At 48.4% G+C, this 140,654-nt stretch overlaps 8 protein-coding genes and 1 long non-coding RNA gene across 42 annotated transcripts in view; 6 read left to right on the forward strand and 3 right to left on the reverse strand.

Moving 5' to 3' along the window:
* Nucleotides 1–6,769, reverse strand: part of LOC120905861 (histone lysine acetyltransferase CREBBP) — a 26,965-nt gene extending 20,196 nt beyond the window's left edge. For 3 of the 7 annotated variants that reach the window (XM_040317115.1, XM_040317116.1, XM_040317110.1), the window contains exons 1-3: nt 6,211–6,529; nt 1,727–3,572; nt 1,278–1,410 (exon numbers count right to left, since the gene is read on the reverse strand). In XM_040317115.1, coding sequence (XP_040173049.1) covers nt 1,278–1,338 — 61 coding nt within the window. In that variant the 5' untranslated portion in view covers nt 1,339–1,410; nt 1,727–3,572; nt 6,211–6,529. The other 4 variants (XM_040317113.1, XM_040317111.1, XM_040317112.1 and 1 more) reach the window with 4 other exon arrangements.
* A 1,880-nt stretch (nt 6,770–8,649) lies between these two features.
* On the forward strand, nt 8,650–10,125 carry LOC120905867. Its single transcript, XR_005739950.1, has 2 exons — nt 8,650–9,712; nt 9,796–10,125. It is a non-coding gene; the product is annotated as an uncharacterized LOC120905867 (long non-coding RNA).
* Nucleotides 10,126–14,374: 4,249 nt separating this feature from the next.
* LOC120905864 (integrin alpha-PS2) lies at nt 14,375–39,821 on the forward strand. 4 transcript variants are annotated; one of them, XM_040317121.1, is made up of 11 exons: nt 14,375–14,609; nt 18,406–18,773; nt 27,215–27,336; nt 28,647–28,744; nt 28,830–28,959; nt 29,088–29,149; nt 29,255–29,303; nt 30,592–30,666; nt 33,421–37,184; nt 37,272–37,335; nt 37,503–39,821. In XM_040317121.1, the coding sequence occupies exons 2-11, from the start codon at nt 18,553–18,555 to the stop codon at nt 37,505–37,507; spliced, it is 4,590 nt and encodes a 1,529-aa protein (XP_040173055.1). In that variant the 5' UTR covers nt 14,375–14,609; nt 18,406–18,552; the 3' UTR covers nt 37,508–39,821. The 4 variants fall into 4 exon arrangements, with proteins under 4 accessions (XP_040173055.1, XP_040173053.1, XP_040173057.1 ...); XM_040317119.1 differs by having other exon boundaries at nt 37,272–39,821; XM_040317120.1 differs by lacking the exon at nt 14,375–14,609 and adding an exon at nt 14,680–14,768 and having other exon boundaries at nt 37,272–39,821.
* A 2,417-nt stretch (nt 39,822–42,238) lies between these two features.
* On the forward strand, nt 42,239–57,438 carry LOC120905866 (protein retinal degeneration B). 14 transcript variants are annotated; one of them, XM_040317124.1, is made up of 9 exons: nt 42,239–42,610; nt 45,389–46,139; nt 47,390–48,164; nt 48,257–48,690; nt 50,072–50,147; nt 50,842–50,847; nt 50,944–53,174; nt 53,286–54,698; nt 54,920–57,438. In XM_040317124.1, the coding sequence occupies exons 2-8, from the start codon at nt 46,062–46,064 to the stop codon at nt 53,472–53,474; spliced, it is 3,789 nt and encodes a 1,262-aa protein (XP_040173058.1). In that variant the 5' UTR covers nt 42,239–42,610; nt 45,389–46,061; the 3' UTR covers nt 53,475–54,698; nt 54,920–57,438. The 14 variants fall into 14 exon arrangements, with proteins under 14 accessions (XP_040173058.1, XP_040173059.1, XP_040173060.1 ...); XM_040317125.1 differs by having other exon boundaries at nt 45,393–46,139; XM_040317126.1 differs by having other exon boundaries at nt 45,894–46,139.
* Nucleotides 57,439–62,456: 5,018 nt separating this feature from the next.
* LOC120905862 (protein lava lamp) lies at nt 62,457–71,253 on the reverse strand. Of its 2 annotated transcripts, none has more exons than XM_040317117.1 (7): nt 71,142–71,253; nt 70,783–70,941; nt 69,800–70,651; nt 69,611–69,734; nt 63,553–69,528; nt 63,207–63,476; nt 62,457–63,142 (listed from the first exon to the last, which is right to left on the reverse strand). In XM_040317117.1, the coding sequence occupies exons 2-7, from the start codon at nt 70,849–70,851 to the stop codon at nt 63,069–63,071; spliced, it is 7,365 nt and encodes a 2,454-aa protein (XP_040173051.1). In that variant the 5' UTR covers nt 70,852–70,941; nt 71,142–71,253; the 3' UTR covers nt 62,457–63,068. The 2 variants fall into 2 exon arrangements, with proteins under 2 accessions (XP_040173051.1, XP_040173052.1); XM_040317118.1 differs by having other exon boundaries at nt 70,783–70,856; nt 71,142–71,247.
* Nucleotides 71,254–84,266: 13,013 nt separating this feature from the next.
* On the forward strand, nt 84,267–106,840 carry LOC120906624 (low-density lipoprotein receptor-related protein 4). 4 transcript variants are annotated; one of them, XM_040318423.1, is made up of 11 exons: nt 84,267–84,305; nt 85,771–87,070; nt 88,563–89,568; nt 90,550–91,000; nt 92,200–92,324; nt 92,411–94,553; nt 94,659–94,955; nt 95,038–95,691; nt 98,189–99,266; nt 100,176–100,348; nt 100,438–106,840. In XM_040318423.1, exons 2-11 carry the CDS (start codon nt 86,926–86,928, stop codon nt 100,555–100,557), a joined length of 6,192 nt encoding a protein of 2,063 aa, XP_040174357.1. In that variant the 5' UTR covers nt 84,267–84,305; nt 85,771–86,925; the 3' UTR covers nt 100,558–106,840. The 4 variants fall into 4 exon arrangements, with proteins under 4 accessions (XP_040174357.1, XP_040174359.1, XP_040174360.1 ...); XM_040318425.1 differs by having other exon boundaries at nt 92,414–94,553; XM_040318424.1 differs by having other exon boundaries at nt 84,287–84,310.
* Nucleotides 106,841–110,289: 3,449 nt separating this feature from the next.
* LOC120906627 (gamma-aminobutyric acid receptor subunit beta-like) lies at nt 110,290–116,430 on the reverse strand. 2 transcript variants are annotated; one of them, XM_040318436.1, is made up of 10 exons: nt 115,723–116,430; nt 114,302–114,575; nt 113,591–113,915; nt 113,358–113,461; nt 113,205–113,272; nt 112,765–113,131; nt 112,571–112,686; nt 111,546–111,933; nt 111,250–111,465; nt 110,290–111,179 (listed from the first exon to the last, which is right to left on the reverse strand). In XM_040318436.1, the coding sequence occupies exons 3-10, from the start codon at nt 113,650–113,652 to the stop codon at nt 111,007–111,009; spliced, it is 1,494 nt and encodes a 497-aa protein (XP_040174370.1). In that variant the 5' UTR covers nt 113,653–113,915; nt 114,302–114,575; nt 115,723–116,430; the 3' UTR covers nt 110,290–111,006. The 2 variants fall into 2 exon arrangements, with proteins under 2 accessions (XP_040174370.1, XP_040174371.1); XM_040318437.1 differs by lacking the exon at nt 115,723–116,430 and adding an exon at nt 114,704–115,491.
* Nucleotides 116,431–122,042: 5,612 nt separating this feature from the next.
* LOC120906625 (gamma-aminobutyric acid receptor subunit alpha-6) lies at nt 122,043–128,113 on the forward strand. 2 transcript variants are annotated; one of them, XM_040318427.1, is made up of 8 exons: nt 122,043–122,287; nt 122,511–122,564; nt 124,847–124,996; nt 125,073–125,767; nt 125,856–125,923; nt 126,024–126,776; nt 126,853–127,192; nt 127,257–128,113. In XM_040318427.1, the coding sequence occupies exons 2-8, from the start codon at nt 122,512–122,514 to the stop codon at nt 127,409–127,411; spliced, it is 2,214 nt and encodes a 737-aa protein (XP_040174361.1). In that variant the 5' UTR covers nt 122,043–122,287; nt 122,511; the 3' UTR covers nt 127,412–128,113. The 2 variants fall into 2 exon arrangements, with proteins under 2 accessions (XP_040174361.1, XP_040174363.1); XM_040318429.1 differs by having other exon boundaries at nt 126,853–127,189.
* Nucleotides 128,114–133,842: 5,729 nt separating this feature from the next.
* LOC120906626 (monocarboxylate transporter 5) overlaps nt 133,843–140,654 on the forward strand; it is a 10,124-nt gene continuing 3,312 nt past the window's right edge. The window contains exons 1-2 of one of the 6 annotated variants that reach the window (XM_040318432.1): nt 133,843–134,099; nt 137,493–137,862. In XM_040318432.1, coding sequence (XP_040174366.1) covers nt 137,700–137,862 — 163 coding nt within the window. In that variant the 5' untranslated portion in view covers nt 133,843–134,099; nt 137,493–137,699. The other 5 variants (XM_040318430.1, XM_040318431.1, XM_040318433.1 and 2 more) reach the window with 5 other exon arrangements.

The raw sequence follows: 140,654 nt of genomic DNA on the forward strand, positions 1-140,654 counted from the left end.
AGTGGATTGGTGTGAGCGAGCTCTGCACCGTTCAGAATACAACCAATGCACATTGGGCAAACGCCTGTATAAAAATCGAAAAACCAACTTCATCGCAGGATTACACCATAATCATTTTCTTAAAATAGATACTTAAACTTAGTTGAAACCAAAATGTTTCACGTTTTTATCTTAAACTTACTGAGATATAGGCAATCAAAGTGTAAACTTTGGGTTTTTTGTCCTAACTTTGAGCTATTTTTCGACCGAACATAAACCATCATATTTTAGTATATGATGGTTAGATTTTGATAATCAATGTGTCGTTGGAAAGGTTTTTTGTCATACTTTGATGTTGTGTCTTAATATTTTGCAAAAACTTGTTTTTAAAGTTCACAAATGATTGAGAACCAAACATCACTGCTGAATTTTTGGATATTTTTATTTTGGAGAGTGATTTTTTTATGATTCGACTCGATTTCACTCGTGAGTCGTATATCATTGGAAAGATCAACATTTTTCCTACGCATTGTCGTTAAAATTAGCTGCGACCATCTGCGACCCCGAAAGTTATTAAACTTTTTCTTGAAAATAGCGCGAGCGATTTTGACGTATGAGCCATACACCACCAGTAGCCAACTACCTGTCATAAACGGACATTTGAAACAAACAGGCAGAAAACAAAGCTGAAGAGAGGAAAAACAGTTTGAAAAAGGTCGTAAGATAGGAATCGGCTCTTTTCCAAACAAACCATGAAAAACACAACTTTTTTAGTGCGTAATACTTTAAAAATTCGTTTTCAGTCAGAAACTTATTCCGCCTTCGTTTTAATTACTAACAATTATTATTGATGCTGTTAGCTGATACGCAATAATGCAATGTTGTGAGCGATAATTATTAAGTTTTTTTTCGCTGTCTTGACGATTTTAGTATAGGACTACCCTGTATAGTACGAGCAATTGTATTGAATGAAGAAAAATTGCAATAGCACGAGGAATTGATTTTCATCCCGGCGTTTGTATGGCGGTTGCCCACTGTGCAATGGGGTGGTAAACAACACTGTGTATGCTATCTGTTCTATTGTTTCCTTAGATTGTCCTTGTTTGCCTAGTATCCTACTCAAAATGACATCGTATCGATTTGGCATCCATCCTAGTTCCGTGAGCAATCGAACAGCTGCGTATCGCTGTGATGCTCACACACAAACAAACCTAAAATGAAGGTTTTTGAAATTTTGCTCTGGAAAGGGGAGAGGGGGATACATATATATTTAGTGACTTCATCTCGTGCGTTCTTACCTGAGTTTACTTCTCGGACTTTCGCCCGCTTCATTGGCGGCTCCTCCATGTGATCGGCCATTGTTTTTTCACTTTTTTATCACTTTGCTACCGTTGATAGAAGCGATTCGTACGTCTCGGCCAAAGCACTGTGCTGCTGTGCCGCGAGGCATGAAGATATATGGAAAAGGAGAAGAAAGGGAAAACAATCGTGTTAAAGAAGTTGCGTTCTGGCTTCGTTTGTTTGGTGATGGGTGGTGAAGGTAGTGATGATGTTGGTGGTGGAAAGAGAACGAACAAGTTGCAGCAGCATCGAAAAACGCACACAAACACACGTACGTACGCACGCACGACGGGGCTTGCTGCTGGTGGTGTTGCGCTTATTCCTTTTCTTTTTCTTTTTGTTCTGGGGGGGGGGGGGGTGGGGAGAGTGGGGTAGAAGCTATTGTTTCACCCCGGATTTAGCTTACCTTTAGCTTCGAATATTTCCTTCTTTAATTACACTTATTATTATTATTATTTCACTTTAAACACACAATTTTTTTTGCTTAAACTTAAACTAACTTTGCTCACAAGTTGCACGATCAGTAACTTCATATTTGAAACACTTTCTATTGCTATTGTTGCTGTACACCATGATCATCTCTCTTCCTCTCTCTCCCTTTCTCTCCTTTGCTGCTCCCACCAGATTTTCTCTTTGCCGTTGGTTGGCTGTGTGTGTGTGCGCGGGTGTGTGACGATGCGCTGCTACTAGTGGATTGTTGCGGTGAAGCTATTTCGTGTCCTCTCTCTCTCTATCTCTCTCTCTCTCTCGCTCTCTCGCGCACTCGCGCACTTTGCACACAACCTTCTACTACCTTCAACACACACACACCTCGGCCCGTTTCGCGTTCGCGTGTGCGCGCTCCTATTGTTTTCGGATGGATTGTTGGACCTACCGCCCATACACACTCACTCGCACTCACACACTTTGGAGGTGGCGGTGGGCGAAGGCGCTCTCGGGCTGGCGGTCTTTTCGTTTATTGCAGAGACGGCTACGGTTTGGTTGATCGTTGACGACGACGATGGTGAGGATGCGAATGATCTCGAGGATGCGTATGATTGATTTCTCGATCTTTACACGATGTACACTCACACACGCGCACTTGCCTGGATGCACAATTCCACGCCTCTCACACACAGCCCCAAGCTCCCCCAGGCTGCTCTCTCACATACAAAAACCAGATACACACACACAACGCACTGCCGTACGCTTTCACTACACAAGCGGCACCCGCGACACACGATGATTTCACGCGGCACACACACACACACACACTACAGCCCGAACGCACGCACACACACACGGCACACTGAGAGAATTGCCCACCTCTTCAGGATGTGTGTGCGTTTGTGTATATGTGAATGTGTGAGTGGGGATGTGTCTGTAGGCTGATTATCGGGCGACGAAGAGAGAGCGTGGCGCGCGCGCGCGCGCACACTCACACACACACACGACACTGCACACGAAACTACACACGCGCACACACGCGCGCACACGGGATTGCGATTGATGGAGATTGTAGATTTTGGAACTTCGCACACTTCACTAACACCGCTGCGCTTACGAACGCGCGCGCGCGCGCCTTCGACGCACACACACCGCGCGGCGTTCGAACGGGCCTGGCTGCTGCTGCTGCTGCTGCTTCTTTCTTTTCCTTTGCGGCGTTGTTGTTGTTGTTGTTGTTGTTGTTGCGTTGCCGTCGTCGCTCAGTGCATCGGCACCAAAATATAAAACGACGCGACGGTGCTGCTGCTGCTGCTGCCTGCTGCTACTGTGTGCTTGTGTGTGCGTGGGCATGCCGTCCTCGTTTGCTTCAGTGTCTATCGGGAGGACGACACCACACACCGCGTTTCCCTAATACTGTTGTGTTCAGCACACTCGCACGTACTGCAACTCTTGCCGCTACATCCTTCGGTTGTTGCGATCGCTACCACTGCTGCTGTTGCTGCACTTTCGCCCTTGCTGCTGCTGCTGCGGTGGAGGCCGACGTTGTTGTTCACACATTAAAACAAAAAAATAAAACAAACAGGAACTAGGCAAAACTCCCGACTCGACTGGTTTCGGCGTGTATGTGGGTGTGCGAACAAGCGCGCGCGTTATTTTCTCCCCAGCAGGGTTTTCTTTTTTCCTTATTTTTGTTTTGAAATTATTGCTGCAATTGCTGCCGCTGTTCCGCTATCCTGGGGTGTTTTAAAATATTGCAAACGAAATTCCTTCTCGCTTCATTGTATATAAGCCCCCCTTTTTTGGGTTCGTGGTACGGGGGAATATTCCTGTGAAAGAGAGGGAGAGAGAAAAAAAGAAAAACATTTACACTTTTCTTTCCAGGGACCCATACAGACTGTTTCAACTCTGCTGTTCTGTTCAACGAACTAAATTCAACCGGTAACCAACTAAACCAGACCAAATTCTCCAAAATAATGGAGGGTAAAAACAGCTAAATATCCTAAACATCCCAACCCAGAATCTTATCTGATTCTGATTCGCTGGTCCTACAATTTCCTAAAATGCTCCGGCAACCTGATGGAACGTGGCTTGACGCGTACGATGTGCCCCGATGGGACCGCTGGTCGCTCAGCACTGTTGGAATCAACCAAAACCATACAAAGAGACGTCGAGGCAGTGTATTTAAATTGATTTGATTGCCCTTTCTGGCTGTTCTGGTTGATTGTAGTTTCATTCGGTGCCGGGAAAGAAAGTAACCTACACTCATCTTTTTAATTTAATGTTAGAATTCCTCCGCGTCATGTTTTCCACCATGTGTGCACTAACCAAACAAAACCCACATCACAAATGTGCTGCCGTTGAATAACGCTTCTGCCTACTACTACTCTCCTCTGCACAATTCGCACAACACAACCGCTTCAAAACATTTATGCCCCCCACACACATCGATGCAGAGACCGACAGCAGCTTGCTTGCGTTTTTGTGATTGCACTTGTGCACAAAACACACACACACATACACGCCGCACACAACTGTCACTGCCTCACGTACGCACGCACCAGCACGCCAACATACAATAAAGAAAGGTCCCCACGCGCGCGCATGCCTGTGTATTGGTGTGCCGATTGGAAAACCAATAGAAAAGAACCAAACTGCACACGCAACTGTGTTATTGGTTTGCCACTGTGTGCGCACTTGTGTGTGTGTGTGTGTGTGTGTTGAACGGGGAGAAAAAGAAATAGAGAGCGAGAATAGGAAGTGTGTGTGTGTGTGTGTGTGTGTGTGTGTGTGTGTGTGTGCTTAGTCACACTTGCTCGGAAGAAGAATGAATAGCACAAGGGTGGTGAATCAAAAAGTGAGATTCGCCTGCAAAAAACCACACAACCATCATGAACCGCGCAAAACAATAATGCAAAATTTTTCGATGAAGAAAAAAAAAAATTAAAAAATAAATAAATGAGTTTTGCCCGACACTTACAATGAAACAATTGCCCACGCACATGCAAAGTGTGTTGTGTCGTGGTGATAAAAATAGGAGGGTTTTGTGTGTGTGTGTGTGTGTGTGTCTGTGTGTGTTAACAAAGTACAGAACCTCACCAGACATCATCAAGCCAGTAACAAAACACCTATAAACAGAGGGCAGAGAAAACTGTTTCATCCTACAAATGTTCCTTCCTATTGCTTAAGCTCACACAACACACATCCACGCACATATCGAACCCAATGATGCACACACACACACACACGCGCGCGCACACACAAACTGAGAGAGCGCATAAAACACATCATTTTTGATTCCGCATCAAATGCGCGAACCAATCCCTCCCCCTGCCCCACCCCATACACCCACAGTCTGGAAAGTATAAAACGAATTTTTCCATTTGAAACCAAAAAGGATCAAAATTATTGAACACACACACACACACACAAACACACACAATACCCATGCACAAACGCGTCGAAAATTTGTGTACGTACAAAGTGCTCGACGCGCATGTACACACACACACACACACATACACAAGCGCACGCACACCTTCGCACACGCGTACAAGAGAGCCACGATCGGTAGACACACACACACACACGCGCACATACACACAGACGGAAAGCTTACTTTCTATTGCTTCACTGTCTCACACACTCGGCACAACAATTTGCAAGAGCGTTATTTTTTTTTTTTGGTTGCCGTAAAACAATTAAAAACAATTCATGTAGGGAAAGAAAATTACCACTCGAAAAGCAACCAACGAAAAAATAAAACGCGAGATATTTCTTCCAAGAACCAGCGTTCACCGTTCTGTTCTGCTCGCTCGCTCGCTCGCTTCTCGCCTCTAGAAGCGCTACTGACGACTGAACGAAACGGTGCCCCGCACAGCCCGAGATGTGAACGAGAGCGGCCGAGTCGCGCGACGACGTCAAAATGGCGGCCCTGATGTTGCCCTGGTCTGTTGCAAGCCAGACCCGCTGCTGCCGAGGCCTGTCAGGAAAAATGTCTGACTGAGACGGCAAGCCGCAAAAGCGCTCGGCGAGCTGGTGCGCGCACACTGTTCGGCCCGTTTTTCGATCGCCCGCTCTCTCTCGCAAGCGGTCGGAGCTGGTTCACGTGACCTCGACCGTAGTTCCACGCACGGACGTATGGTGGCGCTGCGTTAGCTCAGTGTGCCCACCCTGTCAGACGGCCGGACGGCTGTACACGGCTGCCGTGTATGTGCACACACAAACGGCAGCAGCACAGCTCGGGCCACGCTCCCGTGTACGAGTGAGTGTGTGCGTGCGTGTGTGTGTGTGTGTGTGGCTGGAGTGCGTGCTGGCATCGCGGAGGAGGGTTAATAATTTTTTTTCGATTTTTTTCTCTCACTGCCTTCGCTCATCACCACAGTTGGGCAATTTTTAGTGCGTGAAAAAAATTCTGGCTACGATTTTTTTTAATCCAAGCACACCGTGAAGCGCCACTGTTCTTACCTTGCGCGCCTGTACGAGTCACTTTCCTTAACTTTGATGTAGCCACTCTTCGGCTCGGGCAGAATGACAGTCACGAAAACCCTAACTCGTCCAGCAGCTGCCTGGGGATACTGCACTGTGATTTGTGTGTACGTCGCTGCCAGACGTCTGACGCCTTTTCGTCGGACGGCTCGTGCCCTCTCTGTCACGCTCGACGTTTCATTCGCATGCTCTCGCGTCCAGCGGCTTGCGTACATCCACACGCACACACACACACATACACAAACTGGCATACGCACACAGCTACACGCACCGTGGTGGATCGATGGCAATACGACGGTAAAATGTTACCTTTTTAAAATTGGAAAAAATGTACGCACCAGTAGGCATTTGGGCCCCGGCAAACGGGGAAAAATCATGCTGGAGGTTAAGATTTTTTTCTATTTTTTTCTCCGTCCCCTGTGTTACTTACTTGGCGTGTTTAAGCGTGTCGTTTGTTTTCGCCCTATGCTTTTCCCGTGAATGTTTATAGCTTTGTTGCAGTGTTTTCGGTCGTACAAATACCTTGCGTCACATCTACAATGGTCAAACGTCAGGAATGCTCTAGAGCAGTTTGCAGACGAATCGCCGCGCGTTCCCAAGCAACAGCCAGTAAGCGCTGTACGGGGTGGGATGAATTGTCATTCGCTATTAGCAGAAGTCCATTGCACTGTTTCAACACGAACGTGCGGTTATTTTGGTTGCATAAATCGCGCGTGAAACTACATTAAAAAACCAAATTGTTAGTGACTCGGAACCGCTCGTGTATTTTCTGCAAAAATTGCGCGTGATCATTGGCGTAACCGTAACCCCTCTGGCTTGAACATTGAAATGACAGTTAAAATCCGAGCGCAACAGATTAAGCTTAAACGACTGGAAAATCAAATATCCACAGCAAAAAAAAAAAAAAGATTGATCCTTAGTTTCACTGGATTGCTCAATAGATGGCGTATTATAACTCATCATTATATTGCTGTCCTGTTCTTGCATGTGTTTTGACGAGTTTCATCTATTCATGACCTATATAGACTTCTAACTTTCCGAGCAAAAATCTATATGAATGAACGTATGGACAGATACGTGGGTATCAACACCATCGACTTTTACTCAAATCTCATTTATTTCGGTGGTGGTGTTTACATTGGAGTTTAGTATTTAAACAATCGTATCGCCGTTTTAGTTCTAGCGATGCATAACTTCAATGCGAAACCATACAACATCATAGAGGGAAGGAGAAAGCTCTCGAAGCGAGGAAAGCTCCACTGGTTGGGTATCCCACCAACAGATGGCGCCATCAGCTTTTTGCTATTTTTAGAATAAATCAGTCGTTTGCCGTTTGCTAAACGAAGTCTTTTTAGATTACTTTTAGGTTAAGAGCCTGAGTCGTTTAGAACCCGTTTAGTGGCCGTTTAGTGGATATGTGGCACTTAAAAAAAGCCCGCTTACGCTGACAACATAGAAATTAGAGCATATTTTATGTATTAAATTATCTTTTTATCATATTGCGTATTCGCATAGCAAATGGGACAAATGCTATGCACGCTGTCACAACCAAAGCCTTCATTTAATCGCTACTGTCGCATTTTCTGCAGAACTGGGCTCCTTTTTTCAGCCAGTCACACGCGATATTTCCCCTTATGTTTAGAGTCACTGAAATGTAACGAGTAAGTCCACAGCGATGCTCAACCCAAATAAATGGTCTCAAAAACTAAAAATGTTTTCTGGTTCATAATTAATAAATTCCTTAAGCTTGTGAACCATTCCCCTCTAGAAATAATCTATAGTGGAACGCCTTTTATCCGGGCTTATCGCAACTCGACCGAACCCGGATACTCGAATATGCCAGATAATGGGTCCAAATATTATTTTTTTTTATTACAAACTCGTGAAATATTTTTTTTATAATTTGAATTATGTTATAGTAGCCTAGTCGGTTTCTTAAACTTCATGTTTGTTCAATGAGAATATTTGAATTTTGTCATAAATTGAAGTGTTTGTGTTAGGACAATGTGTTCGGATTATGTAAGAAACAAGCTATATCTGCTATAATTAACTAATTTCGCAGTTTTTCAATGTATGGCAAAGGCACACCACTTTGTCTTTCACAATGTATGTGTACAGTTAGTACTACATATTTGTTCAAAGAAATGTCATATTTGGAAAATCGTGTATCTCCGATCCCACATAAATTCATTGTGCATTTCCGATCCCAATAACTACGTTCTTGGAATTCTTATAAGTATATTATATGTTTTAAGCGCTGCAGACAAATGTTAATCTTCAATCAAAATCGAATATCTTTGAAAAATATTATTTAGAACCTACTGTTTCTACTTTGCATTACAGCACCACCGCAATTGGTACAAAGATTTGGCTATTTCAGTGTGAAATTTGAATTTCATACGTCTTTCAATTCCTACCTCCAATTCAACAAGACGTCTTAACGTCAACGAGCTGGTGTGGTTTTGGGAACACGGATGTGAAGCATATTTATATCTTTAGTGAAGTTACTCCAGAGAGAAAAAAGCGTCATAAAAACGCTCAGGATATAGTTTCTTTCTAAAAAATTGCACGTTTTCTGCTGCTATTAGATTTTTTTATCGATTAATCACAAGAAAAAGCAACATTCCACTATTAATCAGTACTTCATCAATATCATTAGCTCAAATCTTATGATAATTGATTACACAAAATAATAATGTAAAGCTAATGTAAAAGCTATAGTCTAAATTCATTTGTACATCTTGTAGAAGCAATCCGGTTTAGTATTGTAATCAAAATGATTAAAATAATATTTGGTGGTATATTTTGGAATCCCTTTTTCGCCTTTCAATATAATGAGTCTTAAAATTCAATTTAATTTGATGAGAAAATATAAAGGTTTTGAAATTAGCACGATGGAGGAAGCATTTATTTTGAAAAAATAAATCGCCAATAAAATTGTATCTTTCTGAGACCAAAATGCTAAGTATTTTACTAATTACAGCGTAGCTTAAAGTAAAAATAAGGTATATGCTTTGCACAGATGTGTTCTCGCAATTAACGTTCAAAAATGGGCATAATTATCAAAATATTATTGGTATTGAACAAAATAAATTATCATATGCCACGTATTTTACATTCGATTTAGAAAATAAAAACTATCATTCATTTAAGTTATCCGCAAACCGGGTGAAAATAGTTAAGTTTTTTCTATAATGTAGCAAATATTCGACGTGAATCACGCACAGCAATTATTGTGTATAGCATGGGTATAGCCATAGATGTTTACAAGAATCGCTTGACAGTTGAATCATATTTGACGTAATCGCCACCAAGCAGAGTCACAACAAAATTGCAGGTTTACTGCCAGCAATTCGCTTACATCGGAAACTTTTTAGCGTTTTCATAATTTATTTTAGCTATAGTTGAAAGATGTAGAAAGACTTACAAGAAACAAAGAATACACCATGAGGCACGATTTCATCAAAAGCCAAGAGTTACAGTGCGTGATGTACAAAGTTTATTAATATTAATTTATATTAATTAATAAATAATTTCTTTGAACTCCTGTTTTTTACATTTTAGCAGAGCGGACGCAACGCCGAACCTTGATGGCTACTCTGAAAACAAGAATTGTGAGCGATGTATAAGTCAGATTCCTATAAATTAGAAAAAATGACTTGATGATTAATACTGGAAGAGATGGAATGTTTTCCAAAGTCAAAGTTTAAAGTTAAACCAGCGAAAGATAATCTTTACTTTTACCAACATCTTCAATACCTATTCGATAACTGTTTACAATATTCCACTGTAGATTTGAAACAATGCTAGAATTCTAGCATTCCATATGTTCAATGAAAACGAAAATTTAAAGGGAAAATAATTTAAATATAATATAATCTGTAAATAGTGGAACTCCTCATAATGACTCCTCATTTTTTGCATAAGATGCAAATCTAAATACTCAACAAATACCTTTTTCAACGAGTAAAATCTCACAAAACCAGCAATATCGTCCTTATACACTTGTTTTGGCGCCGATGTGAAATCAAGATCATTAACCTTCGTTTCTATGACCAAAAATACAGCCTCATCTTTATGCCCACAAACCCATTAGGTAATACATTTATAAGGGAATTTGTATATTAATTGGTCATAAAATGTCTTATTTAACTTATTCTGTGCAGCTATAATAGCAATACTTCTTTTTATGCTATAAATTTCTGATGTATGGCTTTTAGTAACGTAAATTGAATGCACAGCAATTAGTTCAACTGACACTAATACACCGCCATGGCTTCCCAACTGTCGTGGCAATCATTTCAATCTATGTGACTTTAGAAGAATATTAGGAGCTAGAAAACTTTTGGAATAGATTCTATGGCATTGCTACACATATCATTACAAAATTAACGACTAACCGAAACCAAAATCTTTTATTGAATGTATTACCTATCCGGGTAGGTGGTTATAGAAGTAAGGGGTTAAAGCACATTTAAAAAATTGAAAAAAATCTGAATTTTTTACCAATATTTTAAAATATGTTTCTCTAGGCATTCTAATTTTTTTGGATCGATTCGATAATCCAATAAAAAGTTAGCATAAAAAGAATAAGCAAAACATACCCGGGTAGGTGGTTATAGAAATGAAGGTTAAAGCATGATTCTTTCGTTATTTTTGCTTATCGCTCAGGTAGATACGAGTTTTGATACTAAGAATCGCGCCAAAATGACTTGTATGAAACAATGGAATTTGTCATATTCTGGAAATATTAAAGAAGAGTGATAGGAAAAAAGAAGTTTTCGTCGGAGTCGATTCCGGCTAGCTCCACAGTTTTATTGAATCGATTCCAGATAGTAGGTCCGAAATCAGTTTCCGGAATCGATTCCGGAAACGGAATCGACTCCGTAATTGGTTCCGGAATCGGATCCAGAATTGATTCCGGAATAGGAATCGGTTCCGGAATCGACTCCGGAGTCGGAATCGGTTCTGGAATCGACTCCGGAGTTGGAATCGGTTTCGGAATCGACTCCGGAGTGGGAATCGGCTCCGGAATCGAAATCGACTCTCGAATCGGAAATGGCTCTTAAATTAGAATCGGCTTCCAAACGGAGTCAGTATTGATAGCCGCAAAAAATCAAAACTTACTTGAAAAAGATCCATTCTCATGGAGATTCCCGGACTGATTTCGCTTCTAAAACTTCTTTTTTCAAATCAAGAACTAATTCACATTCCGGAGCTAATTCTAAATCTAGAGTCAATTATGATTCCGTTATCGGGACAAATTGTTATTTCCGCGTCAATTCCGATTCCGGAGTCGATTCTGATCGTGGAATCGATTCCAGAGCCGACTCGGGAATCGGCTCCGGAGTCAATTCTGAAATCGGTTCCGGAGTCAACTTCGGAATCGGCTCCGGAATCGGATCCGGAATCGGAATCAGTTCCAGCATAGGAATTGGCTCCGGAATTGATTCCGTACACGGAATTGGCTCCGGAATTGATTCCGATTACGGAATCGGAATTGGGTAGGTCCGATTCCGAGCCCCCACCACTAGTCTAAAACAATACACCGTAAGTGTTCTAAGAAAATGGATGAATAATAATGATAAGGAAATGGTAAACCATAAATATCTTTCTAGTTATTAGTATTATGATGACATTTTTCATTGCTTCACGTTGTAGCAGAATATCCTGGAACCAATTATTAATTACATAAATTATATGGAAAAGAGGCTCCGATGTCCGATAACGAGTTTTTCGTACAACTAGTGAGTCGCTGGAACGGATAAAACTCGCTATGTGAGCGTGTAAAATCGTTAATCGAACCATTTTATCTGGTCATGTGAGTTATCTGTTATAAAGATTTCATTATAATTTCTTTTACGTCAAAAAAAAAATACAATTCGTGCTAGGGTAAATGTACCTATAGTGGTGGTAGTACCAATAGTGATGGTATTGCACTAAAATGCGGTTCATACGGCAAATTAAAAGTAATTAAGTTATTTACGTTAGTGTGAAATGTTCTTTAGCCTTTTACAAAGGGTTTAAAAGTTAAATGAGGCCATTCCGTTACTTAGTGACCGAAAAATCCATTATTTTGTGAAATGTGTCAACATTTTTCCAGAATCCTTAGGATTTCATAACGAAACTCATATTTCTGTTAACGTTCTAAATGACCACATAACCACGCAATTACTAGTTTTTCAACATAACTGTTATGAAATATTATTGTTTTACCAAAATTATTTGCCTTTTGACCAATTTTATGCATTTTTAAGTGTTTTTTACCATAGTGCCAATATAGGTACACAAAACAGGCATGTTCCTATAGTGGTTATATTTATAAAATCAATAAAAACAGGTCGTTTTAGATTTTTTCGAAGATATTTTCGACATGTCGTACTGTTTTCACTAAAATAAGCAACAGAAACGAGTTTTATGTAGGTAATTTACCAAAAACAGGCCAAAATTCGCTTATATGGCTGAACGAAAAATTGACTTCAAATCAAGCACACTCCTTCGGGTGTAGGTTGACGACAGGTGTGATGCAGTACGTTAGTCAATAGTTTAATCGATCAAATTTATACACTTTTTTACAATCAAATTACGCAAGAAACCAATATTATGGCAGTAGTCCTTGCTATTCATACGAAAACAGCGTCGAAACTAAGTTTCATTGATATTGTACACCGTTTTTGATGCATTTTTGTTTACCACCACTACAGGAACACAATACGACGACTATAGTAACCATACCACCATTATAGGTACAACGAAGCAGTCACAAAAATATGTATTTTTTCGTAAATTTGATGTATTTCATGGTAAAAATGGTTGTGATTGAGAAGATAAAACATATTACAATTGCTATGTGTTAAAATATTCAGAAAATGTCCTTCCTGACACTTTAAATCCATTAAAACACATCGGTACCACCACAAATTGCACCACTATTGGTACATTTACCCTATGTTTATTTTGAATTCCTGTGTTAATAGGAAAAAAAAATGCAATGGAAACAAAATTGCTCATCCACATCGCGAGCACGTTAACAACCGAACGGCAAATCCAAATTCTCGTTAGCGCCCTCTATCGGTGTGTAGCGTATGCTCGTATGATACAAGTTGTGCTACGTATAAAGGCCGGGCTACATTGATCGTACTCGCAAGTGTAATTTTGATTTTCACTAGCGCATCTGGCGGCGGCTGGTGGAAGCTTTTTTGGTCATCGAGGGAATGGTCGTGCCGGATCTCAAAATTAAGTAGTTTTTCTATCGTTTTTTGCCATGAAAATGGATGCAATGCGTGCAAGACATGTGCATCTACCTTTTACAAAACTTTTCTCGTCCAAATTAAGTTAAAAACATGGAAAAAATACATATTTTCTGAAGCGGCTCCAAATTGTTTGGAAAAATGCTTCGGTCAGCCGCCGCCAGGTGCGCTAGTGAAAATCAAAATTACACCAGAGAGTACGATCAATGTAGCCCGGCCTTAACAGAAAGATGTAAACTAACTTTCGCCGCGCTTTACGACCAACCAAAAATAGAAAAAGTTAACGTTTTGTTACGATTGTATCGATTTAGGACACTAAATGAGTATATCACAAACGCTTTTTAAGTTGCACTACAAGGTGTCAAACATTGAATGCAGATGAGCAACACTGTAATACCGCAAATTGTAAACCGGTTTAAACCAACCGGTGGAATGCATTTTACTTGTCACACTGCTGCTAGTCTGCGGCCTATTAAAGACTCCTATAAAGGAACTACGAGTCCAGACTGGATTGAATCCCTTTTTGGCCATTACCACAGTACATCTACCCAACCCGGGTTGGAAGAAGTCTCGAAAAGTTTCAGGATCTACGAAACAATGTGCGTAAAAGTTGTACGCTTGCAAATGTTCTGAAATTAAATTAGGAAATAAATTCGCTCAAACCATTCCATCCGTCATATGTGTGTGGTACGGTAAATATTCAAAATAATTTTTTTTTTTAAATAATGCCCACCGAATGTATCTACCCTCGACCATCGTGTGGTTGGAACTCACAATAGATCAAAGCGAGACAGTCGTACGATCGTGCAATGTTTCGTCCCGTTCGGGAACAATTTCCCTTTGGCAGTTTACCCTGCAGGGAAAACTCAAGTTTCCGGCCCACCCAAACCAAAACACAACCCTGCCCCGCCCTGCTGTCCTGCTGTCCGTGGCATCGTCCATCGTTCGGAACACCGGGAGGAACAAAACGGTACTCCAGTGTGCGTGCGCTCGTGGCGTACTTCGCCTTTTTCGCAACCGCCAAACAGTGCGGCACGGTGCGCGGGCGGGGCGAGCGCTGCTAGTGTCATCGCGCGCGCTACTATTTCTGCTACTCGACGCATCGACTTCATTCTATTCTCGGACACGGTAAGGGACGGCTCGGCAGCGTGTGCATTCGCTCGGCCCGCAGTTTTGTGTTGGTGCTGGTGCGCGTCCCGTTTCAGGAGTGTGTTTACTGCGTTTGGGTTTCAGTTGGTTTTTGCGCGCTTGGTTCCTTGGGTGTTGTTTTGGTGTTTTACTTTAAATGTAGGCAGTGTGTGTGTGTGTGTGTGCTTCCGTAAGCATCTTGTGTACCTTCATTCGAATGCGAGCAGGCGGGGTGTGCTATGGTTCGCGTTCCAAAGTGTCCACACTTTCAAACCCAAAAGACAAAATAATCAACATAGGAGCCCCGGTAGAGGACGGGACAAGCAGGGAACCTTTGGTAAAGGTGGAAAGCTGGCTACTTCTATCAAAACTGCCAAATGGTTCCTTTTTTTTTGTTGTTGTTTAGTGTAGCCGTTGGTTTTGGTCAGCATAATTCCAACGCCCAACCGCCCAACCCAAGTCATCATCAAGTCAACCGTTTCGGTGTGCCAGACAGTGCAAAGGAGTGGGCGGCCGCCGGAGAGGGTGTGGAACAAAAATCATCCACTCAGCTCGCGTCAACCTTTCGCGGAAAAATACGCGCTACCTTCCTGCTAGCCCCCCTTCCCACCCACACACACACGCGAGCGCGCGCTCCGTCCCAAATGGGAACAGATGTTTCTTTGGAGGGTTGCTTTTCCGACCTAGCGCGGTCCGGCAAGGGTGTGCCACGGCTCGAACGATGCGTCAGGATCGAAAATGTGCCGCCCCCCCAGCCCGATCGTCAGAGTCCCTTTTCCACTGCGCGGGGGGGGGGGACTCTGACCGTCCGGAAACCGACCAGCGGGTGCGGATTCCCCAAGTGTGCGTGTTTCCGTGCGTGTGTTAAACAGTGTGAGGTTTATTTTCCCAAAATCCACCACACACACACACACACACGGGCCCCTGTCCCGGTGCGAATGTGTGCGATGGTTTGGCGGGCTATTTATAGAAAAGAATATTGAACACAAAGTACATCGCGGTACCCCGAAGCGCCCGTGGGCCGTGCGTGAAATATGATTCATACCCTCCTGTTTCACCTCTTCTTCCTCCTTCACGTACCCTTTCTTGTGTGTATTTGGTAGGGGGCAGAGGAAGCTGTGACACGCTCGGAACTCGCAATGCACTCGCTGCAGGATCGCTCCGAGTAGGAGGAGGGGGCGGGGTGGAGATGCCCGCTAAAACCGCAACTGCGGCTAGAGATCGTTGTGCCATTTTTGTAACGGCTGCGGCGAGGTGCGCGGTCTGAGTCATCGCCGGAAGGGGTGGAGGGGTGGCGAGGGCCCCGCTGGTGTGAGAGAGAGCGCGCGCGCGCGCACGCTAACGTTCCCTTTGGTACACATCACGTGTGTGTGTGTGTGTGTGAATGTGTTGTAAGCGTGTGTGGGAGCACGGTCGGTTTTTATTACCCTCCACACGGTCGCACGCACGGCAAAAGGGACGGTGGGGCAGTGTGGTCATGCTAAGAAATTGGTTTTACTTCTAGCGACGAGATGCCTGCCGACACTCACAGTAGGACTGGTATCATTTACATGTTGTTTTCTTCACTGCTTCTCTTCAGCAGGAGCACTGTCTGGCCGTATCAATGCATTGTTTATCAATTAAAGTTTGTTTCTTGCAGGAGCTGAACAGTTAAATCAAATGCGCACAACGAGTACAGTTGTTGTTGTTGTTGTTGTTGTTGTTGTTGTTGTTTTATTTTTTTACGAGACTTTTTAGCATTCGCCTCTCGTAATTTATAATTCAGAAACTAATAATACTATTTGGGATTAAAAAAAAAGTTTTAAAAGTTCAAGAAAAAAAATACAAGAGTTCTTATGGTAATGGTGAAAGGTGAAAATGTGTGTTAATTCTAATGCTTTTTCCATTTAAATTATGTTTTTATAAATATTTTTATCTTTATATTTCTCTTTATATTTATTCCTACACTTGTTTGTAGGGATTAGTGTCCTTTAGAAAAATCAAAAGTTTTTCAATTTCATTGTAATTGTTGGAAAGTAAAATATCCAAGTGCTCTCCAAGTCTGTGTCTCTTCCTTTCTGCGTAATATCCAAAACAATTCATTAAAATGTGTTCCACCGTTGTATCATATCCACCAAATGGGCAGATTAACGGTGATTCCTTTTTAAGTTGGTACGTGTGCGTAAGTCGGGTGTGTCCAATTCTCAACCTTGTTAACACTCTTTGATCACTGTGATCTAGTGGATCGTTCCAAGGTGCCGTAGTTTGTTTTATTTTTTTAGGTTGGTAATGGGTGATTTGTTCCAAATGTTTTGCCAGCTTTGATTTATCAATACTTTCCACCACAAGGATGCATCCCTTCTAGAGATAGTTCCATCGACATGATCTTTGATTATCCTACCTTCATTCGCAAGACGGTCAGCTACTTCGCTTCCTGCGATACAACGAGTACAGTGGAGACCTTCGAGCCTGCGCCAAGGATCCACCAATACTTTGTTGTACATGTGCAGTTTTTGCTACTAGTCGCTCATAACGACAAGAGTTTTGATGTTTCGAATCGATTAATCTGTAGCGGCTCGGTTGAAAGTCAGTTCGCTTTTAGCGTTATTAACTCAAACGAAAAACGCCTGAAAAAAGCAGCAGGTTGTGCTGAATTGATCTCCTTGTGCATTGGCATCTTTTTTTGTTCAAACTTCCAAGAGTACGTTTGATTACAAGGATCTTGAAGTTGGAAGGAGCAGAGCGTGACCAAAAAAGCTTTCCGCATAAGGCCCGATTTTGGGAACTTCTTGAAGTTTAACATTTGTTGTCAAACCGTACGGACATATAGTCAATTTCTTTGATAGAAAAGACAGAACGTGTTGGCATAGAACAAATGTAGCCGCAAAGGTCCTAATGCGTCTTCCGTATAACCAATGAGTTACTGGAACGGATTGAACTCGTTATACGAGGGTCCTCTGTACGTAGAAACTATCTTTTCGATCCGCATTCAAAGTGCTCTGGGCACTGAAATGTTATCTTGTGTCACCTTTGTAAAATACACGTACAAGTATCAACTTCTTGATCCTGCTAAAAGTACAAATAAGTTCGAAAAACGAATTCAAACTTGGAAACACAGGAATGGCACTATAAAGAGGTGTCCAGCGGTCCCGTCTCTCCCCTACCAAGCAGATACAACGACGTGTCGATCTGGAGGTGACGAAATGGGCGCCGAAATAGCGCGCCCAAGTGTTTGTTGTTTTCCCTTTTTCTTCGTCTCTCCTGGTCCTGTGTCTCCCCGTGGCATGGGTCCGTGGGAGGAGTAGTGCGCGTATGCGTTCTGCTGCTACCAGCAAGGACAGGGAAAGGAGCGCAGCAAAGGTAGGGCCCTTTTTCCACGGGTATTACCGACGCGGGCGTGCGTGTTATGTAATTTTAGTTTAAAAATAAAAAAAAAGGATACGGGACCAGTTGACATTGAGCAGAGGCTCTCCCGCAAACACAAACAGTTGGGACTAGTAATACTAGCCTGTGTAAACACAGGCCACCTTTCCCCCCCCAGGCCGATGCATCTTAATAGTGAGTGCTGCGAGTGCCCTTCGCCAACCGCTCCCAGACCGAAGTAATCGCATCTTCTGACGACCCCTTCTGCTATGCATATGCGGACGGGACCGACAGTTCGCCTACGGCAACTACCATACAAACGCTCTCGCCGCAGCGCACCAACACAGAGCACGGCTTCTCGCTCGCACCCACACGCTCACTCATTCACTCTCGCCTCCTCTTCTCTTTCTCTCTGTCTCTCTTTTCAATCCCCACTCTCTTCTGTTTTACACAGTCACGGCGGAGATCACGGTGATCGAAGACAGCGCGCGATAGAGAGCGTCCGAGGCGACAGCAGTGGCGAACCCGTGCTGGCCGAGTCAGTGTCAGTCCATCCTCCGCACACACATAACCATCCGAAACACAGCAGAAGGCTGGCAGCATGCGAAATCCGTTTACAGTGCGTGACGGTGGACGTGCGCACGTGCCGCGTACCGCCGCGACGCTGATGCAGCTGATCGCTACCGCACTGCTGCTCGTCTGGCTGGGCCAGACCGCGACCGCATTCAACCTGGACACGATCAACTTCATCCTGAAGGAGGGCGATCCTTCGTCGATGTTTGGCTTCAGTGTAGCGCTGCATCGGGAGCAGAACAACAGCTGGTAAGTGGTTATGAAGTGAAGTTTACGAGGTCCCTGAGGCCGGCGAACAGATTCTCTAGCTCGTGAAAGTGAGATATGGTATAATGTGATGGACAGGCTGTGATGAAGAAGTGCTAATAGCTAAGATGCTAATGAGGTGTGATTGTACAGGAGACGTTGTCCGGGAGGTCCAGGGTCTAAGTGACCCTAACCATTTCTTTCAATTTGTTGATGCTTTTTTCTCTGTTTGCTGATGCAATGCATTTGAAGCCTGATTGGCAATTGATCAGAGAATTGATGTGTTCTACTGCATTTGAAGCCTGATTGCCAACTGATCATAGAATTGGCAAATTCTGAAGTATTTGCATAGATATTGGAAGCGTTCAGAGTATCCGGAACAGAGGAGCGCAACTCCAAAGATACCGTATTGCACAGCATCTTTGGGATGTAAGTAGAAGCAGTTATAATTTCAAACCCTTAGCACACCCTGGTATACTGCAGATCGAAAACAAGTGGCTATCTCGGCCTACAAGAGCAGGCTTTAGATTTGTTCAACTCTCGCTTCCTAATCCCTGCTCCAGTCCAAGAACACAGCTACGTGCATGTTCGCTCTTGTTCTTGCGTCGCTCTAGGAATTGTTATCCACGCCGGAGCGCCCTTGCACACACATCAAACTCCTGATAAGCCATCGGAGGCCTTGCTGCTTTCGCCACGGCTTATGTGACGTGCCACATCCTACGCCGCTGATTAGCTACCCGCTGCACGATATGCATCGCGGGCCCCTGTTTCTGCTGCTGCTGCTGCTGCTGCCAGCCTGCCCGGGGCCTGGCGAAGCTTTGAGTGGCACTTTATTGATTAAGGCCGTAAGAGGGGTCTGCTGCCACGGTCTGCGCAACGCAGAGCGAAAACGAAACGAAGGAAGGAGGTTCCACAATTCCCGTCGACCTTTTTGCGGCGGTGCGCATGCATTTTGCCTGCAGTAGCAGCCGGCGTGGCCCTGCCCGATATGAGCAGCGTTTTGCAAACCCCCCCACACCTTCCTTTCGACTGGGGCGGTTTTTTTTTCTTCTCATATTGAGCTGCCTCCTTTACTTTTTACCATTTTGCATCGCCGTTCAGCCGTTCGTCACTGTACGAAACCGGGCGCGTTGACACAGAAAAGTCACACAGCAAAAACCAGACCAGCCACACACACACACACACACACACACACACACACACACACAGCACCGTGCCAGAAGGCCAACCGGGCGGCAGGCGGACACGAAAAATTGAACGAACTTATTATATTTGTTTTGCGTTTTGCGTGATTTCATCTCTCGACGGCACGGCACGGAACGGAACGTCACCGAGAGCGTGCGGAGGGAGAGCGTCGAGACTTTGTTGAGGTTTACTTTGGCCCAGTGTTTTGTTGACTGGGGCCATCGGGCGGTTGGTGTGGGTGGCCAGATCGAAGCCGTGGGCGTCGCTGTATGTGTGTGTGTGAGCGCGTGGCGAAGTGAATGATGATCATGATGTTGATGCCGGGTGCAATTATTTAATTGACTATCAGGCCCTGACGACACCCGGGACACGGGGGCCAGGCAGACTCGCGCTGTGTGTTCTTGGGACAGCGCGGACCGTTCCGAATCAATGCGGGATGGGTTTATCAATGAGCTGATGAACTTTGGTACTTGTCCAACTTGGTTTTTTTTACTGTCACACTTGACAACCGATCCTCTGCGTGCGATAAAGCGCGCTTGCGATGGGGTTGAGTTTCCGCATTCCGCGTGCCGTCGCTTACGCATCGCGTCAGGGCAATTGTATAATTGTACAGGCTGGCAAGACGCATTCGTGCCCGCGCAGATCAAAGAGCAGCAAAAAAAGGGTCAGCCAATGGGCGCGGGTGTTAAGCATAATAACGTAGCGTTCGATCCGCCCGGTTCGGATCTGTTTGATCCTCCAGCGCAGCAAAGGTGTGGGAGATGTGTGGGGGGTTTGGGAGCGCTTTCCGCCTTCGAACAGTACCGACAAAAAAAAAAAGAAAAAAACAAAAAAACAAAACAAAAATCTTGACAACACGTGTGAGCCCCGTTCGACGAGCAGACTCACCAAACGTTGCCCCGAAACACGGATGCTTCCTTCCTCCAAAAATTTTTTGGAAATTGTCATCCGGTGCTGGCTGTTGCTGGCTTGCATATTAATGACTTCGGCCGTGCGGTCATTGCCGATTGCTGCAATGCTGCCGGGGCTTTCCCTATTCCTCGGCGTAGGAAGCAGCCCGGCAAGAGGACCCAGGGGCATGCGGGAAAACATATGGAAAAATCGGCAGAGCGGCGGCAAGCACAACCCAACCAAAAACCCGAAACACACACACAACTGCATCCCAATTTAAACGTGACGTTACCCCTCGTGAGTGATTCACGTTGTTGAGTGTGTGCGCGCACACATGTGTGCCTGTGTGTGTGTGTGTGTGCCGATGTGAATGAAGCTGCAAAAACCGAGCAAAGAAAGCGGGAGAGGCAAAGGAAAATCGGGGGCAAATGTAATAGTGCAATAAACCATCGAGCATTATCTCGCTGCGCGCTGCGTACCCTTGGAATCTCTGGGGGAATTTTGCTCGGACTGTTTTGCTGCTGCGCAACATCGGTGTCGCCGTGCGTGCCGCGTGTGTGTGTGTTTGGTGTACGGGTAGGCAGGGAGGGCGGTGGCCGGTTGCCCACTGCTTCGGGTTCCCGCTTTTGGCCCGAAAAATCAACCATGTGCGTACCATATGTGTTAGGCGGGCGGGCGGGCGTGAGTGCGATCGTGCGCGAGCGGTCGCGCCTGCGCTCAAGGCCTTGCCTTGGCTGAACCACGCTCTTGCTCGCGGCTGCGTTGGTTGTTTGGGGAGGTTTTGTGTGTGCTTATTTTCTTTTTTTTTTTTTTGGTTCGCTTCCTTCGATACAACATTTGCTGCTGCTGATGCCTAGGTTTGCCTCTAGCGTAGGTCGATGTTGATGTTCCGCCATCTTCCGCCGGTTGCGCAGCACTGAGCACGCGCGCTCACACACAGCACTGGAAATGTAAGAAACATCTGTTACTTGTTTCCGCTGCAGTTACTGCAGCTAGGGCAGTATCCGCCCGCACACAGCACTAGACTGTCGCTGCGGCACAGATGTTTGTGAAATTAGTGCTACGCCGAAGCAAGCGCTGCCTGGAACCCGCCAAAAGTGGCTTATTTTGGCAAAACGAAAAACGATCCTCCAAAGTCCAAAAGGATGCATTCTAGCTCACCCTCACCATCCCTCTCTCCCTCTTGATATCGATCGGAAGCAACCCGTCTGGCTCTTTCACACGGTGGTAGAGTGTGGAGTGTATGAGGAACGTTTTATACCTTTTTGGGCCCGCAAGGCATGCAAAGATGGGCGCTGCAGCATCGCAAAACAAAAAAAAAAAACAAAAAACGGGGAAAAAAACCAAACGGAATGCTATTCCGAAATTCAAATGCACCGAGCGGCCTTATATGGGGTTGGCCGGGGCTGGAATTTGTCGCTCGCGCAGCAACATCTCGGGCCAGCACAACGATCGGCAGCCCCGAAACCGATCCCCCGGTCACGACCAGCGACGGGTCAGCGCCAAGATGGGCAAATGTTAATTGCAGCCGGGGCTACCTACCGCGCATTACGCCCCGCCAATCGGTGGCTGTGGCGGTCTTGCACAGCTTCGGCCCAGCTTGTTCGCCCCCATCGGGTGGGGGAAGGGGGAACCCTTTTTGCCGTTTGTGCGGCATATTTGCGCGATCGTACTTTTATGGATTTGCTTTATGTCTTCCTCTCGGCGTCGATGCGGGCTGCGCGTTCGAGCCACTGCATGCATGCTCGGAAAGTGCATGCCGAAAGGGGGGGGGGGGGGGGGGTAGGGCTTTAGGTGGAGGGCGAACGGGTGGTTGGGCTCAGTACGGAGGTTTTTATTGCAGTTATTGTGTCTTCTCAATGCCGCCAACAGAAGAAGCGGAGATTGAATGTACGCAGCGCAAGCGCGAGCGGGCGAAGCGAACCCCTACTCCACACGGGACAGCGGCACAGGGCGACAACAGAGGGGGGAAAAAAGGGTCGCGCATACAAATATGGCAACCGACGGAGGACCCAGAATGTCCAAACATGGGGCTAAGGACAGTAGCGCCGCCCGCCAACCCATGTCCGGTCCGCTCTCTGCTGTCTGTTAGTGCGCTTTTCGCGCATTTCCCCACGCTCCCGGTGAGACCCCACAAAACCCGCTTTCGAAGGGTAGGGGTGGGGGGGGGGAGTGTGTTTGGTTTCTCCCCTCTGTTCCCTGTTCGCCTTCCCCGTCGCTGCGTCTTTTTGAACCAAGGCGCATAGAAGACACTGAAGCAAAGGGAAGAGAATGCCCAGTGGCACGCATGCGCACTACCAAACCGCAACGCTTCGTACGCAACGGTTCGTCTTCAAACGAGCAACAAACATAACATAATAATAATGAAGATAGAGAGAGAGAGAGAGATTGAGAGAGAGAGATAGAGATAGAGAGAGAGAGCAACAATAAAAAGAAGAAGAGCTGTCCCATCCCTGATTGGCATTCCGGTTTCGCTGTGGCGTTTCCATTTATGACGTTTCCGTGTGTTTTGCCGCATGATTAATGGCGGACGATGACGATGACCCGAACAAAGCACACCCTCCCCCCCCTCCCCCCTCAAACTCCCACACTCCCACTTCCACCGCGAAGGGATTGGTGACGATCTGCCCGGATCGAATCAGACCGCTGTCATTCGTATTCCATTGTCGTATTAGAATATGAACTAGTCGCGCCGAGGGGAACCTGGGTGCGGGACCATTCCCTTCTTACCTGTGCCGCACATCGCACGGTGCGTGTGTGTGTGTGCTGTTCGCGTTTCCTGTCCTACGTTTCAGTCCCAACACCTCCAACGAAGCGTAAGGAAAAGGCAAGAAATCGAACCTCACCCCGAAGAATGGACGCGTCTCTGGACGCGCGGTGCCACTGCTTACGTAATATCGATTGCGGTGTCCTTCAACCATGTCCGCGCGCTGGTATCGGATTTTTCGGTGCGCCCTCTGCCACACTTGCGATATTCGCCTCCGGCGCGCCACCTCTCGCCGGCAAATGGGTTCTAATCCGGTTTTTTTTTTTTCGTTGCGGCGATAAGACAACCCCGCACACGGGAAGACATCGCAACCCGTGCGGGGTGTCGATAGATTAGAATTGTCATGTGTCATCGTGCTCGTGCTGGTGATCTCACTGCTCGCCCGGCTCGGCTGCCACTGCCACTGATCAAGCATCAATGTGCAGCTAGATGGGTTTCTGGAGAGTTGTTGAAAGCTCTTGCTGAGCCGGTGGCCCGTCTGGCGTGAGGAATACCGAGCTGGGTACCTTCCCTTCCACCAAGGTCACCCGTGAGTAGGGTATTAAATGCGAGTAGAATTGAGGGTTCTTGATTGATACGCGGGCGAAGATACCTGATCCGATCAAGCGGGGTCCACACAGCTGATGCTTTTTTCGTTGCTGCAGAGGCTTGCCGACATTAGTTCGTGGCTAGGCTTACGGCTTTCTGCTCGCGTTCGTGCTTGGTTTACTCTTGTACAGTGCCGGCCATTACTGTAAGTGCATACGATTCGTTTAGTGTACTGTTATCTTTCCATCTTTTAGTGCCAAATTTATTTGTTACCTTATCTTCTAAGCTATATGCACGAAGACATCTCATTTTTTTGTTATTTTGTTGTTTCTACGTACAACAAATATGGTTTGGATCAGAGATGGAAGTATTTCGCTGTAGCTGTTAAAAAAAGAAGAAAAAAAAAACTACTATATCTGTTATGAATACGTTCTCAGTCACGAAACATCATAGTACCCAGTTAGTCTTTTTGAAAAAAAAACACTTAATTCTGACTAGCAGTTTTTTTGCAGCTATCTTAAATTAAATACAGGTGTCCCATGAGATACGACTGTATTTGGGACCGAAAAAATGCCCTAAAGCCAGATCGAAAGAGTCGGAATCTATTTAAAATAATGTACGATAATGTATTAATTTTCCTCCAAAAGCCGTTTACACGATATACATATTCAAGACCACGTAGTTTTGGAATCTGTTGAAATGTGTTTATAACGGTTATGAGCTCAAAAATAAAAAAAATAAAATACAGGCGGTCCCCGAGATACACGGTACCTCCTATACGAGGATTCGGAGATACGCGGTTTTCTAAATTTGATAATTCTTTGAGCAAATTGTACTGATTTGACACATCAACTGTAAATTGCCAAATAATTTCCGTTTTGATCGAATGTTAAGAACTATTTCTAAAGGTTAAAAATTGTTATATTCAGTCAGAATCATATCAAAAAATTCATAGTGACTAAAGCCGCCCCCTATTTGCAAAATTACACGAAAATGAGTGATATTTTAGCTGGAAATCACGAGATTCGCCGAACGCGGATATTCGAGATACGCGGTATTTTGCGACTGTTTTCGGTCTCTATTAACCATGTATCTCGGGGACCGCCTGTACATCAATTTCTTCTCAATGACAATTTTAAACTGTCAAAATCAAAATCGTCGTATCTGCGATTCGTCGTAACCAGTGCTGGAAAATGTATCGACAGTGACATTGCATAAAAAAATCTGACTGATCTCACGACAGTGAAAAATCTGCTGAACCATATCAGCGTCACGTACTCAATTGTGATAATCAGAGGTGATACTCAAAACCATTTGTGTGACCAATGCACGCTTCGTGACATTGTTGCGACCACAATGCTTGGTCAGTCACTATGTCACGACTTTTTTTTGCTTTGATCAGTTTTAAAAAATGTCGCTGACATAGTCATGACAAATTCCGGCTGAAACAAAATCATCTCAACGTCACGAGCTCTAGCGTGATGATCAGAGGTGAGACTCAAACAGTTGGAGCGACCATCACATGCCTGATGACATTGTGTGCGACCAACTCTTGGTCAATCACTTGGTCGCGACATTTTCAGTCGGTGATCATCGGGATGGTCATGGGATATATCCGGTGCATGCGAGTGGTTCCAAGAAACAAAATGAGCATGTTGTCTCGCTCTGTTTGTCTCGAAAGATAATCTAAACAGACAGAGGGAGAAAGCATGCTCATTTTGTTGCTAGAGCCCACGCACCAAGTATATTCCAATAATGTGATTATTGCCGAAAAAAATGTCGTGACCAAGTGAGTGATCAAAAGCTGGGTGCTAAACTAAATGTCACCAAGCATGTGATTGACTCTCCAACTGTTTGAGTATCGTCACTGATCATCTCAGTTGTGTACGTGATCTGATTTGAGCTTCATTTCAGTTATGAGTGTTGATGACTGTAACAGTGGCATTTGGCAGCACTGTTCACAGCCAGAAAAAAAATCATGATTATGCTTGCGCCGGCATTAAGCTAAGCTTGTCAGTCAGAGTAACGCGTTGGATTCAAGAATTTACATGTCGTGTTCTACATGTCATGACGCACTTTTATTGACTATCAGCAATGAGCATCAAGCTACCACGGATATGTTCATTGTTTTCGTTGGTGAAAATCTCGTGATACTCATGACATTTTGCAGCACTGGTCGTAACTCGAGAGGGTCGTAACTCGGGGGGCGTCTGTAATTAAATAGTTATATTTGTCCACTGTAAATATGTTTTTCAATCCGATTATCTGCCATTTATAATTATCTATTTTTTCAGGTTGCTCTTGCTAGTTTCTGTAAACTAGTAATTTTTGCTAATTAATTTAACTCCAATTTGCTTTATTTCAATTCGACGATCAGTAATAGTAACTAGCTACTCACCAAAAAATACACAAACAAGCTTAAATAGATCTCAGAAAGGTGGGAGAGGTTGCAGCAGGACCCTTCATTGATTATTAATAGTTTAAGTTATTACGCAGCTCAAACAGAATACGTATCAACCACGAGTGTGCATAATGATAGTAATGTCTGAAGCTGGCTCCTTCGATGGTTTAAGTAGGAATGCTCAAACTTCAGTCTGTTCAAGTATATTCATCATCTGAGTTATTATTTCCGTACCTAATGGACAGATACGTTTGGTCTGTTTGGTTTTCGCCAGCTGTTCTATGATCGAACATCGAACAACAAATCTGCGTCTATCTGAGGCTCAAGGCTGTATTCACGATGCTTGTTAAAGGCCATTCAAGACTAAAAATCTGAGGCGCGTAGTTTGGCGCGTAGCTTAGTGCTGAAGTGTTGCTAAATGTCAGACAACAAATTTCAAAAACCATAAAAAAAAACTTACTAGAATCTGTAGGTACATTCCTACACATCATTTTCCAAAATATGCTTGAAACAATGAGCCTGCGCTTACAGCCATTTCTGACACTGTAAGCTAAATCTCCCCGCCACACACCGAGCGGCATCTCAGCAGAAAAGTGACCGCGCGCATTAAAACAGTGACTATATCGTTTATTTATTCTTCTCCCACACACACACTCACACCACCACCAACAGGGTCATTGTGGGCGCACCGACCGCCAACACATCGCAGCCGGGCGTGATTAAGGGCGGTGCCGTGTATCGCTGCGACATTTACGACGACTACCGGTGCTATCTGTTGCCGTTCGACACGAAAGGTAAGTCATCTGCTCGCGCGAACCCTCGAACCCGCCCCGTTTGGAGAGGCTTACTACGTTACTGGGAACGCTGGTAATTCGAAAAAAGAATCATAACACAGCAGAAACACGACCGTTTATGCCAACGCATGTCGAACATGTGTTTGTTTCTTTTTTGTTTGTTTGATGTTTTTGTTTTAAATGTTTCGGACGACTCCATCATGTCCCCTCCCCTTGTTACTAGAGGAACAAAACCCTCCACTCTCTACCGTTGACATCGTTGTTGTCTTTTTCCAGAAAGTGCAGCAATAACTGAACTGCAAGCACAGCATAACGCTACCTCTAACATTACCCACGTCCAGTTTGATTTGTATGGCAAGTAATTGCAACTCGCAATGTAAACGCACCCGACCTGCCCATAGTGCTAGAATTAGACACCCTCTGTCTTCCTTTGCGATAGACGGCTTCCTTTTTTTCCCGTTCTGTTTTTTTTTTTTAATTTTCTTCCGTTGCTAAATGCGTTCCGATCAAAGACGTTAGCTTTCGATAGTGGCAGCGAAACATCTTTATATCTGCTTCAGTTTACTGCACCGTGTAGTTCTAGAGCCGGGGCTGGCAACCTACGCTAGCCTTTTATTTGTTATTCTACGCTTTCCACCGCCGCCGGAGCGATTCCATTAGCTGAGATCGCTTCGCAGATCGCTACGCAGCACAGCAACAAAAATATGGCTTCGATTGAAAGTAGTTGCTCGTTCACGTGTTAGAATAGTCGCCCCCTGTTCGCTAGTAATGTCTGCATCGGCCTGCAAGCTGCCCTGCAAGCGAGCGCACAGGTGTACGCAGACCGCCTACCTTCTGGCCGGCTCGTTGTGAGACGAAGGTTTGACGTACTTGTCTTCCCTTTTTTCCTTCCCTCTCTCTCTCTCTCTTTCTCTCTCTCTCTCTTTTCTCCCTTTCTTACTCGCCCATGCCATACGTGCAGGTTTGGAGAAGTGTTTTTTTACATTCAAAGGTGGGTGACACCAGTCGTTTACGATCCAGTTTGAATCGTACACTAAGCAAGCAACAGAATAAAAATGCCACTCACACACACGTAGAGCAGGTCACCTTGCATACTAGTGGTGCCTGCCTTGGACACTCCTTACCCACATGGTCCCTAGGTAGAAGTAGTGCTTTCGTTCATCTCGCGTTCATTTCCTGGGCATGGCATTCTTCCATATATCATCCAAAGAATCGCAAACGATGCAACTTGCAATGGATTGTCTACTGCATAGCGTAACTGACCTCGTTTTTCGTTTACTTGTACACCGTCCCACTCTGCCATCTTTCAGGAAACACCTACAACGATCAAAACGAGCAGATAGACACGAAATCGAACCAGTGGTTCGGTGCGACAGTTGCCAGTGCCGGTATCGATGGCCCGCTGGTGGTAAGTACCCTTCAGTGATTAGTGGCTGATTGGCCCAGTAACTAAAGCAGAGCCATTTTGCATTGCGTACCGTGTATCTGTGCAGGCATGTGCGCCCCGGTATGTGTTCCACCAGCTGCAGCCGCGGAAGGCGGAGCGTGTCGAACCCGTCGGCACCTGCTATCTGGCGAAGAATAATATGCAGAATTTCGAGGACATATCGCCCTGTCGAACAGGTACGCTCTTCATTCAATATATCGCTCTCCCTGTCTCTCTCGCTCTTATACACTCTGTTTTTATCGCTGTGCGATCGAACACATTCTGATGTAACGCTTGTGCACTACCTTCATTGATCAAATTTCAGCCTACTGGGGCTACCATCGGCAGGGATCCTGTCAGGCGGGCTTCAGTGCCGCCATTACGAACGTAAGTGTTGTGCGCAGCACGCGGTGCAATTGTAACGTAACGAGCTTCCCACACGTCTAACCGAACTGAATCCCACTGTGGTTTTCTTGTTCGCTCTCATTGCAGGACGGTTCGCGTCTGTTTATCGGTGCACCAGGCAGCTACTACTGGCAGGGTATGTATCACACTTGTCCATGCCGCGGGTCTTCGTACCCGTGTCTCTTTCTAGTTCCAGCAGGACGCAACTGTGTACCACAGAGACAGAGAGAAAGGGAGAATACGATTTTTCAAACGGAACCATTGATTTTGGCTTTACGTAGCACTTTTCTCGTGTGGCTCATCTCGTGACAGTAGGTCACCTGAGCGACCAAGCTCGTTTGAATTATGAATGTACAGACTCTCCCGCTCCGCCAGCACTTCATTACATTGGTCGCGTTTTTCTTAGTTAGAGTTAGAGGCATTTCCTTTTCGCCTAGAAAAGATGATACGAATTCATTGTTTTATACGTTTTTATGCGCTCCAACTCACGTGACGCTGCTACTGGCCGTGCATTTGTTTTTTTTTTTTTTTGTGTGTGTTCGCAAAACAGCCTCCCATAGAATAGAGCGTTTTTCTTGTCCCCGTTTGAGTTGCGAGTGATTTTCTTCAGTTTGAACGTTCCAGTTTGTCCCGTATCCTGATTGATTTTCTTCCCATTTCGTCCGGTAGTAGTGCATTTGCTGCTTCTAGAAACAACTGTCATAACTTTAGATGTTCCCGTAATGTGTGCATGATTTTCCAAGTGGGTTTGGCGTGCGTTGCTGCACCTGTTTTCTTCCCTTTGTGAGTGTGTGTTTTCTTTTAGTGAGTGGAAGTTTAGAATAGTGCTACGAAAAAAAATTGGCAAAGAAAGCAAACATCCGGCCAGCGATTTGGGGATGTGTGGGGAGGGTTACTACGGCAGAGGTAGATAGCTAACGGATTACCTTGCTGTGTGTCCTTGAGGACCTGTTGTTCAGCCGATGCTCTGTATGGATGCGGTTGAATGACCTCTTGTCACTGTATCCATTCGCTCCGTTTCCGTTGTCGTGGGATAATGTTTTGCATCATTCTATAAACAGTGTTGTCTTCAAACTTTTGATGTAGTCATGCAAAAATACCTACCAAAAAAAAAAAAAAAAAAAAGGATGAACAGGAAGCGAAGCGCAAACTAAAACCAACAGTTTAGAGCGAGAAGATGAAGATGTACGTCCTAGCCATACTAAATGTCTGTTTTTTTTATTTCCCTTTTTTCCTCCCCTTCGCTCTTTCCCACATACACATACGCAAACATACACCAATGCTACTCCTGTGCGAACCCCGGCCCGGTCACCAACAACCAACCAAAACCACCACCACCACCCACCTGTCCCAACCCAATTGTTTTGTTCTTACTTCTAATCGTTCCTTGTGATGAGTGCACGCCAATTTTTGAATGATTTCAGGACAAATGTATTCCATTAACACCGACGTTGTGTTTCCCTATAAACCCCCGCGGTATGGTCATTTTGGCGAAGGAGGTAACCTTGAACACAGACCTTAAAGAATCAATCAAGTTTAAACAAAAAAAAAAAAATATTTAAAAAAACTACCCAATTACTATCTTATCAAAACCTACTAAAAACATTGACGCTCCTACTGGCATGCGCCTAAAATGTCGCCAGATGGCGGCACCTTCCCTCTTTCCGCTCTCGACGGCTCCGCACGCACACTGTGGAACCGTTCACTAACACTAATGCGCTCCATGTGAAACCTTTACTCTTTTTCCATTTTGCTAATCACCCTGCCCTGCCCAATGCGGCCATTCGCCTCTATCCTAAGCTTGTCGTCCATTCATGTACTCACTTGGTCTGCCCACACCACAAACACCACACCAAGAACATGTGTGTGTGTGTGGAGCGTGTAGAATTAAGACATCGATATCAAACAACATGAGTAAATCTTCAATGTCTGGTGGTGGAAACTTACAGGTCATTTAGATGTGTAACGAATGCCTATTGCCATTACTACTATTGCCATTCCAGGAGCTAGACACTTCAAAATAAACGCTTGATTTAGCTAATTTCTCATGCATTGTCGTTTTTTCATGCACTGACGACGATCGATAATCATTTCAATGTTATTATTTAAAAGATAAAGCGTTCTATGCTTTACAGGTAGTTCAAAACAACATTGCATTCCTGATAGGCCCCGTCACAATCAGTCACCAAACTAGAGTTGGGTAAATCTGATTCAGATTCATGAATCTGAATGAATCTTTGCAATGAATCAATGAATCTGAATCTCGGTTGGTAAGATTCACGAATCTCAAAGATTCATGAATCTCGATACATCCATGAATCTCAATAGATTCACGAATCTCAAGGGATTCATAAATCTCCAAAAATTCCTCAAGCTTGAGCTTCTTATTACTATTCTTCTTGGCGTAGCAACCTACGTGATCATGCCAGCCTATACATGTTTTCGAGCCTTCTTGGGAAGTACCACGCAGCCGTATAGTTAGTCTTGTTACCCACGACGGGCATATTAGGTAGGATCGCCCAAACTCAATATTTTGAAAATCATACATCCCTAAGGATTCATGCATCCCTGGAGATATGTGAATTTAAATGGATTCATTAATCTTTCGAGATTCATAAATCCTTGAAGTTTTATGGATCTTTTGGGATTCATGAATCTTTGAAGATTCATAAGTTTTTTGAGATTCATGAATCTTTGAAGAGTCTATTCGAGATTCGAATCACTCATCACTGAAGATTCATATGAATGAATCTCAACGAAAGATTCATGAAACCCAACACTACACCAAACCACCGTTTGGCAGATATCGTTATCGTTCTGGAATAGAAAACAAAAATGCCAGCAAACGTTATTATGAATGACTGCCGTTTAATTTGCTAATTTGTGTACATCTTTTTCCTTGAAGTGTGTCCAGTGTGCAATCCCCCCCCCCTTTACTTCTAAATAATCAGTGTTGTAGATAGAGAAATGTTCCATAGATTAACAGTGCGTGCGACAACAACAAAAAAGAAGAGAAAACAAGTCATACTTGGTTGTAAATTAAACTCTGTTAGAAAATCGACTCCACTGCTTGACGGCTACATTGGCGGTTAGAGCAATTTGGTCTTATCAGTTAGATTATTTTTATTACTCTTAAAGAAATTAAAAAAAAATGGTGACAAATCACTTCGTAAAAAGCCTTCCACTATCGGTCAGACCTGTTTTCTCTAATTTTTTCAACATCTTCCAAAACGGAAAACCTGTAAACATCCGGCTTATGGCAGTAGTGTCCAGTAGTAGTGTTAGTGGTTCTTAGAAGCGAATGTATGAGTGTACATAATGTAGACCCTTTGCTTGGTGTTTATAAGCATCTTTCCGTATGTTTTCTGTAGCTCCCTCCATCCCAATTCCGTAGTCCAGCGATCATGTGTACATACTCATTCCGAGCAAACAGATGGACACGGTGTGTCCCAATTACACACACACACATACAAACACACAGTTATGATCATACCATGTAGAACAGCCGTTAATTCGCTGCCTTCTCACAGTACATTCCGTTCCTCATCTGCCGCTCATTCAGCTCTCCATTCAGCCTCTCAGACATAGCTGAGCCCATTTCCGAGATCGCTCCCCATCGCCCACGCCTTCTCCATAATCACTCCATCTGCATTGTACAAGACTCCTTCATCTGTCATGTGTGCATCCTCGCAGGCGGACTGATCTATTCATCGTGCAAAAATAGACAAAACTATCATGAATATATCACACACGCAACAAAGCCGCCAACTGCGCATCAAAACCTCTGCGCAGTGTGTACAAAAAAAAAGTAAAACCGCTGGCTTCCGGGTGTGGCTTTCTTCATCGGGTAGTGGTCGGGGCGGTGTTTTCGCGACACCGGTCAACCCTCCGGCTGTGAATATACATACAACACATTTATAGTTTATAGTCCGGTTGAGCGTTTCCATCTCATGTACGTCGAGGCTTTTACTTCCGATGCTTTTCTCGCCTATAACCGAATCACGTCTGCCGGGTCTGTTGGGCACGCTCTCCCGAACACGAGCCGTGCGACTGCAGCGACGTGGCGACTTCACTTCAAACTAACCCCGTTTCTCACTTCTTCTAGCCAACTAGGCAGAACATATAAAGGCTTGCCGTCGATAACTTTGCGAGCGCGTGCTCCATCATTGCAGCATTGTTGGGCTAGCGAAAACTAATGCATTTTTCTCTCCAATCTGCACTCCCACCCCGTGTCACGTGTGTCAATTTCGCAGGCCAGATCTATTCGTTCAGCCTGAACAACCCGAAGGACAAGGTGTACAAGACGCTCGAGGACACGAAGAAGGAGGACGACAGCTACCTCGGCTACTCGTCCACGACCGGCGACTTCAACGGGGACGGCACGCAGGGCGTGGCGGTGGGCAAGCCGCGCGGCGCCCGCCTCCTCGGCAAGGTGCTGATCTACTCCTGGAACATGACGAACCAGCAGAACATTACCGGCGAGCAGATCGGCGCGTACTTCGGCTACTCGCTTGCCGCGGTCGACGTGGACGGCGACAAGCTGGACGATCTGATCATCGGCGCCCCGATGTACACCGAGCCGAACAACGAGGGCAAGTACGAGACGGGCCGCGTGTACATCATGTACCAGGGTGCGGCGCCCGACGGCCGCTTCCGCGAGCTGGACACGCGCGACGGCGTCAACAGTAAGGCCCGGTTCGGCCTGGCCGTCTGCTCGCTGGCCGACCTCAACCTGGACGGGTACGGGGACTTTGCCGTCGGCGCACCGTACGATGGGCCGAACGGGCGCGGCGCAGTCTACATCTTCTACGGCTCCCGGGCGGGTCCGCTCGCCAAGGCGTCGCAGGTCATCCAGGCGGAGGACATGGCGGGCGTGACGCGCCTCTCCACGTTCGGCTTCTCGCTGTCCGGCGGCATCGATCTCGACGGCAACCAGTACCCGGACATGGTGGTCGGTGCGTACGAGTCGGACAAGGCACTCGTGTTCAAGGCCCGGCCGGTCGCCGCCATGGTCGCGAGCACCCTGTTCGAGCCGAAGAGCAAGCTGATCGCGCTGGACGTGAAGAACTGTGCGCTGAAGCGCACGAACAAGACCGTCCCGTGCACCGTGGTCAACTCCTGCCTGAAGTACAACGGCATCAACGTGCCGCCGATGCTCGACATCGAGATCTCGTGGACGCTGGACGCGCGGAAGGCGCGCAACCCGCGCATGTTCTTCCTCGACCACGAGGGCAACCACACGCGGACGCAGCTGATGCGGCTGGCCCGCGGCAAGCTGGAGTGCATCGAGGACAAGGTGTACGTGGCGGACAACATCCGCGACAAGATCACGCCGCTGGAGGTGGAGATGGCGTACGGGCTGCGGCAGAACGTGCTGGGGCGGCAGCGGCGGCCCCGGGCCCACACCGAGCCCGTGCTCGACCAGAACCGCGGCACGGTCCAGCGGGACGCGATCAACATCCAGAAGAACTGCGGCCCGGACAACGTGTGCGTGCCGGATCTGCGCATGGAGGTGAAGTCGGTGGACGACTATCTGCTCGGCTCGAACAATCTGCTCTCGGTGGAGGTGCTGATCACGAACCGGGGCGAGGATGCGTTCGAGGCCGGCTTCTACATGGCGGTGCCGAACGGGCTCGACTTCCGCCGGGTCGATCGGCTCGGCGAGGTGAAGGACGTGCCGGTGCTGTGTACCGCACCGTCGGCCGCTACGAACAAAACGCTCAAGTGCGACATCGGCAACCCGCTGTCCAGCGGGAAGGTGGTCCACTTCAAGGTGATACTGGCGCCGTCCTTCTCCGCCGGCATGGGCTCCAGCTACGACTTCTATCTCGAGACGAACTCGACGAACGCGGAGCTGGACGGCAACCGGCAGGACAATGTGATGCGCAAAACCATCGGCATCCTGGTGCAGACCGATCTGGCGATGTCGGGCGTGTCGCTGCCGGACCAGTTCCACTACAACCACAGCGAGTACAAGTCGCTCGCGGAGGCGAAGACGGAGCGCGACATCGGGCCGCAGGTCGTGCACATCTACGAGATCCGGAACGAGGGCCCGTCCACGATCGACGAGGCGGAGTTCTTCGTGCTGTGGCCGTACGAAACGGTGGACGGCGTGCCGCTGATGTACCTGCTGAATCAGCCCGAGACGCACGGCAACATCGAGTGTCTGCCGACGGAGTACGCGAACCCGCTCAACCTGGCGATCGACAGTGCGCTGGCGCGGAAGAGCTTCCTCGACAAGGTGGGCGTGTCGAGCGCGAGCTACTCGTCGTCGATGGGCCGCACGGCCAAGTTTAACGGTGCAGCCGGCTCGGGGACGGTCGGGGCGGAGGGCGCATCGTCCATTTCCTTCCTCTCTGCCACGGGTTCGTCGAGTGCGGGTCGTAGTGGCAGTAGTGCTGCCGGCAGCAGCAGCTCTAGCAGCAGGACCAGCAGCAGTAGCAGCAGCAGTAGCAGCAGCAGTTTCAGCAGTAGCTCTGGCAGTGGTAGCGCAGGAAGCAGTGGAGCAGGAGTGAGCGAGTCGCGGTACTCCTCTAGCGTTCGTGGATCGACTGCAGCGGGTGCGGAAGGTGCCAACTACAATCGCGTATCTGGAGGAGGCTCTGAGCGGCGCTATCAAACCGAGAGCAGTGCTACGAGCGCTTCCGGACGGGTGCGAGGCGAATATGGTCAGGCGCAGGGTGAGGCGTACTCCAGACAGGGCTACGCCCAGCAGGGATCTACTGGAGAAGGCTACAGACAGCAGCAGCAGCAGCAGCAGCAGCACTACGACGGAGGGGTGCGCGTTGACGCCGGTGGTTACGGTGCTGCCGGTGGTGCCGGAGGCTCTGGCTTTGGAGGAGGCTCTTCGAGCAGCAGTAGCAGCAGGAACAGCACCTCCTCTGTCGTGTACTATACGTCCAAGAACCGCACGACCTACCGGGATGAGGACGGCCGGGTGCATGTGTCCGAGAGCAGCGAGTATCACCGCCACGACTCGGATCTGGGCGGCGGTCAGGCACTTGGTGTCGGCACCAGCGCAAGCGCTGCCACAGGTTCGTCCACCCGCCGGCGCATGATGAGCCAGCAGGATGGTGAGGCACCACCACGCACCGGTCTCATCACCGAGTTTATGCACCTGGGTGACTACACCGGGTCCGCGGGTGGAGCCGCGGGATCTGCCGCCAGTCTGAACGATCTAAACCGTCTCGAGAACAAGTTCCGCACCGAGTACTCCCAGCAACAGCAGCAGCAGCAGCAGCAGGTTGGTGGCGGCTCCTCCACCGCGTACCACGCCGCTTCATCCTCGGGATCGTCCTCGTCCGGTCGGCAGAGCAGCAGCACGCACTACACGAGCAGCCGGGAGCAGCACCACGTGGAGTCGGCCACGTTCGCGAGCAACGCGTACCACGGCGTGGCCAACGATCTGGAGCAGGACGAGCACGAGGAGGACGACTACGATTCGTACGATCGCAGCGAGGAGCTGGACAGCTACGCCGATCCGGACCTGGCGGCGGGCCACCGGCGCACCTACCCGCCCGGCTACGGGCTGCCCCACCTCAACCACCAGCACCTCAACCAGGGGCACGAGAACGTGGAGCAGAAGTTCCGCTACTACCAGCGGTTCGATCGGCAGCGCCGCCAGGCCTCGCCGGGCCACCGGGACGAGTCGGACCGGGCGCTAGAGGAGGCGCTCCGCTGCCACGCCACCCGCTGCGCCATCATCCACTGCAAGGCGGGACCGATCGGCAACAGTGACGTGGCGTTCGTCGCCCTGCGCACCCGGGCCGTCGCGCACACGCTGCACCAGCTGTCCTCGTCCGCGCCGCTCCACTTCTCCACCATGAACGTGGCGCGCGTCCTGAAGCTGCCGTACATCGGCGAACCGAAGGACAAACCGATCAAGACGCACGAGATCAAGGTGCTGGCCGAGCCGGAACCGACGATCAAGCCGGAGGTGGTGCCGCTCTGGATCGTGGTGCTGGCGGCCTGTGCCGGTGCGCTCATCCTGCTGCTGATCATCTACGGGCTGGCCAAGGTGAGCGATCACAGCTTGAGCGGCTTGGGGTTCACGTTTGCAGATGATTTAATCCCCGGGTTCGTCGCTCGTTCCTTTTCTTTGCAGAGTGGCTTCTTCGAGCGCAAGCGCCCAACGGACGCGTCCGAGCGGCAGCCACTGAACCGAAACGGTAACTATCATGGCGACGAGCATCTATGAGCACAAACAACCCGCACACGCAAACACGTTTGTCTCCCGGCCGCCCCCGCAACAGGGAATCTCAAACCTGCAATACTCTGAAACGTCTTCTTCTTCTTCTTTTTTTCGCCATTCTCTCTGTCCGTTCTTATGTTGCAGCGTAAGGTGTGCAGGGGATGCGGTGGCAGACCCCACCTCACACGTGTATCTACCCTTCCTGCCCTCCTCCCCCTCCTTCAATCAGGTGTGGGTCGATGGGGGCGACTGTTGCAAGGCAAGATGTGTGCATGCGCAAAAGCGAACAAATTTGAAGCAAAACTTCCAACAAAACAAAGCAAGGGCAGCGCGCAAACAGCTGTTTGCTGACGCATGTTTGCTGTTTATTGACAACACTTAATCAACTAGTCAACCGTTTTTGCTCGTAGTGTGTGTGCACAAAAAAAAAAAAACAAAGTCGCATGCCAAAAACAAAACAAAAACGCAACAAAATCTCATTAACATCATCAGCTGATTTGTATTATTTCTTGTACTAGAGCTTGTTTTACCCTGTTTGTTTTAATTAGTGGTTTTGTGTTTACTTTCCCCCGTTTTATTTTTCTAACTTTTTTTTTTTTGGCGACCCCTGCAACGGTGGGGCGATGTGTTGCAGGTCGATACACTAAACTGGCTAATTAGCGCAATCGCATCTCTTCCCTCCCCTCCGGGCTGGGCTGAGTGCGCTAGTGAGCAGTGCTAGCAGTAATAGCAATAGTAGCCGTAGTAGTAGTAGTAGTAGTAGTAGTAGTAGTAGCAATAATTGTAGTTGTAAAAGCGAATGGTCTACTAAGCGCGCAAAAATGCAACAAAAAAAAAAAAGCAAAAAAACAAATGTGGACGGGTTTCGGCGCAAATACTACCTTTTCGCGCATCACGCGTTCTACTCATCCGTACTAACACCGATTAACATCTCATTACTCGCGTTCATTGTGCGTACGTTTGTGAATGTTTGTTTGTGTGAGTTTGTATGTGTGTGTGTACGTGAATGTGTGTGTGTGTGTGTGTGTGTATGTGTGTGTGTGAAGTAGCGAAGACTGACAGAGTATCCGATCCGATCGGGCAGAGGGTGTGAACTCGCCGACGGATACGTGCGCTAAGCAGCCAAGTAAAGCGGCGATTGGATACGGTACCGGGGTTGGGTTGAAATGGAAGTATTGGTTTTACAGGGTTTTACAGGAATTCTCATAGCTGTGGGACACTTTATTGACTCCTTCTTAAGTCAAATGAACTTAATGTAATTGGAATTTCGCTCTATCGCATCCTTGTTGGATAGATCCAATAGGAATTTGCAACACGCCTGTCCAAAAAGCCTGTCCATTTCCAACATACGAAGTGCATTTCCTATTAGATAGAGTCAAGGAAGTGTCCCATAACTATGAGAGCCCCTGGAAAACCCTGTATGGTAGCGCAAATTCAAACACAAGCTTAAACCCTTTTACTCTTTGTGCATCAGACGACCGGCAATTGCGTTTGCATATAAATTTACTTTCGATCCTGTTTTTTTTTTGCGAATGGCAATAAAACGTCATTAAAATAGTTCAATTTGAGGGGAAACCCAAACACACCCATTGGCGATTTCAATTGCCGATCCTGTTTGGTGGTCACAAAACGTTTCGATTCAGCTTGTATTTGGGTGAATGGTGCCAAACCAAAAAAACCGAAAGTTTCATTTTCACCCTCGCGGGCATCGGTTTCCCCCCGCGACCTTTAAGAAGGAGAGCAACTGAGTGTAACAGTATAAACCACGTGCCTTATGTGAACTACGTGCAGCTCGTATGCAACGACCCCCCTATATCCCCCCTCCCCCACCCTCTACCCCAAACTATCTCATTAGCCGACCGCAACCGGGTCGGACTTATTACGAACGGGGTCGGTGGACGGCAAATAATAACGATAAAGAGAACGATAGGAAAACAGAGATAAAGAGAGGGAGAGAGTGAGAGAGAGAGAGAGAGAGAGAGAGAGAGAGAGAGAGCACAAATTTTAAATAATCGTTTTCGTAGCCTAATCAATTGTTAAGACACGAGACCTCATCGTATCGTTATTAAACTGATATTAATTTTAACTCACTTAAACGATGCTGCCATTGTGGCCATAAAGTAATAACACCGTTCTGAAATAACCTTAGTAAGTTATTAATTGCAGCTATAGTAAAAAAAGAATAGAAAAACAAATAAACAACAAATTAAAAAAAAAAAACATGAGAACATGCAGAGGCAAACTATTTTTGAAGTGAGATGAAGAAGACGAAGAGACCGTTTCCCGTGCCTTTTCTTGTGCCTTCAAGATGAAAACAAAGCCTTTAACAAACGGACGAAAGGTGTAACGTTTTACCCTGTCGCGTGTAATCTCATCCGCAAGCGTTCTCAGATTAATTGTACAATGTTTTGTTATATATAATAATAAAATGAGGAAAAAATAAATAATATTAATGCGACTTAAGCCAACCGTTCCTTCGTTTTCGATTAATCGACCGTAACATGTTCGGAGCACTTTATATGCGGCAGCTTCATTTCGGCATGGTACAGTCGTGCCACCTAATTTTGGTTCCAAGGCATCAATTTATGACAGTGAGCGTCAATTTTTGCCTCTAAGGCATCAATTTTTGACAGTGCACATCAATTTTTGACTTTAACGCAACTATTTTTGTCTGTAAGTCATCAATTTTTGACTCTTGTGGGAATCATGACAATTTTAAAAGGTATTTAAGCAGATTTTTAACAATTGTTATTCCACTTCTCATAAAAAATAAAAAAGCTGAGTAAATTGATTGTTTCTTGAAAAAAAATGATGAAATTTTAGAAATTCTAAAGCTATTGTTTACAGCTGCAAATACAAGCCAATTTTTTTCACTCCATTACAGGGTTTACCAAGTCACTTTGCGATGTGAGCTGCACAATTCATCTCACTTGAGACGTATTTCTATTCTGACGTGCTACTTCATTTGGCCCGAAATAATTTTCTATTCCGCCGCATTCATTTTCATCCATTATATGAAGTCTTTTCACAGGGGATGTTAGCTGGAGCCGTCCGCGATGTTTACATTTTTTTCAAAAATAAATTTTTGGGCTTTTAGTGCTGATTTGTGATACAACTATGTTGTTTAACAAAGAATAGAAGTTTATCTTTGCTCCGCTGTAGCATTCTAGCCGAAACATGGGTTATTCATTGAGTTATTAGCAGATTTTACTGAGCAGGTTCAACTGAAAATTGATGCACACTGTCAAAAACGTGACACACAGTCGAAAATTGGTGCCTTCGAGACAAAAATAGGTGAGTTAGAGTCAATTTTTAGCGGCAACGACTGTAAGTTTAACGCTTGTGTGGCCCCACCGATAGATGGCACCAGCAGTAATAGCGTGCTTCTGCTGGCTGATGATGATAAGCTTATCTTTATATTTCTCTTCACATCTATCTATATGTTTAAAATTAATTTCAACAAACATTAAATATCTTCTGTGATGCATGCTGGCTTTATTTTTTGTTTAATAAAATAACATTTCTTCAACTGTGCCCTTTGAAGGTCAGAGTTAGTTGGACTGTAGCCAACAAACGCGCATGTCTCGCATCTTTCACCTTGCAAACCGTTTGCTGGTTGTTTGCTGCAAAACAAATGGTAGCCATAAAGGAAGTTAAATGCAAATGGAACTAAATGTAACCTATTGCAACACTTTAAACGCATTCAACGAGCGATACTTCCTAATTGAGCAAACATGTGGAAACTTTCTCTGCGTCTTTCACCACTCGGAATGAGATTTCGATCACTTTTAGTAACATTGTAACCAAAGTTTAATCCTGCCGTTTTATAGAACGACCTTCAGCTTTGCGAGTGTGTGTGTGTGTGTGTGTGTGTCATTTGACGTGTGGTGGCGCAAGTATCAACAGGGCCTTTCTCTTTATTGCTTCGTGAAATATTATCGTAAAATGAAATTATACATCCGATGAGCAGAAGAAATTAGATGTGTTACAAACAGCATCAAACACAGTTGAACAGACATAAATGACTTAGGAAGAATCTATTGTACAAATTCTATAGAATGTTAAAATTTTGTAATTTACTCAGAATGTCCGAAATTGGGTTTAAATCAATGGTAACGGACCAAAAGCTTCGGTTGGTACGTCATTAGTTGTGCTATCTAATGATTTTCTGTTGAAGGTATATGAGGTACACCATTAACAACATTGGTAGTTGGTGTTTGTATGTTAAAGTTGCTGATCGTTCCTAAGCAAAGCCTAAGGTTTGATAAGGTAAAATATACGATTTATGCAAGTGTGAGCATGTATCTTTCTCTATCTTGTAAGACGACAGTCATCGCAGCGAATTGAAATCTACCGTTGCCCAGTTATATGCAACAAATAGCTCTTTATTTTCTATGAGATTGCGATCTCAGCTGTCGACTGCCGACTGGAGAGTTCGAGCACTGTCAAGCCTCTCAGCAGCTACCTGCTCGAAATTGGTCTAATTGGGAAAATGTTTGTTGGGTGCGGAGAGAGGATGGAAACAACAAGAGAAAGCGTATTTGAAAACATCAAAATCAAGAGACGGGAAGCCTCAGAGAAATCACATTGAGCCATTGCCCTTGAAAATGAAAAAAAAAAATTTAATACTAATAAAGGAATCAAATAAATGTAAAAGATAATTCTTCCGAGTACAAAGCTTGCCCCAGGAATATCTACTTAAGATATGGCCACTGGTTTCACGACCGCGCAACCAGTACGCTCCCGTTGTGCTTCCCAAGCAGCAATCTAATGAGGGAAGAGATCGCACAACGTGCTCGCATCACGGCACACACGCGCACGGGAATGCTCAAACACACAGCGAGAGCTGCTGCTCATCAACAATCGTTTCCCACTGTGGAGGCTATCTCGCAGAGTGCGGCCGCACGTGTAACATTGGCCGTCTACGACGCAGTCGTTCTCGGGACTTGTTCGTGTCGGGCAGCAAGAGAACCGTACTCGCGCACCGGGGCACGGGCGGCTAACACACAACACAGAGCAGAGTACAGAGAAGAGAGAGCAACAACGACAACAACAACAACAAATACACGCAAAAAAGCATACATTAAGTATAGATATACATGTGCCGATACATGTATATATGTACAGTACAGCTCATCAGCTAAACCATTCGCCCCACCAACCCCCCCGACTGTGGCTGTGTTTTCGTTTATCCATGTTTATCTATTGCGCTCTTCCTACTTTCATCCCCCCCTAAGTGTGTTTGGAAAGCTGTATGTATTGTTCCCGCCCCAGCATCATCTCGCTGCACTGTTTATTCTACACATATACACATAGCGCGCTGTATCCCGTACACACCTGCATTTTTGTGTTTTTAATTTAACAAAAAAAGTCCTCCGTTCCATGTCTGAAATTATCAAACAATTGTTTTTGCGCAAATGTGTTGCATGGGTTGTGTGTGTGTGTGTGTGTGTGTGTGTGTGTGTGTGTGTGTGTGTGAGCGATAGTGTTTGTGTCTCTATGTTTGGTGTAAAAGCGTTAAGAAAAACAGAGCAAGAGATGATGAGCAGATCTACACGACTGTATACACTACCCAGATGAACTGTACATGTGTGTGTATGTGTGCTCGTTCCTTTGTGTGTGTGTGTGTGTACAACTTTTTTGTAAACAAATCATCCGCAAATTCCGAGTGCTGGCCGTACGTTTAATTAGCAAACAGAGAGGCCTCTTGCGGGTGCACTTGCTATAGCTCTAGTGACGTGTTTTTGGTGCGTTCATCAAGACCGAATCGAAAGTTAGAACAGTGGATAAAAGGAAACAGAGGAGATAACTAGAAAGGGAAAGAGAGAGAGAGAGAAAGAGAGAGAAAGAGAGAGAGATAGAGAGAGAGCGAGAGAGAAAGAGAGAGAGAGAGAGATACAGAGAGTGAAAGCGTTAGAGAGCGACACAGCAGGAAAAAGAGAGTGCGTTAGGTCGGTGCCCCCTTTTGCCATATTTATTGATTTACCTAGGCCGTCGAAGCAGTCGTGTAACAGCAGCAGGTAGCTGTAAGGATAGGTGAAGTTTGTATGGGCCTGGTGAAGCTTTTTGTTTTTCTATCTATTTTTTTGTTTGTTTGGTAGTGGAAATGATTGTTCTTCCGACGACGAATGAGCCTGTTAACAAGTTTGTTGCGCAATCTGTGCGAACTGCAATGGACGGCAGCTATTGTTGCAGCACCGATAACAGATCAACCATAAACAGTCCTTTGCTAGCTTCCGCTACTGCTAGCGAGAAGCGTATTTTGGATAAATATATATGTATCTGTGTGTGTAAGTGTGCTTGCGTGTGAAGCTAAGCTAAGCAAATAGAGGCTTATCCAGCCTCAAAAAATACGACGAGTGGCTCCAGGTAGGCAGTACATCTGGTCGAATGAACCAACAGAGGCCGCTCAAAATCTCCAGCAACGCTTTGTTGCGCCCTTTCCGTGGCGCTGTTGTTGGCGAATCTTCCCCCTCAAGGTCAAACAGAGAACTGAGCATCAATTAGCATCTGAAGGTATTTACACGAGAAGCAAAAAACACGAAAAAAAAAAGTACAACAGCAACGCTGCAGGTTGAAGGTAGTGCAGGGTAATCTCTGTGGGGGTAAGGGTCAGGCAAAAGTCGCGGGACCTGCTCTCTGGGAACGGCTGCTCTCTAGGCTGTTGTACCACACACACAGCAGAGGATTTCAAAATGTATTTCCTGGTTCTGGCACTGCTCCAGCACGGAAAATTGCGCTCATTTTCGGCAGCGCGCCGTTTACGCTACACGATTGAGTACCTCCGGGCACCAGGTAAGCAGATATAGCAGGACGGTAGCTCGGTAGCTACCTTTTATACCCACGCACGACACAACCAGGAAGGCAGTACATCTGCTTCTCGGCCGGGGTTGTATCGTTTCTTTGTGTCGAATGAAAGCTGGGAATTGAGCAGCAAACTGAGTAGGCCGTTCAATTGTATTCCCCAAGTTCAAGTTGCAGTGTAGTGGAAGGAGGAGGTAAAATGGAGTTCCCTTATCATGAGTAAAAAGGAAGCAGGCTTATTATTAGATTATTGCGATGGTTGCGATTGCACTTGTTAGCAGTCAGTTTAATGGTCTTGGGTTCCGGTTCGAAGGACCAAATCATTTTGGTTCCCGGTAGCCATAGCCTTAACATAGCCGAGTGGAATACATTTTACCAAAGCAGCCCTTTGACCTTTCGACAAGCTATGAGCGATGAAGACAAAAAAGCTCTAAATAATACGTCAGAATCTCACGTGGATACGCAAAAAAAAAAAACAAAAACTATCACAAAAGCTATGTTCTGTCCCGGTTTCGAGTACCCGCTCTGGGCTAGATGAGTGTATCGTGTTCACCTGTGGGGCGAGTTGCCTACCATTCGGGCGCAAAAAATAGATTGGCCTTATTCGCTCCAGAACAAGCACCCACACACATGCACACGCTTACATGCGCTCATACACGGTTACACGTGTTTGGTGTTCGAGAGATGCAGGAGACTATCCTTGGCCCAGGAGACCGTGCTATCTGGATTCAGTTCAATTTAATTAGGGACCGTTTGTTGCATGATTCAAAAATAGGATTAATACAGGTCAGGAGCGACAGTGTGTGTGTTACAGGAAGAGACATGTATAGATATATAACGAGAGGGAGAGAGAGAGAGAGAGAGAGAGAGAGAGATAGCCAGATATATACACAAACGAGAGAGAAAGAGCAAAACAAAAACAGAAGAAAAAACGTCTGCGCGCAGCAAGTAGTAACGGAACATAGCTGAAACGGGAGACTTTAAACTGAGTTGGATGCATTTTGGAGCAAGCTAACCTGCCCACAAACAGGCGCGGAACATACGTATACGCCCGTTTGTGAGCTTGTTTGTTTGATTGATTAGTAGATCGACTGATTAGTAGAATGTTCTATTTTATTTAAAGCTTTCCCTCTCTTTATGGCTCGGGGCTTTCCAATCGCCCTTGTTTCTTTTGCCCTTTTTTCGTTTCTATTTCCCTTCTGACATGTATTGCTTTCTACTTCGAGGCAGGTGGTCTTACTGATACTTCCGTTACATGCTAGAGTAACATTGTTATGTAACTATGTGTGTGTGTGTATATATGTGTAGTTCCGTCCCTTAGTAGTACGACATTAACCTGCATTATGTAAGGAACGGGCCAGTACCATCGCCAGAAAGCAATCAGATATGCATGCGTGTTTAGAGTGGACTTTTTAATTTCGGAACCCCGCCGCAAGACGACCTGCATGTGGGTGCTGTGTGTGTGTATATATCTTCGCATGTGTGCGTGTGCGTGCGTGTGTATGTGTAGTAGACACAACGTGCCATCAGTCGGCCTGCATGCCATAGGCTACCAGTCAGTCAGTCAGCTTCGAGCGTTCGGAACGCTCCTGAAGTGAAGAGAATTGCGTTCGCCGCAAATAACGCACGGTGCCTCGCTGTAAATCTTCGCTCGTTTCCTTGCTTCCGACTCCGTTTATTCTGTTATTATAATTTCGTTTCCCAATATCGAATCTACCTGCGTTTCGGTAGTTGTGCACTGAGGCATAAAACAAAATCAAAGAAACAGGCGAACCAAAACCACAACCAAACATATCCCGATCAACCGTCGCTTGATGGAAAGCGGACGACGAACGTGCAGTGAAACTGACCTGTGTGTACCATCATTCCCTGTTGCAGGAAAGCATTAACGGCTAAACGATGTTAATAAAAGAATATCGTATTCCACTGCCACTGACGGTAGAGGAATATAGAATAGCTCAGCTGTACATGATAGCGGTAAGTACTAGTGTTTCTGATCATCTTCCAGCAGACGCGGGCAACTCTTCCCGACTGCGCGCGCAACAAGTGTGCACAACACCACGCATTAGTTTGTCGGTCCTGCGCACTCTGCCACTCCTCCTCTGTGCTAGCGCAAGCTGGCGCATGTTTCTGTCGTAGTGACGCATCTTCTTCTCCCAAAACACTTTTTCCCCAATCACTGGTACGGCAAGGGCACCATAGATTTCTAGTACCTGCGAGAGTTTGGACATTAATGACTTTATCCATCCCCGCTTGGCTCTTCGCGGACTTGGAGTTGTAGTTTAGATCAGAACACAAACTCTAGTCTGGAGTTTGTATGTATATAACCTGAGTAGATGTAAGTGTTCCAATTCCAATCCAATAGCGTGTAGTTTATGAAGAGAACAGACACCAGACAGATCCGGAGAACTATAACCAACTATAACCATTAAGATTTAATAATTTCCAACCTGTTACACGTAGTCAGTAATTGTACTTTTGGTTCTGAGAAGACTCTCAGATGTATTATTGTAAGATCTGTAGATACTTTGGACCTAGCGGGTCTCCTTCTCCTCTTAGCAGACACGCAGCCGCATGCTACCTGATAATTCCTCGTACGTTCAACTTTGCATCTGGCTTACCCACCACAAAGTGGATCGTTCGACGCTACAGAGCAGTAGATTGCTTGGATAGCTCTTACGGGATCAATTTCCCGTACATAGCACGTAGTATGGTTCTTTCAACCTTCCAAACCAGTTACAACCAACAAAGCACAGATGGCTGTTGGAGTCAGCAGTATCGACCAGTCGACTATCAAGCTATGTTGGCGCGATGTCTAGAATATCCACACACACACACACCCGTAAAAACGAAGGTGATGTAACGCACGTGTACATGTTGCCATTCTACCCTATCTTGTAACACTACCGTTTTCCCCTTGCTCCATTTCCTCTGCCTCGTGGGGTGGCCTCGTAGTGTCACTGGTGTTGGTTTTCCAGCAAGCTTTTTGCGTCCCTATCACCCCCTTAGCCTTAGGCACCGGTGTCGGAAATCAAGCCCCAGTATGGTACATTTGCTACATCGCTGTAGGGTGTTCCGGGACAAGGTCGGGTCGTAGCGAACCGTTTGCATTTGCGTGTGTGTTTGTATGTATGTGTGTGTGTGTGTGCACTCGTCCCCATTATCGCCGAGATATCGTGTGCTGCGCCATTTACATTTTCATGCACGCGCTTTTCCCGACATTGCAGAAAAAAAGTCGTGAAGAAAGTAGCGGCGCCGGCAGCGGGGTCGAGATCATCGTGAACGAACCATATCAGGACGGGCCGGGCGGCAATGGGCAGTACACGCGCAAGATCTACCACGTCGGCAGCCACCTGCCGGGCTGGATCAAGGGCCTGCTGCCGAAGAGTGCGCTCACGGTCGAGGAGGAGGCGTGGAACGCGTACCCGTACACGAAGACCCGCTACACCTGCCCGTTCGTGGAGAAGTTTTCGCTCGAGATCGAGACGTACTACTTCCCGGACAAAGGGCACCAGGACAACGTGTTCAAGCTGAGCGGAGCGGACCTGCGCAACCGGATCGTCGACCTGATCGACATCGTGAAGGACCAGCTGTACGGGGCGGACTACACGCGCGACGAAGACCCGACCGTGTACTGCTCGGAGCGGACCGGGCGCGGCCCGCTCTCCGACTGCTGGCTGGACGAGCACTGGGAGGAGGTACAGGGCAAGCAGCAGCCGACCGCCCGCAACATGTCGCTCATGTGCGCGTACAAGCTGTGCCGGGTCGAGTTCCGCTACTGGGGCATGCAGACGAAGCTAGAGAAGTTCATCCATGATACCGCGCTGCGGAAGACAATGCTGCGGGCGCACCGGCAGGCGTGGGCCTGGCAGGACGAATGGTACGGCCTGTCGATGGACGACATCCGGGAGATCGAGCGGCAGACGCAGCTCGCCCTGCAGCGCAAGATGGGCAACGAAGAGGGTGGCGACGAGCAGGACGGGGAGGGAGAGGAGGGTGAGGGTAAGTGTGATGCTGCTGGATCTGCCGGTGTTTTCGGTGTTGTAATTGTCGGTGCCCCTCCGGCCCCTTGTTTTTTTGTTTTGTTTCGATAGGTACCAGAGCGGCCGCCGAGCAGGACAATCGAAGCGCCAATCAAATCTACTCGATCGAAAAGACGAACGAAAACTCGACGCCCCACATGGAGAAGAAGGAAGCGATCCCGATCATCACGACCACGGCGGAGGCGGACCACGGTGGGCCCGGTGCGGGCCGACCATACCGGAAGGAGAAACCGAAACCGTCCGCCCCCAGCTCCGAGGAGGACGACACGCCAGATGGGAAGCAGCAACAGCGGCGCCGGGAGGAGGACGATGAGGAGGAAGACGAGGACGAGGACGACGAGGACGAGGAGGAGGATGAGCGGCACGGTGGAAGCCGCGGGCAATCTCACCAGGGCGGCGCCTGCTATCTGCGCAAGCAGAACAACACTGGCTCCAAGAGCAAACTACATTCACCGCTCGGCTCCGCGCACAGCTTCGATCTGCAGGTAATGACAATGGGTTAATAGCACATTTTTGAGGAGTAAGATCATCCCGATTCCCGGAGAAAGTCGGAGCCGGCATCGGTGCACCGATTTCAAACAAGTCTGAGGATGAGTTCAACCACTGCCGGCGACTCTGGATTAGTGGTGGGAGCTCGGAATCGGACCTACCCGATTCCAATTCCACGTTCGGAATCAATTCCGCAGCCGATTCCGATGCTGGAATCGATTTCGATTCCGGAGTCGATTCCGGAGCCGATTCCGGAGTTGAATCCGGATCCGATTCCGGAACCAATTCCGGAATCGATTCCAAGATCGGAATCGGCTCCAGAATCAAAATCGTCTCCGGAATCGGAAACGACCTGGGAATCGCAAATTGCTCCAGTAACGGAATCAGGCTTGTCTCTAGAAATCGAATGGTTTGAATTGAAATAACACACTTCTTATTGGAAGCGAAATAAGTCCGAGAATCTCCATGTGAATAGATCATTTACAAGTAAATTTTGATTTTTTGCCGCTATCAACACATAGCATCATTGGACCCAAACGCCTATTCCTAAGAAGATGCCGAAACCGACTCCGTTTCGAAGCCAATTCCGATTCCGGAGCAAAATTCCGATGTCTAAGCCGATTTTGATTCTGGAGCCAATTCCCAAACTGATTCCGATTCCGGAGTTAATTCTGATTTCGGAGCCAAATCCGATTCCGGAGCCGATTCCGATTCCGGAGCCGATTCCGATTCCGGAGCCGATTCCGATTCCGGAGCCAATTCCGATCCCGGAGCTGATTCCGGAACCAATTCCAGAGCCGATCCCGGAACCAATTCCGGGGCTGATTCCGGAACCAATTCCGGAGCAGATCCCGGAACCAATCCCGGAGCCGATTCCGGAACCAATTCCGGAGCCGTTTCTGGAAACTGATTCCGGACCTACTATCGATTCCAGAAAACTTCGGAGCTAGCCGGAATCGATTCCGACGAAATCTTCATTTTCCCATCACTACTCTGGATGACTCCGGATTACTTTGGCTGAGTCTAGACGACTTTAGGCGAGTCTAGATGAGCCCAACCAATCCCGACGACTTCAGATAGTTCTAGCTGGGTTTGTGATTTTCAATTGGGTTTGAATTGAAAATATTAAAAAAAATATAAGTTTTCAAACCCGTTTGAAATCTTAACCAGACTCGCTCGGACCTAGCCGAACCAGTCTGGAGTAATCCAGCGTCATCCAGAGTCATTGGCATTCGTTTGGAATTCATCGAGCATCTTTCTTCCCGAAACATCCAGAATCATGAGGAATTGTCAAATCGAATCCGGTTTTCATTCAAAGTCAGATTTAATTTGTTGAACCCCCTACCCACCTCCCTCTAATGGTTCCGCTCTTTACAGGTTGCCAACTGGCGCATGGAAAAGCTGGAGGTGGACTCAAAATCGGGCTCGGAGGAGGAATTTTTCGACTGTCTAGGTAGGTAGTCGTGTGCATTTGACAGCTACTGCTGCTTTGAAATCACCCACACAACACGAGAGAAGTGATATTTACGTAGTTGTGTGCGTCATTCGGGATGCTGTTGCGGGGATATGTATTTATTGTTGTGTAATGCTCCATTCATTTTTTAAATTATCTTTGTTGGTGTTTTTTTTTGTTGCCAAGACGGTTTGCTTGTAACAATTCATAGTACATGCGCATCTAATTCATTATACTTCACTGAAACTGAATGAAACTGAAATACAGCAAATGTCTGTAACGTTTTCAGTTCATTTTGTTTAAATACAGTTCGAGTATTAGTTACTTGTAAGTAACTACAGTAAGTTAGAGCAAAGAAACGAGTTCCTCTCCATTACTTTTGATTGCAAAACGTTCCATCTCTAAAATAGATCGTAAAATAGCGTGTGCAGTTGCAGGCTGCGTGTTGTGTACCATCAACTGTTACAGCAACTGTATCTGCCCTGCTCGTGTTAACGGTCGTGACAGGAATTTGAATTAGTGCAATAAAATCATCTAAAGAAAAATGGGTAATCATTACAGCACCCGCAACGTACTGCAAGACACCTACTGAACACCGTCAAGTAGCGCAATGGCCGTTGTTGATCGATTGTTTCTGTTTCTTTTCCTTTTTCTTTGTGTTTGTGCATGCGGTTATGTTTGAACGTTAACTCAGCACGCGGTAGGTGTTTCGGTAGTGCGATATCGCGTCGACAAGTGTCATGCGTGATGTTTAAAATATCTCTCTCTCTCTCTCCCCCTCTCCACCCGTTTGTAGGTGATATGGGCGAAAAGGCGTCGCTGGTGAAGTGGAGCTCGCTGGAGCTGCTGGCGGAGGAGGATGACAGCCCGCAGCTGGCGCCGAACCACCGCAACCAGGAGGACAGCATCTTCAGCCAGTCGTACCTGCAGCGGGTCACGTCCGAGCGGGGCACCCGGCGCTCCTTCCTGGGGCACCATTCGTCCAGCATCGACCGGGGCACCGGGCACGGCGACCCGTCGCCGCCCGGCTCGCCCGGCCTGCCGTCCTGCCCGACCACGGTGCTGGTGCTGATCATGCACGCCGGCAGCGTGCTGGACGCGAGCTCGGACATGACCACCAAGAAGTCGGACGTCACGACGTTCCGCGGCGCGCTCGAGTCGGTGATGCGCCAGCACTACCCGTCGCTGGTCGGGCACGTCGCGCTGCGGCTGGTCGCCTGCCCGGCCGTCTGCTCGGACGCGCTCGGCATCCTGTCCAGCCTGAGCCCGTACTCGTTCAACACCTCGCCGTCGAGCGCGGACGTGTCGAGCCTGGCGGACGTGCCGATCGGGGCGATCCCGCTGCTGGCCACCTGCTCGCCCGACTTCCAGGAGTCGGTTAGCCGGGCCGTGTCCTGCGCGAACCAGACGTTCGCCGACTTCCTCAAGTCGGACGAGGGCCGCGGCTTCAACGGGCAGGTCGTGCTGATCGGCGACTCGATGGGCAGCGTGCTGGCGCACGACGCGCTGTGCCGGTCGGCCGCCCACCAGGGCAGCGAGGCGTCCGGCCTCAACCACATCGCCGACTTTGCCGAGGCGAACGATCTCGACGCGACCAAGCTGCTGACGGCCCCGTCGCCCCGCCGCCGCTCCTCCTCCACCAGCGAGTCGCGCGTGCCCAAGTTCGAGTTCGAGGTGGGCGACTTCTTCATGTTCGGCAGCCCGCTGGCGGTGATCCTGTCCGCCCGCCGCCTCTCGGACGCGCGGTACGGGGCCAGCAAGCCGGCCTGCACCCAGCTGTACAACCTGTTCCACCCGACCGACCCGACCGCCGCCCGGCTCGAGCCGCTGCTGTCCGCCCGCTTCTCGATGCTGCCGCCGCTGAACGTGCCGCGGTACGCCAAGTACCCGCTCGGCAACGGGCAGCCGTGCCACCTGCTCGAGCTGATCCAGTCCAGCCCGCAGCTGTTCGCGGACGGCGGCCCGGCCGTCCCGTCCGCCCGCCGCCTCTCCGACACCTCGATCCAGAGTGCCGCGTCCGGCATGATCGACAACGTGCCGCTCACCACGATCAACCAGCTGCAGCAGCGCTGGTGGGGCTCGAAGCGCCTCGACTACGCCCTGTACTGCCCGGAGGGGCTGAGCAACTTCCCGTCGCACGCGCTGCCCCACCTGTTCCACGCGAGCTACTGGGAGTCGAGCGACGTGGTCGCGTTCATCCTGCAGCAGATCGGGCGGTTCGACGAGCCGGGGGCGGCCGGCTACGGCTACGAGAAGGACGTGTCGAGCTTCCGGCCGTCGCAGCCGCGCGAAAAGTGGAACAAGAAGCGCACCTCGGTCAAGCTGAAGAACGTGGCCGCCAACCACCGGGCGAACGATGTGATCGTGCGCGAGGGCGAACCGCAGCGGCTGGTCGCCCGCTTCATGTACGGGCCGCTCGACGTGATCACGCTCGCGGGCGAGCGGGTGGACATACACGTGATGCGCGATCCGCCCGCGGGCGAGTGGCAGCTACTCTCAACCGAAACGACCGACAAGAACGGGCGCGTCAGCTACATCGTGCCGGCGGAGCAGGCCTGCGGGTACGGCATCTTCCCGGTGAAGATGGTGGTGCGGGGCGACCACACGTCGGTCGACTTCTACATCGCGGTGGTGCCGCCGCGCACCGAGTGCATCGTGTTCAGCATCGACGGGTCGTTCACCGCGTCCGTGTCGGTCACCGGCAAGGATCCGAAGGTGCGGGCCGGCGCGGTCGACGTGTGCCGCCACTGGCAGGAGCTCGGCTACCTGCTGGTGTACATTACCGGCCGGCCGGACATGCAGCAGCAGCGCGTCCTGTCCTGGCTCAGCCAGCACAACTTCCCGCACGGGCTGGTGTCGTTCGCCGACGGCCTGTCGACCGATCCGCTCGGCCACAAGGCCACCTACCTGAACAATCTCATCCTGAACCAGGGGCTGATCGTGCACGCCGCGTACGGCAGCAGCAAGGACATCAGCGTCTACACCAGCATCGGCCTGAAGCCGAAGCAGATCTTCATCACCGGCAAGGTGCGGGTCCCGCGTGCTGGCAGGGTTTCCCTCTCCGCTTTTCGTAACGAGGGTAATTTTTTTGTTTTTAATATTTTTTTTTCTTTCTACTTGCACCTTCCCAACCACCAGGTGAGCAAAAAGCACCAGTCCATGGCGACACCGCTGACCGACGGGTATGCCGCGCATCTCAGCTCGCTGATGACGGTGGGCGGCTCCCGGCCGGCGCAGGGCAACGCCCGCATGGTCATACCGCGCAGCTGCTTCAACCTGCCCGGCCAAAATCAATCCATTCGCAGGCGAAGGTTCGTGCCGGGCTAGGCTAGTGGGCGCGGGCGGGGCCCACCGCGAACGGACACCGGCACCGGCACATGGAACCAATCGAATCAAACGCTAACCCCCTAAGGCAGCCTACAACACTATCCTAAACAGGGCCCCAGCAGCAACCCTTGCAATCCATGCCAAAAAGAAGAAATTGGAGGAAGAGGAGGAGGAATAAGAAGAAGAAAAAAAGGGGGGGGGGGAGAGGTAATACCTAAAGCCAGTAACCAAACGGAGAGCGACGGCGAATAGGAAGAGGAGAGAAGAACAATGGGGGATGTAGTAGTAAACATATATAAAAAGCACTATTTAAGAGTTGCATCATGTATAGTAGTTGTTCGGCAGCAAGGGCAATAAGTGGAGTGGAAGCCATGGAGAAGCATGAGCAAAAGATGAAGCAGCGAACCCCGCAAAACCAAACGATATTCCTTAGCGTGTAAGCAGCGTTACATAAACACACCAGTGCACCAGTTTTTTGTTAGTTTCTCTCTCGCTCTCTCTCTCCCTCTCTGTCTCTTGCCTCGATCTCTCATAGCTTTCGGACGTATCAGTTAAGAATCGGTACAGAGATGTGGGAGCCTTCCCCCCCCCCCTTCTCAGCAATCTATGATATACATATATATATATTAGCCAATGGCAAAGGTGTGGAAGACCACAGTGCGCAAAAAGGCATTTGCGACCACAATACGAAAGATCTGTCAACAGGAACTGTTATGTGTTATGTAGCGAAACTTAACTATAGTGAGAATGATATCATCAGTCGAACATGGTTCGAATAGAAAAGGAAACACACACACACACGCCAACACGATACTCAAGCGATCACCAACTATCCAACTGGTTAGTGACAGGCGACTCTAAGGAAGCTTGCAATAAGAAGCGAACCCTACAGCAATAATCCTGCGCCCCTGCATTATCCCTCGAAGCAAAATCCCTCGCGCTCTCTCTCTCTCTTTCTCTCTTTTCATTCCATACATATTCCTATACACACCCATCCAGCCCACCCCTCTCCTATCTCCTGTCTTTGTCTTACTCATACAAAAACACAAACACACAGGCATCCATAAAACTCAGCACCAGTGAGACGATTATCGGGCAAGCACGAGAGAACACACACACACACATACACACATATAGGTGCCATGCTCTAGGCGAAAACAGGGGATTGCAGTCATTTGTAAAAATAAATCAGGATTTCTATGCAATATTCTATTTTGTCACATGGTGAGTATGCTGTGTCACCTGCCAACCAAATATCCCCACCACCATCCCCTGTTAACCCACCCCCCCCCTCCCTCCCCTTTCCCCTAATGCATGTTTTGGTACAAATCGACCACTCACCCCGCTCTCTTTCGATGCTCCTTGGTTTTGCTGCGCACGGCACTCCCGCAACCCGAACTGTTTCCGACTGAGGCTAACCGCTAAAATCGTTCACTTCGTTTCAGGTACCTGGCTTAGAAGACTGTCTCTTAAACCGGCTGTAAAGAAGAGGAAGAAACCCAAATTAAAACAAAACAGAGAAGAAAAAAAAAACGCATACAGATATGAAAAGAAAGCAAAACGGGAAAAAATATATACATATAAACAAATAAAAACAACTACAGATGAATCTATGTAACAGCAGCTACAACAACAAAGCGGCAAAACTCACGCGCAGGGGGCGCGAGCAGAGAACACAGAACCTGTTTAAAACGTGAAGAAAAAAAAAAACAAACAAAAAAAGAGAAAGATACCGTTTATAATTATTATAACCTTGTTATTCGAGTATTGTTGAGCCTTATCTCGGTTTTTGTGTTTTCACAATAATGAACAAAAGGGAGGTGGAGGTAGGATGAAGGTGGTTAGACATCAATTCAATGTTCTGATATATACAAGTCGAATCTGGTTTGGATATGTAATTAATTTGTAAGAACGTTTTACCCGACGGATTGGGCACATACACACACACACACACACACATACACACTTCCACACATTTGTGAAAATGTGCGAACATACCTACAAAAACCAAAACAAAAACCAAAATCAGCGGAAAAAGGGAAAAAGCAAATTGCAAACGTTGCTGGTAAGCGGCAGCAGTAAAGGAACAAACAAACAAACCCACGCCGATGCGCACCTAATTACTGAACATATACCTATAATGGATAAAACTTACATATAAAACCGTGGGAATAGGTGTCCAGAACCGGATGGTAGTACAGTGCAAACGTTGTAAGAATCTATACATATATACATATATACATACAATATACATCCGTAGACGTATTATACAGGAGTCATCCAAATGTTCGTAGTTTGAGGCAAACGTCCCTTAGTCGCCCGGTAATGTGTTAGAGGGGGGGGGGGGGAATGAAGGGTACAATGAACAGGGGACAGGAAACCCTGCCCAGGGCGGGTTCCTGTATAAAGCAATGAGGTGCCCGCTCCGCTCACCTAGCTGGGGGAAGCACTGGGGGAATAGAGGAGAATATATTCTAAAACTTTGATGTTTCTTTACTGTTAAAGTATGGAAGGCGTTTGGATGTGTGTGTGGGTGTGGGTGTGTAGCAACTTGTAGTGATTTAGAGGTTTAAAACCTGCCCCGCATCCCCCTCTCCGTTCAAGAAAGCAAGATAGAAAGTAAAACAAGCAAAGAAAGGAAATGAAAAAAAAGGGGAAAGATGGCAAACTAACAGCAGAAAATGATGGGGCACTTAGAAGAAGTAGGAAAAAGGAAAGCGAAAGCAGTACATGTATGTGTTGAGTGGTTAAAATAAACTGAAAATCAAACTCTGAAACCAATGACGACGTAATATTGCAAGATGATGGCGAAGCGGAACTTGTAACTTGTAACTTTATCTAGCAGCGCCGCAACTGCATACTATACATTACACGGATTTACACACACACACAAATACATCTCAACATGAATACACACCTACACACGAACACACTCACAGTTATGCAAGGCGTGTGATTTGGAAGTCTTCTCATAAAAAAAAGCAAAAGCGAAACAAAAAAGCAAGAAAAAGGCTGTCAATCTTTGAACCACCTTACGAAAGAGCTGCGCTGCTCTGCTGTAGTAATTACCCGTACCATGCACTGTGTCTCTCGCCATGATTATTTATCCTCCGTCACGGAGCGACTATTTCAAGCATGGATGGAACGCAGAAACCGTGCCCATGGGGCTAAAACCGTCAGAGGAATCCATATTCATGTGTGTCTGTTTGAGTGTGTACCAAATGTACTAACAATTGGGTTGACAGCTGGTGTCACTCTGCCACATCCGTCACTAGGTATAGCCGCTACTTAAACTAGGTCGATGTCCCCATTCATGTTTATCAACGCAGGAAAAGCTCCGCAAACCGCATATTCACAACATCCGCACATCCACTCTGTATAACACTTGTACTCAAAAAAAGAGCAGCTCTCGACGAATTTACACGCAGCAGAAGGAACCGAGCGAGGAACAAAAGTAACATACACTCAAAACAAACAAACAAACAAACAAAAAAGAGAAAACAAACGAAGTATTCTATTCACTGGACAATCTTTGACTACGATCAAAACTAGTACTATTACATCTACTATTGCAGCTGCTGCTACTACTTCCACTACTAAATGCAAACTGAAAGCAAACGGAAGCAAATAAACAAATGAAATCAACCCCCCACTCCCCCTGTAAATCAACAAAGGTAAAGGTTGTAAAAGCGAAACGGCTGAATGTTGTATAAGTGTAAAGAATTATTAGCAACTTCAACCGTCAGTGAATCGTTAGCTGTATCCACGTTTTGGATGCAATCTATACTGCATACACAGCACACACACACACATACACACAAATATACACAGACACAGACACACGCCCTACAAACGAAGATTTCAGCTGACACTTGGCTATACTAAGCGGATACTATGAATCAGTTGCTTACTCGTAAAGTGATGTAATTGCTTGTACATTAATAAATGATAATAATAAAACAAACCATTGTTGGCTGGGGCCTGTCGCAGTGTACATATGATGACCTTGGGCTAGGACGAAATTTCAAGGGTCCCTGTGACTGTCAGGACGCTAAAATAAATAGCTCCCGGAACCCGACCCAAATAGGAAACTAAGAAGGAACCATTAACATTAACAGGAAATCGTACCAGTTTTGGATAGCAGATCTTGAACTGATACTGAATCCATACCGTCCTGTGATAAGTCATGAACTCAGACCGGTCTTGGAACTGATACTGAACCCATACAACTCTCGGTTATATTCTGGCCCTGCAACTAATACAGTACCTGTTCCGATCCAGTAGCTTATTCCGTACTATTCCCGGCAGTATACACTGTGTTTAATAAAAATAGCCTCGCCCAGTTTTTGTCGAATTCAAATCGGAAAACTTTGAAGGAAAATACAAGATTTTGGATGCATTTGAGCAATATTTTAAACGAAAAAAAGCATGAACGAATGTCGAAAATGTAAGAAATATTCTTGATAATAAGCAAAAACGGATGAAGATTTGGTTAGTAACCAGCCAGAGGTCCTCTCGCGGTGGGCTCAGTACTTGAATAAATTACTCAACGAACAGCTAGAGCAGTGATCGGCAAAGTCCGGCCCGCCCCTACATTCAATCCGGCCAGCGAAAGGTTTTGACTGATCTTGAAAGATGGAAAGAAACTATTCGTGTACAAATTACTGAATATCTTTTAGAATAACATTTCATACCATCGTACTCTTTCGATTTTAATTAAAGTACTATGGAATGACGGATCGTTTGGTATGTTCGAACTCGTGATCAATATCCCCGTAACGTTTACATAGAAACAATTGACTTTTTTCGGCTGGCTGTAGAACAAAACCTAAGAGAGATAATTTCTTTACATGTACATCATTTGAAAGGTAATTATTTAAGCTTCCTTGGACAAATAAAGCTAATACTTTAGGAGTTGCTTTTCATCAGTTATTCGGAATTTTCGCCACGATGGACGAAGACATGCCTATAGACATCCTAAGTTTTCGCGACAAAATTGTAAGTGTAGAGTTTTTGCATTATGCTGGTCCAGAAAAATTCGATGGAATACATGAGACGGATTTTGTACCAGCTTGTGGACTAGGGTGCCATGTCGAAATTCTGCCAAAATTAACCTAAAATGAACGCATTGAGGTTTGGCGTCATTGTTTGCTGCTGTGAAGCCAGTGGACGCGATTTCTGCTTCCTGATATGTGTGTTCATGTTTCCCAAGTACTATTTCACTGTTTGGCGGGTTGCATCGATCTCCCGACCCAGATAACCCAGTAATGTAGCCACTTGTACCTCTGTCTTCACATTTAGCTTTTTTTGGAACATCAAAAATAAACCTGGGCTCTCTTGCGATGCTTTGATTGTTGCCTAATAGTGCCAAGATGTTGGTGACCAAAACGCAGAAACGTTCTCATGCGACGACAAACGTCTGTACGCAGTCCATTCAAAACACTACGGGGTCATTCGTTGATCGTGCACGCTTCTAAGTTGGTTGGTTTACTTTTTGATCATCATGGTTAGAGTTTGACTGATAGAGGTGTCAAGGTGAAGTGACTGATAGAGGTTGCCTGTTGTCTCATGGGATACTACTATTCAAAGTGCAATTAACGATTTGTTAGAACGGGTGAAGATAATCCCATGATAAACCCATGAATTTGTCAATTTTGTTAATGCAACCGTTATGTAATTTTAACATTGTTTCAACACGACAATAACATTGTTTAACACGACAAATTTCGGAATGAAGGAAATCGCACACGAAATTTTATATTAAAGCGATGGGAGAGCATTTAACTTTGGCGAACGCAAAACATGCAATACATAGTTTTAAATATAGTGAAACAGCTCCATACATTTTCACGAGATATTTGTTTGTTATGTTTTAATCGTTCCTCTTAATTTCACATAAATCAGTTGGTTTCCCTTTACATTTGTTCAAGGATATTTTCGATCGTATTTGAAAGCAAAAAAAAATATTTAAAAAAAATCTTGTTGTTTTATCGAGAACGACGATTCCACACTGTTGCTGTTTACGAGTACAACGACTGTCATAGTGCTTTCTCATAAGGAATCAGTTATCAATTTATCTGACATGGCATGACTTGTCCATAAAGCATTTTTATAATTACTGAATCTATGTTTGCTTCGATAATTTTTCAGCCTTTCAGATTTTTGTATCATCCCCAGAATATCTTCAATATTTTTTTACGGCGTGGGAAGATGGGGTCTTCAAGAAGCTATATTGATCCCTTTTTGTAATTTTTTGACTGATCGAATTTTTGGCCATCTATTGCTGATTCTCAAATGATTAAAGATTACAATTATTTTTTAAGGAGGGTATCTTTAATTTGGAACTATGCTAGGATGATATACAGAAAAACAACAATAATACCTAAAATGTTTCTAAAAGATTAAAATGTAATAATTTAAGCGCAATAATAAAAAAACCGCATTCTCCTGGCCCACGGCACTCGATCATTTACTAAAGTTGGCCCATTGCCTCAAATGTTTGCCGACCGCTGAGCTAGTGGCTCCACTAGCAGATGTGATGACTGCAGTATGTACTAGTTACTAGGGTCCCTGAAGGATGGACGTTGGGGCCCGCGACTCTATTTGTAACCCCCCCCCCTCCCTTCGCTACCAATTAAAGTTAAGCAATTACGACTGTTCATTTACTCATCTACAGGGGGCCTTAAGTCAACCCAGGTCCTGGCATACGCTGATGCTATAGACACCATTGATCTGCGGCTCTCCTATCTAGGCATAGAAGTACAGATAAACGAGGCAAAGATGCTCAGCAGGATTCTTGGCCCCGTATGTGTGGAAGGACAATGGAGGAGCCGCTATAATGACGAGCTATACGAGATGTACGGCGACCTCACTGTCGTACAGCGTATCAAGCTCGCCAGGCTCCGGTGGGCTGGCCATGTTGTACGCATGGAAACGGACGACCCAGCCCGTAAAGTCTTTTTAGGCCGTCTACAAGGACAGAGGAGGCGTGGTAGGCCCAAACTGAGGTGGCATGATGGCGTGGAGGTGTCCGTCATTAAGGCCGCGATAACGGACTGACAGACGAAGGCGCGAGACCGTGAGCCGTTTCGGACACTCCTGAGACAGGCCAAGACCGCAAAACGGTTGTAGTGACGGATAAGTAAGTCGGGGCGAGCACCGGCTTCGAACGACGAAATCCGTTCGACGCTCATGAGAGAATGAGAATCATGAGATACAACTGTCAAGCATTTAAAGACGTTTATATCTACGATTTGAGGATAGTTATGTTTTGAATTTAGATTTTTTTTTGCCGTTGGTATTGGATTTCATTCGATACATCATTATTGGATACGGCAGCTTTACTCACTTTCTTGAAATATATATATATATATATATATATATATATATATATATATATATATATATATATATATATATATATATATATATATATATATATATATATATATACATATTGTATTTATATAACAATAATATTATAGATATTTGTATGTAAATTTATATTCCGATTTATTTTATGTTTTTTATATACATTTTCAAAACTGATGAAAATTTATTTCATTGGAAATCGATCACAAAACATTTTCAAAATGTTACATACCTCTAAGTTCAATTCACTTCAATCATTTAAAGCAAAATTTAAAGCAAAACGTTACATTGAAAACAACATTCGTTCCAAATCCGCAGCGCAAAACCTCGCGGATTTCTCCCCATACAAACGGGAACGTTCGACCCCGGCAGGTAGAACTCATTCTTTCACGCGCTTCTTACAGGCTCTCAATGGTACGTTATTTTAAAACTGAGCGCCAAGTGAGCGCCTTCTGACAACCGCGGCGAACGGATCTCGTCGTTCGAAGCCCATAGTCGCCCCGAGTAAGTAAGCACACTTCAGAATTCCGCACATGGTTCTGTAGAGCGAAACATCGCAGAACACGCTTCACTTGCGATGAGTCCGCATAAAAGGTGTACAACCCTATGGAGCAGCGTTCACCAGCATCCACCCGAATGTAGCATCGTGCACTTACATCGGCGCGATACGGTATAAAGCCTAAGCTAGGGCAGCGAACTAGAGCCAGTCAATGTTCTTAGGTCCACGCGAATACACGTAGATTCCACTAGTGACCACTGTAGCGACACATTATTTATTTTGTAAAGTAATGGGCCGGTCTCGTGGTACAGTAGGCTTGGGCAATTCGGTTCATTTCCATGAACGAGAATGTACTAGTTCCTTCATTTAGATGAATTGAACGTGAATCGCGATTCATTCCTTCATTTCAGTTTATGAAAATATGGAAAATTATTTCATTTCATAAGAAGAATTACTTTATCACATCTTGAAAATTATTTGACGGACCAGGACGTTCTATATTTCGACGGGTAAGTCGTTCTTTTCGTGAACGTCCTGGCCATACGGTTCACATCCATTTTTGTATGGGGGAAATGAACGACCTGGCGTACTAGGACGTTGTTTATTTCGACGGGTAGGTCGAACGATTTTCATGATCAACTCAGTACATTTTGATTTATAAAGAATCTATGAACGGTGATCAGATTAATGTAGGTCGTTCGTTCTTAAGGATGAATTGAATGAATCGCACAGTTCTGGTTCTTGAGGCACAACTCTATGGTACAGTCGTCAACTTAACGTACGACTTAACAACATGGCCGTCATGGGTTCAAGCCCCGAATAGACCGTGCCTCCTTACGTAGGACGGAGCTAAGCACACTAGGGGTTGTTGTTGTTTTTGTTGTTTGCATAGTTTAAAGAGGAGTTCTCCAACGGAGTTCTTTCGCCTTTCACACTAGTGGTACAGGCAGGCCTTGGTCGTCAACGGTTGTTGTGCCAAAGAAGAAGAAGATGTGTCATTTTATACTCTACAAAAGTGAAATGTTTATGTCGATGATGTTTCGGAAGTAACTAGCAAACTGCGCTTAGCGATCAAACCTAGTTGATGCAAAAGCTCTTTAGACTCTAAGCACTTAATTTCGAGCCGTATATATAGGATCATCAAAATGGTTTTCTTTTTTTTATTATACATCTTTGTTTCACTAGAGTGTTAATTTGAGAGATATACCTGTATCATACAAACATTTACTTCACCGTTCACTCTAACCCAAATGCGTAATAACTACCGGAACAGAAACGTAACCAAGCGTCGTTGCACGGTTTCCCGCAGGGCTTTTAAGCTGTTTCCCACACATTTTGAATCAGTTCCACGGTTTGATGGTTACTTCTCACCGTGGGAATGATTACATAAATTGCGAAAAAAAAACAGCCCCAAAATCCAGGAAAACCCCCATTACGCATTATAACAATTACCGACCGTTTTTTGTGGAAATCCTGCTCGGAAACTATTGTAGATACATAATAATTTGTTACGTGCGGAGCATGTTATGCTCCTCGTAGTGCAGAGCGGATAATCGCTACTTCTCCTTCCGCGGGCAGTGGTTACTGCGAATCTGCTGGAACACATCCACAATTACAGTAGGGAGGGGGGTGGAAGGGAATAAAAAGGAACAAAACAAAACAATACAAAATCAACAAAACAATGATACCTTATCGAACTAGACTACGCCCGCAAGTGTGTGCTTCTATTTCTTCCCCAATATCCAGTTAAGCAACACCGTTGACGCGCTCTGCTGTGGAGCTGTTGCATCTGCATCGGCTGCAATAAGGAAATAAGCATGAGTGTGTGTGTGTGGGAGGGGTGCAAATAACTCCGTTCTTACCCGTCACGTCCGTGCCCGCGATTTTGGCTGCCGCCTCGACCGGCATGTTGGCCAGATCGCGCTGTATCAGAGTCAGCTGGCGGTCGCGCTCTTCGCGCTCCTCCTGCCAGCGCTTCTCCTTCGAGTAGCTGATCGACTGCAGCTCGGACAGCTTGGAGGTGAGGTCCTGAGGGCCGGACAGGCTCGAGATGGGCCGCTCGTCCACCGGCAGGCTGCCGAGCGAACGGTCCGGCGAGGCATCGATCGAACACTCCCCTGACGTGCCGTATTCTAGAACAAAAGCAAAGGGGGAATAAATGTAAGTCAAGTGAAAGACCAAACGCCTGCCAAAGCGTTGCTGCTGCACCTTGCTCTCCGGGAATGGGGCCCGCTAACCGCATCTTGTACTCCTCGTGCATGCGCAGCGCGTTCGACAGCCGCAGCTGCAGCGTGTCGCGCTCCTGTAGCAGATTGCGCAGCTCCAGCTCCAGCTCGTCGCACCGCATATCGCGCTGGTAGATCATGTAGAGGGCCAGTTCAAGCTCCGCCTGTGGCACCCGGTCGCCAGACGCTTGCTGTTGTTCCGGCTTCGGGACGGCCGGCTCGCTACCGCCCAGCCCGGACGCGAACAGCTTCGTGGGATCGACGCGTGCCGCCAGCCGGGCATACTCGGCGCTGCGCAGGGCCAGCTGCTCCTTGAGCGTCACGATTTCTAGCTCCTGCCGCTCCAGCACCTCTCGCACGGTTGCGTCATCGACCTGGGGAGTGGTGGCCGGCTCCGTGCCCGCAGCGCCACTCGACGCTCGCTGCAACAATTCCGCACGCTCCCGTTCCAACTCCTCCACCCGCGTCTGCAGGGCGGTAAGCTGTTGATCGGGGGCAGCAGCGACCGGCTCCGCCGAACCCGCGTCCTCCCGCTGCAGCTGGTCCAGCGTCGAGCGGAGCATCTGTATCTCGACGCCCTTCGCGTCCAGCTCGAGCAATGCCTTGTTGAGCCGATCCTCGAACTGCAGATCGTGCAGTATCTGCTGGTTCAGCACCTCCAGCTCGCGGCCCATCTCCGCCTTTTCCTCCTCCAGCAGCCGGTTGGTGTGCTCCAGCTCGGCCAGCTGCAGCTCGAGCGAGTGGCTGGTCGGCTCGGGCACGGTGGCCACTGACGCCAGCGCGTCACTGCCCGCCGACTGTAGCTGCGCGTTCCAGCGCTGCAGTTCGCTCAGCTGTGTGCGCAGCTCCTCCACGCCCTCCACCTCCCGGGCGAGCTGCTCGAGCCGCGCGTTCAGATGCGCCACCTCCGATTCGCGCATCTGCAGCGTGGCCGTCACCTGCTGCACTCGCGCCCGCAGCTCGTCCACCTCGCCCGATTGGACAGTGCTCGAGGCAGTGGCCGCTTCGCGCAACATCTCAATCTGCCTGTCCTGGTGCTCCTTCACCTCGGTAAGCTTCTCGCAGGCCGACTCGAGCAGCTCGAGCTTCACCGCCAGCGCTTCCTTTTCGCGCCCCAGCTCGACCACCTTTTGTTCAAGCAGCGGGTCCTGCGGTAGTGACTGCTGCTGCTGCTGCTGCTCCTGCTGCGGTTGCTGTGCGTCCAGCTTCACCTTGCACTCCTTCACCTTGCGCAGCAGCTTGCCCGACTTCACCTTCAGGTCGGTAATTTCCTGCTGCATGAGCTCCTTCTCCGCCTCGAGTTGCTGTATCAGCTCGCTCTTCTCGCGGATCGTCTCCTCCAGCCGGGCCGTATCGGCCATGCCCCAGCCGGCGTCGTCCCACATGCCGAGCTCCGGCTCGGGCTTCGGCGCCTCGGACTGGCCGGCGGGCGACGCCTGGCTCTCCTCCAGCGTGCGCTGCAGTTCGGCACACTCGCGCTCTTTCGTGTCGAGCGCACTGGACAGCTGCTCCTTGCGGGCCTTTTCCTGCGCCAGCGTCTGCTCTGCCGCCTCCAGCGCACGGCCCTTCTGCTCCAGCTGCTCGCTCAGCTGCTCGTACCGCTGGTCGGCCGCTTCCGTTTGCCGCTGCAGGTCCGCCTCCACCGTCTGCAGGGCGCGCTGCTTCTGCTCGAACTGGTCGAGCAGCGTCTGGTAGCGCTGCTCCGCCTCGCCCGTCTGCTGCTGCAGCAAATCCAAATCTTCGTTCAGCGCCCCGTTCAGCGAGGTCAGGATGGAAATGTTCGTGCGGTCTTCGTGCGTTTGCCGCTCGAGCGAAGCGACGGTATCGCGCAGCTGAGCTAGTTCGCGCGTTTGCTCCTCACACTGCGCCCGCTGCTCGTCCAGGCTGGTCTGCAGGCTGGCACGCGCCTGGTCCAGTTCGTGCAGCTGCTGCCTCAAGCCGTCTAGCTCCTGCGACTGCTGCTCGACTTGACGCGCCCGCAGCTCGTCCGACTCGCGCCGCAACAGCTCGAGCTCCTGGTCGCGCTGCTTCAGCGCTTCGTTCAGCTGTTCCTTCTGTCGCTTTTCTTCCGCCAGCGCTGCCTGGGCCGTTTCGTGGTCCTTGCGCAGCTGTTCGTACTGCGCCTCGATCCAGCCGGTGCCTTGCGTTGCCACACTCAACGAGTCCTGCAGCTGCGTCAGCTGACCTTGCAGGGCCTCGTTCGCGGCAGTGAGCCGCTGAATCGTATCTCGCTCTTCGCCCAGCTGCTGCTCGAGGGCAGCCACGTTCGCCCGCAGGGTAGCGCACTCCTCGCCCAGCTCGGCATTGCTTGCGTTCGCTTCGCTCAGCTGCTGCTCCGCGGCGAGCCGCTCCTGCTGTGCCGTTTCGAGCAGTTTTCGCAGCTCGATCAGCTCGCAACGGTGCGATTCCTCCAGCTCGTTGCGAGCTTCCAGCGCATGATGCAGTAGCTCCTGCGTAGCGACCAGGCGCTGATTCAGCTGCTCAATGTTGTGCTCCCGCTCGACTGCCGACTGCCGGTGCTGCTCGAACGCCTCGTGACCGGCGTCGAGATCCGCCCGCAACCGCTCGATTTCATCACGCGCCTCGACCAGTTCCGTCTGCTGCGATTCCAGCGCGCCGCGGTCAGCCACCGCCCGCTCCAGATCCGCCCGGACAGTGGCCAGCTGTTGAGCGAGCCGTTCCATTTCCTGTTCCCGCTCCAGCCGGCACTGGGAGCGCTCACTGCGTGCCGTCTCGAGTTCCGCCTGCAGCCGTTCGATCTCGCCGGTCAGCTGGCCTGTACGTTCGTCTGTTTCCTGTACCCGTGCCTCCAGCGCACGCACTGCGCTCACCTTTTCGGCCAGCGTTTGCGTCACGAGCTGGTCCGTCTCGACCAGCAACGCCAGCCAACCGAACACATCCTTCGGTGGCTCCTCCAGCGGGCTGTCCACCGTGGGGTCATTCGCCCGACGACTCCACTTCTCTCGGTACCGCTCGAGCCACAGCTCGGTGTGGCGCAGCTGCTCGGCCATCCGGCTGTCCCGGTCGTTCGCCACCGCCAGCTCCTCCTGCAGCTCGGCCAGCCGGTCCTCCAGCCGCTTGCACTGCTCCTGCTCCGCCCGGACGGTCGCGTTCAGCTCCTCCTTCTCGCTCTTCAGCCGGCCCAGCAGCAGCGTCTGGTTGTGGAAGTCCTCCAGATTGCTCTGCGTCATGCGCAGCTCGTCCTCCAGGTAGGCGGCCCGCCGCTCCCACTCCAGCAGCCGCTGCGCTTCCTTTATCTTCTCCTTGATGATCACCTTACACTTCTCAATCTTGCCGCTCTTGTTCGCCAGCTCGTCCTGCAGCGTCTGCATCTCGCTGCGGCACCGGTCCAGCTCCGCCTGTAGCGACTCGGCCGCGCCCGTTTTGGCGCTCAGCTCGTCCCGTGCGGCCGCCAGCTGTTCGGTGAGCTTCGCCACCTCGTCCCGCTGGCCCGCGCACTCCGCCTCCATGTGGTACTTTTGCTCGAGCAGCCGGTGCAGCTCGTTGTTCAGATGGTGCAGCTTTTGGCCGAGCTGTTCGTTTGCCTCCTGCAGCTCGCTCGTCGCCTCACCCGCATCGACGGGCGCGCCCGCACCGTCGAGCTGCTCCTGCAGCGCACGGTTCGACTCGCCCAGCCGCTCCAGCTCCCTCTCCAGCTCGGCGCACTGGACGTTTTTCTTCTTCAGGTTGGCGGCAAACTTCTTCAGCTTCTCCAGCAGCTCCTCGTTCTTCTGCTCCACCAGGCGCCTCTCGGCCTGCGCCCCGTCCAGTCGCTCCTGGTGCTCCTCGACCGTGCGGTACAGCTCAATGATCTGCCCGTTGAGCGTGTCGATCGTTTCCTGCTTGTGCTGCAGCTCCGCCTCCAGCTCTTCGGTCGCCGTTTCCGCCACGCTGTGGCGCAGCTCCGCCTGCAGGCGCTCTAGCTGCTGCGTGCGCGCTTCCAGCTCCCGCTCGAGCTGGTGTTGCCGCTCGGCACCGTACACCTTCAGCTGGTGGGTTTCCTGCTGCGCCTCGAGCAGCCGCTGCTGGATCTGCTGCAGCTCGGCCGATTTCGCATCGACCAGCGCATCGATGTCCTTCTTCAGCAGGAGAATCTCGTCGTTCTTGCTGTTCAGCTCCACCTTCAGCAGCTCCGGCTCGTCGTCGCCGCACGCCACCTCCAGCTCGTGCTTCAGCAGCGCAATCTCCTCCTGCAGCAGCATCACCTCGGACGCTTTGCTCTCGAGACACTTGACCGTTTCTGCCAGCTTCGTCTCGAGCGTGCTGATCGTGCCGTCCTTGCCCTCGTCCGCCGCGAGCGTGCTTGAAACGTGTTCTTGCTGCTGCTGCTGTTGCTGGGATAGGAGCGTAATCCGTTCGCTGAGCTGCTCCCGCTCCCCGACACACCGGCCGTACTCTTCCAGCAGCTGCCTGCTCATGCTCACCATGCTTTTCGCACTCACCGTAAGCTTCTTGGCCAGCTGCATCTTCTTCTGCTTGTCCTTGTTCTTGTTGTAGTTTGCGATTTCCGTCTCGACCGCCACCAGCGACTGCTGGTACACGGTCTGGTCGAACGCGGCGGCCGCTTCCGTCGGGGCGCCGCCCGCCGCTGCCGCTGCCGGCACCGGCACGACCGAGCCGATCCGGACGGTGGCCAGCTCCTGGCGGATGCTTTCCTTCTCGTCGTTCATGATGCGCAGCCGATCCTCTAGGTCGGACTTGGCCGACGCCAGCTCGCCGCTGTACGTGCGCAGCTGCTCGTTCGCCTCCTTCAGCTTGTCCAGCTCGCAGAGGTACGCCTGGTTCTCGATCGAGATCGCGTCCAGCTTTTCCAGCACCTCGCGCCGCTCGTCCGTAAACAGCTCCACCTTGTCCATCAGCTCCTTGCTTTCCTCCATCAGCTTCAGCAGGCTCTCGTTCAGGTCCTCCTTGCTGCTCGGTTTGCCGTCCGTACCGTCCCCATCGGGCGCACCGCCACCACCATCAGCAGCAGCAGCGTCATCACCCTCCGCCGTGGCTCCACCCTTCTCCGAGTTTTCCATCTCCTGCTTTTCGCGCTGCGTCAGGTTTTCCAGTATCTCGATCGACTCGGCCGAGCTCACCTTCTCCAGGCTGAGCTTGTCGATCCGGCCGAGCAGCTCCGCGTTCTCGTCCGCGTACCGCTTCAGCCGCTGCAGCAGCTCCGACTTTTCCGCCTCCCAGCTGTGCAGCACGCGCGTCAGCTCGGTCTTGTCCGCGAGACACTTTTCCAGCTTTTCCTCCAGCTCGATCGAGAGCATCTGGCTGGCGATGCGCCCACTGTCGCCCAGGTCGCCTCCGTCGCCGGCGTCGGCCGTGGGTTGCCCGGCGAGCGATTGCAGCTCGGTGCGCGTGCGGTTCAAATCTTCGCTCAGGTCGTTCTTCTGCTCCTCGAGCAGCTGCATGGCGGTGGCCTGGTTCTGGCACGTCAGTTCCAGCATTTCGATGCGCTTCTGCAGCTCTGGGCCGACCGGTTTGTCGTACGCGTTGCCGGCACTGTCCGGGGCACGCTCTTCCGCCTCGGCGAGCCGCTGCACCAGCAGGGCATTTTCCTCCGTCAGCTTCGCGACCGTTTCGTGCACGCTCGAGCTTTTCTTGAACGTGTCCACCTGCTTCTGGAGCTGCTTGATTTTGAGCTTGCACTTGATCATGTTCTTGTTCGACTCGTCCAGCTGCTGCCGGAACTTGGCCGCCTCCGTCTCGAGCTCCTCGTCGGCCGACCGGGGGAAAAGCGGTTTCGGCCCGCTCGTCTTTAGCTTCTCCTGCAGCACCGACACGTTCGCCATCATCACGTTCAGCTCGATCGTTTTCTCCTCCAGCGACTGGCGCAGCTCGTCCATCTGCTGGCTCGTGCGCTCCGCTTCGAGCTCGTGCGTGGCCAGCGCCTGCTCGAGCGTGTCAATTTTCGCCAGCGCATCGTGCAGCTGCTGCGCGTTCGTATCCTCCGATAAGGGGGCGGGTGCTGAAAGTTCACAATACAATCTGTTGTAGCTGATGGGGAACTGGAACGTTTGAACGAGATTCACCACAAGGAAAAGGCTTACCTGGCGCTTTACTTTTCTGTTTACACTCGCTAGCCCTTTGCAGTGGATCGTATCCGTAGGAATCGAGCAGCCGTGATGCTGCTTCGTCGTTCGAAATGTGGTAGCTTTGTTGCAGCAGCTTCATCTACAAAGAACGGTACAATTTTAAATAAAACATAAAAGCCCCGCCCGCCCGTCACCATCCCTTACCTGCAGGTTGTGCAGCGCGCCCACCAGCTCGGGCTCGGGTGCGTTGTCCGCATCCAGCAAACCGTTCACCAGCCGGGACAGTGCACCGAGCTGCTCGTCAATAATGCGCTCCTTCTCGTGCAGCTCGTCCTCCAGTGACGTCACCTTGCGTTCGAGCATTTCGTCGCTTTTGCGCTTGACCTGGGCCTGCCGCACGCTGTCCTCGAACTTGGTCAGCTCGTCGTCGAACTGCTCCTCGCTGTCGTGCTGCAGCTGCCGCACCGGCGTGGAGCTCGTTACCCTCGCTCCCACCCCCGTCATCTCCGCGTCCAGAAACGAGTGGCTGCTGACCGAGCGCCACAACCTGTCCGGCGGATCGACCAACGATCGATCCGCCGTGATATCCGCCAGGCCGCCCGTACTCGACCGGCCCACCAGCGTTTGCTGGGTCGCCTCAAGCTTGTGCTTGATCTCGATCACCTTCTCCTCGATCTCCCGCTGGCTCGACTCGCGCTCCGCCATCTTCAGCCGGTTCTGCTCGATCTGCTGCCGCAGCAGCGAGCACTTCTCCATGCCGTACGATTCCGAGCGGCCGCGCGGAAAGGCGGCAGCGCGCGGAAAGGCGGCAGCGCGCGGATCGGACCGCACGTCCACCGAGCCCGCCCGCAGCGGCACACCCTGGTCGATGGTGGCGAGCGACTGCGTGCTGGCGCTGGCGCTGCTCGCCCGGTTCAGCCGCGAGGTCGTCACCTTCGTCTTGAAGTGTGTCAGCCGCTGGGCGATGTTTTTCACCTTCTCCTGGGCGGTCGCATGCTTCATGTCGTTCACCACCTCCGTCTGGCGAATGATTTCGCGCAGTGCGCTTATTTTGGCCTGCAGCAGCGAAGTGGGGAGGGAGTTGAGCATTGATTGCATTCACAGATGTTGTGATGTGAATGAGAGGGAGATAGAGAGAGAGTGAGCAAGAAAGAGGACAGAAAGGGAAAGTTAATAAATACACGAACCTGCTGCTCTTCGAAGTTTGATTGGAGATTGGCTAAGTCCGGATCGTCAAGGTTGCTGCTGCTCGCCATGGTGACTGGGAAGGGTTCGGGGTGGGGGAGTTGTCGAAAGAAAAATAAAAATAAAAACACAGAATCGAATGTTTCCCGGAAAGAAAGTGTCTGTTCAGGGAGAGGAGAAAATGATGTTTTTTAATCAATGTTTTTACTGCAATCCTCTGGGAATGGAGGGCTGGTAGGTTTGTGCGTGTGCCTTCTTCCATTCCATTCCCGTCACACACACACACTGTGATTGCCGATTAACCTGAGTTTCCGAGGCCCGGCACACAGCACGCCACTGCATTTGAAACCGCTCGGCTTACCTTGTAAAGCTAGCTAATTTATAACTTGAAGACGGAAAATAATACTATTTAAACTCAGGAAAACATTTTCGTGGGCTCGCTGTACACATCATCAACTGTTTTATGTTTTGACAGTGACGATTTTCGCCCGGCAACGTCCGTATAAAAAGTCACCATTTCGCCCGTACACAAGCTGAGCTGTCATTGTGCGTTTTCGCCGTTTATACGATTACGGCGCGTTCGAAATTAAAGTGTATTGTGTGCGTTGCCTTCGGTTGATTTGCCTTGCCACATCACGACCTCGCTAAATGAAAAAATCATTATCTTGAAATTAAAAGCTTTTTTTCCTTAAAGTTTTACAACATAAAAAAATAATAATTATAAAAAACACAATGCAGACCATGTTACCACTTTGGTTCAGATCCCTTCCTTCAGATTTATTGAAATTTACCATTTTGACATGCCTTCCGATAATATCGCATCGCGCGAAAGGCTGTACAGGTATTCCCCAATATACGCTATTAATGCAGACCGGATGCAATCGCGTATATGGAATTACGAGGTTTTTCAGTGAATTAATAGCAAATTTCCGTGTAATTTTGCTTAAAGTCGTAGGTTTTTGGTACTAAATTAGTTATTTGATCTGATGCCTACGGAAGATTTTCATTTTCTCCGTCTCCGCCTGCGCGTCCAAACTAGTGATGTGCTGTATGGAGCGCACTCACGACTCCGATCCGACTCCGACTATTGTTGGTCCGATTCCGACTGCGGCAAAATGGTACCACTAGATCTGCCCGAAGTCGGAGTCGCCCGGAGTCGTCTGAAGTCGCCCAGAGTCATTTGGAGTCGGAGTCGTTCGGAGTCGTCTGGAGTCGTTCGGAGTCGTTCGGAGTCGTCGGGAGCCAGCCGGAATCGGAGTCGTCCGGAGTCGTCCGGAGTCGTCGGAGTCTTACAGAATCGTCCGGAGTCGTTCGGTATCGGAGTTGGTCGGAGTCAACAGGAGCCGTGTGGTTTAATGTGCTTGTGATCAGACATTTCCTTTCGTTGTGATTTTTTGTCTTTCACTTTGCGCGTACACTTCCTATACAAGCCGACCTCGGCCGACTCCAGATGGCTCCGGATGACTCCGTCTGCAGCCGATTCTAGATGACTCCAGACGACTCCGGAAGATTCTGAACCACTCCGAACGACTCCAGATGATTGCCAACTTTACCCATCACTAGTCCAAATGCGTGTAACTGTTCCCCAGAACGCGTATAACAGCAGAACAGTTTCGCAGAGATGCCCGCCACCAGCATTGCTGCGTTTCCACGCGTAGCCAGATCGAATGATATTGCATTGCATTGACTGGATTGACACCTGAGCTAGCAGGTGCTCTGGCAACAATCGACATCAAACTTGAAAAATGTGTGGATTTAACGTGGGAAAAGACAGAAAAGGTATAGAAAATCATAGGACAGATGTCAGAAATGGTAACAACTAAGGTAGTAAATGCAACTTCAGCACCAAGTCACTTTTATTTAGTTTGTTTGAGGTTGAATGGCTCGGAAAATCTTATACAAGGCAGTGCTCCAGCATCGGTGGTAGAAAACAGTTGCTCGGTTAACCGACGATTGGTTGGAGCGTGTAATAGATGAAATTTTCATCCGTTTTTTTTTTCTTTATTTTTATAGAGACTTTGAGCCAATTGGCCTCATTTGCCTCTTTTTTTCATCCGATGATGTTATTTGATCGTTATTGTCCCCCCCCCCATTGTATACACCAGCAAAGCAAATAGGATAAGAAAAGCTTGTAGCACATGGGGAAGCAAAACCTGGAGAATATGGGGCATCAAATCATGAAATAAATTAAGAAATATCTGACCAAGAGCATATCATTATCATTATTTTGAAGTAAACCAGAACAACTCTTCTTCTTCTGTTTGGCGTAACGTACTACGCGGACATGCCGGCTTATACAGGCTTTCGAGACTTAATTCATTACCACGTGGGGGGGGGGGGGCGGTCCATTCTAGGATTGAACCCATGACGGGCATGTTATTGAGTCGTTCGAGTTGACGACTGTACCACGGGACTGCCCCAGAACAACTCATGGTTTTGTAATTGTGTATCGAGTTGAATGCTTCCTCGCAACAATCAAATTGGTATCTACGGGGATACAGATTTATTTCAGACTCTTTTGCGAGAATTAGTAATAATCCTTGACCATAAACATCGTTGGTCTAAAGTAGAATGTCCTACTATGTCGTATTTACCATTCCGAATATGAAGCCAACAAGTACCACTAAAAATAAAGTGTTAGTGATTTTATTAGAGTTGGTGAAATTGATGTACCCGATTTCGTGTTCGTTGGGCTGATGTTGGCAATGAATCACGTGCTAGTCCGTTCTCTGAGTATATTTGGCGGATTAAACCGTCGAGCCTTAACCTAAACAGACAAAAGATCACCGAAATCTAAGGCAGATGTTAGAATGGGGGAGTGAGAAAGGTCTAGAGTGTGATAACTCCATCCAGAAGAATGTCAGAAGGTAGACGTGATTCCGGGAAACTGTACTGGTGAATCTTGGTATCGCGCTTGGACCAATTAGCATCTGCTCCTGGCGGGCTCTTTTTTGAATGCGCAAACATAATAACGTGTCACATAAGCGCAACATATGACTGGTCAACACAATTATTTACATCAACAGTGCTATTTTTGAAATTCCAATACATTTCAGAATAAATTTTAAATTAATTTAGCAATCGCAGATAAAGACACCCCCCCCCCGCATCTATCGCAATCTCACCTATATATATCACCAGCGAGCACAATTGCAATAGGAAAGAATGAAATAGGCCATGTGGTTTTCCAAAAAACACGTTTTAAATTTGTTATCCTTATAAGGAGCCGTTATAGCGACGAGCTATACGAGATGTACGGCGACCTCACTGTCGTGCAGCATATCAAGCTCGCCAGGCTCCGGTGGCCATTTTGTACGCGTGGAAACGGACGACCCAGCCCGTAACGTCGTTTTAGGCCGTTCTCAAGGTCAGATACACTTTTCGGACACTTTTGAGGCAGTTGTAGTGCCAGATAAGTAAGTAAGGAAGTTGTTCCGTGAAAGTCCCTACGTTGTGATATTTTAAATTTCTTTTACACGAAATAATCAATCAGTTTTTCTTTGTTGGAAAGTAAACTTCACTTCTTTATTCATAACATAACATGCGTGCTTCGCTTTGCTTCGGCTCGTGACAAGTGCCTCAAAAAGGCGGTTCCCCTTGCACAGCGGTAGCTCCCTAGACCCACAAGAATGACAAAACGTCAGCTGCCATAATCCGGCACTGTGGTAGAACCGCAGGTCATTTGAGATCGAACATACCGGCCACCTTGAAACACTCCGTTTTCAATCCATTCTTTGATTACTACATTCTAACGGACAGATTTTTGATACTGCTCGCTTCACAATACCGGATGCCGTACGAAGTGTTGCAACTCGAGAAATTCCATCAGCTCCGGGGTGTATTTCGACGACACGTGCCAATGGCCATTGAACTGCTGGAAGCTGCTCATCCTTCAGAATAACTATATCCCCGACTGATAATTGCTTAGATTGCTTAGCTGACCGATGCAAAACAGTAAGATTTTTCAGATAATCCTGTTTCCAGCGCATCCAGAAGTTTTGCGTGTACCGCTGAAGGAGTTGGTATCTTCCCAGACGATTCATAGGCACCTCTTTCAAGTCAGGTTCTAGAATAACCTTCAAATTGTTTGTAATGAGAAAATGCGCTGGAGTTAATGCCGTCAAATCATTGGGATCTTCAGAAAGCGGAACTAATGGTCGCGAGTTCATGCAACCTTCTATTTTTACTAAAACAGTAGTCATTTCCTCCGATGATAAACGCGATGATCCTAGTTGACGAATCAAATGAGTTTTGGCTACCTTCACCGCCGCTTCCCAAAGGCCTCCGAAATTTGGGGCGCGTGGGGGTATCAAATGCCATTGTATCTCTTCTTTTGCCAAATGTTTTGATATTTTGCTATCTGCAGAATCGTTGAACAGCATTTTGTAGATATGATGAAGTTCATTTTTGGCACCAATAAAATTGGTACCATTGTCTGAATAAATGTGCTTTGGTTTACCCCGCCGATAAATAAAGCGATCAAGTGCCATCAGAAACGAATTTGTGCTCAAATCTCCGACTAATTCCAAATGTACTGCTTTCGTACTCATGCAGACAAATACAGAAATGTAGCACTTATTTGGTGCGGCCTTGCGGTGTGTTGGCCTCAAATACAAAGGTTCACAATAATCTAGACCCGTACAACTGAACACCTCGTTAACTGTAACACGTTCTGCTGGTAGTTGCCCTTCAGGTTGAATTATAGGTTGTGGATTTGCTCTGCAACATCGAAAACAATTTCGTATGACCTTACGTACAGCTCTTTTTCCATTGATTGGCCAAATCTCATCTCTAACTGCGTTAAGAGTTGATGATATTCCTCCATGCATTGCTTTTACATGTTTGTCCATGATGAGGAGTTGAGTAAATGGATGGAATCCAGGAAGAACTATTTGATGCTTAATATTATAATTCAAATCAGAATTTCTGAGCCGGCCACCAACGCGGATTATTCCTTAATTATCTATAAACGGGTTTAAAAGCTTCAACGTTGAACTTCGTGCAACAGGAATCCCTTTGTGTATTTTATGAAGATCGTTGGTAAATTCTTCAGCTTGCACAAGTTTTACAAGTCGCTTTTTAGCATCAGCAAGTTCCTTTACCGTCAATGCACTATTGCTTATTCTTGGTTGCAGACGACGAGCATTATGAACAAAACGAAAACAATATGCAACCACGTCGATTAACTTCTGGTATGACCCAGATTTTGGTATTTTGTATTTGCGTTGTTAAAACGATATTCGATCTTATTTCGTCTGTTGTAATTTGACCTGTTCTCTCTTTTTGTTGGGGCCAATTCTCCTTTCTCTCTGATAACCATTGTGGACCTTGTTTCCACAATTGATTGTTGATGAGCTGATGCGGTAAAACTCCGCGTGAAATAAGGTCAGCTGGATTTTCTTGTCCAGATACATGTTGCCAAACAGCATCTCGAATTGCTTGGATCTCAGCAACTCGGTTTGCTACGAATGTTTTCCAAGTCTTTGATTCAGCATTTAGCCAATCTAGCACCACGGTAGAATCGGTCCAAAATCGATGAGCAACGAACTTAATCTCCATTGCAGCCATTACCTTCTCATGCAATCGAGCTCCTAATAATGCACCGCAAAGTTCAAGTCTAGGAATCGTCAATGCCTTCAGTGGAGCCACTCTCGATTTTGATGCTAGCAAATTAACATGAATGCTTCCATCCTCAGCTTCAGACCGAATATAGATGCACGCGCCATATGCAAGCTCTGACGCGTCTGTGAAACAATGTATTTCTGCTTGCCGATATTTATGAGCGAAAGCGAATCTAGGGATACGAAAATCTTTAAGTTCTGGTAATTCTGCTCGAAATCTAATCCAATTCCTTTGAATGTCCTCAGGCACCGTATCATCCCAACTCAACTTCAAACGCCAGAGCGATTGCATCAAAACTTTGGCTGTAATAATTACAGGTGAAATCAATCCCAATGGATCATACAGTTGAGCAATCATTGATAGTATGCTACGCATGGTGTCTCTCTCTGATTTCGTAGTAATAGAAATGTTGAACTGGAACGTATCAATTTCTGGTTCCCAACATATACCAAGCGTACTAATTGTCTCCTTGTCGTCGAACCTTAACGATGATTTTGTTGCCAATTGTTCAGCGGGAACGTCAGATAAAACGGCTAATGAATTCGAACACCATTTTCGAAAAGTAAAACCGCCTCTCTGCGCCAGTGCACTCAATTCCTCACGTAGCTGTATAGCTCCATCAACACTATTTGACCCAGCAATAAGGTCATCCACGTACAGTTGTTTTTTCAGCGTATCCTTGGCAGTAGGAAACGCGTCACCCTCATCTTCAGCCAACTGCTGAAGTGTTCTTGTAGCTAAGAAAGATGAAGGAGCCAAACCGTATGTTACTGTGCGCAACTCATACGCCTGAATGGGCTGGTTATCGTCAAACCTCCACCATATTCTCTGTAACGGTCGATCCTCCGGATGCACAAGTACCTGACGATACATTTTTTCCAAGTCCGCAACTAGCGCGACCTGAAATTTACGAAAACGGATTATTAAGCTCAAAAGATCATCTTGGATGACTGGTCCAACCAATAGCGCATCATTCAGAGAGTGTCCTGTGCTAGTTGGTGCTGACCCATCAAATACCACTCTCATTTTAGTCGTGGAACTTGTCTCCTTAAACACAGGGTGATGTGGAAGGTAGCAGCAGGTTGCTGCATCCAGGTTGTCAGGCGACACAGGAACCATATGACCGAGTTGTATGTACTCCAACATAAACTCATTGTACTGCTGACGAAGTTGTGAGTTAGCAAATAACTTACGTTCTAATCCAGCAAACCTCTTAAGTGATGTCGTTTCTGATTTTCCAATCATAGTAGAATGTTGCTGATGTTTAGGCAGTTTCACGATATATCTGCCTGTTTCGTCTCGTGATACCGTTTGCTCATAATAAGCTTCGCATCTCTGCTCATCCGCCGAGAAATGCGAAACATGCAGCTCTTCGATCTTCCAAAACCGCTCAAGTTGATCGCTAATGTTTTCCGACGATAACATAACATGACACTCAGCTGCTTCTTGCTGAATTATAGCTTCTTCTCGGAGCACTTCACCTGTTACCACCCAACCGAACACTGTTTCAACTAACAATGGACCATGTTCACTAAGTTTGAGCCGGCCTTCCCTCAGAAACGTGTAGAAATGCGATGCACCGATTAGCATATCCACTCGTCCAGACTGATGGAATTCTGGGTCTGCGAGCGCCAACCCAGCAGGTAATTTCCAACATGATGTGGAGAAAGATGTGGCTGGAGTGTTTGCTGTTACCTTGCTCAAAACCAAGAAATTTAGTTTCAGAGCAAATTCACTAAATCTGGAACGGATTTCCACCTTCATTTCACATGACGCCTGAGTCGTCGTTCCATCCACACCTGTAATGGGTACATGGGTACGCATACGCGGCAAGCACAAAAGCTGACTCAATCGCTCACTTATCGCATTGGGCTGCGCACCGTTATCCAACAACGCACGTACTGGATGTTGCGTACCATTTGCGTCAACTACAAACAACACCACCGTTGTCAGCATAACATTAGAATATGAGCTTCGGTCAGTAGAGTTGCACTGCATTGGAATATTAGCAAGCACCATCGTACTAACAGAACCCACCGAATCATCTGCTATTACACTATCACTTCGTTCAGCATGCAGCAAGGTATGATGCCGTTTGCCACACGTTTGACACCCATACCTTGACGTACAACTGGTTACAAAATGGCTGCCCTGCAAGCAATTCCAACACAATTTGTGCTGCCTCACAACATGCTGGCGCTTCTTTGCATCGAATTCATTGAAACGCCGACAATTCACTATTGTATGCCCCTGCTTTCCACACACAACACACATATCCACTTTTTTCTCGGCCGCTGCAGCAGTGTTCACACTCACTTTTACACGCGGTTGTCGCTTACTCGTTTCACCCGTATCGTTAGCAAGCGTTTCCAACAAACGCACACGCTTACGCAGAAACTCAACCATGTCACTGTATGTGTAACTTTTATCCGCTTGTGCTTCTTCCCACGCCGCAAGAGAAGCACTATCCAATTTCTCACTAAGAAGCTCAACAAGGAATGAGCTAAGATGTTTTATTGGTTCACCGAGTTGTTCTAACACCAATGTGTGTCGCTGGAAATCATCTACAGTGCGTCGCAATAAATCTAGATTGCTGTTGATAATCTTCGGTAGCCTCAAAATGGCTTGGATATGACGTTTCTTAAGCAAATGTTTATTGCCATAGCGGTCTACCAACATTTGCCATGCAATTTTGTAATTCTCATCTGTAGTGAGAATTGGCTCAATTAGCCGTGCTGCCTCACCTTTGAGCGCAGCTTTCAAATAATGTAGCTTTTGCACACCAGAAAGCTCATCTGATTTATCAATCAGGGACACAAACGTGTCATGAAATGGTAACCAATCATTAAAATCACCTCCAAACTCTGGCAATTGTATTACTGGTAATTTCATTTGGGACACAATGGGTACCGGTTTAACGTCGCTGACTATTGGATTAGACGATGGCTTCAGCCGTAGCAGATTGGATCTAACACTCATGTATAGCTCCTCCATTTCTGCACGCGTCTTTTCATTTTCAGCGTTGTCTCCCTCAAGGGTTAGCTTGTTTAACTCTTCTTGAACTTCTTCAAAACCATACCACACTTTCTCGAGCCTCTCGAGCCTTGTGGTCACCTCATGCATCTTGTCCACAGTGTACGTTTGTACGAGTAAATCGATTCGCCGCATCGAATCTATAATGTTTTTTCTTTTTTGCTCTTTGCCACGAATTTTGTCTTCTCGCGCCGTCGCCATTGTTACACTTGCGTTAAACACACTGTTTAATACGTTGCACACGCGCACACGCACACAAAATCCTAGCCAGCTCCAAGCACACACTCACACGCACACAGCAAAGAACAAGCGAGAACTTTTGCACTAATTATGATTGCCACAATTGAAACCGATAATCAGGCACTTATCCTGGTCACTTGCACCAAAATGTTCCGTGAAAGTCCCTACGTTGTGATATTTTAAATTTCTTTTACACGAAATAATCAATCAGTTTTTCTTTGTTGGAAAGTAAACTTCACTTCTTTATTCATAACATAACATGCGTGCTTCGCTTTGCTTCGGCTCGTGACAAGTGCCTCAAAAAGGCGGTTCCCCTTGCACAGCGGTAGCTCCCTAGACCCACAAGAATGACAAAACGTCAGCTGCCATAATCCGGCACTGTGGTAGAACCGCAGGTCATTTGAGATCGAACAGAAGTATTCTTATAAGATTCTGATACTTATTCTAATCATCGATTTCATAAATTTATACGAGAGGCACAGTTAATAGAGGTATTTCTAATACAACGTAAGTTAGTAAATTTAGTAAGAGCTCTTTGTGCAAGCTAGTGATTCTTTTTGAGAAAACTCCTGTCAGCTATACTTTGCAGTTGAAGCTTGCTTCGTTTCAGTGAAGAATGTTCCGCAAATGACAACCTGGAATTGATTAATTATGTTTTGTCTATAGTAGCGCAGCACTTGTTGCAATAGTTTTATCCCGGCATTCGAAACGGCATGCTTTTTAAACTGCACGCCGACTGGCCGGAGGGAGTAGAATGTAATTGAGTTCTCGAACCATCCGGTTCCTGCGTTGGATCATTACCATCGATGACCTGTTTAGTGCGGGTTGCCATAGTGATATCTGCTCCACACCTGTCGTCTCTTGCAGCTTATCTTTTATTTGCTGTGGCATTTGCTTACTCAATCCAACGCTTTGGACGGGCGTGCGTGCGGATGTTTGTCGCCGGTGTGATGAGCTTGAAGAAAATATGATTTCCCCAGCAGCACCGCGAAGTACGCGGAAAGTGCAAACCGTTCTGGATAGTGCCGGCGGCAGCTCTAGAACGAAAATAATTGCCTCATCGGTCTTGAGGGTGCCTACCGGCTGCCTACGGTTGCGCTGTTGTTATGCAAGTCTTAATCAGTTCGAAAACAATCATCCGAACCATTCAGTGAGATTGTTTATCTTTACCGCGAGTACATAAGGCAAAACGGAAGAAGTTGTAGTGGTAGTCGGCTGTAAGAGTTGCGTGAAGAACGATCAGAAGGATAAAACTGTTCTGGAGAATAGAGTTCATATAGTCTGAAGTGTTTAAGATGAAGTGACGTAGAATTAGTGATTTTGGTGTACAATTTGAATTGCATCTTGTACACTGTTTTAGAGCCAGGTGACTTTTTTCCTCTATTCGGACCATTTCATAACCCCGCATTGGTCAGGTCAATCGACACGCTAGAAAAATATTTTGCAGAAACGCGGTAAGATAAGGAATTCTAATGCTTAACTAAACATCTAAAAGTGCTTGCTAACACGCGATTTTAAATAATCTAAATCAATTTTGTTATAATGTCATCCGCCATCAAATATTAGGTCATACTCTGGTGTATTAATGTATTGTACTGTGTTATCTTGTCGTCGTGGTGTTTAAATCCCAGGCCTAGAACGGAAAATCTATTCAACCATTTTAGTGTTTTTACATTGCTACAAGGATAAGTGTACTAAATGTGGCTATAGCACCAATTATGTCTATTTGCATTCTAAAACCACGGATAGATTTTTCATTTCAAATATGACCATTTTACAACATTTGTGCTTCATTAGTTCCGTGATGGCAACTTCTGTTTGTTAAATATCACCCTTTTAAAATGTGATGCCAAGATTTTTGGTATCTCTTACCAGGTATTTTGCTAAGAGTAGGACTGCATAATATTAGTGATTTTGAAGTAACTAACCATAGTTTTTTTTTTCTCAACATCATCGTTTTAGTGCAAAATATTAGTTATTTAACGACTACACATCAAAATTTACCAAAATTTAATCGAAAATATGCTTTTTTCCGTGTATCCATAATCGGTAAAACTAACCTTCGGTGCACCAAATATTGCAGTATACTATGGATGCTTTGTTGACAACTGTCGTTTTGATCGTAGTGGGTAGTTTACAACTAGTTTGGTCGTAGAACTAATCAGATTTCTCGTGCTTATGTTCGCAATCTAAAGGTTTATTATGTGTTTTCATACAAGCATCATTCATTTTTTAAGTTTTTCGAATCAGTAATCATTCAAGTTTTCGAATCAGTAATCAGTGGAACAATTAGTGGAATGTAATCGAATCAGTTTCGACAAAATAATGCAGTCTTGAATGACTTTCATACGAAGAAAGCGAAATCTGAAGCCGCTCGTGTCGCCTTATTGCCAAATGCGCTTTTGCTTTTTCCCTGATCGTTAGTTAGGGCTAGTCTTGGTCCGCAGTATCTTGGCCAGAAGATAGTTGAACTATGGCTACGATTCTTTATTCAAACAGATTCCAACAGACCACCCTGATTGCCTGTACTCCTCTTCGTATTGCACTGAAACGGTAGCTGTCTTCGGTGTAGCTTCCAGGTAATATGAAGGATTGTGTAAATATCCACGAGTTTTAGAATACAGCCACAATTGATACAGCTATGGCGAATTGCTAGGAGCACTATAGCCAGAATTGGTACCTTGAGATGCAATTTTGAATTGATTTTTTCAAGTATTTTGATATCCACTGAGTGAAAATAAAAAATACTCTCATGTTTTACACATTGTAGGCTACAAGAAAACATGAAGACTTTTGAAATTTTACTTAGTACTTATGTTAACATGGGTAAAATCGGTATTTTGATGACATATTACAGCCATAATTGATACACATACCCTAATCCGTTTTATAGAATTAGAATTAGAATTTACTTAGAACAATGTAGCAAATAATACGTATCCGTATCCGTGTTATCTTGCTTTTGAGCGAACACGAACTTTTAAAGCTCCGTGAAAGCTTGTACAGCGGTCAGTGCAGTTTTGAGCTTTGTGGGTATTTTTTTACTCTTTTGCGTATCATTTTAACAATGTTAGTACTAGTGTTGCGTAAATCTGATTCAGATTCAATGTTTAAGATGTTGGGGATGTCGTTTGGTGAGATCGCGCAGATTAACTATTTTGCAAATCATACATCTCTAAAGATTCATAAATCTCTGGAGATATATGAATTTTAATGAATTTATTATTCTTTTTGATTCATGAATCTTTGAAGATTAATATAACTTTCGAGATTCATAAATCCTTGGAGATTCATGAATCTTTGAAGAGTCGATTTGAGATTCGAATCACTCATCACTGAGGATTCATATGAATGAATGTCATCGAAAGAGTCATGAAACCCAACACTAGTTAGTTCCCCATGTCCGTAGATGTTCGTGCCATGGTTTTGTGTCTCGTATGGACCAAGTCTTCGATGCGTACATAGATAGCCTACTCCATTAGTAACTTAAGGCCCTATCACTTTGCGGATTCGGAGGAATGAAATTCATTCGATATAACGAATGATCGATACAAAATTGTCATCTTAAATAGAAAAACATTTTACATAAAATACCGTGTCTCACTCTTTCTAGTTTGAATGCTAATTTGAAAAATCAAACTAAGCGTGCACTTACAGTAGTTTCTATCACTGTATAGCATAGGATTGAATTGATACAATACACAAGCGTCTGGAAGTAAGTGACCCACTGCTTGATTGCCGTTTGACACCCGCTACCTAAGCTGCCCCCCCCGCTCAGCACCCTTCATGTCTTCGGCCGGATTGTACGATCGCGTAGCCGAAACTCTCAAGCTCAAACGACCTTTTCCCCCTTTAGTGGCAGCGACATCTGCCGATTGCTTTCCGGTACCACCGGAGAGCTTTTTTTCCCCGTAGGGATGGGGATTTTCCGCGGGATGTGTCGGGAACAACGAGCTAATTTGGAAAGCAAACAATCGCAAATTCTGGAATGTTGGCAGCTGTGACCCACCTCTCCATCTCCTCGCTCTCTCTCTCTCTCTCTTTGCCCGTGGACAATGAGTACAATGGTAAAGCGGAGATGTCCCAGCGTGGATAATTAATTGTTGGTTCCCGTTTCCGGTTGGTTACTTTGTTTAGTCTACGCGACACACGGCCAACTTCCTTTGCTTTAGCAAAAGATTAAGACGAAGTAAAAACGCACACACACACACACACACATACACCCATCACAGGATCCTCCCGTATCGGCAGAGCGAAGGCTCCCGGTTAGTTGCGCTGCACGGATATCGCGGTTCGCACAGTGCCAGTGCCGGTCAGGGCGACTGCGCACTGCTCGGCACGGGCGTTCGCTCGCTCCCCGGGATGCAACTCTCCTGCCAGGCTGGCTGGCTGGCTCACTGGCTCGCTCGTTATGTAAGTGGCGCCCAAAAACTGCACGACGCTCTCGGATGCTGGGCTGTGAGAGGCTGTGGCTGGCTGTGAGAGCCGAGAGAGAGAGAGAACCGGCCAGATGCCGAACGGCGGATGCGCCGCGATTATGTGTGAGGACGAGATGAAAATCTGCTCCTGGCTCGCGGATGCCACCAGTTACAGATGTACCGTTCGCGTGATTGGCTGCACCGCAGGCCAGGTCTGGTAGTGTTCGGTGGTGAACGGCCAACGGGGAGGGGGTGGATTGGAGGGAGGGGCGCGTGCGACGAGAGTCGTACGCCAACGAAAAAAAATTAAACCCATCACCACCACCCTTTCGTAGAGATCACTCCTCATTCCACACACACACACACCCGCCCACACCTTCCCTTTTCTTCCAAAATCCTTGTGTACTCGTCAAAGGAACACCAACGGGTAGGGTTTCCGGTGCAGGGTTGGGACCATACGCGTTGGCCACGGCAGCTTTGTCTGCGGCTGGAGTTCCGGCGCTGGACCGCTCACCAACCAACAACTGCACGCCCATCAAGCGCATCGATCAACACGCGGCGGAAATGCTTAATCGCGTTCGGACGAAAGCACTTGCCAACGACGCAATTTGCCCCCCTACAGTAGCAGCAGCAGCAGCAGCAGCAATAGTGAGCAGGCTGGCCGAGGCTCTGCTTGTGTGTGTGTGTGTGTGTGTGTGTGTGTAATTGCGTTTGCGTGCGTGATAATGCCGTTGGTGTGCAAAAAGAACTCACCGAACAGGAAAGAAAAACACACACGCACGCACGTCGTGATTCTTGAGCCACCGTGTGCAACCCACTGGGACGAAAAAAAAAAACAAGAAGAAGAAACAAAACGCAAAAAAAGGGTGTAGGCAGCCACGGAAAAAAAACCACGGTGCACACCTACACGTACGCGGGCGGGCGGGATATACGCAGTACCGAAAAGCTGTGAAAATTAAGCTTTTGGTTCAGTGTGTGTGTGTGTGTGCCGCGGCATGTTGAAGTTAGTGTAAATGTACACGTTTGTGAAGGGGTTTTTTTTTTTTTGGGTGCATTCCCGATTTTCTTTGCCAAAAATGGGAGGATGCCTTAATCCTACTTCTATGTATGTGTGTCGCCATGTATGTGTCGCCGACATATGTGTCGACCCTTTTCGACCCACTGTACCGTGTGTGTGTGTGTGTGTGTCAGTGTGTGTGTGTGTCATTCGGGCAAAGCGAGTGACTTTATAGGGCGTGGGCGACTACATGCTGGATTGATGAAGGGGTAGTAGAGGGTGAGGAGTGGGGAGAAGGATCACAGTGGAGGGGTATGGAGGGCCGAAAGTCGTCCGGACGTGTATATTTGAATCTTCTCAAAACGCATATATACAGCGACCTCAGCTACATATACATATGTATAGTCGATGGGCATAACGCCTCCAGATCTTTCTACACTCCTCGCTCTCTCTTTGTCTCTCTCTCTCTCTCTTTCTCTCTCTTTTTTTCTCTTACTCTCTCTTTGTGTAAGCTCCCACTCCCATCCCCTCCCTCTCTGCCTACCCCATCACCGCCAACCCCTTTTACCCCATCAAACGGTCCATATCAAAGTGTCACCATTTTCGCAATCGCATTCAACTCCATTCATTTCTCCATCTTTGTGCTTTTTTTTCTTTGCGGTTTTTTTTCGAAATGGCAGATTTTTTTGAAGACTCAAAGTGTAACCGACAGTGTGTGTGCTCGCATCATGAGTAAGGGCTATAAGAGAAGATGCTAAACCAGTGACCGCCCAGGCTTGCCGCGTGACCTGTGACCGCGGACATTGTGCTGTGTGTACGTGTGCGTGCGTGTGTGTGTGAAAAGAAGCTTGTGTGTGTGTGTGTGCTGGTGTTTTGTGTTTCCCTCCAATCGGTCGCCGCAAAATCTTATCCTCCCCCTTCCCGAACCAACAAACAAACGAGAAAACACACAAAACACACAAAAAAACCCCCGAACCTGTATGATAACTTAACACCAGCCTAACCTCAACCATGTATCAAGAGCAATGCTTGCGGGCGCGGACGGACGAAGAAGCAGATGCAACGGCAGGAGCGGCAGCAGCAGCAACGGTAGCGCCCCCATCATCGATTAGCTTGGCCGCGTGTGCACCGGTGCGGGTGCGTTGCCCACCCTAGGAGGGCGACCGGCAGGGTTTCGACGGGCAGGACCACCGCGGACCACCGCGGACACGGAAACTTCCGACAGCGTCAAACTTAGCAGCGCTTCACAAACGCGGTGCCGCTTAACTTTTTAAATCTCTGAACGCCCCCCCCCAACCCCCCCACACTCCAAAGTGCTGTTCCCGTCTCCTTGTTTCCTCCACTTTTCGGGCACCGCCCCACCGCGAGGGGGGAAAAGGATCGAGTTTTGTCGGAGAGCGAAAAAAAGGAAGAAAAAAAAAAACAGTTTCCGAAGAACAGTTCAGTGCCACAAACTTGCCCAAGCACTTGCCCAAGAGACTTGGACGCGAAACAAAGCGAAGCCGTAAAAACCTGGCCCAGTATGCCCCAGGCGTTGGCTTATTACTGGATGTAAAAAAAAAAAAAAAAAAACAAAAAACAAAAACCAAAAAATCGTGTGTGCGTGATTGTGAGGCAGCCAAGTGTCGTTTGCTTCCTAGCCAAACTTACTGAATCGAATCGTTCAGCGGACTGTGAGGTGTTGTTTGGTTTTGCGCCTGCGGAAACTCCCCCACAAACACACACCGAGCGGGTCCGCGCTGGGGCGGAGGGGCGTGAGCTGCACGGCAGCGTTGGACGGTTCCGGCAGGCGAGCCGGAGCCGGAGGAACATCATACGCCACCGGGCGGTACAGGATGGTGGTGGTGGCGGCGGCGGCGGAATCGCGCCGGAACCGGGGCAGTGGCCGGTCGCACCGCTGTCTGGTCGCGCTGGCCGGGTTCGGCGTGCGGCTGGGCCTGATCGTACCCCTGCTGACGGTACCGCTCTTCCTGGGCATCGGTAAGTTTTTACGGGTGAGGGAGACAGGGTCACATATGGAGGGGGTCAGCAAACAGCTGCTGGATGGCGTTATTCCACTAGGGACTTGGGAAGCGAGTGGAGTTCCCCCCAATAGACAGCTTAGCATATGGTAGACAGAGGGAAGGAAAATGTTCATCGTTGGGGCAAGAAAGGCGTTAGGGCGTAAGGTCATAAGGGCATAGCGTCAGGAAACAAATCAGGCAAGAGACTCCATACGGGAGCTAATCTCCGGACTAGATTTGGAGAAGAAGAAAAAAGAACCTGTGCCGTAGAGAACTACGCTTTTACCCGTTCGCACGCGAAGCACACCCAGGGGCACACCTTGAAAGCAAACAGACCACCGAAGAAGACGTGGCAATGCTGTGGGGAGAGACGCGCAGGAACCAACCAGCAATTTCGCAGTAACCAACGCAGAAAAAGGCCTGCAAACGGTGCAACGGGTGGAGGAGGCGCGGAAAGGCGAGGAGGTATTGCAAAACCGTGGGTCGGGAAAACAATAATGGTTTGAATATTGGACTTCGATTTCAATCAAATAAACCCCCTGTCTGCCTTCTGCTGCCTCCCCCTCCAACGCATCCCGCAATCCAGCAACGCTCCGTTCCATGAATGAGCGAGCAGCAAGCTGGCTGCAAAATTGATACAAAAGAAGAGGGCAGCACGGAGTGGCGGGAAGAGGGTGGAAAGGATGCGAACGCGATTAGACGCCGAGATGAGAGAGCCGAGAGAGCGGTCGGAGAGCGAACGGGGTGAGCTTAAACGCGACACTCACAAGACACGCCGGAGGCTGAGTAGATAAGGGCAAGCACTCGCAGCAGCCGAGAGCTGGCGAGCGCTCGAGCACCAAAGCTCTCGCGCGACCTCTTAAAATCAATAAACAGCTTTTTTCCAGTGCGAAGCTCTGCTCGCGCTGCGTGTGCGTCGTGCGGAGACTCGCTCTCTCTCTCTCTCACACAACCTCACACGCCCGTTCGCTCGAAAATGGGCGAAATTTTTGGGAACTTTATGAGCAAAAGATTTCGAAACCAAATCAGCACGCAGTGACGATGAACTGTGCGCAAGCGCAGACATCCCCCCTCCCACCCCCGGGTACTCCCCCAACCCTAAAAACGTTCCATTCATCAAAACAGCGATGGGTGTAATCTGTCCTTGAAAACCGAACGGGAGGGGATCAAAGGGAAAGGAGGAGTAGGGGAGAGGAATGGTGGTTTAGGTAGTGGACTTTTTCGAAAGACGCCCCAACGGTTAGGCGAACGCCATCCGATGGCCACGGTGGCGTTTGCTGTATGGGCCAATTTGAGGTTAAGTTTTTCCTGAATGCTGCTGAATGTCTGAATGACTTTACCCGGGGCGATGACGGGGCTTCCGATATCGGGACACGGGCGTACCAGATTGTCGATGAACATGCTGTAGTACAATTTTCATTCTATTTTTCTCTCACCCACCCACACACACACACAAAATCCTTCCCTAGCGCACGGTGAGGAGCAGACGACGGAGATCACGTCGGAGGGCGTCGGGCACTACGGCGGCAAGTCGGAGCAGTCGGGGCCGCCGGGGCCGAACCAGCTCGGCGCGGCCTGGCAGATATTCGGCTCGAACTCGATGCGGCAGCCGGGGGGCGAGGGCCGGGTCGTCAAGACGAAGCCGCGCAAACCGAAACCCTACCAGAAGGACATCCGGCCGCAGCTGCCGCCGGGCAAGATCATGATGGCGCCGCCCCGGCGGCGCACCTTCCACCAGGCGACCCAGTACCCGAAGAACGCCTCGGTCGCGATCGACCGTAGCGCGGGGCTGTCGCACCACCCGATCGGGAGCCACGCGGCCGGTGGCAATGTGTACGGCTCGATGTCGCACTACGACACGGTGTACGGCATACGGGGGGTCGAGCGGCGCGACAACGATGGCTTCCGGCCGTTCGAGCGGTACGGGCCGAGCGCACACCTGGGCCACTACCACATCCACCCGGACGACGACATCTTCCGGCCGGACGAGGAGCTGCTGATGGAGTCGGGCGGTGGCGGCGGTGGAGCGGGTGCCGCCGGCAAGGCGGACGGGCTGGCCGGGATCGAGAGCTGCGACATCAAGTGCGAGCCGCGCGAGTTCACCTGCGACAAGAGCTGCGCCTGCATCCACATGGATCTGCACTGCGACGGGCAGGCGGACTGCGTGCTGACCGAGGACGAGCAGAACTGCGAGATAGTGCACCAGCGGCTGGCCCAGCAGATCAAGGACAACTGCGAGACGAGCGGCACGCACGTGATCTGCGCGACCACGCACACCTGCATCTCGCGCGACTGGCTGTGCGACGGGGACGACGACTGCGGCGACTACACGGACGAGACGCACTGCGGCAACCGGCACGACTGCACCGAGGAGAAGTTCGAGTGCCAGAACGGGATGTGCATACCGCGCGACTGGGTGTGCGACGGCGACAACGACTGCAACGACCTGTCGGACGAGAAGAACTGTACCAAACAGTAAGTAGTGGCCGTTGCGGAGGAGGTTGCGACTGCGTGGAAGGGGGGGGGGGGGGGGGGGTGGAGAGCGGTTTGAATTGCAAGTGGAGCAGGGGCTTCAAGGGCGGCTCATCAAGCTCATCAACTCTGTTTGATTTAATTAATTAGAGCCATCTGCTGGTGGTATGCCATATTACGGCTAGATGAAATCGTCCGTAGGACCTGAGCTGTTGAGAGTGTTTCCCCGGAAAAGGCTCAACTGCATGGGCCTAAGGTGCTCCGGACGCCCGAAGTAACTGCACGGTAAATCCCGGCCGCCTAGTTACAGGTTCGCTATCCTTATCAAACAATACCTGACATGGAAAATAAAACCTTGGAAGGTCAAACCGACGACCCAGACGACCCAAGACTAGTCGAAGTTGCACTGGGCGGGACTGAAATTCCAAACAGGAAGACTCCTATTTCTGACAATGCACTTCAAACAAACGTAAGCACTGCAGCTGGACGTGCACCTGCACCAGCTTGATTTAATTAATTAACACAATTGCCAACAATTGCCAGTGTGCCAACTGTGTGCTTGTGATGTCCTGGAAAGCATACATCTTACGGCTTCCAGGGAGTTTAGGAGTTTGGAGCGAACATTCATTACCCCGACCGTGAACTTGAACTAGTTGCCTTCATTAGTGCTCGGCACTCGGCAATCGAGACCTGGGCTGGAAATTGTTTGCTACCATTTCGCCCTGCCTCCCCCGCGGGTGGGCCCTAACCCGCTTAACCCGTGAACACCTTCTGCTAGCTTCACCCAGGGAATGCCTAGCGCGTAGGCCTGGGTGTTCTTGTTAATTGGGAAGGCTTAATGGCGCGTTTCAATTTAACGATGTTTACCCCGCTGCGCTGCCTAATGAGCTGCTTTTGAAGTGTGCATCCGCTGCTCTCTGCCATTCCCCCCATCCCCTTCATCATGTTTCCCACCATACCCTTAACCTCCCTTCTCCGCCGCAGGTGTACGCGGGACGAGTTCCGGTGCAAGGATGGGTCCTGCATCTCGGCCTCGTTCCAGTGCGACGGCGAGACGGACTGCATCGACGAGTCGGACGAGGCGAACTGCGACCGGCCGATGCAGAGCTGCCCGGAGGGCGAGTTCAAGTGCAAGGGCGCCCTGGGCGGTATGGGCGGCCCGGGCGGCCGCTGCGTCCTGATGCGGTTCCGGTGCGACGGCGACAACGACTGCGGCGACTGGAGCGACGAGGAGAACTGTGCGAAGAAGCAGGTCGACTGCATGATCAACGAGTTCAAGTGCGATGATGGCGACTGCATACCGCTGCAGTGGCGCTGCGACGACAAGCAGGACTGCAACAATGGCGAGGACGAGAAGAACTGCCCGGTGGATCGGATCGCCGGGCGGACCTGCTCGCCGGACGAGTACACGTGCAAGGATGGCCGCTGCATACTGGTAAGCTTTGTTTAAGGGTGTTTTTTTGTGTATGTGACAACGGCAGCGTGGACTATGTATGTTTAGAGCTACTCTGGATGAATCCAAATGCGTCCAGACGACTCCGAATCATCACAGATGACTTCAAATAGTTCTTGTAAAGTGATTCCGAGCGATAAGAATAGGTTGGATACGTCGGGACGATTTTGGAGTTCACATCACTCCGCACGACTCCAGGTGACTCGTAATGGTTTCAGACGACTCCGAATAGTTTTGGTTGCGTGAGTTTTACTGAATTGAATTTCGTAGCGTCGGAACAGCACTAGATGAGTCTGAATTGTTCATTGAGTTTGCTGTGCTCCCCCGTCGCCTTATGCCGAACTGGGGATCGCTGTCGAAAACCCTCTTGGTGGGGCATGAGTGGTGGGGCATCCTCATGACATGCTCCAACCATCGTATCCTGCCAGCCTTCACCACCGTCAGGATGCTCGGTCCGCCGTACAGCTCAGCAAGCTCTTGGTAATCCTTCTCCTCCACGCTCCATGCTTGAACACACCGCCAAAGATGGTCCGGAGGATGCGTCGCTCAAACACGCCCAGAGCGTTTGCATCCTCCGCTCGGATGGTCCAGGACTCGTGTCCGTAGAGGACCACCGGGCGAATCAATGTGCGATATATCTCACATTTCGTGCGGGCTTGAAGTCTTCTGATTTCGCTGCCGATGTCGTTGTCCGAAGTAACGACCGTCCCGAGATAGCAAAACTCCTTTACTACCCCGAGACTGTCGACTAATACACTGCTTCCCAGATGGTCTGAGTCACCGGCAAGCATGTACTTCGTCTTCGTTGCATTGATTCTCAATCCAATTCTTGCTGCTTCGCGTTTGAGCCGGGTGTACGCCTCACACACATTCGCTGTTGTCTTGCCGATGATGTCGATGTCATCCGCGAAGCCAAGACATTGGAGAGACCGGTAGAGGATTGTGCCACGGTTGTCGTTGTCTAGCCCTGCGCCTCGAATGACATCTTCCAGGGCGTTGTTGAAGAGCCAGTACTTCAGGTTGAACACATAAGACTTCAAATGACAGACGCCTTGGAATGATTCTAGCTGAATGACACTGTTCAACACGCTGTGCCGAGCTCAGAATGCTTGTCCCTCGTTTCGTTTCGTGTTCTGGAGCTGCTTGATGAGTATATGCCTTATTTGTCTACCTTTCTGTAGCGATCCTGGGTGTGTGACGGTTCGGCCGACTGTCGGCGCGGCGAGGACGAGCAGGACTGCGACATCAAGTGTGAGCTGAACCAGTTCCTGTGTCCCTCGGGCAGCCGTAATAGTACGCGCGATTCGTAAGTACCCCAAAGCCACAAGTCCAACTAGCCTTCCGAAAAGGGGCATCTAACGCGGACGGTCGATTTTTGCCCCGATTTTGCAGCAGCGTGTGCATCAACCAGAAGCATGTGTGCGACGGCCACACCGACTGTGCGAACGGCGAGGACGAGATGCGCTGCCCGATCGTGCACCCGTGCGGGGCCCACTCGCGCTGCGAGCAGCTCTGCATCACGGCGTACAGCGGCCGGGAGGAGTGCATGTGCCGGCCGGGCTACCTGCTCCACGGCAACGGCTACAACTGCACCGACATCGACGAGTGCAGCATCACGAGCAATCCGGTCTGCTCGCAGGAGTGTCTGAACGTGGCGGGCAGCTTCCGGTGCTCCTGCCAGCCCGGCTACGTGCTGCGGCCGGACCAGCGCACCTGCAAGGCGGTCGGCGGCTCGGTGAAGCTGCTGATGGCGAACCGGGCCGACATACGGCAGGTGTCGCTCAGCAACAACCAGTACACGTCGATCGCGAAGGGCCTGCCGAACGCGATCGCGCTCGACTACCACTACCGGCAGGATCTGCTGTTCTGGACGGACGTGTCGATCGACGTGATCAAGCGGTCGCACCTGAACGGGAGCGGCGTGCGGGACGTCATCAAGTGGGGGCTGGAGTCGCCGGGCGGGCTGGCAGTGGACTGGATACACGATCTGCTGTTCTGGACGGATTCGGGCACGCGCCGCGTCGAGGTGTCGACGCTCGACGGCCAGATGCGGGCGGTGATTGCGGCGAGCGATCTGGACAAGCCGCGCGCGATCGCGGTCCATCCGGGCCGGGCGCTGGTGTTCTGGACCGACTGGGGCACGGCGCCGAAGATCGAGCGCGCGTTCATGGACGGGTCCGACCGGCAGACGATCATCGCGGAGGCCATCTTCTGGCCGAACGGGCTCACGATCGACTACACCAGCAGCCGGATCTACTGGGCGGACGCGAAGCACGTGATCGAGAGCGCCAACTTTGACGGGCGGGCGAGGCGCAAAATCCTCAGCAACAACCTGCCGCACCCGTTCGCGCTCGCCCTGTTCGAGGACTCGATGTACTGGACGGACTGGCACACGAAAACCATCTCGACCGCGAGCAAGGTGAACGGGCGCGGCTTCCGCGTCGTGCACGAGGGGCTCCACTTCCCGATGGGCATCCAGAGCTACCATCCGTCCCGCCAGCCCGACTTCACCAACCGGTGCGCGGCGGACAAGAGCGGCCGCAAGGGGGGCTGCTCGCACCTGTGCCTGCCGGCCCGGACGCACCGCCGCTGCGCCTGCCCGATCGGGCTGACGCTGCGCCCGGACCAGAAGACCTGCTCGACCGTGCCGGACAAGCTGCTGCTGATCGCGCGCAAGAAGGACGTCCGGGTGCGGCAGCTCGATGCGGCCAACCCGGTCGACATGGTGCTGCCGCTGGACGGCATCAAGTCGACCGTCGCCGTCGACTGGTGCAGCCGCACGAACGTCATCTACTGGACGGACGTCGGCAAGAGCATGATCAGCCGGGCGTTCATCAACGGCAGCCAGCAGGAGGCGATCGTGAAGGCGAACCTGATCTCGCCCGCCGGTCTCGCCCTCGACTGGGTGACGGACAAGATCTACTGGACGGATCCGGGCACGAACCGCATCGAGGCGGCGACGACCGACGGGCGCCAGCGGGCACTGCTGATCTGGGAGCGGCTGGACAAACCGCGCGACATTGTGGTGCACCCGGGCGAGGGCTACATGTTCTGGTCGGACTGGGGCTCGAACCCGCTGATCGAGCGGGCCGGCATGGACGGTACCGGCCGGTTCACGCTCGTGTCGGAGAATCTGCAGTGGCCGAACGGGCTGGCGCTGGACGTGGACAAGCAGCGGCTGTACTTCCTGGACGGCGGTACGAAGTCGCTCGAGTACGTCAACTACGACGGCACCGGGCGCAACCGGCTCATCACCGAGGGGCTGAAGCACCCGTTCGGGCTGGACGTGTACGAGAAGCGCGTCTACTGGACGGACTGGGACACGCACAGCATCCAGGTGGCGAACATGTACAACGGGCACGACCGGCGCACGATACTCGCGAACAACACCGACCTGATGGACATACGCGTGTTTCACCGGAACAGGCGCGACTCGCGCAACCCGTGCGCCCACAAGAACGGTGGCTGCTCCTACATCTGTCTGCTCAACCCGACCAGCTACAGCTGTGCCTGCCCGATCGGTATCCAGCTGAAGGTAAGGCGTTGCCAGTCGGGGTGGGTTAACGCGCCAAGCAGTTGCTCTAATCATTCATTTGTCTTTTGCTTTTCCTTTCCTTTTCCCCTCCTTGGCGGGCACCAGGACAATGGTAAAACGTGCAAGAGCGGCCCCTCCAACTATCTGGTGTTTGCGCACCGCACCGAGGTGCGGCAGGTGTCGCTCGACAGTGACTATCAGATCGATGTGGTGCTGCCGCTGCCCCCGATCTCGAACGTGGTCACGCTGGACGTCGATCGGCGCACCGGCGAGATCTACTGGGCGGACACGATCGAGGACGTGATCATGCGCTCCACGCCGGACGGCATGCGCATCAAGCAGATCTACAGCGAGAGCATGACCAGCGTGGACGGGCTCGTGATCGACTCGATCGGGCGCAAGGTAAGCGAGCGCGCTGGAACTCCCGCTGGGGGCCTAAGCCATTAAGCCGACTAAACTCTCCCCCTCTCCCCCCGATTTCCAGCTGTACTGGACCGACGCCGGACGGAAGGTGCTGGAGGTGAGCGACCTGGAGGAGGGCATACGCAGTGCGCTGGTGTGGAAGGATCTGGAGCAGCCGCGCGGCATCGCGCTCGACTACGAGTCGGGCTACCTGTTCTGGTCGGACTGGGGCGCCAACCCGCGCATCGAGCGGGCCGACATGGACGGCGAGAACCGGGTCGATCTGATCACGGAGGGGCTCGGCTGGCCGAACGGGCTGGCCGTCGACCGGGCGGCCAAGCGGATCTACTGGGCCGACGCACAGATGAAGACGATCGAGTCGTGCACGCTGAGCGGCGGGGCGCGCACCAAGGTGGTGGAAAATTTGCCCCACCCGTACGCGCTCGCCGTCACCGGGCGCACCATCTACTGGACGGACTGGATCACGAAGGCGCTCCACTCGGTGCCGAAGGGCAACCCGGCCCACATCCGGAACGTCACGCACGGGCTGGAGGGCCTGATGGATGTGAAGGTGGTGCAGGAGGACGAGGAGCGCCATCTGGAGAATGTGTGCGGGGCGGGCAACGGGGGCTGCTCGCACCTGTGCCTGCGCAATCCGACCGGCTACTCGTGCAAATGTCCGACCGGGCTGACGATGCGGGAAGGCAGCACGACCGACTGCAAAACCCTGCCGGACGTAAGTAGTCAGAGTGTTCGTCACAGTTTGTTATGTTGCTTTTATTATTATCTTTGCCATCCTTTGTTTCAACTGGTTTATTAATTAGCTCGTGTTATTCAAAGAGGTACTATTTGTGTATTGATGTAGCTAGGACGATATGTGACTCAAAAGGTTCGATAGTTCATTATCTCTACATCCAGTTAGATTTATGCTTATAATTTTTGTCTTGAACCACTACTCTATTATAAGCAGTGCTGCAAAATGTCATGAGTATCACGAGAATTTCACCAACAAAAACAATGAACATATCCGTGGTAGCTTGATGCTCATTGCTGAATTCTTCAGTGAACGTGATACTCTGACTGACAAGCTTAGCTTAATGCCGGCCCAAGCATAATCATGTTTTTTTCTGACTGTGAACAGTGCTGCCAAATGCCACTGTTTCAGTCATCAACACTCATAACTGAAATGAAGCTCAAATCAGATCACGTACACAACTGAGATGATCAGTGACGATACTCAAACAGTTGGAGAATCAATCACATGTTTGGTGACATTTAGTTTAGCACAAAACTTTTGGTCACTCATATGGTCACGATATTTTTGTCGGCGATAATCATGACATTCTTGGAATAAACTTGGCGGGGGTTGTGGGTTGTGACAACAAAATGAGCATGCTATCTCCATCTAACTGTTTTGATTATCTGTCCGGTCAAACAGAGCGTGAAAACATGCTCATTTTGTTTCTTGGAACCTCTCGCACCGCATATATCGCGATAATCATCGACTGAAAATGTCGCGACCAAGTGACTGACCAAGAGTTGGTTGCACACAATGTCACCAAGCATGTGATGGTCGCACCAACTGTTTGAGGCTCGCCTCTGATCGTCACAGTAGAGCTCGTGACGCTGACATGATTTTGTTTCAGTCGGAATTTGTCATGACTATGTCAGTGACATTTTGCAAAACTGATCACAGCATAAAAAAGTCGTGACATAGTGACTGACCAAACGACGATCGCAAACATGTCATGAGCATATATTGTTCACACCAATCATTCTGAGTATCACCTCTGATTATCACAATTGAGTACGTGATGCTGATATGGATTTTTTTGCAGTCAGATTTTTTTATGACATCGACAGTGACATTTTGCAGCACTGATTACAAGTTGCTAGGACCACTTAACGTTCAGGAGGCTTGATAAAATATCTATCTTTAGTTTAAGTCTCTTTCTGGTTTGCAATTATCGTTGCCAAATTGTGAACTGGCTTCAGCTGCTGCGCCCACTAATACTGGAGAACATATTATTTACTGTTTGTTTCGTTAGTCAACATCCTGATACTAACGTGTTAGTTTTGGATGTTGTGTGTAGTAGTGGTGGGAGCTCGGAATCGAACCTACCCGATTCCGATTCTGTGATCGGAATCACTTTCGGAGCCGATTCCGATTCCAGAGTCGATTTCGGAGTTGACTCCGGAGCCGATTCCGGAGCCGATTCCAGAGATGCCAAAACTGACTCCCTTTGGAAGCCGATTCTAATTTAGGAGCCAATTCCGATTCGAGAGCCAATTTCGTTTCCGGAACCGATTCTAATTACGGATTCGATTCCGGAACCGATTCCGATTCCCTAGTCGATACCGGAATCAATTCTGGAGCCGATTTCGGAAACAATTCCGAAGTCGATTCAGATTCCGGAAACTGATTCCGGACCTACTATCCGGAATCGATTCCAGAATACTGCGGAGCTAGCCGGAATCGATTCCAACAAAAACTTCATTTTTCCCATCACTAGTGTGACATATCGCATTTCTGACTTGTACCCAACTGTATCGAGAAGAAACATGATAATGACATGACACCTGGAAGTAAGCAACGTACAGAGTTAATCTGCCTTAACTGAACTGTAAAGACATTCCCCTTTTAAAACACTTTGCTTTGTAAGAACAGACGATTTTTCTGGCGTCTAGGCTCTAAAACCCACGTTAAAGGACACAATCCCCAGGAACAAATAACGTAGCAAACAGTCTGGAGTAGTAGGAAGTTGATCTTAGAGATAATCTCCTGGAATCATAAGAATGTCCTCCACAGAGCAAGCACTACTCTCCCCAACAAGAACTCACTGCGCAAAAGGGTCCGGTGCGTTCAACGAAACGAGAGTAATGAACATGTCAGCTATTGTGACTAATAGGCAATGCAAAGAAATTGGAAAAGAACGAACAAAACAGCAGAAAGAGTCATTTACTGATTTGGAAGCTGTCCAGACATTCCTAGACAAGAATAATTATTGATTCTTACTGGTACGATGGAGCAAAGAGGCCTTACCTGAGAAGGCCAAACACTCAATGCGTCCTCCGCACTGGGAAAGATCTTTACGACTTCTTTCAATCACGATTAGGGATAGATTTTCTCCATTCGTGACGTGTATAAAATACATGAATGCTTTCAGTTAGTGCATTAAAATGAAATGAAATAATACAACCAACATCTCTCCCACACATCTCTTCACAAACAGGAGTACCTGCTGATAGCACTGCGCTCGGGCATTGGGCGCATCTCGCTCGACACGCCGGACCTGTTCGATGTGGTGCTGCCAATCGAGGGCGTGCACGGTGCAGTCGTGCTAGACTACCACTTCGACAGCATGTACGTGTTCTACGCCGACGTGAACGTGGACGCGATCCGGCGCGTCAACATGCACAACTACTCCGACACGCAGGTGATCGTATCGAGCGGGCTGAACACCCCGAACGGCATCGCGGTCGACTGGCTCGCAGACAACCTGTACTGGACGGACACGGCCCTGAAGAAGATCGAGGTCGCCCGACTGGACGGCTCGTGCCGGAAGGCCATTCTGACCGACGGGCTGGACGATCCGCGCTCGATCATCCTCTATCCGAAGCGGGGCTTCGTCTTCTGGGCCGACTGGGGCCAAACGCCCAAGATCGAGCGGGCGTACATGGACGGGTCCGAGCGGCGCAGCATAGTCGACTTCGAGCTCGGCTTCCCGACCGGCCTGGCCATCGACTTCGACGCGAAGAAGCTGTACTGGGCGGACGCACTGCAGGATCGGATCGAGCTGTGCGACTTCGACGGGCGCCGGCGCCAGCAGGTGGTGTCGCACGCGACCCATCCGTTCGGTTTCACGCTCACCGCGACGCACCTGTACTGGACCGACTGGTACAACAAGTCGGTACTGCGCGCACCGAAGCACAGCGTGTCGAGCGTCGAGGTGGCGCGGTTCAGCTTGCGCGGTGCGCTCGAGATACGGGCCGTGTCGGGGCAGCGGCAACCGCACGACTGGAACCCGTGCCGCAGCGACAACGGTGGCTGCTCGCACCTGTGCCTGTACGCCGAGACGCGGTACGTGTGCGGCTGCCCGGACATACCGGACGCGCATCACTGCGACCCCGAGCCGGCCATCCTCGTGGCGATGAAGCCGAACGACGAGATGCTGTCGGCGAGCGAGGAGAAACCGCCCCACTCGAACGGCTCGATCGTGCTGAGCAGCAGCCGAATGCACGCGCAGCTAGTCATCATAGCGACCGCCATCTTGGCCGGGCTGCTTATCATCGTCATCATCGCCATCTTAGGTAATTCGGACGCGTAATTTCAAACAGCGGCAGGAGTTCAAGCTAGACTAGCAGACAGCGCACATTTTTTCGCACAGACACTCTAGTGATGGGTAGATTCAGCTTTTGTGGTGCAGGGAGATATGCGATATGCATGCAAATCGAGATGATTTTTGGACGATTCTAGTCGAATTCTGAACGGTTCTAGACGAATTTGGTACAATTTAGTACGAATTCTGGATGGTTTTGGACGATTACTGACGATTGTGGATAAATTATAGCGAGACCAAGAACGAGTTCAGACGAGTTAAGACCTTTTTCGATGAATATGCAGGGTTGGGCTCGTCTCCCGGTTTATTCATCGTATCCCATAGATTGTTGGTTCGTTTCCATAATTTATTGGTATCGTCCGAGTGGATATCAATACAATTGGACCAAAAAAATTTGGAAAACGGCAAAAAAATCGTGGGAACGCACCAAAAAAATATGGGAACCCATCAAAAATTGATGGGAAACCAACTAATAAATCGTGGGAAAACCTGTAAGTGCCATATAAATGAATCCGGCATGACTCCGGATGTCTCGAGACTAGTCCATATGACTCATCCGGAAACATCTTCCAGCGTCCGTGATAGTCCAGTCATCCAGAGTCATTCGGATTCTTCCGGAACCATCCAGGCGCGTTTGTCAGATTCGTCGAGGTTGGTCAAGAATTCCCGAATCAAATCGGGAATCTCCTGATTCGTAACCAGATTCAAGATTTCAAATGCTGAGGTCGGAAAAGATCCTCGATTCCATTGCGTGATCACCCATCACTAACACCCACGCACGCACGCACTCACATACACTCCTCCGCTACGCCTATCGCTTGGGCTTGGATGACTGGTAAAACTTGGAATATTGTGATGTGATGTGCTTTCACCTTTCCAGTGCTGATTGTCAACTCGAAACGCAAGCAGAGTAAGAAAAGCTCGCGCAGTGCCAGCGACGTGCTGACCTTTACCAACCCGAACTACAACGGCATCGAGGGTCTCTGCCAGACCGGCGATTCCGGCTCGTCGCGCAACACCATCTGGAAGCGGCTGAAGTACGATCGGGCACAGGTCAGTTGTTTTTTTTTTTTTTTTTGGCGTCACAGCCTGAAGTAGTCTGAAGAACCTGAACTAATCCCTCGTCTTCACTTCCCAAACAGGAGCGTGTTTTTGAGGAGAAGTATCTGGGCGTCCAGCATCACGGCACCAGCAACGGTAGCTACCTAGCGTCGACGCCCACGTCCCAGATAACACCGGTGTCGGCTGTTCTGCCCGTCTAAAGCGCTCTAAGCTGTTTGGGGGCATGCCAGTCCTTGTGGGTGTATAGTTCCTGCTGTTCGCACGAGGCGATTCATTGACGATACCCGAATTCCGAACACATCCAAGGGCAGACTGAGGACGAGCGGCATGGACAAAGGGGTTGTTTTTACTCTCCTTCCCGCCGGCATCTCCTCCTGCAGTTCTGCTACTAGCGAGGAAGACAAACAAAAAACAAAAACCACACACATATATATATATATATATATATATATATATATATATATATATATATATATATATAAGAGAACAGAGTCCTGAGAGGAAAACGGAACACGAACCTTAAACTGCTCAAGCAAGAATGTTATATACATTACAGACTGGGACACAAATTGGGAATGTTATGACTATTACAGGCAGCTAAATCACAACATCGTTAAATCGAAAAGAGAGAAAGAAACAAAAACACACACACACACATTAAAGAACTTTACAGAATATTAAGATAACATTTCAATTTAATGAAATATTCTATAGCGTTTGCAACGCAGCAGCAACTCGCTGGTAGATGGTATCCCCAGGCAGTGGCCTTTGGGGAGCCTGGATGGGAGGAAATGTACTGGAAAAGCTGTGAGCTAAAATACATACCGGTGGTCCGGCACCGTTTCCGTTTGATACTTCCGTTTGAAGCGTTGCATACACCCATACATATGCGTAAACATGCTGTGAACTATCCCGGTGGTGGCGAAAGAGATAAAAATATAGATGAAAAGAGAAAAAGAGAGAGAGAGAGAGAGAGAGAGAGAGAGAGAGAGGGGGGGGACAGGGAGAGAGAGAGAGAGCACCACCGACAAAACAAACCATAAAGCAAACGATTCCATTACACGTTTGTCAGACAACACATCTTTGCCCACATCGGGCCATCTTTTCCACCTACGCTCGGTTCACTGTATCCATTCAAAGAAGAAAAAAAAAGAAGAAGAAAAAGATGTTGATGATGTTTAGCAGAAATGCACAAACCAATACTGACAGAGATTGCGGAACTCCTAAAAGCAGATCTTTTGCTCCAGCAAGAAGCTGTCGTCTTAATATCTTCGTGCGTGTGTGCGTGCGTGGCTGTGTAAATACACCCACCCATACGCACACGCACAATCAACGCAAACAGGCAAAGACATTCGGGCAGCAATCACCGCCTGGTTGGATGTTGAGGATGAATGGGGTCCTACGCGAACCCGTTTTAGAAGCTAAATTTGTATATTTGTAGGTGATCTGTACACGTGTACTGTGTGTTTTCAATTCATTCTGCATGAATTTGTATCTAAGGAAGATAAAAAACGTAGGACGACGAAGAAGAGGAAGAATACATGATACCATACCACGAAATGAAGAGAAAGAGGAAGAAAAAAAAGCAACAAACCATACAAATAAAGCAAACAAACAAGGGCAACGAGATTGTAGTGGTAGAAGGCGAGGGCGAACTTGATACGACTATATAGGAGGCTGTGTTGTGTACCAATCTGACGTGTGGGTGCGCGTGTGTGTGTGAGTGACGGTTCTAGTCGCGAACGTTACTTAGCAAGCGCTTGCACTCTGCCTGCTAGACGTCAGCGTACGTCAGACTGTTGGATCTGTACAGTGGAGAGGGCCGCATCGCCTGTTGTCCCCGTGCGTCGGTGGCTCCGGACCGCGGGACCAACGTAAGAGGTGGTGTGTTAACATCCAACGTCTTTAAATTCGGTTGTTAATCAGTGGATGTGTCTATAATCGTACACACTCACACACAGACACACCCCCGCGGCAGCTCAAAACTCATAACTCGAGTGGCAAACGCATGTTGTGCTCCGAGGTGTACTACGTTATTAGTAGCGATACAGTAGAGCGACAGCCCAGGCCGCCAGAGCCGCTGCTCGAGCCTGAGCAAACAAAACAGACAAACCGAACAAAAATGGGGTGGGGCCGACACTCAGACAGCCGCAGCCGAAGTTTGGCCATCGGATGCGGTCGCTCCGGTCGCTCGCAGGACGGCGTTACTGGCGTTCTTCGTTCAGTTCTACTCAAAAGCACACCTGTTTTCGAATCTACCAAGCGCTGCTCTGTTTAGCATGTTGAGACTATTGACTGATTATAGCGATGTATGTATCTAGTTTAACCGGACGACGATGTTGGGAGGGGCGGGCTGTGCAAGGGATGGTTTGAAGCAAACCAACGCCACCCAGTGGACGCGGTCGGAACGATTAGTGAAAGGGGACGAACGAAGCTTTACGAATTCTTGGTGGATTCTTTGGGGTGATCGGGTCCTCGGTGCACCGACCTTGGACGATTGGCTGGAGCTGGGCACATGGAGTTTAAAGTTTTTGTTGTTTTGTCGGGATTTAGGGATACCGAGGGGGATATCAAAACCCAAAACACTGCTCATACCTCCCCTCCCCCGCTGTTGGCGACCGAACGTTTTGCCGCGTGGTTTGGTGTGCCCGTTTGTTGGGGTCCTACACGACAGGGGGAAGGAGAGATTGAAACAAACAACACAAAGAAATTAAGAAAAGCCAAGCAAATACGAAACAAACTTATTTGTAAATACTGTGTACTACAAGGGCAACACACACACAACCACACATGCACATATTACACTTTACACATACAAACAGAGCAACATGGCGAGATTGTCATCGGAGTAGTGTGTGGACGTGCAGCAAACAGCACAGTGGCTTGACAGTGCAACAATGTGCCAAAACATCGAATTGGATCGGTTGCAATCAACACGTAAGACTCGCGCACTTGGGGACAGCTGCGCGAAAACTTGCGGGGCCCAGTCTAGCTCCAACTTTCTGTGGGTACACTCAGCGGTAGCTTCCTCGCATGCATTGCAGCCTGCTGGGTGGAAGTGGACAGTCTGTGTCGGTGGTCCGTTTGCACTGCTTACGGCGCCGGAGGCTCATGAAGGTTGTGCAAAACAACCTGGAACGCTGTGAGCAGATGCATCACGGGCAGCAACCGGCAGATGTACTGTCGCCTACCAGTGCGCTGCGTTTGCTGCGTGCTACAGCCGAGTGTCTCCTTAGGCCCGCGAGTTTCCGAGCCGTCTCCGAAGGCGTGTGCGAATGCGTTAAAGAATGCGAAAGAGAAGCAAAAACAACCCATAAACAAGTTGAAGACAGTGTGAAGGAAAACAATTCAACATCACTTTCCCAAATATTCAAAAAAAAAATGCATAATGGTTGCACGACTGTTTTGCCGCTCACGCTAACACATCGTAAGCGATACTCACCCCCGGGACAGCTCGACCGGTCTGCTTGCTAACTGTCTACACAAAAAAAAAACGGAAAACAGGCAAAAGTACACAATACAATCTCTGTCAAAGGAGCAAACAAACGATGCATCACAGTGTTGCATTGCGAGTAACTAAAAAACTTTACGGTACTTGAAACACAGGGCAATACATTCTAATCGGACTCGGTGTCTATCGTTTCCATAGCTGTGCGCGTGTTTGACAAGATGGGCGGCAGAGGCCAACCCCCCCAAGCAAGCCCCTACGCTCCCGCAAAGCAAACCGTTGCTGCGGCAAACTTGGCACCAGCTTGGTGCCCTCAATCGAAGGGGCTCTACATTGAGGCTCACACTACCGGGGGCCAGGTTTGACCCCACCCCGAACGGTTTACGGATGCGCTTTAAGGGGCGTTTGTTGATTGTTGCAAAAAGAAGAAGCAAAAAAAAAAACTCATTTGCCTCATCGTTCATACAAGCTGTTTCGAACGTGTTACTTTTCTCTTGCCTCAAGACCTGAACTGGAACAGCGGCAGTTATTACTTGGTACTTAGCGTCACGCTAAACGTCAAGTTTAAGATAAAACAATATAAATAACGTAAACACTACAAACAAAAAAACAAAACCAAAAGAAGAGACGGGCTGTTTGCGATGCTACATTGCGAGCGATCGGGGAGGGAAGGGCAACATAAACAAAGCAAAACAAAAACACAGCAGCAAAAGCGCATGCATTTCTTGCAGGTTTTTGAATCCGCGAAACGCATCATCAGAATGCGCGTTTTAGTGCAGCCGTACCGTGGGAGGTGCGGAAATTTTTATGTTTGTTTGTGTGCTGAGAGTAGAGAGTCGGGGGGGCAGCAACACAGCAACACAAATGCATGTTTTGCTCGGGAAATTTACGATAGGGTTGGTAAGCGTCGGTGACGCTCTGCCGCTGTACAGGGCAACGGTAGAAGTGCGCTCGGGGCAATCACGCTCAATGGCTCTAGAGGGGTTCGCCGCATCCGTCACTTCGATTGTTGCCCGCTGCATGTGCATGTACGGCTAATGCGCCGCGGGGGGGACAAAGTGTTGGAGTATTTTATTAATTGATTTGGTTGTGTTTGTTTTTTTACGGACACAGTTTATGATATCATCGGGAAGGTTACAAATCGGCCGTCCCAGTTTATACATGTAAAAACAAAATTAAAAAAAAACACAAACACACACACACACACACACAAAAAAGCCGCAGGCGTTACATAAAGGCAACGGGGGGAGAAATCCATTGGAAGGGTCGCGTTGGGTATGCGAACGAATCTCGCGGAGTGAAATTTGCGCAAGGCTCTACAAATTTTACTATCGCCGAGATATTCGCAGGGGGGGGGGGGGTATATGACAACAACAACAACAACAACAACAAAAACACTCACATACACTCTGAGATTTAGTATAAGCAAAATGCTCGGGATGGGGTAGAAAGAATGAGAGAAAGAGCGAAAGAGAGCAAAAGAGAGAGAAACCATAGTGTAGAGCGTTCCAAATGCTACAACAGTAAATGAATTATGATGTAAAACGGATGTGAATAATTTATTACCTACCTTATATAGTGTTATAAGGATAATACAAGTTTTGGCAGGGTTATAGACAAACAAACAAAAAAAAAACTGGCTTGTGAACAAAAACAAAATGGGGGAGACCGAGGAAAGCCGCAACGCTTCGTTCGGATCTCTTGTTTGATGCTCATTTTAAACATTATTTGTAGGGTATATCTTAGGAGGTCCAGTTAAAGTGGACAGTAAGGATCATCTACGCAATGCATTTAACGGAAGGAAGAAAAAAAAAGACAGTACAGTACGTATGATTTTTGCTAACACACAGTGTGAACACAATACAACATAACACTGCACCAGTCGGTGCAAAGCAAACAGAACAAACCTACACAACACACACACACACACACACACATGAGAGATTTCGCGATGTGAAACGAAGGAAAAAGCGTTCCAACCGTAAGTACACGAACCAGGTGCATGCTAATGCCGTTCGGATGCGGTTTGGAAAGGCAAAACTAAACACACACATTCACACACAAACACAATAACACAAACACAGATTCACATTTACAAGCGAGTGAAACAGAGAGAATCGAAGAATGATATAATGGTTGAATGAGAGGCGGTACCGCGCATCTAACGTAAGATTGATTGTGAATGAGGAAGTATAAAACATTTGATAACCTCGAAGAGGGCATAGCAAGAGCGTAGCAAACAAAACGAGCAGCAACACACACAAAAAAAACGAAGACGAGTCAAACGAAACACAAACAAACACACATGAAGGTCAGTGAGTCTAACTCGCAAATGATTCAGATGATATTTATATTTTTAAAAAGAAAAACCAAACAAAAAAGTGAATAGTCCTGCATTTACTAGGAACAAAAGAAGAAAAAATGTCGTTTAAACTACAAAAAAAAAGCACAGCATGCGGAATGGTGAAAATGCCGTTTGGCGTGGACAGAGTGGAGCAGATTGAACAGATTGGTAGAGCGAGAAAGCGAGGGAAACGGCGAAAACAATTGAGCGGACACGAGCAAATAAAAGGGGGAAAAAAGGTAAGGGGTGGAAGAAAACAGTTCTCAAATCAATGTATATTAGGAATTTAACAAGACAAACCAAAACCGGAAAGCAAATCACAAAAAAAAACAACACCATACACAATACAGACACACACGTACACATGAATACAAACAAACAAGTGCAAGCAAATCGAAGCAACAACACAACAACAAAAAAAACAAGATGAGAAAATATGTTAAGGTATTCTGACACACCAATCAGCTCAACTAAAAGCAACTGGATGACAGGGGAAAACAAAGGGAAACGAACCTGCCATCAAACACACGGAAGCAAAACTACAACAAAAATAAGGTACGTGAATGGAATGAGCTAGCAAACGAGTGACGAAACACAAGCAAGCAAACAAGCGAACAAACAATAAACTAGATGATGTGAAATGGACAAATTGGACAAACAGAAACACAAACGATGAGCAAAGAAAAAAAAAGAATACGAGGGATATTGAAGCGATGTACGCTGCAGCAGCAGCAGCAGCAGGCCGGCATGGCGGTGGCCGAGCATTTGACAGTGACACACAACAACAAAAACCCCCCAATTAACACAGAACACAGCTGGTAGCTAGCGGCCGTAACGTAACCCTATCTACAACCAGTCAGTTTTAAAAGGGCTGTTAAGTTCCATATCCTTGTTGGGCGTCACGCGGTGTTTGCGACTAATTTAATTGAGCAAACCAAAACGGTATTCACTACCACGTGGTGGTCTGGTTCTGGTTGTGAGGCGCAAGGCAGATACTGTTCATCCACGGCGGCTGCAGCGAAATGCATGGATTTGGATTAATTTTGATAACATTATTCACTACGAAAATCAGCTGAGTGAAGCGTGGACGTGTTAGTAGAATTGATGCAACGGAATGCTTGCTTGAAAAGGCAGCTTAGTGTTTTACAGGGAGGATTTTTTGCTTTTCACAAGCACAACGGTCAGGCCTTAGTACTCGGCGAGTACATTTAGTATTGTTCTGTTGTATTTTGTTTTGTTTTTGTTTTTGTTTTTAACGAAAACAGAATAATGTTCTTCAATGCTCATGTTATCCATTATGTTAGCTGATTTCTTGACAGTAACAACCTGACACACTCATATCCGTAAACACACAAACACACACCCACACACAAACGCGAACATCGAAAACAAATAATGAAAACACGGATCTAAATAGTTACGTAAGCATTCCGACACATACTAACTAATGCTGAATATTTCGATCACAACAATTACCTAGCGAATTGTGCAGTGTGCTGCAGGGAAGCCGCCATTTTCTACCACTGGAGAAATCCTAGGCCAGCTGGCACACTCACGAATACACTCAACCGCACACACACACACACACACACACACACACACACACACACACACACACACACACACACACACACACACACACTCACAAACACACATCCCAGACACGTTGAAGCCATTGGAAGGTGGACTCGGCTCGGCTTGTCGAGGAGCGCATGTCACGGACGTGGCTCACGCACCGGGACCGGATGACAAACCGGTCGCCGTTGCGCGATGCCGCGCCACGGAGCGAGAGCAGTGATACGGTAGGCAGGGAGGAACCGAAGGAGGGAAAAGTTGCGGTGGCGGATGAACAAACCACTAAAGAAAACTGAATAACATTGTAATGATAAAGAGAAAGAAAAATTAAATATTAATAAATGTATTTTAAATGTTAAAAAAAAAAACTTTCTGATGTCCACGCTGTGCTACTTTGGATTGTTTATATTTACTTTCTATGCGTTTTAGTGTCGCAAGGCGTCGGTACACTATGGTGGTGCGGTTTTGTTCATTCAATGTTCTTTTATTTTTGTGCGTCAGGCTAGTCTCCGACAGCTCAAATGAAACTCTACGATGGAGACGCCTAGTGCTTTGATCAGTTCAATAGTGTTGCATGTAAATGTCTACTAATTTGAGGAGCACCAATGGTTAACACTGGTTAGATTACATACAAAAGTAAAGCCATACATATGTGATACCCCTGTAAAGCTGGCTAAACTCGGAATATTTCGTTTAGTGTGAAAAGGAAGTGATTTGGATTGTTCGGGGACAAACATTTTCGACTGAATTCTCGTGCGGTCTGTGTGCTCTCCTTATTTGTGATGGAGACGCCTGGTTCTAGTTATATTTACACATTCTTATCATTATAAATATTATTTTTCTTAATTTAAATCACCCTGCTAAATTAAATGTGTGGGCCGATCACGTGGTACAGTTATCAACTCGTACGACTTAACAACATGCCCGTCATGGGTTCAAGCCACGTATGTATCATACGTACTGACTATCTTGTTATGGTAATCAATAAGCCACTCATTAGTGGTACAGGCAGGCCTTGACCGACAACGGTTGTTTTGCCAAAGAAGAAGGAGAAGAAGAAGATGCTAAATAAACCATCCTTATGGTAATATATTTGTAGAGCTCGACTCGATATGTAAAAGTTCACAAGTAAAGGTCTTAGTATCCTGCAAGGTGTCTGTAATAGTGGTGAGAGCTCGGAATCGGAACTACCCGATTCCGATTTCATGTTCGGAATCAATTCCGATGTTGGAATCGATTCCGATTCCGGAGTCGATTCCGGAGCCGATTCCAGAGTAGGTTCCGGAGCCGATTCCGGAGTTGAATCCGGAGCCGATTCCGGAGCCGATTCCAGAGTAGGTTCCGGAGCCGATTCCGGAGTTGAATCCGGAGCCGATTCCGGAGTTGAATCCGGAGCCGATTCCGAAGTTGAATCCGGAGCCAATTCGGAAGTTAGTTCCGGAGCCGATTCCGGAGTCAATTCCAGAATCGATTCCGAGATCGGCTCTAGAATCGATTTCAGCTTCGGAATCGGCTCCGGAATCAAAATCGTCTCTGGAATATGAATCGACCTGGGAAACGCAATTTGCTCCGGTAACGGAATCAGGCTTGATCCCAGAAATGGAGTTAGCACCGGAATGAGAATTAGTTTTTGAATTGAACTAAGAAGTGTGGGAAGCGAGTACAAGTACAAGTAAATTTTGATTCTTTGCCGCTATTCTATGAAGATGCCGAAACCGACTCCGTTTCGAAGCGAATTCTGATTTCGGAATCAATTCCAATGTCGGAGCTGATTTTGATTTCGGAACCAACTCCGGAACCGATTCCGATTCCGGAGCCGATTCCGGATCCGATTCCAACTCCAAAGCCAATTCCGATTCCGGAGCCGATTCCAGAACCAATTCTGGAGCGGATTCCGAAATCGATTCCGCAAACTGATTCTGGACCTACCATGCGAAATCGAAGCCAGAAAACTTCGGGGCTAGTCGGAATCGATTCCGACGAAATCTTAATTTTTCCCATCACTAGTCTGCAAGTTAAGACATAAGGCGGTCTGGTGGTACAGTCGTTAACTCGTACGACGTAGCACCATGCCCGTCATGGGTTCAAGTCCCGAATAGACCGTGCCCCCATACGTCTATCCTGCTATGGTAACAATAAGTCACTGAAAGCCAAGCTCACTTCACTAGTGGGCAGGCTGGCCTTGACCGAGAGCGGTTGTTGTGCCAAAGAAGAAGTCTGCATGTTAATTTTTATCTTAAATGAATAAGGTGTCAATAAAACAACATTTTTTTTATACAAATAGACATTGTGTCGTCATTTGCCTGACTGCTAGGTGTACTAGTCCAAATAAGAGATACCTGACACGATACGAAGGGCATTCAGTCGCATTGAAAAACTTCAACTCGTTGATTGCAGAGGCAATATCCGCTTCGCATAGGACAGCAACAGACATTGCAACTGCATCAGACATTGAGTCAATCGCGGCTGTGAAGTTGCTATTTGATGGATACCAAAATGTTATGTGAGAAAAACAAACAAATCAAAATGTATGTGACATCAGTGAAAGCAAGAAAAGACAACACGCGACAAGCATTTTTTTATATTTTTTCTTTGTAGTGTAATTATCTTTACTTCTGTGTGTTGGTGTGTTTTGGAAAAAATAATATGACTGCATCTTTGATTATCTGTGGTTATTTTTACAAATTCGTCAAGCCTTAATTTTGCCTATACTGTTTTGATGTTGTTTTTGTTGAGTTTGCTGGTTTTTATTTCCACTTTTGCTTGTTTATACCACGTGCGATTGCTCATCGTCCGCTGGCAATCAAGCGTGAAACTCATCTGGTACGCTTTCTCCATCCATGTCGTCATCAATGATATAAGTCGTTTGGTTTAGTTTTGTTGCCGAATACGCTGATCCCTGCACATCGAATAGATAAGAGTTTGAGCTGAACGAGCAAGAGCCAGATGCAGAGTAGGATGAACTGGACCTGGAGGGGCAAGGGAGGGCTTTAAAACATAAAAAAGGGAGGACCTGATCCTGTCTGCTCTATCCATCCCTCTCCTGCACGAGTGCGATACATTTGTTGTCGTTTGCCACTCGGCGCAGTCGCTCGCTTTGACAGTTCCGGTCGTTTGATCGCCTGCACGGAGCTTGCATAAATCGGTTCCCCATTCTCATGGGTAGGAGGTGGATGAATGGGGGGAAGGGAGGAGGGGGAGTCGTACGCGGAATAGTCTACAGAGCGTATGGTTTACTACTGCTGCTAGTAAGTGCCTGCTGCGCTCTTAGTTGACTGTGGGTCACTCGAGCACGTAGAATATCCAGTAGCCGGCGTTAAAGGCAGCGAAGCTCACGGGAAAGATGACCCGCGAGTACTTGTCGATCACGTTCACGTCCTTGATCTTCGGTATGGACGCCTTGATGACCGAGGCGCCCCGCTTGATCGCGTGCAGCATCTTCGGTCGGCCCTGGCCTGCGGTGGAGAAGCAAACGTGGAGGGTTAGCGCTCGAGCTGAGCGTTTGCAGTTTGGTCTCAACATTACCTCTCGTGCTGCGGTACCGTAGACCACTGCGGGTGCTCGACCCATACGAACGGGCGATGCGGAAGCTCGGTGGGAACTTGGCCGAGTCGACACTGTCGGTCGTGGTGATCGTGTTCGAGTAGTGGCGGTTGCGCAGCGACGCGATCGGACTCATGCGGATGTCCTGCAGCTCGATGATGTCGTCTGCCGAGCAGGTCGAGGTCTTTTCCGTTTTGCCTGTGTGTTTCAACAGCAACAACAAAATCCAAATAATAGAATCAATCAGGAGGCCCAAGATTCAGAAGAAAAAAACTTACCGAACACCTTCCGCTCGGCTTCCTTGTTCTTTTTGCTCTTCTTCTTGGCGCGCGCCCCCCAGTACGTGTAGTTGACGGCGGCGTACTCGAGCAGTGCGGCAAACACGAACACGAAGCACATTACCAGATAGATGTCGATCGCCTTGACGTAGGAGATGCGGGGCAGCGAGCTGCGCACGCCCGTGCTGATGGTGGTCATCGTCAGCACGGTCGTGATGCCGAGCGCCACGCGGGCCGACGTCGCCTCGTGGTTGATCCAGAACGACACCCAGGACAGCATCACGATCAGTATGCTGGGCAGATAGGTTTGGAACACGAAGTAGCCGATGTTGCGCTGCAGCTTGAAGGACAGGGACAGTCGCTGGTAAATGCCGGTGGCTAGCTTTTCCTGCGGGAAGAGGGATAGAGCGTAAAGCGGGTTCTTAGTAGTGATGGGAAAATGGAAGTTTTTGTCGGAATCGATTCCGGCTAGCTCCGCAGCTTTCTGGAATCGATTCCGGATAGTAGCTCCGGAATCAGTTAGCGGAATCGATTCCGGAATCGGAATCTACTTCAAAATTGGTTCCGGAATCGGCTCCAGAATTGATTCCGGAATCGACTAGGGAATCGGAATCGGTTCCAGAATTGATTCCGGAGTCGGATAGAAAATCGGAATCGGTTCCGGAATCGACTCCGGAATCGGAATCGATTCTACAATCGACTCCGGAATCGGTTCCGGAATCAAAATCGGCTCTAGAATTGGAATCGGTTCCGGAATCGAAATCGACTCCCGATTCACAATTGGCTCCTAAATTAGAATCGGCTTTCAAACGAAATCATTTTAATAGGAGGAATTGGCTCCTTCATCGGTTCCGAAATTTTCTCCGGAATCGACTCTGGAATCGGAATCGATTACAACATCAGAATTGGCTCCGGAATTGATTCCGAACACGGAATCGGAATCAGGTAGGTCCGATTCCGAGCTTCCACCACTAGTGCTTAGGCCAATGCCGTGCTGGGATGCTTTTTTTCCAAAAGCTGCTTACCTTCCGATCGTTCGTCTCGTAACCGATGATGGTGAACTGTGGCAGCTCTGCTTCCTCCACCCCGCGGATCGGTGTCGACCGCCAGTACATCACCACGTCCGACACGGTGTAGCCATCTGACAAGTAGGAAAGAAAGACAGATAAGACCATCCTCGCAGTGCCTGGCGCTCGCTCGCTAAGTCGCTGACGCTTACAGCTTTCGATCTCCACCGTGCAGTTCTGCGAGTCGAGCGGATAGTAGTGCAGATCCATCATGCAGGCGAGCGTGGTGGTGAAGCGCATGCCGTACGTGACCGCACCGTCACCCGCCAGCCGGACCAGCTTGTTCCGCTCGGTCACGTCGTGCAGGAAGCTGTTCTTGTCGTTGGCGAAGAACGTGTCCGGTACCCAGATCTTTTCCGCAAAGTCGCCCGACAGCGTAATCACATCGTTCGCCCCGTCGTCCTCTATCATGATCTCGCCGGTTGGATCCTTCTGATTGTCTCCCCACAGGGCGAACGCGTTAAATGCCAGCCGCTCGTCCTTCCAGTACTGGTTTAGGTACATAGTGATAGTGTAATCCTGCCGGTGATTGGAACCATAAAACAAATGTGTCTGGTGGGTTGCTTCTTGTGTATGGAGCGTTGCCACTTACCATATTCACTTCCGAGATTGCATCAAAGCTCGCTATCGTGAGGTCCATCCCCACGTGTAGTGGTTCCCCTGTTTGAAGAGAGAGAGAGAGAGAGAGCGAGAGAAACGATCAGTGCGTGTTGCCTTCCCGCCGGGTCAACTCCACCACACTTACCACCAAAGTTTGGTCTTAGTCGAATGTCATAACCTTCCAGTATACGCGATATTGTCTGTGTTACATTCTCCAGACGGCCAGCCGCCATCGATCTCTGGTGCACGCTGCAAAGAGGAGCGGGCCCCCCCCATCATGTTAGAAAAGTACCACCCGACACCAACGCCCCAAAACAAGCACCGTTTGCAATGCGGATAGCATCACTTTAGGCGCATTCCTGCCTCAAAGTCACCTACCTTCGCAACGCATTGTTGAGTTGTACTGAGTTGAGGAAGCAAAATATCAGAATTTGCCACATGTTTGAATGGTTGATTGACGCGTGTTGCTACCGTTTTGCCCTGCTAGCTTTGGCTAGTAGTGTCCCTATGGTAGGTTTTTGATTTTTTGTTTTTTGTTTTCGTTTTTGTTTAAGTTGCTGAAATTCCAAGCTCGGAGGCGTCCAACCTCGTCCGATCCGTTGCCTATCCACTAAACAAATACAGCCACACAAACACCCTCACACACCGACACATACAGACACGCTCGGCGCGAACACACACACACACACACACACAAACACACCTGAAGAAAAGAAGAGTAAATAGAGTTGTAGAACGTTCAGGAGTTAAGCAACAAGACTCCCATGTCCATGTCCATGTAAGGTGCTCATCAAGTGTAATTAAGTTCCTAGACAGGTGCCTAAGGATGGCAGCACAATACAGGGTTGCCCACGATCTATTGGTTCGTTCCCATCAATTTGTGGTTGCTTCCCAGCTTTTTTTTTTTTTGGTTCAATTCTATTGATATCCAATCCAAACAAAAATCTATGGGATACGATGAATAAATCGTGAGATAAGCCCCAAAAACTTATTGGAACTGACCAATAAATCGTGGAAAACCCTGTAACACTTTGCCCACACCTTGCCAGCCACCTACCAAGCCTAGCGGGATACTGTCCGGTCCCTTACCTGCTTGGTCGTCACGTGTTTGGTGTCATAAGCGTGATCGTGCTAGAGCTTCACCTGCAGTGGCATCTTCAACACATCCCACTGGACACGTTGTTGCAGGAGAGAGTGTCGAGAGGGCGGCACAACAACCGAGTACTATTGCCGCAGATCTCTGGTTTCGTCCGACAGGGAGCAACTTACGCGTTAGTGCATCGCTGGTTGGCAGTAGATCTCTAGAATCGTGGAGCAGTCATCCGGTTTGTTTCTTCACAAGGAAACTTACTCGTCAGCGTAGCTGGACCGATGTGTAAGGAGAGACAATGGTTGAATTTCTTATAAGTATATGGAAGTAAATAAACCGTTTTCAATTTATTCTCCACATCCCATTATCAACAGGTTCGATGATCCTATTTTTGCACCCACCTCCTTAAATTGTAGGTAAGTTGTTCTGGGGTGGACCTACACGGAATCTACACATTTAAAACTGATTGATAGCTATCAGTGAGGACGCTCGGCCCGCGTTACTAGCAGGCAAACCATGACCTCTGAAAGAACCTTCAACCGCATCGGGCGCTTCTCACTAGTCCCGATTTACTATGAAAGCTTTGAACCTCGTCAACCCTGCGAAGCCATTGATTTTGTGACATTGATTCAGGCGCGCGGCGTGACATAAAGCACCATCAGCGGACGTGACTTTCACACAAAGAAACGAAACGAACACACACACACACACACACACACACACACACACACACACGAATGGATGCACACAAGCTCGTTTTCATCTCAGGGGTTTCGGAGGATGGGAAGGAAGGGCAGGCGGGAAGTATGCCCCATGGGAAGGAGGGTGCTTTATTTATTGGCGGAAGGAGCAAAAAAAAACAACATTGGTTGGCCCATCAACTTTGGCTAATCAACTTCGGTGCCAAAACCTTGTCATTTGGACCAAACAATCACTGCCACACTTTCAAATGGCTCGGTGTGTGTGTGTGTGTGTGAGCGTGATAAGGAGAGAATGTGGAGATGTTGTAATGAATTGGTTGTTAGGGTTGATTGATGCATTACATAATTGAATCACTGTAAAGGATTATGTAAACATGCTGCGGTAAGTTGACATCCGAGCGCAGCTCATCAAATGGAGCTACCACGGCGCTGCTTTGTACTGACTTTTGGACCTACGTTCATTATATTGTGCAGAGATCTGACCGAACTTTGACCACCTTAAATTTACACACACACACACAAACACACACACACACACACACACACACACACACACACACACACACACACACACACACCTAAACTCACAGACACAGATTGTGCGCGCGCGTCAACATAAACACCCTTGTCCCGTGGGCAGGACAAAGAGTTTCGTTCTAGCGCTACCGCAGCGTGAACAGAACCGCAGGACCTACAGCGAAACAGCGAACAACACTTACAGCAGAGACGCTTTGGCAGAGGCACATCCGGTGCTGTGTGCTGGGATGTGGATGTTGGGCTGGGCTTGTGGCTGGCTGACCGCTCGAACGGGCAGACGGGCAATGGGCTGGCGATGCTCTTTTTGTTGTTGCCGTTGTTGTTGTGGTTGTGGCCACCTATTTGGCAGGAACGGCGGTCTGTGCGGTCTCGCAGGAACAGCTGCAAGCTAGTGGAACGCACGGCCACCTACGCTGTACGCACTAATGAACACTGGGCCACAGAGCACAGAGCAGCATTTTTGTTGTTGTTGTTGTTGTTGTTTGGTTCGTTCCCCTCGGTGCGTGATCAGCATCCGCCGTGCGACTGCACATCACTCGTGTGATAACGCGAAACAGTATCTGAGCTTGAGTTCTTGGTACCTCGCGCTTCACCGCTGAATGGGAGGAAGCAGAGCCTGCAAGCGAAACGGACCAAGCAGCAGCAGCAGCAGCAGCAGCAGCAACCACAACAACAACCTTCCCACAGCGCACAATACACAAAGATACGGCACAGGCACAGGAATGACAAGGATCGCTCGGGAGCTTTGGATGCTGCTGCTGGGTACGTGCGCGAGCGGGCCTGAGCGGGAGCAGACTATGCAGATAGCAAAAGGGCGAAAGGAAAAGGCAGAGAACTTTTCAGCGACTCCGTACCCGGTAGGAAGGGGAATGGTGCGACCAGGGCAGGGCAGGTGGCTGAGATCCTGTTCTGTTCTCCCCCATTTTGCTGTCGGCTTTCGGCGGGCACCGCTCCGTTCGCCGCTAGAGCGAGACGCACTGGCGTCGGCGAGAGCCAACCATCCCGGAGAGCGAACCGTCCGTTATCCGAAACAGATGGCTCCATCGACGGGACGGGCCAGTCGCACAAGCCCCAACCATTCTGCACAGCATCCGCACAGCGAAGCACACAAGCCCGTGTGCTCGTTCTCGCATGCGCCACACAGCTTACGCGAGAGCCACCAGCGCTGTGTTCGCCCCGTCCCGGTCGCGAACTGACAGGCGGAAAAACGGCTGCCTGAAGCAGTTTCTCGTGTCCCTTTTTGTTCAAACTGTGGGGCAGCTTTTTTTTGTTTGTTTGTTGTTGTTGCTTGGCTTTCCTTTGCTCGCTGCCTCGTGGATAGTAATTTGCTTAAGGTGTGTGCGAGCTTCCCGCTACTACATCCGGACCCGTACGAATTCCGGTCGGAAGTGTCAGCTTTGTAGAGGGTAGACGTGGGTTTTGCTTCTTTTTTCTTTTCCTGAAGCCAGTAAACCGCAATGTTACTATTTTGTGCCATAACACACACACACACAATCCAGCTAAAACCGAGGGATTACGAAAGTATGCTTAACAAGCACGATAATAACCGCGTATTGCATACTATTAGGCGCACACGAATCCAAAGCAGCAAAAACCCCCATTCTCTCTAGGTGCAAGCTTTCTTTGCTTAAGCTGGTCAAACACACCAACCAGGCGTGTTGTGTTCTGCTATCAACTAGCTTTTCTTCTCTCTCTCCCACCCCATTCCCCCCCTCCCTTCCCAGATGTGTAGGAAGCGCACGGTATTTGCTGAGCCTCCACACGACTGTCGGCACGTTTTATTGCTTTACTTTATTTTCCAATATCCCAAAGTCTTGCTGGTGTACTTTCCGTCTTTCCTCCTCTCGATCTCTAAACACAGCGATGGAGATAGAGAGAAAGAGAGAAAGAGAGAGAGAGAGAGAGAGAGAGAGAGAGAGAGAGAAAGATAGAAGCGAAACTGCGGGGTGAGATACAGAAAGGCACTGGCACACTGCTTAGTCATGGCTTTTTGTTTTAGGGATCGGGTTCTCGTTATTTTAAAATTAATTATTCATCCACTTTCCGCAATGCTCTACCGTCCTCTCTGCTGGTACGCGCTGTTCACTCCGTCATGGGCGTGAAATATTGTTTCCTTATTGGTCCAACGTTTGTCATCGCTGGTGTGTATGTTGTCCTACCGGCGCGCGTTATCTCTGCTTGGAATGTCCTTTAGCGACACTTTGAATGCTGGCACCAGTGTGTTGTCTTGAGCAGACTGTGTATGCTACGCGCTGGGTGCTTCAAGCAACATGATAATTCCTCAATCAGCTGTCTTTAGTTAATGGATCAAATGTTTCAAGAGCATTTCTACCAGTGCTTCCAATATTTCAAAAAACAATACCTTAATCTTGAAGGCATTCTAGCCTGAAGCTCGTAGTAACAGATCAGTAGGGCGATGTACTGCAACAGTCTTGCAAAACAATCATTGAGAATGCAGAGACTACGACTCAACGACACCAATTTCAAATTTCTCGGTGTCCGCTCGTTTGCTGCTCCACAGATAATGCAATTCTGTAGTACACTCCGTGGCACAGTCGCTTTGATCTGTGTTGCTTGTGGTAGGATAGAAACACACCCACACATACCGCAGCTTAAAAGTAGAAATAACAAAACCGGGTTTTTCGTTACAACAAAGGTGTCCCCTTGTTGGCTGCACATTCCCGACCACGCCAAGAAGCTGCGCTTTGCAGGACGGCGTTCCGGAGCGCATTTCTGCTGGGCAAAAGAATCTCAAGCCCGGCGAAGAATGCAGCCCGGCGTGCTGAGGCTGGGCTTGAGATATTGCAATTATCCACCACCGACACCGGTGGAAGCGCGGAGACACAGAGCGGCACAATCTTAGCATACTAACCGGCAGGTATACATGCAGGCGTTAGGTTGTGTCGAACTAGGGCACACTCTTGCAGGACCATCACAGCCGTTTAAAATACGGCTGCCGCCACCACAACAGAGCGCTGGGCGTGGATGCGAAATGCGGACCGACCGGCTACAATACGACCACCGACCGCCGTCAGCACAATGGTCAGCACGGGCAACACACGATCGGCATTGTGCTGGGCGCGCAAAGTTGGGACGATTTAGGATTTAGGTTTCTGTTTTAATGCGCCTTTAATCGTCTAATGGATTGCAATCTCGGTACATTGGTCGCAACGGCTACGGAAGGCGGGGATTACATTACACTTCTTGTTCTAGAAGATTTTAGGAGTTTAAAAAACATTTTGGGTTTAGTTGTTCAGAATGTATCAATGAATATAGATCTACTTAATAAATTTTCACAAAAAATCGGCTATTTAAATATCAAAAGCGAATAATTGAAGGGAGCATGTTCAGGAAAATGTGAAAGAACCGCTGGTTTGAAAAAAAAAAACAGCAAGAAACACTGACATGAATGTATGATTTTGAAAGATGAAATCATTGAACGTAGCACTGTTTCAGAATTGTTTGTTGTCACTCCAGAGCTAGAAGACTGTACTTGATTTGAATTCGACTTTTCACGAGCTTTAGTGGTATTTTATTTTTGTTTGGTTAGTTGTTACTTTACAGTCGTAGCCGCTAAATGTTGATTCTCACTCACGTATTTTTGTCTCGAAGGCACCAATTTTTGACAGCATGTCACGATTTTTGCCTCGAAGGCATCAATTTTTGACTGTGAGTCAGTAGCTTTATTTACAAAATTTTACGTAATCTCTGAAACTGTGTGTTCTGAAATGATTGAAATTAAGTTAAATAGTAAATAATTTTATTGATAGAATTTCAAAGAAAACAATTGTTTTGCCAATTTTGGAAGTTTTAATGGAGTGAAAAAAATTGGCATGTATTTTCAGCTGTAAACAAAAGCTTTAGAATTTCTAAAATTTCATCTTTTTTTTTCAACAAACAATCAATTTACACATTTTTTTGTATTTTTTATGAGATGTAAGATAACAATTGTTACAAATCTGCTTAAATACGTTGTAAAATATTCATAATTCTAACAAAAATAAAAAATTGATGACTTACAGACAAAAATAGGTGCGTTAGAGTGAAAAATTGATGCGCACTGTCAAAAATTGATGCCTTATAGGCAAAATTAGGTGGCAACTACTGTATGTTAAAATTTGGGAAAACTATATGAGTAGTAAAAATGGATCAATAGAACTGCATTGTAGCTAAATGGCACCATGTGACTGTGAAACTCTTTGCAAAAGACAAGAAAACATGTTGTACCTATATATATATAAGTTAATTAGACCTGAAATATCGTACCCAGGTTGTCCCTAAGACACATGTGGACATGTGGACTGTATGTGGACTTTAATTTGGCATGAAATGGTACTCTTAAGTCATTTATTTTTTTTTTATTCTGACAAAATACAGTCAACTCTCTCTTATTTGAGAGACGATGGGACTATCGAATACAGGGTTTCCCACGATTTATTGGTTGGTTCCCGTTAATTTTTGGTTGGTTTCCATATTGTTTTGGTGCGTTCCCGCAATTTTTGGCCGTTTCCCAGAACTTTTTGAGGCAAACGTATTGATATCCAATCGGAAAATACCAATAAATTATGGGAACGAACCAAAAATCTATGGGATACGATAAAAAAAAACTCGTGGGAACGCACCAATAAAATCATGGGAACTGACCAATCAATCGTGGGAAACCCTGAAAGAGGGGTTTTCAAGTTACAGAGGTTGAAAGTGAATGAAAAGTCCATGCAAACTACAAAGAGACAGAACATTTAGTATGCATCCTTGACTGTTGCTATAGGAATCTTTGAACATCCTTGACTGCAAATTGGAGCATACATCATTCAATCACCATGGCAACACCATACACAAATAAGCGGGGTACAGATTTCAGAGGTTTTCCGAATTAGAGGAACAAAAATGTACTGAAAATGAAGGGACTGTGAAAAATGTTCTAATAAGAAGAGTTTTTCAAATTGGAGAGATTTTAAATAAGCGAGGGTGCACCGTAGTACAATGTTGTAGACAAAATTCGAAATTTCAAAATTGCATCAGCTGAAAAGGCAATATCGTAGCCCACAGCCCTTTTTAAATCCCACGAAGCATTGTTGAGCTACTGGTTGCAACGGTGCACGCTGCTAAGAATACACCCAGTGAAGCATGAGCATCGTCCGATTCAATTCTTTCCCCCAACTATCCTGTATCATGCTCCAGTACGAACTCCATAATGAACATTCCCCCGTGGTGGACCTCCGCTACCAACACCCGCCGGGACACCCGGTTGGGGGTGGATCCTCCGGAATACTCGTTTGTTTCCCACAGCTTTCGCCAGTACGCATTTGTGACGAATTTGCATCCATTTGATTGCACCGATGCATAATGCGCTTGGCCCAATTTTTCCTGTGCCCCCTCCCGCAATGCTGCGCTTCCCCGTCGCCGCGCCCAGCGGTTGCAACATTTTGCTGACGGATTTTTCGGATTCCAATCATCTCGTATGCCTTTTGACATTACTTCATTTCACCTTTCAGAAACACATGCGCCACCCGAGTGACGAAACGGTTTCCTCGTTTTGCTGCTGCTGTTGTTCGGTGGATGCATTTAAGCGCTTTTTGGGTCGAAAAATGATTTCCCTATGCCCTATTGTACGTCTTACGGTGTGGGTGTGTGTGTGTGTGTGTGTGGCTGCTGTGTGCGGACGCAATGGAGGAAAAACGGAGGCAAATGCTCGTTCAAACGGTTCGCCAACGTTATTATGTTTCGTTTTGCCATTATGCATTGCCAAGCGGAATGACATGTTTGTGTGGCGGTGTATCCCCATCAGGGAGTGGGAGACGGTGGGGGTTCTACCGCGCACAACCCCCCGTCCCTTCCTTTCCATTTTTGCCTTTCCGTGCCGAGCGAGCGTGTAAAAGATGAAGGGATGGTTTGAAGAAAAGCGCACAAAACAAAACCAAACACAAAAAAACGCCAAGGAAGAAGCAAGCAAGCCAGTGAATTCTGGTTGAGGGTGAGGCTGAGGCGGATGGTGTAACCCTGTGTAAAGGGTTTGCAGGGAGCACGCAAGGAACCTGCACGGCTGTGTGTAACTGCTGCGAAATTGCAAGTGTACTGAACACACAACAACAACAACAAAAAACCCGCCACTGGAAAAATGAAAGCGACAGCAATCGCTCTTATCCTGCGAGAGAAGGAGAGGGGGTGAAGAAGAGGAAGAGGGGGTAAGAAAGGGTTTCACGTGGGAAAGAGTCGGTTGCTTTCGGTGGGTGGTTCCCATTGTAGGCAACACTGCTGACAAGGGAAATAGATCACAAACCAGCCAGCATCGCTTCCCACCCGCAACCAATGTGGACGAAACCGCACACACACACACACGAAGAGAAGAATTTGTGTGAGTGTATGCGAGCAAGGAGCGAGCGAGCAGACGACCCAAGCAGGCCGAGCCTGCCTGAGCGGGATGGAGCGTTAGCAGCGCAAACGACGGTATCGCTAACGTCTGGCACAGGCGGGCGCTGGGCACAGTTTGAAATTGGTCGGCGCGAGAACGCACGTGCTCGCCCAGCTGCGGTCGCCCGGTCCACGGTCGTAAAGCGTGATTTGCATGAATCTGCACACAGCTGCGAGGGGCGTAGGACGCACTGGGCTGTGATCGTGTGTCCTGGCTGGCCGCTACGGGTGCGTCCAGAGTGTCCAGTGTTGGCGCGTGTAGACGACGCGTCTCGCGAGCTTCCCAAGCCGTGATCGCGAGCATCCCGAGCGAAACAGTGTCCTTCGCCGCTCAAGGTTAGTGAGAATTAGCGACAAAAGTAAGCGCCAACGATCGACCATTGCCATCAATCAACTGCGAACACTCGCAAACATTTTTAGTGCATGACAGCCCAAACCAAATTCAAACTCCAAAATTATTTGTTCCAGTGTGGATTACAAGCGTGTTCAAATTTCCTTCCCTTGCCATCCCCGGAAAGGCATGAATAAATGTTTCCCCCTTTTTCTCACACCGTTCCAGCATGGCACACGCCGCGGTTCGTTTGCTCGTCCTCGCCTTCGTGCTGCTGCCGGCGTAAGTATTAGTAAGCGAACTCGAATAATTGATGCACCTAATCGGGTCTCACCAATCGGGTAAACAATCAAACTGAAGCAGTGTCAGCTGTGCACCAATCCCGACCGCCTAATTGTCCGACCGCCTAAGTACCGCACGGTGATAATTGCTCAGTGTGCAGTGGTGTTTACAGCGCTGGCGTGGCATTTACTTTTTAATTGTTCTATCCATTTCCATCGTGAGTGCCTTCGTGGCGCCCTTCCAGAGCCTTGCTACACAAAATTTGGCTCAATTGCATGTGCATCCACACCACGGCCGAAACCATCCAGGCCATAATTGACGCATTCACAGTGCCTGCCAGTGCACTGCGGCCCGCGCGCGCACACCTTGACAGGACGCGTGCCGCTGGCGGACCGTGCCGTCCGGTTAAGCGGCCGTAAGGACACTTGGCCCAATAGCGTAGGCTTTCTTTATCGATTTTTAAACTGTGCTTCTTGCTTTACTCTCACTTTCCTCTCACTCTCACTCACTCGCCTGCACGCAAACGGTAGTTGCTTTCTCGATGCAATTCCCTCCAGCATCCTTGTCCTTTACGTTCGTTTCTTCCTTTTGTGCTAAATCCACTTGCAATTTGCCTTGTGCCCTTTCTGCCCATTATTAAGCCTTGCATCGGTCCATTTACTGCACAGCCCTGACCACCTGCACCACCCCCCGTTCTCATCCGTTAAAAGAAGGGGGAGGTTTTTGTCCACTTTAATGCCGATTTATACCGCCCTTCTCGGCAAACGCGTGATGAAGTGTGAGTGAGACGCTCAAGCATTCTCGGGCCCCGTAACGGGTTTAACTGGTCTAATTACATTTAAGTGGGTTCCTGCCTCGAGTGCTGCAGTTGAGACGGCAATTAGTAGTTTGCACCCAAAAGCGAAACGAGCGCCCGAATGCCCTCTCTGCCATCCCCCCCTCTGTCTTCTGGGTTCAATCCCTCAGGCTTAACACTTCACTGTGCCCACTAAACTGTGTCCCGCAGTGACCCCGGAACAGGGAACCAGGGAAACAGTGTCCGTGCGGACGGTACAGACCGTGCACAACGGAAAGACAAAGCCGAACACCAAGCAGGAAGGGAGGGTTTTTTTGTTGAGCAAAAGAGGGGGAAAGAGGTTACTGTTTCAGGATACAGAAACAGGGGAACAAGTTCTTCGTGTAAGTGTGGTTGCGTAAGAAAGTTAAACCTACCTACAGGCGAACGAAGTGTGGGCATCGGACATCAGACGCAAAACAGGATGTTGGTGACTTCTAGGTCTGCCATCCTCACAGCTCGTACACACTGCGCGTTCCGAAATGAGGTCGTGAAAAGGCAGCGCAATGAACTTGGCGGGACATCACGCAGATATGAAGACAGTTTCCGTTGCATTAACCCAGCTTTATTCTTTTCTGCGGAAGAATAGATCAATATCGATAGGGATATTTTAACCGGAGCATGCTTTCGAAATCAGGCAATGAAAAATAGAATCTAGCTCCGAATGTCCGGTTTTGATTCGACTCCGACAGTTCCTGACAAATCTCGACGAATCCAGGTCGAACATGGCTGGAAAAAGTTTTCTGAACTTGAATGGCCCTGGATGCCTCTGGACTGTTCAGGACGGCTAGGAATGTTTCCAAATAAGTGTCGATAAGCAGGCACCAAGACCTCTTTTGAACACTGGTTGACGGGTTCATCGAAACGGGTGTGAAAACTCTAATTTTAAAGCATCACACCTGTTTGGATTGATCAGGACTCACACAGACTCACACAGCCAAAGCCGTAGAGAGTTGTGTGGAATATTTGAGAGTCATCCGAAGTCAGAGTCTGAGTCGTCACTTGATGAGTCACTTGTAGTCTTCCTGTCCAGAGTTGTCGAAATTCATCAGGAATTAAATCATGTAGGTTAATCAAGGCAAAACTATCCAGAGCCGTTTGGGATCATTTAGAGTCGTCTGGAGTCATCCGGACTCATGCGGGATCGTCTAGACTCATTTGGAAGAGTCGTCTGAATTCATCCTCGATCTCGTTTGAATTCGTTCTAGACGACTCACACAGAATCGGGCTCGTTCGAAATCATCCGGACTTATAGGGAGTCGTCCAGGCTCATCTCGATTCATCAGAAATCGTCTGGACTCATATGCATTCGTTTGCGGACTCTTCGGAATTTGCCCAGAATAGTCTCAGATTGTTCCTATCCATTACTACAATATAGCTGCCGGATGATTTCTCTCATTTCATATTTTTGCTTATCTATGCTTCAAATTATTATTTGCTGCGTTAGTTTCTTCGCCCTAACTAAGCAAACTGCAGCCAGCACGCTTAACCAACACAGCTCTATCGACAAGAGACGAATCGTTGCCTCAAACACATCTATCGATGATGAGGGAAGTCTCGTTGGGAAAAAGTACAAATTCTTCTACCTCGTTCCAAGGTAATCAGCATCTCTCTTCCCAGCCCGAACAAGTTCCAATCTTCTCATCCTCTGCTCAATCCGTAATGTCCCTCAGTATCGAGCTATTGAAGTACACGCCTGCCGCTGGATATAATGCAACCCATCTCCAACCCATCGTTACCGGCCCGGTCAGTCATCGGAACGCCTCCCAGGCCAAAGTGCTGCTGCTCGCACCATCCTTTGTGGCACTTGGGGCCGGCGGTTCCCAGGCCCGCAACCGGCTTACCGATACGGACCAGCACCGCCTGTCGGTGGAGCTGCACAAGCTGCGCCATTTTGCCACCATCGCCGGGGTACAGCCGAGCAGCACTGGCAGTAAGCAGCGCTCCAATCCACGCACCTTACTGGATAGCGACGAGCCGGCACGGGAACACAACGCATCTAGGTACCGTGCGTTATCGCCGGACGCCGGTCTTCACACAGGCCACGGCTCTAACCGGTACTACATCTATACCGATCCTATACGTCCTCGAGGACTCGAGGCAGAACCGGAGACGGATGACGGTGTCCAGCGGCAAAGGGCAGACGGAGCAACACGGAACGAAAGAGAGCGTCCGGTGGCATCGCATGTATATCACCGACAGGCACGATCGTTCAACAGTACTGAGGAGGAGCCCGGGGAGCGGGAGAAGAGCGATCGCTTCAAACGCCGCAGTGCCGTGGACGATATGTTAAGCAAGAACATTACGATCATACTGGAGAATCTGCTGAAGCGATACGAAAACTCACAAATGCCAACGCATGGACAAGGTAAAACGCATGTTGGGAAATTAAGAATGTACTTTACATGACTCTTGGAAGTGGTTGCTAAAGATATGATTACTCTTTTTGCCTGCAGGTGTACCTACCTTAGTGCAAACCAACATACTTATACGAAGCATGGGCCCAGTGTCCGAACTCGATATGGTGAGATGATGTTGTGCCACAACAGTTTCTTACTAAATCTTCTAGACAGTAGCGGGTCTTAATTCAACTACGCCTCTCTTATTGGCTTCCATGCATGCAGGATTACTCGATGGATTGCTACTTTCGGCAGTACTGGCGCGATAAGCGGCTCAGCTTTCGCGGCCCGATCAAGAGCCTGTCGCTCAGTATCAAGATGCTGGAGCGCATCTGGCGCCCGGACACGTACTTCTACAACGGCAAGCATTCGCACGTGCACACGATCACCGTGCCGAACAAGCTGCTGCGCCTGAGCCAGGATGGTGAGATACTGTACTCGATGCGGCTCACGATTAAGGCGTCCTGTCTGATGGAGCTGCGCAGTTTTCCGATGGACCGGCAGTCCTGTCCGCTGGTGCTGGGTAGCTATGCCTACTCCCGCCAGCAGCTGGTGTACCAGTGGAAGGATGAGGACTCGGTCAACTTCGTGCCGGGCATGACGCTCAGCCAGTTCGATCTGATGAGCTTCGGGCAGAAGAACTACACGTTCATTAGGCGCGAGGGCGAATTCTCCGTCCTGCACGTGTCGTTCAATCTGCAGCGCCACACCGGCTACTTCCTGATACAGGTGTACGTGCCGTGCATTCTGATCGTGGTGCTGTCGTGGGTGTCGTTCTGGATTCACCGAGAGGCGACCAGCGATCGGGTCGGGCTGGGCATCACGACCGTGCTGACGCTGTCCACCATTAGTTTGGACTCGCGCACCGATCTGCCGAAGGTGCGGTACGCCACCGCCCTCGACTGGTTTCTGCTGATGAGCTTCTTCTACTGTATCGCAACACTGCTCGAGTTTGCCGGCGTGCACTATTTCACCAAGGTATCCGGTCGTTCTCGAGGTTGCTCTTGTATGCTCTTTATAGTGTTGTAATATCTCAACCCTGTCTCCGGTACAGGTCGGCAGTGGTGAGATACCGCTGGACGAGGAGGAATGGGAAGACATGGAGGGTGTGGAGGAGATACGGGACCTGCCGACGCTGCAGCAGCATCTCAGCACGGCCGCCGCGATCGAGTCACCGCGGCTGCTCGCTGCCCGGCGCCGCAGCTCCCTGATCTGTCCCATCTACAACGACCCGACGCACATGTTCAAGCCGACCTCGTCCCACCTGTCCACGATGGAGCGCACCACGCAGACGGAACCGCCGAAGGAGCCGACCTGGAAGCAGGTCTGGCTGTGCTTCCTCGGGGATGACCAGTTCCGACGCCGCCGGCAGCGGGAAGCTTCAGCCCGAGGTAGCAGTGCTTGAGCTGGCGCGAAAAATCAATAACGCAACGGTGTGGTTGTCGCTTTCTCTTGCAGGTGGCGGTACGCGGCACATTAACAGCGTATCGCTCATCGATCAGGCGGCACGCGTTCTATTCCCGGCGTCGTTCACGTTTTTCAACATACTCTACTGGCTCGTCTACTACACGTACCAGGCCGACTTCACCTGGACACCGTTGAAGGAGGTTTAAAGCTCGCCTCACCCGCCATTCGCCGACATTTCGCGTAAGTAGAACATTCTTCACATGTCGTATACACCGGCGGTAGGGGTAAATATTCCGCACGAGAAGCTTTGAGTTTTGACAGGGTGAAGCAAGAGCTTCCGAAGCGCAGGGAAATTCCTCCCTTAAACAACCGGCATGCCAGCATAGTGTGTAATGCGTACAATGAACCATCTTAACGGTGGAAGCTGCTTGCAAAGGGACAGGATGAAACAACGGAAAAATGAAATGTATAATTTCCCTGTACTATTTATGAAAGCTAATTTGCCAGCGTTCGCGTAGCAGTAGTTTGCAATTGAAAGGATCCAGTAATTGCCAGCCAGCACCAGGAAGCTAAAGTCAACTAATCGAAATTTTAAGCACTCCGTCTCAGAGAAAGCCGTATCCGAATTCAACCCGAAACAGGTTTCCATCCAAACAAATCATAGCCCAATGGTTTCAACTCGAAACAGGATAGTCAAGGTAAGAAAAATATACCAAACATTTTGAGCGTCTGTTAAGTATTGTAAAGAAAAGGGAAAGTGGAAGAGAAAAAGCGCATCTTTGTATACAAAACCCAGTAGCCCGAAACGCGAGCTTCCTCCTTATTCCCACAGGTCGATAATAGCAAAGAACGTTGGTTAATGTGTGTAAAACGATTAGCAAATAAACTGGCACGTGTTGAAGCAATGATGACGTTCGTTTCATGCTCTTTTGGCTCGTGTGACGGGGTTGGTGTGTACAGGAGTGTATACGATATGCGGAAAGCATTTGGTAATTTCATTTGTCTGTAAAATAATTGATTCCAGGGCCACAATAATGCCAGAACGTTCAATCTGGAATCATGGCAATTTTCTAAAACATATTCCAAGTCTTGTTTCGTTCTTTGATGAGATTAAACTCTAGTATCTTTTTTTATTTTTGTTTTTTTTTTTTTAGTTTTAATTGTTACAAAGTCAACTGAGTCTGAGTTCATACTGGTTTTGGAACTATGTCCTGACCCAGATTTGTCCCGGAACTAATTCTGAACCTGCCCTCGAAATATCACCAACCCATAACGATGATCAACCTGATCCTGCACCCATTCCGATCCTGGAACTTGTAAAGAATGTCACGATGTAATAACAATATTCCTTACTAAAATTGGAGGGCTGTAACGTTCGTAATAGTGATAGGAAAACGGAGTCGGTTCTACCCGATTCCGATTCCGTATTCGGAATCAATTCCGGAGCCGATTCCGATACTGGAATCGATTCCAATACCGGAGTCAATTCCGGAGCCAATTTCGGAGCCGATTCTGGAGTTGACTCCGGAGCCGATTCCAGAGTTGACTCCGGAACCGATTCGGTAGTTGACTCCGGTGCCGATTCCCGAGTCGGCTCTGGAATCGATTCCGCGATTAGAATCGGCTCCGAAGTCAGAATCGGCTCCGGAATCGGAATTGACCTGGGAATCGCTCGGGAATCTAGAACTAATCGGAATTAGTACTTGAATTGAAAAAAAAAGAAGATTTGGAAGCGAAATCAGTCTGGGAATCTCCATGAGAATGGATCTAATGGAATACAATATAATGGAAACAAGTAAATTGTTTGCAGTTATCAATACGTAGTATGATTGGACCCAAACGCCTATTTTTATGTCGATGCCGAAACAGACTCCGTTTGGAAGCCGATTCTAATTTAGGAGTCAATTCTGATTCAAGAGCCGATTTCGATTCCGGAACCGATTCTGGAACTGATTCCGATCCCGGAACTGATTCCGTTTCCGGAACTTATTCCTATCCCGGAACTGATTCCGATTCTGAAACTGATTCCGATTCCGGAACTGATTCCGATTCCGGAACTGATTCCGATTCCGGAACTGATTCCGATTCCGGAATCAATTCTGGAGCCGGTTCCGGAATCGATTCCGGAAACTGATTTTGGACCTACTATCCGGAAACGATTGCAGAAAACTGAGGAGCTAGCCGGAATCAATTTCGACAAAAACTTCATTTTTCCCATCACTAGTTCGTAATCGTAGTATGTTTGGCGACGCTCTCTTGAATACGATATTGTTCTCGTCTAATTGTAAATATAGACAATAGAAGGTCGTAGGTCACTTGCATGTAGTAATATTCTGTATTTTGGAGGTATTTCGGATCAGTTGGCATATTATTTGCTCATCTAACTGATCTGCTGAGCACCATCACAGTCAATTTTAGTTGCTTTCGTTTGTTTCGAGCACTACATTCACAAACTGTCTGCATGCAGCTGTAAATTCAAATCCAATTGGCGGTCGATTGACCACATGGTATTGCAATGTCCATACCGGTAGGTATCTGACAACCGTGGAGCGCGAACTGTTATTATTAGACAAAACAAGCATGCAGCAGTTATTCCATACAATTAAATTCTATTTTAGAAAACATGTTGCAGTGTACTATTCCCTCACTGCGCTAATTACAAACCATCCAGCAGGGATTGGAGCTGTTCTAGTATTCATTCCGGCTAGCGCGCAGTAGAACACTCGACATGCCTCAAAATGGTGAAAGCAAGCGGTCTCTGTTTTTATTTATTTCCCCACATTTCTATTTCACTTTTCACGCCTACTTAACTCACAGCTAATTGTGCAGCCGGTGTGCATGCTGGCCTTGCGCACAGGGAGCAGCAGTAGGCTGTGGCGCTGCACTGTGGGCACGGTCCTGCAAAACAAAAGCGTCACCCAACAGCAGCAGCAGCAACAAGTAGTTGCTGGTCGATAATGCTCCTGTCTGCCTCCCTTTGGGGCCGTACATCTTGCACCCGAGTGGTGGGTTTCGGTTTTCCAGCGATTTGTTCGTTTTTTTTTTTTTGCCTACAATGAATGGGTGGCAGCCCCGTGCAGCGTAGAGGGAAAACTGTTTGACTAGCTTTTTGTTTTTGGACACGTTGAACGAGTAGTTTTTACGTTTTTTTTTTGTTTTTGCTTTCTATTTTCCTTCCGAACCGGTTGGCTTGGTTGGTTCTCGCTCTCGCCGCAAGCGGGGCGGGGCGCATACCGAAAGCTCTCATTCTAACCGACATCGTCGCTCCTTAGCATCTTCCCGCAAATCGGGTTGCAACTGTCGGCCGAACTGGAGCCCCCAGCAGTGTACCGGCACGGGGTGACAGTGTTTGGCGCGCGAAAGCTCACGCGCACGTGATGTGCCAGCCCAGGTGGCAGTCGGGTGCCCCAGTCCAGTCGAGTCGCTACCCAGCGGTGGTTTGTGGAGTGGGCCGTGGTTCTCATGTTTTTTTTTAAGAAGTGTTAAGTGCGTGTGAGTGTGTGTTTTAAGAGATTGATGTCCTGACATGGGCGAGCAGGTTCGTCTCCGGCGGCACCGAAACTGTGCCGATGGATATCGCTGGCCAACGGCATCTCGCTCGGTAAGCAGCGGTGTTCCCATCGGCGACCCTTCAGTGCCCAAGAGAGTCGGTAGACAGCTCGGTTCGAAATCCGTTTCGTCACCTTCAGTCGGGGGGGAAACCGCACGACACCGTTCTGCCGCAGCAGAGGCCGCAGTCGTGCCAATCGATTGCCGCAAACAACCTTGACTCAGTTCGCGCGGATCACGGCGGCCAGTTCGTGTGCCGCAAACTTTGGTCGATGAAGTTTAAAACACACACACACACACAGAGCGAAAATCTCACCAGCACGGGAAACAGGAACGCGATGAAAGCACGTCGTCGGTTTGGGATTGGGACCATGCCACTGCAAAAAGGACGAACAAAAACACGTGTGTAGCGGTTGGGCTCGTTGGCACTCGACCGCCGAACCGGATTCGGTTCCCTTCCAGATACAGAGAACACTTCCGATGGAGCGATGAGCGAGCCAGATAAGCAGCCCATTGCTCGGGTGTTGCTGCCTGCCAGGCCGTGTTCTTCCCGTATTGGCACAATATTGACACTGGCCTGCGGGCGTGTGCAGGCAGTGTGTCTGTGCCGCGTCTGCCGTATCGTTTCTATCTTTCATAATTGATGCGTTCTTTAATGACCTCAATCTTCCCGCCTTCTAGCAACAGTGTGACGGATCTTTCTTTTTTTGTCTCTCCCTCTCTCTCTCTCTCTCTCTCTCTCTCTCTCTCTCTCTCTCTCTCTCTCTCTGTCTCTCTCTCTGTCTCGTACATATCGTTGTGTAATCCCCGGTGGTTGGTGCGAAATCACTCCAGGCAGCTGGGTGTGATCCAGCGATGGAGCAGGAGGAGGAGGAGGAAAGGAGGGCAAGCGTAACAGTAACCTTAATCTCCGCAAACAAACATGGCGCATAGATATGGAGTGTTTTGTTGTACCTTCTTTTTATTGTTTTACTTTTTGAGTTTCAATACCAATGTAACTTTCTTTTTATTCGGTAAAACGAAAGGTTAAAACTCGTTACATTGCTCTGGAAAGGGGTTAGAATAACTTGTGACAGCTGAACGGCACTGACAGCTGCTGTCTGACAGATTGTATACTAAACACGCCATCCGGAATGGTAACTTTGTTTACATCGTTGGATTATTGTTATTTATAGCCCTGTTTCTTTTTGCAATCAAGTCTGTACTAGTGGGAGCTCGGAATCGGACCTATCCGATTTTGGTTCCGTGTTCGGAATCAATTCCGGAGTCGATTCCGATGCTGGAATCGATTCCGATTCCGGAGTTGAGTCCGGAGCCGATTCCGGAGTTGAATCCGGAGCCGATTCCGAAGTTGAATCCGGAGCCGATTCGGAAGTTAGTTCCGGAGCCGATTCCAGTATCAGAATCGGCTACGGAATCAAAATCGCCTCCAGAATTGGAATCGACCTGGGAATCGCAATTTGCTCCGGTAACGGAGTCAGGTTTGATCCCAGAAATGGAGTTAGCTCCGGAATGAGAGTTAGTTTTTGAATTGAAATAAGAAGTGTGGGAAGCGAAATTAGACCGGGAATTTCCATGTCAATAGATCATTTACAAGTAAATTTTGATTCTTTTGCGCTATCAACACGTAGCATCATTGGATCCATACGCCTATTCTTAAGAAGATGCCGAAACCGGCTCCGTTTCGAAGCCAATTCTGATTTCGGAGTCAATTCCGATGTCGGAGTCGATTTTGATTCTAGAGCCAATTACGGAACCAATTCCAGAGCCGATTCCAGAACCAATACTGGAGTCGATGCCGGCACCAATTCCGAAGCCAATTCCGGAGCCAATTCCGGAACCAATTCCGGAACAGATTCCAGAACCAATGCCAGAGCCGATTCAGGAGACAAATTCGGAAACTGATTCCTGAATCGATTCCGGAAACTGATTGCGGACCTAATATCCGGAATCAATACCAGAAAACTTCGAAGCTAGCCGGGATCGATTCCGACGAAATCTTAATTTTTCCCATCACCTAGTCTGTACGTTCTGCACACTCAAGGTTTACCAAATCAATTCCGAGACGAGAATATGCATCTAAAAATTCGCTCCCAATATTAAACTATGGAAATAGAAGAAATCTCCCTTCTTGGTGATGTTTAATACTCAGCAGCCTAACGATCTCTCAACTCTTTGTTTATGGGTTCGTTCGGTTAGCAGCGTAAAATCAGACTTCACGTTACGCTCGCATCTTCAGAACGCATTAACCTCGCAGCTCGGGGAAAAAACCCCATTATTCCATGCCAGTGTTTATGTCTCACATTTACAGATCGTAAAACAAATCAATTCCGAGCCGAACGGAGCCGATCGATTCCGTCCCGTCAGCCCGAAACGAACGTGCGCCTTGTCATTGTCGCGGTAGTAATAATTCTTCGCGGTAGGTTGTTTGAGTCCGCGTCTGTATCTGTTTATTTATTCGTGTTTTTTTTTTTTTTGCAAACCCCAAACCCCTCCCAATAAAGTCCTAAACACCGACCGAGTCCCAAACAACATATAAATACCGTATCCAACTAAAAGTCACGCAAGGCAACGCCAAAGCCCCCCCCCCCTCGTCCAACGGCAAGAACTTATCTTTGAGGTTTACTGGAATTATGATTTGGGTTGTTTATGTGTCTGTGTGCGTGTGTGTGTGTTTTTTTTTTTCTGCCACAAATACATTTCGGTGCGGCACGAAATTGGCCCCGGGGCAACGGGTTTAAGTTATCGCTAGCCTTCGCCGGGAGCGGGTGTTGAATGCGGTTGTGGTTGACAAAAATTAGGGAGCGCGTGGTTTTGGAGCGATTGGAGAAAATAGAAAATTGAAATAAATATCGTTGGCGAACATTTCCGGCCCACCCTGGAATTCGATTCCAGCTCCAATATGACAACACGGAGTGCTACTTCATAACATTTGCTTGGTGTGGGTGTGTGTGTGTGTGTGTGTTTTTTGTGTTGATCCCGCGTATTGAGAGCGTATGCGCAAACGCCTGCGCAACACGTGCGCAAGCAGGGGGCCAAAAATAAACGTCCGCATCGAAGACTGACTGCCAGCCACGCGGGTACGCAACAGTTGCTCTTAAGCCGTTCATCCCACTAGAAAATTGGGAGTGTATGTGCCTGTGTGTGTGTGCGTTGTATTAGTGGGAGGAAGAAAACATAGTGCGCTGCACACACCGTGCCCTCGGGAAGTCTGCAAGGTCCCGTGGTCTGGCCTGCGCAAGCAATAATCCCGAACGCAGTGCTTCTAAGGTGGCGCCATCGATGAGCCGCAGGTTCGTCAGCGACAGCGGTCACCTGTGACACAGGCCGGAAATGTGTCGAATCGTAAGTATATGCATCGACCCCTCTCGCACTCCATACTGCACTGGCGAGCTGCCGCGCCTAATCGGTGTCGGTAACGGCGAGCGGCAAGATAAGATAAGCGCGAGAGAAAGGGTGAGTTTTGTGCGAGCGCGTCTACGCTTGGATATAGCCCGACGCGTGAGCCAGATTCGGCGCATGTTGCATCATCCAACCAACGGTGACCCCGTGCACGTCCGGTCCGGTGTGCGAATCAAACATCAATCAAAAGAGTTGCACCGCCAGCGATCAATGTTCCAGCCACCGAACCCAGCCTTCATGGCACAGCGTCCACGCGTCCTACCGTGTTGCAGTGCACGGCGCGTCCTCCAACTGCGGATGAGGATGTAAACAACCAGACGGTTGGTGGAGCGCTCTTGCTAAGCCGGAAGCTAGCAGTGACAGCTGTAAAGAAGGCACGTGTGACATTCTTTACCATGCAGACTGTGGCATTAGCAGGCTGTTTATCCAGTGCCACACAGTGAGATCGCACACACATCACAGACCTCCGGTCGTAGCAACAGTGTCATCTGTGACGGTGACTGACAATGTCGCTGAGTGTCTACCATGCAACAGGTTGGTGTTTGTTCGCAACCGACCGGCAGTTTGCGATTAATGTTGGCACTGGCGTTTTATGGCTAGATTGTAGCTGGTAGATGTTTTATCTGTGCCGTGCTTACCCATCCAGATGGCGCTTTAATCGGTGCAGCAGTTAGTGGTGCAGCAACACAGAAACAACGTCGTCTTGTGCGATCTTTTAATACAGTGCTACGTAGTGCAAAAAAAAAACAGGAGCCAGCTAAAAAGGGTCTAACAAGGTCAATCAATTCCCCCCCCCCCCCACACACACACCTTCTCCACGATGTATGCCGCAGCAAAGAATGTCGTGGCAGAAAGCATCTAATTAAACACCTTCAACCGAAGGCTGGTAGGCCGAGAAACGAGGCCGGCTATGGCAGACAACTACCTATTGACACCTTTTTTTTTTTCTTTTGAGACAACGACAGCGGAAAGAAACGTTCGGCTGCGTGCGACCAAAGGGCCAGAATGCAGTCGCGGGCGCTATTTTCAGCAACAAAGCAAACCGTGCTGCAGTGGAGGCGAAAAGAAGAAAAAAAAAGAAAAGAAAACCGGCAACAGTTAAGCTCGAACTCGCGCATCGAACCGCTATTTTTACGCTTTCTCGATACTGTGCAGGGCCAGAACTAAGACATTGTCCCCACGCGGCTGCCCCGTTGCACTCGGAACCGTGTAGACAGCAAAGAGAACAAGAGTGAAAGAGAGCGAGAGAGCTGATGCAAAAAAAAAAAAACAACAGAAAAACGCGCGCTACGTTACTAGTGTCGTTGTTTGCATTGCGGTACCGGTAGGCGCGAACAGAACCTGCCACAAAGAGACGCCTCTGACCTGACGCGTAGAAACGGAGACGGGGCTATGTGGGAGGCAGGGGGCGGAATGCAGCCGCAGTGAAAGTGTGCAGCGCGTGTTTATACTTGAACGTGTGTGTGTGTTTTTTTTTTTGTTTTGTTTTTACTCTCACCCGGTTTTGCTACGTTCTGTCTATGGAGCTTCCGCATCCCGTGCCGTTTTAGAAGGTTGCGGACTGCGGAAGCGAACCCGTCCGAGCGGCAGAAAAATGCAACAAAACAACACCTGCCGATGAGTGTGTGTGTGTGTGTGTGTGTGTGTGTGTGTGTGTGTGTGTGTGTGTGTGTGTGTGTGTGTGGGAAAGTGCAAACCTCGGCACGATAAGGCGGTTTGGCGGAATGCGCCACTCAAGTAACGACGCAAACAACGGCTCAGGTGTCGCACTTGGGCCCTCCACCATTGACTGTTTGCTTTCTATGGGCGATCCCTTACTCAGGGTCCGTTCCGGTGCAGAGTGGCCACTCGAACGGTCAACAATGTAGCCTGGCCAACGATGGAGATAAATGCGCGCGGTGCCAGAACGCGCCATAAATCCTGCAGCACGTTCCCTTGTGCGATAATCCGTCCCGCTCCGATCAGCGATCGATAAGCCGGAGCCCGAACGGATGGCGAACGCGGGGCACGATCGGTTCTCGGCGTTCGTGTGCCCGCATCGCGATCGGCTATCGGTGGCGGCGTGCTGTTCGGCAGCATCCTAACGCTGACTGGGGGCCGCCATCACATTGATAACATGATGCGGCAATGGCGGAAAGATAATGGCGGGTTTCGGTTGCGGACGCGAATGCGCGCGCGTCCTGTTCGCAGTCGTCGGTCGGTTCTTCACCCGTGCGGTTCTCGGTGCAGCTAGTGGCACTTCAGATCATCTTAGGCAAGTGATGACAGGTCTGTCTCTCTGCTACACTAGGTGGCGCCGTTTCTTTGTGCGTGTGGCTGATACAAAACAAAAAAAAAAGCGAGGGCGATCTTCAATAAACCGCCTTTCTTCTCCCACCGTTCCTTCAGTTCAACAATCAATCTTTTCAAACCCCCCCCCCCCCCTACGGCTAAAGGAAACGGTTGTTGCTCGGGCTGAGTAACCACCGATGCACTGTGTGCACATGCACACTAAGCTAAAAGCTATTTTTTTGTTGTTATTTTGTGTATGTGTGCGTGTGTGGTCTGCCGTTCCAGTGGAGTTGTTCTGCCAACTTCTTGCTGCAGGCGCTTGCAAGTGTGCCGGCCAAAACGGGTCCGATCGGATGCGTTCCACGGGATGCATGCGGGACGGGAGCGGGCACACTGTTTGTAGATGATTCACTGACCGAGCGGTTATTTGATAGGCCCTTCGCCGGTTAGGCGTAAACAAAGGCTGAACGGGCGGACAAAGCAGCGGACGACAGCAGGAGCACAGCGGCTTATCGGGTACGCGGTACCAAGTGAACCGGCGCGACAGTGAGGACTGGTACGAGACGGTAATAAGGCTGTTTGCGCACAGCCCAAGATTCGGGTCGTTCGATGTGGTTGTGTGCGTGCGTGTGTGTGTGTGTGTATGATCCTTCACGCGTAGTTCAGATTGCTGGTAGTTGCTTGGGAACCTTCAGCCCGGTCCGGTGTCCGGTGAAACTATTGACGAGTGTCACGAGCGTGTGCCCCCTGATACACCACTATCGCACCACGTGGGCGCTAAAATACAGTACAAAGCAAAGCCGAGATAAGGCAGGAAGAGTCGGCAGCCACTGTGAGCTGACTGTCTGTATGTGACTCAACGCGGAAGCGATCGCGCTATTGTTTATTCCGGCCCTGTGTACGTCGATAGTGTTCGGTAGTTGGTAGAGCTGGAGCGTGCGCCGATCAGAGACAGTGTGTGATAGTTTGTCTGGTTGCCTGCGCGCTACTCCATCGCTGAGCGTTTGTAGAGAGCTTCCCGATCCCATGTCTTATCGTACGCTCATCGTCTCCCTTTCCGAACAGATGCGTGACATCGACCAGCTAGTCCACAACGCTACACAACGTAACCTGACGCCACGTGCCTAACGCCAGCAGTGCGGGGGGAAACCTGACGTGACGCAGCAGCTCCCGAGCCCAGGTCCCGAGGACCAGATTTGGCAGAGAACTCCAACCCCGCAACCCCCTCTCTACCCCACCCCTCCAATACATATCAACACAGCAGCCGGTGAGATGACGCACGGACCACCGGCAAGCCGCAAGCGGCAGCAGCAGCAGATCGACAGTGACATCGAGCAGAGCGTCACCGATGTGGACCCGAATGGGTTGCCCACACCGCCGGACGGTGGCTGGGGCTGGATGGTGGTGTTGGCCTCGTTCAGCATTCATATCATCAGTGAGTATCGCTTCCCAAGCAGCAGCAACCTTTGCCACTAATCGCCATCCACGGTCGACGCGGCCCACGTGGGTTACCAACGGCCACTGCGGCCCAATAACAGATCAATCATGCGCGCATGTGGCTCGAGTACCCTCCGAACGGGGTGAACGGGAAGGGGGCCAGATAACACACACACACACACACACACACACCTTCGGCAGGTCCACAATGTAATGCATCGGTTGAACGATGATCGATTAACGATAAGCAGCGCAATTGAACTTTCCTCATCGTTCAATCGGAATCTATTGTTTCGATAGCCCCGGGTGGCAGCTATTGGCTATTAGTGGACGAGGGGGACGCCCTAAGTTTTGAAGCTGACGTAGCTTTTGTCAGATAACGGATAGGGCTCTTGTTACATAATTGCTTTTTTTTTGTTTGAAGGACGGGCTGCTGGTGAACAATTTTGGAAATAAACGCCACTGCTCAATTGCTGTCAACTACAGCAAATGGTAAGCAGGGCGGCTGCCAGTAGTTCTGTGGCAACATGTTCCTATATGTGTGGAGCCTTAACGGTGTGTTTGCTTAAGATAGACTGTACTTCAGACGATTAACGAACTATCATGAATGTTTTTGTCCTTCGATTCGATACTTAAGATGCTCGTAAAGTCGTTATCGGTTGAAGATGAAGTTGCCAACCCATTTTATGTAGCGTAAGGGGTAGTGTTGGGTTTCATGAGATTTCGTTAAGACTCATTCATGCGAATCTTCAGTGATGAGTGATTCGAGTTTCGAGTCGAATCTTCAAAGATTCATGAATCTCTAAAGATTCATCAATCTTCAAAGATTCATTAATTTGTAAAAATTCACGAATCTTCAAAGATTCATGATTCTCTAAATATTAATGGATCTCCATTGATTCTTGAATCACTTAAGATTCATGAATCTATAATATTGACAAATCCATTAAAATTCATAAATCATTCATTAAAATATTGAATATGCAAAATCCCACCTACAACTTGCCCGTTGTCAGTTCAACTGCGTGGTACGTTCCAAGAAGTCTCAAAAGCCTGTATAGGCTGGCATGACCACGTAGGTTGTTACGCCAAATAGAAGAATAACAAAAAGCTCAAGCTTTATGAATTTTAGAGAATTGTGAACCGTTAGAGTTTCATGACTCCAAGAGATTCGTTAATCTTTCTAGATATAAGAAACGTTTGAGATTCATGAATCTTTTGAGATTAATAAATCTTACGAGATTCATGAATCTTTCTTATCGGGATTCAGATTTATTGAATCATTCCAAAAATTTATTCAAATTCATGAATCTGAATCTGAAATAGCCAACACTAGTAAGGGGACAGTAGAAATCATTGTTCAATCAATTTGGGCAATGCCAATTCGTTATACTATAAGTATTTTCATGACTGTCAGTATACCTGAGCTTGCAAAGAATATTTTGTTGAAACCATTCAAAGTGCACCTGAACATTAATACTTTTAACTGATTTCAGTTACTCGACTTGTAGGCAAACGCTGAGACACGTTGTCTAATGCTGAAGCTTTTAAAGATTCAAAACTTTTAAACTTAAACCATTAGACCTTTTAAAGATTTTTTTTTTCGATTAACGATTGTAATGTTCATTGCAACACAAAGTATTGATCTCAGTTAGCTTTGTTTGAACTTGATCATTACTTGGGTAATGCATGACACAGTTGCTTAATGCATTCGTTGAGTCATTAGTTGATCTTTCACGAATATAACATGCTTTATTGACTCGTTTTATAGATTGTACAGCAACAAGAATTCTTACAAAGCCGGAATGCACAGCTAAACACCGTCACCGACAGTGCCATAATTCTAGCGTCGATCTTTGTGCGGCACAGCCTCCCTCGTCGACAACAAAGCCCGCGATCGTTTACAGGCGCTTTATTAAACCAGTTACCGACATGGCAAAACCCATGATTAACCGTTTTGATCCGTTTTTCCTTTATGCAAGCAGTACTGCAGTCGCCAACAGCTGAGAGTGCAGCCGATGGCGGTGGTGTTGTTGCGTGCCCTCCAAGGACGAACATTTCTGCGAGCGCGCTGAAATGTGCGTACAGCTTGCCGTGGCCGTACTAAAGCATGTTCGATTAGCCTGTAGCGCGATCGGTATGCGGCTAATGTGGCCAATGTCTGACCATTGCTTTGGAGCGTAATGATAGCGAAGACAACAACACGATGCCAAGTACAGCATGTTTGCTTTGCGGCGGTAAAGTAAACGTACACAAATTATTAGGTGCCATAGCCTTGACCGAGCTGATGGCGTTGATTTGTTGTTTTGTTTTCCGATTCTTAAATTAAAAACAAGCCCGTTGGGCTGGGGTCCATCTGGTGGCTGGGCATTAGCCGAAACGGCTGATTCAACCAACGATCCTAGACCAACTATTTGCTCTGAATGAGGTTGCTGGACGGAAAGAACACGTGATCGCGAAACACGCGATCCTCGTACCAGAGAGCTTTTCCCCGGGAATTCCTTCCTCTTCACGATAGAGCCTAGCCGCCTATCAATGATTCAGCCGATGAGCGGCGCCTCCTGTTTCTGTGTGCAGCAGGAATGAACCTGCCCCGGAAACCAATCAAACAATGCAAGCGTCCGTTTGCCCAACAAAACGGTGCAAAGCGCAGACGGCAGAAACATTTGTAAACATACATTACATACACGAAAGGCGCAGCTTGACAACGTAAACCGGACGCCGATTGCAGCGATATGTTTTACTGCTTCACCTTGCGCGAGCGCGACGGGCCATGACACTGCTCGCGCT

The sequence above is a fragment of the Anopheles arabiensis genome, chromosome X, assembly GCF_016920715.1.
Source record: "Anopheles arabiensis isolate DONGOLA chromosome X, AaraD3, whole genome shotgun sequence".
Lineage (NCBI taxonomy): Eukaryota > Metazoa > Arthropoda > Insecta > Diptera > Culicidae > Anopheles > Anopheles arabiensis.

Excerpts from the sequence above, each read along its gene's own strand:
- LOC120905864 (XM_040317119.1), top strand. The coding sequence starts at position 18,553 with ATGCGAAATCCGTTTACAGTGCGTGACGGTGGACGTGCGCACGTGCCG. Across the intron at positions 27,337-28,646 it reads GTTGCCGTTCGACACGAAAG|GAAACACCTACAACGATCAA; the intron begins GTAAGTCATCTG and ends GCCATCTTTCAG. Across the intron at positions 30,667-33,420 it reads TGGTCATTTTGGCGAAGGAG|GCCAGATCTATTCGTTCAGC; the intron begins GTAACCTTGAAC and ends TCAATTTCGCAG.
- LOC120905866 (XM_040317124.1), top strand. The coding sequence starts at position 46,062 with ATGTTAATAAAAGAATATCGTATTCCACTGCCACTGACGGTAGAGGAA. Across the intron at positions 46,140-47,389 it reads CTCAGCTGTACATGATAGCG|AAAAAAAGTCGTGAAGAAAG; the intron begins GTAAGTACTAGT and ends CCGACATTGCAG. Across the intron at positions 48,691-50,071 it reads CGCACAGCTTCGATCTGCAG|GTTGCCAACTGGCGCATGGA; the intron begins GTAATGACAATG and ends CGCTCTTTACAG.
- LOC120905862 (XM_040317117.1), bottom strand. The coding sequence starts at position 70,851 with ATGGCGAGCAGCAGCAACCTTGACGATCCGGACTTAGCCAATCTCCAA. Across the intron at positions 63,477-63,552 it reads CCCCATTCCCGGAGAGCAAG|AATACGGCACGTCAGGGGAG; the intron begins GTGCAGCAGCAA and ends CTTTTGTTCTAG. Across the intron at positions 63,143-63,206 it reads CGCGGGCACGGACGTGACGG|CCGATGCAGATGCAACAGCT; the intron begins GTAAGAACGGAG and ends TCCTTATTGCAG.
- LOC120906624 (XM_040318423.1), top strand. The coding sequence starts at position 86,926 with ATGGTGGTGGTGGCGGCGGCGGCGGAATCGCGCCGGAACCGGGGCAGT. Across the intron at positions 91,001-92,199 it reads AGGATGGCCGCTGCATACTG|CGATCCTGGGTGTGTGACGG; the intron begins GTAAGCTTTGTT and ends ACCTTTCTGTAG. Across the intron at positions 99,267-100,175 it reads CGTCATCATCGCCATCTTAG|TGCTGATTGTCAACTCGAAA; the intron begins GTAATTCGGACG and ends TCACCTTTCCAG.
- LOC120906627 (XM_040318436.1), bottom strand. The coding sequence starts at position 113,652 with ATGTGGCAAATTCTGATATTTTGCTTCCTCAACTCAGTACAACTCAAC. Across the intron at positions 113,273-113,357 it reads ACTAAGACCAAACTTTGGTG|GGGAACCACTACACGTGGGG; the intron begins GTAAGTGTGGTG and ends CTCTTCAAACAG. Across the intron at positions 111,934-112,570 it reads ACGAGACGAACGATCGGAAG|GAAAAGCTAGCCACCGGCAT; the intron begins GTAAGCAGCTTT and ends CTCTTCCCGCAG.
- LOC120906625 (XM_040318427.1), top strand. The coding sequence starts at position 122,512 with ATGGCACACGCCGCGGTTCGTTTGCTCGTCCTCGCCTTCGTGCTGCTG. Across the intron at positions 122,565-124,846 it reads GCCTTCGTGCTGCTGCCGGC|TTTCTTCGCCCTAACTAAGC; the intron begins GTAAGTATTAGT and ends TTGCTGCGTTAG. Across the intron at positions 125,924-126,023 it reads CAGTGTCCGAACTCGATATG|GATTACTCGATGGATTGCTA; the intron begins GTGAGATGATGT and ends CCATGCATGCAG.